Source organism: Castanea sativa, chromosome 6, assembly GCF_040712315.1.
Source record: "Castanea sativa cultivar Marrone di Chiusa Pesio chromosome 6, ASM4071231v1".
Taxonomy (NCBI): Eukaryota; Viridiplantae; Streptophyta; class Magnoliopsida; order Fagales; family Fagaceae; genus Castanea; species Castanea sativa.
In genome coordinates, this window is record NC_134018.1 from 62,268,602 (window position 1) to 62,390,497 (window position 121,896).

At 33.2% G+C, this 121,896-nt stretch overlaps 8 protein-coding genes and 1 pseudogene across 11 annotated transcripts; 6 read left to right on the forward strand and 3 right to left on the reverse strand.

Annotated features, from left to right (window-relative positions):
- Window positions 1-18,039: 18,039 nt before the first annotated feature.
- Window positions 18,040-20,041, forward strand: LOC142638980 (uncharacterized). The gene is made up of 2 exons (XM_075813058.1): window positions 18,040-19,657; window positions 19,865-20,041. Exons 1-2 carry the CDS (start codon window positions 18,293-18,295, stop codon window positions 20,024-20,026), a joined length of 1,527 nt encoding a protein of 508 aa, XP_075669173.1. The 5' UTR covers window positions 18,040-18,292; the 3' UTR covers window positions 20,027-20,041.
- A 20,279-nt stretch (window positions 20,042-40,320) lies between these two features.
- LOC142639092 (ankyrin repeat-containing protein BDA1-like) lies at window positions 40,321-42,188 on the forward strand (annotated as a pseudogene).
- Window positions 42,189-46,450: 4,262 nt separating this feature from the next.
- Window positions 46,451-53,476, forward strand: LOC142638432 (ubiquinone biosynthesis O-methyltransferase, mitochondrial). Its single transcript, XM_075812467.1, has 9 exons — window positions 46,451-46,750; window positions 46,870-46,959; window positions 48,328-48,406; window positions 48,952-49,029; window positions 50,125-50,173; window positions 50,420-50,469; window positions 51,760-51,909; window positions 52,845-52,925; window positions 53,037-53,476. The coding sequence occupies exons 1-9, from the start codon at window positions 46,494-46,496 to the stop codon at window positions 53,142-53,144; spliced, it is 942 nt and encodes a 313-aa protein (XP_075668582.1). The 5' UTR covers window positions 46,451-46,493; the 3' UTR covers window positions 53,145-53,476.
- Window positions 53,477-62,153: 8,677 nt separating this feature from the next.
- On the forward strand, window positions 62,154-69,460 carry LOC142638586 (citrate synthase, glyoxysomal). The gene is made up of 13 exons (XM_075812622.1): window positions 62,154-62,468; window positions 63,011-63,191; window positions 63,883-63,968; window positions 64,062-64,166; window positions 65,941-66,003; window positions 66,201-66,310; window positions 66,576-66,695; window positions 66,771-66,846; window positions 67,066-67,139; window positions 67,284-67,404; window positions 68,176-68,273; window positions 68,364-68,487; window positions 69,071-69,460. Exons 1-13 carry the CDS (start codon window positions 62,211-62,213, stop codon window positions 69,200-69,202), a joined length of 1,548 nt encoding a protein of 515 aa, XP_075668737.1. The 5' UTR covers window positions 62,154-62,210; the 3' UTR covers window positions 69,203-69,460.
- Window positions 69,461-70,758: 1,298 nt separating this feature from the next.
- On the forward strand, window positions 70,759-76,328 carry LOC142640449 (V-type proton ATPase subunit D). Of its 2 annotated transcripts, XM_075814550.1 has the most exons (3): window positions 70,761-70,929; window positions 75,099-75,165; window positions 75,273-76,328. In XM_075814550.1, the coding sequence occupies exon 3, from the start codon at window positions 75,291-75,293 to the stop codon at window positions 76,074-76,076; it is 786 nt and encodes a 261-aa protein (XP_075670665.1). In that variant the 5' UTR covers window positions 70,761-70,929; window positions 75,099-75,165; window positions 75,273-75,290; the 3' UTR covers window positions 76,077-76,328. The 2 variants fall into 2 exon arrangements, with proteins under 2 accessions (XP_075670664.1, XP_075670665.1); XM_075814549.1 differs by lacking the exon at window positions 75,099-75,165 and having other exon boundaries at window positions 70,759-70,929.
- Window positions 76,329-90,061: 13,733 nt separating this feature from the next.
- LOC142640485 (anthranilate phosphoribosyltransferase, chloroplastic-like) lies at window positions 90,062-94,723 on the forward strand. The gene is made up of 10 exons (XM_075814610.1): window positions 90,062-90,377; window positions 90,468-90,611; window positions 91,096-91,257; window positions 91,350-91,433; window positions 91,886-92,074; window positions 93,084-93,174; window positions 93,821-93,880; window positions 94,001-94,119; window positions 94,219-94,353; window positions 94,443-94,723. Exons 1-10 carry the CDS (start codon window positions 90,177-90,179, stop codon window positions 94,494-94,496), a joined length of 1,239 nt encoding a protein of 412 aa, XP_075670725.1. The 5' UTR covers window positions 90,062-90,176; the 3' UTR covers window positions 94,497-94,723.
- A 3,634-nt stretch (window positions 94,724-98,357) lies between these two features.
- On the reverse strand, window positions 98,358-102,626 carry LOC142641526 (uncharacterized). Of its 3 annotated transcripts, none has more exons than XM_075815960.1 (8): window positions 102,498-102,626; window positions 101,711-101,919; window positions 101,477-101,614; window positions 101,223-101,301; window positions 99,790-99,861; window positions 99,571-99,646; window positions 98,889-98,951; window positions 98,358-98,792 (listed from the first exon to the last, which is right to left on the reverse strand). In XM_075815960.1, exons 2-8 carry the CDS (start codon window positions 101,897-101,899, stop codon window positions 98,699-98,701), a joined length of 711 nt encoding a protein of 236 aa, XP_075672075.1. In that variant the 5' UTR covers window positions 101,900-101,919; window positions 102,498-102,626; the 3' UTR covers window positions 98,358-98,698. The 3 variants fall into 3 exon arrangements, with proteins under 3 accessions (XP_075672075.1, XP_075672077.1, XP_075672074.1); XM_075815962.1 differs by having other exon boundaries at window positions 98,358-98,789; window positions 101,711-101,924; XM_075815959.1 differs by having other exon boundaries at window positions 101,711-101,924.
- Window positions 102,627-105,008: 2,382 nt separating this feature from the next.
- Window positions 105,009-110,104, reverse strand: LOC142637971 (glutamyl-tRNA(Gln) amidotransferase subunit A, chloroplastic/mitochondrial). Its single transcript, XM_075811961.1, has 10 exons — window positions 109,451-110,104; window positions 109,023-109,334; window positions 108,621-108,800; window positions 108,406-108,500; window positions 107,731-107,806; window positions 107,466-107,543; window positions 106,987-107,080; window positions 106,855-106,904; window positions 105,876-105,989; window positions 105,009-105,470 (listed from the first exon to the last, which is right to left on the reverse strand). The coding sequence occupies exons 1-10, from the start codon at window positions 109,973-109,975 to the stop codon at window positions 105,378-105,380; spliced, it is 1,617 nt and encodes a 538-aa protein (XP_075668076.1). The 5' UTR covers window positions 109,976-110,104; the 3' UTR covers window positions 105,009-105,377.
- Window positions 110,105-112,721: 2,617 nt separating this feature from the next.
- LOC142638818 (F-box protein At1g10780) lies at window positions 112,722-116,686 on the reverse strand. The gene is made up of 4 exons (XM_075812882.1): window positions 116,447-116,686; window positions 113,710-114,457; window positions 113,299-113,579; window positions 112,722-113,210 (listed from the first exon to the last, which is right to left on the reverse strand). Exons 2-4 carry the CDS (start codon window positions 114,452-114,454, stop codon window positions 112,974-112,976), a joined length of 1,263 nt encoding a protein of 420 aa, XP_075668997.1. The 5' UTR covers window positions 114,455-114,457; window positions 116,447-116,686; the 3' UTR covers window positions 112,722-112,973.
- Between the last annotated feature and the right edge of the window lie 5,210 nt (window positions 116,687-121,896).

Consider the following 121,896-nt stretch of genomic DNA (forward strand, 5'->3'; position numbering starts at 1 on the left):
TCAACAAGCATTCACAACTTGTCCTAAAGGACAAGGACAAAAAATAAAAGACAAAATAAAACATTAAGAAAATGACATTAAGAAAATGACATTAAAAGTCTTTGAATGGAGGTTTAACCACAATTACCAAAATTGTTGAAATATTTCATCCAAACTTATATATATATATATATATATATATATATATATATATATATATATATATATATATATATATATATATATATATATATGTTAGTGATTTAGTCTAACTCCAACTCATTCCAACCTTTCTTTCATTCTCATCAGCTTCCACTTTAGAATGGGAGAGATTCCAAACCCAACAGTATGGATTAATATATTTGCAATGCATAAGTTTGGATGAAATATTTCAACAATTTTGGTAAGTGTGGTTAAACCTCTCTCTCTCTCTCTCTCTCTCTCTCTCTCTCTCTCTCTCTCTCTATATATATATATATATATATATATACACACACACACACACACATATATTAAAAGTCTTTGAATGAAGGTTTAACCACAATTACCAAATGTGTTGAAATATTTTGTCCAAACTTTTATATATATATATATATATATATATATATATATATATATATATATTAAAAGTCTTTGAATGGAGGTTTAACCACAATTACCAAAATTTGTAGGTTTTATAATGATGTAATTGACTATGGGTGTTTGGGATATGTAGTTTGTTTTAAAATTAAGTAGAAAGAGAAAGACACATTTTATATCAACTTTTATTCTATAAAATTCCTCAAAAGTTTTTGTTGTTGTTGTTGTTTTTATTTTTATTTTTCATTACTTTAATTGAATAATTAAAATAGATATATGTATGCAATTTATAATTGTTACTTTTTATGATGAACTCATTGTTATTATGCTATAATACATTTGCAACATTCTCTAAAATTATCTTACATAAAACATGAAAACATTATCCGTGTATCGCACGAATAACTTACTAGTTAGAACTAATAACAACTCACCACCTATTATTTGACGTAAAAATGCATTATCAAAAAAGACCTCAGATGGCGCGGAACCAAACTTCCTTGTCATTTTGGTCCATACATGGCTGCATGGGATCAACGTCTATAGTAGAGTTAGACCGATGAGAATAACTAGCCCATGGCAAAGCTGAGACCATGAGAATTGGGAACCCCAGGCTTGAATTAATGGGCTATGCCCAAAGGCCTAAGCAATTAAGCAATGTTGGGGCCCCGTGAGATCATCTTTGTTAAGCCGAGTTTGATCATTAAATTATTCCCTCAATACAAATACTTTCTGCAGGAAAATAATTTAGGTAAGTTGGTCTCAAGTGATTTTTTTTTTCCCTTCCCTTCTAATGTTCTCAAGTCGGTAAATTCACACTTTACTCGATTGACAGATTTGGTTGTGAGATCTCATGAAGTAAAGGATGAGGGTTATGAGATCGAGCATGATGGTAAACTATGACTGTATTTTCTGCTCCAGAGAAGAGGCAAAACATGTTGGAAAAAGTAGTTTTTATGTTGTGATGATTTTTTGGAGAACAAATTCCCCCCCCCCCCCCTCCCCTTTTCTCCTTGTACTTCTCATCAATGGCAAGAATGTTGCAAGGTACATGGTTTCATGTTTTTCCCTGGTGTTGACCCTGAAAGCTCAGTCTAGATGAAAATTCACTTTGCTTGCTTGAATAACTCTTCTAAGTAAAATGTTCGGCCATTTTCTTTCTGTATCTAAGTGCAAAGTTCTTTCCAAATAAAGTTGCTTTCTCCTTACAATTATTTGATAATGAATGCGTGCATATCCTTGGTTGGTTTGACTGGTCCTCATATTTAAAGGACGACCACATCATCATTATTATTATTATGAAAGTAGACGTCTGCATGGTCCAGAAAAATTGGTTATTGTTCTTGTTTGCTCTTGCTACATCTACATCTTGTTATTGGTTCTAAAATATAAAAAAGTTATTGTTCCCTATAGTGCTATTTAAATCATTATTTTGTGATGTATTTTGATTTGGTCATATTATGAGCTTGTAAAGAACATTCTTGTATTTGTCAAGAGCCTTATATTTTAGTAGCACGGTCTACTATATCAAATGCTAAAAAAAAAAAAAAAAAAAGAACATTGTAATTGTTGGTAGTACTCTGAGAGTCTGAAGGTCAACCATGGTCCTATTGATATGTTAAGCAAAAAAGCCATCAAAGGGTTCATGGATGTGTTAAGCAAATTAAAGTCTTTAAATATGGTTCTATTTGGGTTGTTTCAATAAAATTGTCTAAGGGTAAAGTTGGGCTCGGAAGTTGCTCATAATGAGTGTTGATACCCAAAAAATTACAAGAAGTCCAGCATGAGGAATCAGATCATGGGTCTTAAGTGAATACAAAGGAGCCATGGTACAATAGAGACACTCCTGAAAAATAGGCTGAAGAATCATGAAAAATGGGGTAAAAGCCCATCAATAAAGAAAAGAGAAAATGAGATTGAATAAGGAGCAAATGAACCAAGAAAAGGAATCGAAAGGGTCTTTGAAAGGGATCCCCAAAAAGCCTAGCAAAAAGGGGAGGGGCAAGCCCAATGGGCTCACCATGATAAAAATAGCTACAAAGGACCAAGTTCCCTTGGTAGAAAAGTAAGAAGAGGGACGTTTGACGTTTCGAGGAACCCCAACCAGAAGGAAATTACAAAAGAAGAAAAAGATGCTTTGAGACTTCAGACTTCAAGAGAAAAAATATCTATGCCACTTTGTCAATATATGCTCTTCATATCAAATTGTTTTATTTTATCTTCTTATCATGTTTAGATTTTCTTCATTTTCTTAAAGAAAAAAAGATTTTCTTCCTAGCATAGTATCATTTCTTTACATGAGTTTATATTGTAAGATCAAATGAAGGCTAAAACTATGTAAATTTGTGGTAGAAGAAAGTAATCACAGTTCTTTACATAGAACTTCGAAATCCATTCTCCTGCCTCAGAACTCATAAGTTATGTACCCATTCTTTATATATAGTTGAGTTTGTCCTCGTTTGACATGAACTCAATGTTCCCTTTATGGCATGTGGAATGAAGGAGATTAATACAATGTTAAGAAGCACATACATGGACACGGATATGAAGCACAAATACGAACACAGATACAAGTACAGACACAGATACAAGTACAGGTATATGTATGATATGAAAAAATTTGAAAAATTAGAACACAACATGATGGGATACCCATATTAATTAATTATTATATCTATTATTATTATTATTTTTAAAATATTGTTAAGCATTTTTATGTTAAACATAGAGCAATAACGGATAATAAAATGAATTCATGACTAATAAATGAAAATTATAAATTATAATACAAACCAAGAATAAGATCCAAAAAAGTAAATTAAAGATAACTAGATAAGTCTTTAAGATTGAAACTAAAAAAAAATAAAAGATAAGCATCCCTCCTTATCTTGCAATTTTTTTTTTCCAAGGACACTATTAGAATAAGTGAAGTATTTCAGAAGTGTCGGCACCTTCCTAGATGCTATTGTGGGTCTTGGAAAAGTGTCAAGGGTGGATTTTCCTTTTATCTTTTCTCTGGTGTGTTGAAAGTCACCCATCTAGCCAAGTCTAATTCATGATGTGAAATACAATGATTTTTCAAAACTGAGGTCGCCCATCTCTAACCATTTTTTGACTATCAAAAAAATATATATATATATACGATGATTTTCCGGAAAACACTGTCCTACCTTGTTATTTCTCCTATATAGCCTACATAAGTTGTAGTGTATGTATACTTGGGAAGTCTTTTATAGAATTTGGACGATGAATCTTTTTAAATTATGTTTTAGGATTTTTTTTTTGGCTTCTGGATGCCATTGGTTCGTGGACTGGTTTTAACTTTTATGCAGTTATGAGAGGAAGAAAGTGTTAGTTTGTGCTAAACGTTTATGCTATAACTATTTACCTTGTTTATATGTTCATTACAACACTCTTCCTATTGATGAAGATGATAATATGAGCCTATGATAAAATCCCATGGAAATCCATTTCTCGTGGGATTTTATCACCCATACACTCTCAGGAGTCCTCACAATATTTAAATTATCAACATATACCACAACAATAACAAATTTGGATTTTAACAAGTTTTGTGTTAATTTCTTAGCATGCTAAAACTGAATGCCCATGGTTCAAGATAATTATAAAGATTTGTGTTGATTTGAACTCTTATGGTTTATTTGGATTGAGAGGGAAGGTGGAGGAATGGAGGAAAGTAGAGTAGAGTCTTTAGTATACTAAAACTAAGTTGAGTTTAAGAAGAATAGAAACATCCCCTCATCCCCAAGAATACATATGGCTGATAAGCTTTTTCATTTTATTGATGTTCTTATTCAAGTATTCAACGATAAACTATAAACTTTAATCTTTAATCTTTTTTTTTTTTTGAGGATATCTTTAATCTTTATTCAAGGATACAAGTAGTGTTTCTTTAATATTTTTCATCGAGCAATTATTCGTGAATGTAGTAATTGTGCATCCATGCAATTCAAGCCAACCCTTTATATATATATATATATATATATATATATATATATATATATATATATTGTTGAAAGTCCTTTAGACGCATATTGATAAGCCACAACCCGTAACAGTAATAATGTCAATTTTAGTTTGGCGGCGGCATCTAAGCACTTGAAGCTATAGCCAGTATTTGAAGGCTACTCCCAAGGATTCCTTCACTTCATATAATTATGTGGTGTTTGCAAAACGGGTGGCTGACTATAAACACCAAAAATAAAAGTTAGGTGTTCAAAGAATTATGGAGGTCATCATGGAAGGAAAAGTCATTAAATTCACAGCAAAATTTGCTGAATGATACTTTTTAAGAGAAATTTTAGGTGGATAGGACGAGAGTGAAGTTACTTAGTTATGTAAACTCTTTCTGGAATTCGAGTTTTAATTAGTTTAAATTGTGTGGCAGTTTGACGTTGTATGACAAATTGAAACTCGAGTTTGCTAAACTTGATTTTCGGTTAGAACTCGACTTTGACAAACTCGAGTTCTAAAAAGAGTCTACATAATTAAATAATTTTAGTCACACGCTATTTTTCTAAAATTTTCCTTAGAAAGTGCTATTCAGCAAATTTTGCCTTAAATGCACTATTGTAATCTGTTATGTTTGTCAATTCCAGTCCTTTTAACTTTTTTTTTTTAGTTCTCACACAATATCTTTATATTTACAATTTTTCCATAACTCTCAAGATAACAAGTAAGATAATGTTAGTGATGGGCACATATGAAAAGCAATAACAATTTATCACCTCAATAGTTGTGAATATTTTTATGTCTATAGCATTACTTGTTCTTGCTTGCCTTTTAAGATTAAGAAAGTAGTCGCTGCCAAACTAAATCTAAAGGTTTGTTTTGGATGAGTTGCAAAGTAAAAGTGGGTAAACTGCACTCGCTATTTTCATTTGCTATGCTGTGTAGAATCCCAAAATAGACAAATATCACCAAAATTGAACTAAACTATCCTATAAAACTTTTTGTTTCCTCTCAAAACAAAAAATATATAACAATGATAAAAAAAATTTCAAATATAAAAATTTTTTACAACTTTTTGAAATAAAATTTTAATCAGAACAGTGCATTGAACGTCTTGATATTGTTTTTAGACTCGGACTTTTCAATGAAACGGAAGTTAGACTAAGGTCCAACTTATGTCTAACCATAATGACGTCATAATTAATTTAATAATTATTTAAAATATAAATAAACATATTAAATTAATAAAAATGAAAAAATTAACAAAAATAATCTAAATTAATATAAAGATCTATATTTCAAATATATATTTTTTATGTAATAAATTTCATAATGCAAATAAGGTATATTAAATTCAATGAAAACATAGGTTTGCCCGCTCATTAAAAAACGGGTTATATAAAACTTAGCAAGTGCTTGACAGTAAGCATGCATCAGTGATTGACAGTAAAGCTTAAGCAAGCCTCAGTGGCTGAGAGTAAAAGCAAGTTACCAGGCAGCAAGCAGTACATCATCTACAAAGAACTGAAGAAGAACTAGAAGACTCTAGTCTAGAGGCAAAAATGCAGATTCGGCATCGAAGAAGAGCAAGAAGATGGTGGTGCGACTGCGATCTTAAGTCTGATAGTCTCACGGTGGGTGGTTGAAGTTGAAGGCTTGAAGCCATGGGCGGCGCTACAGGTCATTCAGGATGATCAAATGAACCCCCCCCGACTTCAATATATATATTATACAAAAAAAAATTTGTAGTTTAATACTTTAATTTATTCTTAAAAATATATATATTTTCACACCTTACTTAAATCTTCAACACCTTTATTACACGTATTTTAGACTCTAAGAGTAAAGATGCGTGTTTGTAAATTGTAAAGGTCCCTTTTTATTATAAATTTATGTTACATTATATGTGCGTGTCAAAAACATTACTTTTTATTATAAAATTATTTGTGTGAATTATGATGTGTGTGCGTGTATAATATAAATATATGATATAATTTTATAGAATTTAATGATTAGGAAATAGAGTTTTTTTTTCCCTTGCATGTTTGTGTATTGATATCGTATTATAATAACTTTATTTTTATAAAGTTAGTAAAATTCAAGAAAAAAATGGTAAAGTTAGTAATTATTCAAACATTTGAGTTTATATTATTATGTAATATGAACAAGTATAATTGTGTTTGTCAATAATTATTATGGAGCCAATGAATTGGGAATTGAGATTAGTCATTTAGTTTAAAATATTTTTATAAAAACAAAGACAAATAGATAATAAGTTTAATAACATCCGCATAAAGATAAAAATGTTAGGCAAACTTAAGAAAATAAAATGGGCACAGACTTATAGCTACCCACATTGGTAGTAGATGCTTATAATGAATTATCATGTAACAATTCAAAATTTGAAAACTTGTAAAAAAAAAATTGTAAAAACTTCATGTTTTATTATTATTTTTTGTCTATAACTTGATATATTCAAATTTTCTTTTTATTAATTTTTTTTTAATTTAAATTTCTTAATGACTCTCCTAAACAAAATTCCTAAAGTCGCTACTGCTTGAAGCTTCAACAATGGCTATAAGCCTGTAAGTTGTAAGTAACCCAAAAAAAAACTCTTAACGGTCTAACTTTGCATGTGAGAATTGCTTACGATTTTCAAACCTGAAAGGTTAAACCGCGGTTCTCACGGTTTACGGATTTTCTTGTACAAGCTAGTTATTAAGGTTAAAAGAACCATTTTAATAAACGGTTTCCAGTTAATTTGGTCAAACCATATGGTTCGGATTTTAAAACCATGCATCTTGGAACTTTGGTAAACAGATTTTCACATAAAAGAATTAATTTAACAATTTCAATCTAAAAAAAAAAAAAGTTTACAATTTCAATATTAAAAAAAATATTTAAAAAAAAAAAACTTGGTAAAGATTCTTTTGTCAATGGGGTGACAAAATCCAACCAAACCCACTCAATCTAACTAAAACCACCTAATTATTAATTGGGTCAAGTCAATTAGACCCAATGAACTTAAATAATAATTGGGTTTTAACTAAAAACCCAATTAGACCCAAATTTCAATCAAATTCCTGTCACCCTCTATTAGCCTCTTGACTCTCTTCTTCCGACTTTGGCCAAATTTGCCAAATAGCACAATTTTAGTAACATTTTATGAGAAATGTAAAGTTATTTAATTATGTAGCACATTTTTTGAAACTTGAAGGCTTTTTAATTGTTTTCCTTGTCTCCATCCCATTTCCTCAATCTCCATTAAGACTGTTTTCTGTTTTGGATTACAAGGAAGCAGTTATCATAAAGTTGAAAGTCGTCATATCTAGAAAATTGAAGTTTAAATACTCAAAATTATTGTTTAGAATGAGGGAAGTAGTGCATTGCTTTTGTAGTGTTAGATTAAATGATAAATTACTAATTTTTTTGATAGCTTAAGCTATTCAAAGATGACCGTGATATATCATGCAGTATGCAAAACATTTGTAGATAGCCAAGGAAGGCCAAAAATTTGAATGCTTTTCTTTTTTCCTTTTCAGTTTTAGGTGATTCTTAAATATATAGTGAAATTCTTATTGACATAATTAGCTACCCTACTAATATGAATTCTATAGCAATTGAGTGTATTTTTATTTTTATTTTTATCTCTCTTAATATTCATGTGTGGTGTACGTTATACTTATATTACACATATTTTGAAGTTTTCTTGTATCTATACTGTTTTTGGTTCTTACCTTTCAAAAAAAAAAAAAACTGTTTTTGGTTTCTTCAGTCTTTTATCTGGGTGAATCATGTACTACAAAATTAGAGTAAATGCTGAATCTTTGTGTTGATCTATGATTGTGATATACAATGGTTTTTTCTTTTTTTTGGTGTTTTTGACTTCTTTAAGGGCCCATTTTGAAATGTCTAGCCCAAAGCCATAATTTTCATATAAAAACGGGCTGGACAATAAGGCCCAAGTTACACAAAGAGTGAAAGGTAAAAGATAAATAATTTTTTAATGGAAAAGAAAGAAGAAAAGAAAAACGCTATCCTTAGTTAACGCTACGACGCCTCAATCGTCGTTTCAAGGGTTTCCTCACCTCGTTCAGTGGTATCGTCGAACTCGCTGCTCTCCGGCGTCGTTTTGGCTCTTTTGCAAATTATTTTTCCAGGTTCCTTTTCTTTCTTATATTTCACTCTCTACTCTCCTCTCCCTCTTCTCTTTTTCTCTTTCTTCATTTTTATTTCCTCGTATTACCACCTTAAGCCCATGTTTGGTCTCTCCGATACAAAAACCAAACCAAACCCAACATAACAAATCTAAATTCCTCATTTTCTCTAACTTATATATCTTCACCACCAAACTAGGCTTTAATATTTTTAAAACGTAGAAACCCCCCCCCCCCCCCTTTTTTTTTTTTTTTTTTTTTTTCTCTTTTATTTACTTTCATTTTCTTGGAATCCAAACAATGATTCTCCTCCTTTTGGTACTCGGATTATATTGAAGTTTAGTCTCTATATGTCTCAACTACACCTAGGGTTTACAGATTCTAGTATTTTTGTTTTAGTTTGAATTATTGTGAAGAAGTTTAGTTTTTATTTATGGCAATTAGATGCTATTTTTTTTTTTTTTTAAGGTTTTGAGTACTGGAAGTTTGTCATTAAGCTCTGTTTGTTTCAGTAGGAAAATTTATGATCTGGGAAAATAAATTGTGTAAGAGAAATGGAGAAATTTCAGTTTTTTTTTTTTTTTTTTTTTTTAAAAGTTTAGTGAATTGATTAAGTTAAGATTGTGTGATGATTGGTGTGTTAAGGGTTTGTTTGTTTTGACAGAAAAAACTCTGTAGAAAGAAAATTTTATTCATGTTCAATTTGGTTTTGTCACTGTTTTTTGGTCATCAAGATATCAGCCCTTCAAGATTTCATCAAGATATCTTAACTAAGTGCTGAATTCTTGAGAACAGCCACTTCAAGCAAAAATGCTGAATGATAGTTAGGACCCCATATAAGTGGAATTAGCAACCTTTTTAAGAAAAATGAAATACATTTTAAGGAGTTTTTATGACTTGAATTCATCACATTTAGTCTTTTACTGCTGTTGGACATGTGTTGAGGATCCAGGCTTAATTTTTTATTTTTCAAATTTCTTAGTCTTGCTTGCAAATGAGGTCGTAACACGTAATATTTACAGTTTTCTGAAAATATTTCTTGGTAGAAAGAATTTTATATCTTTAACTTGTAAAAATATATTACTTTTTGGGCAATGATATTAGTCTTTACTTCAGGAAATATTGTTTTAAAAAATATGGAGACAAGTGCTGCATTGAGGCTTCATTTAATTGCTGAAAATATTTTAAGTTTTTATGGGAAAAACTTTTCCCCAGCCTCCATCTGTTTTAAGGAGAATTTCAGCATATGGAGACTTTTTTTTCCTGTCTATTTTTGGAAAATTTTCGTGAACTTTTTATTTTATTTATAATAATTTAAATTTTTTTAATAATAAAAACAAAAGAAGTTTATTGAATAAGAAGAAATTTGTGGTTAGGAGACATTTGGTCTTGATGATAATTGAGGACAAGTGATGAATTTGCTTTTAGTCTTACAGTATTCAATCTTGTAAATGGAAACCTTACCATTTGTTTGCTTGTTGCATTAGTTCATGGAAAAGTAGAGAATCCTTGAAAGTGTTAGAAAGCTTTAAAATAGATGTCATTTTTAAGTGCTATTTCTTTCCTTTACCTTGTTCTTTTTTAGAATAGTACTATTTAGAGGAAAACCAAGAAAAAAAATTCTGGAGAAAATTGCCATTTGAAAAGAGAGATTGTTTTAGAGAAATTTTGTTAAATGTCTTGTGTAGGAGCAAGGCAAATGGTTAAGATTTTCAATGAAGTTCCTACTTTTTTAAAAAAAAAATTTAGAATAGTGCCTTTTCTTTCCACCACTTGTTTTCTTTGCAATATCTGCTGTTGTACATCTTGGAAACTCAAGGCAAATGGTTAAGTTTTCGATGAAGGTCCTTTGATTTATTTATCAGATTGACCTCTCTGAAAACAACAGTTAACCTAATCAAGCTCATAGTAGCCTTGAAGTGGCCTGGGACCACAGCTTATGAAGGGAAGGTCATTGGTTCCCCATCCCCCTTTCCTCAGGGCCAAACACACTCCCAAAAAAACATAAAAATAAATAAATAAATAAAAGAAGAAGAAGAAAGGCGAGCCAATATGAGCTCCTGCTGATTTACATATGGTTAACCCAAGCTTGAATCAACTTTTAACCCTGAATGACTTCCTCTTTTTAGAGTGTTTTGGTACTGCCTCTAAAGCTGTGCCAGTTTGATCCATCATAATTGCTTTTGATTATAAATTTTATCATTGCTTAATTAGAAAATTTTAGCTAATATGTCAGTATGTTGTCTTCAATTAATTCATGGGTCTAATACGTTTTTGTCAGTGGTACTGATGGAGGTAGCAGTGGCAGACCCCTATGTGACCAATCCTGGACCAATTGATAGTTCGGTGCTCTATGATCAAGAGAAGCATGTTTCATCAGCAGTTTGGGATGGGCAGGTACAGTTTACGATTACGCGGGGCTTGATGAATTTTTATCTTCTCACTTGTGTTTTTCGTCAGAGAAATCTTTTCAGTAGTAGTATACTTTTTGTACCAACTTATTGTATGTACAGTAATACTTCATTAACATATTAACAGGAGCGTGGTGCACTTCGATGTCATGAACACACTTCAAAGCTTGATCAATGGGCACTTACACAAAAACAGATGGAGTTGGTAGAGAAGGCTGGATTTCACTACTTGAGATTGATTCCGGCAATTAGTCTAGACAACCCACTTATCTCTGCACTGGTTGAGAGGTGGAGGAGAGAAACCAACACATTTCACTTGAATGTTGGAGAAATGACAGTAACCCTTAAAGATGTAGCACTCTTGCTTGGCCTGGCGATTGATGGAGAACCTGTAATAGGTATAACATATACTACGTGCAGTTCAGTTTGTGAAAAGTATCTTGGGAGAGCACCAGAGTCTGGTTACACAAGTGGTGGAATGGTGAAGCTAAGTTGGTTGAAGGAGTTCTTTTTCCGATGTCCTGAAGATGCACCAATTGAAGTGATTGAGCAGCATACGCGTGCTTACCTTCTCTATCTTGTAGGCAGCACAATATTTTCCACAACTACTGGGAATAAAGTCCCTGTCATGTATCTTCCATTGTTTGACGATTTTGAACAATGTGGAAAGTATGCATGGGGGGCAGCAGCATTGGGATTCTTGTATAGGGCCCTTGGAAATGCCTCTCTTAGATCTCAAAGCACTATCAGTGGCTGTTTGACACTACTACAGGTTATTTTCATGTGCCTGTCCTGGGTTTTTTTTTTTCTTCATATGGTGTTTTTGGTCTTCATTGCCTCTATGCTATCTTTGATTAGTTGTAATATTTTTGCAGTGCTGGAGTTACTTTCACCTGAATGTTGGGCGACCAAAGCTCAATCATGATCCAATGCATGATCGCTTTCCATTTGTGCTAAAGTGGAAGGGTAAACAAAGTGGCCCAACAGCAAACCGTGATGTAGTTTTTTACCGGAAGGCTTTGGATTCCTTGAAACCTTGTGATGTAAGTTTTCTTTTATTTTTCAAATATGTTGTTCATTTTTATAATTATTATTTGGGGAAAAATTCACAAAACCCCCAAGTGGTCACTCCCCCCCCCCCTCTCTAAAAACAAGGAACACTCTTTTAAGTTTTCGAGTGTGACGCTTCATCCCGTGTGGTATTGCTTTATGTGTAAACCATTAATTATGTAACGCTTAACCCCTCTGAAATTTTTGAGTATAACACAGCCCCCTATGGAATTGCTTATGTGAAAGTGCATCTCTAAATATGAGCACGTGTCATCACATGAGCAGCTCAATGTTTATTTTGATGGATGTTTAATGGTTTACACATAAAACAATGCCACCGCAAGGGAGGGGGGTTTAAATGTTACATTTTTAAACTTCTTGAGGGTTCTGTGCTTTATGGATTAACCATGGGTGTTTGTGTACTTTTCTCTATTATTTGAATATCTAGAGTTTTAATTCAGTTGGTATGGTGGTTGACGTATAGGTGGAGTGGCTTCCTTACAGAAATATGGACAGTATGGTAATTCCTGAAGATATTAAAAGTACTCTAATTCTTGGAAGGTCCAAGACAATGTTGATATGCTTTGACAAGGCAGAAAGACATCTCCCAAATCGCTGCCTAAGGCAATATGGCATGCTTCAATCGATTCCCGAGGATGTGCAGCGATGGGAGAGAAAGAGTCGTGGTGTTGATGGTGGGGTTGACTTGTCGGGGAAAATGGAATCAGAGCTTAACGAATGGTTGGATCGACGACTCCATATTGTGGAAGGTGATGATGGTGCAGATGAGAATGAGTACATGCTGTGGTTTCTCAGAATCACTCGTAAATTTGTAGGGAGGCCTATTTCTCTCTCATCCGAGTTTCAAAGAACAGTAAGTCTGTGCTGTATCAGATTATGTTTGAGAAAAATTGTAAATGAATTTTACATATTTGAATAATTTATTCTTTTTTTTTTTTTGTAGAATGCTGGTTTGAGGGATATTGCACACATAGCAGATACGTTCTCAACCAAAGGGTTGGATCCCCAACAAGTTGATTCAATTTCAAGGATCAGGTTTATTGCACATGAGTGCCTGAGGGACCAAGTTGGAGGTCCGGTCATAGTGTCAGAAAGCCCAGAAACTGAACTTGGGAAAAGGGTAAGAGGAAAGGAGAGGGTAAGAAGGAAGGGTAGTGGAAAGCGTTTCCGGAAGGATGATCAAGTGCTGTATAATGAAGCTAGTGATGATGATCAATCTCAGATTTGTGGTGCTGCAATTGGGGTTGATCAACTACAACTACACCATGCTAATAGAGAGGTGGAGCATTCCCAGATATGTTCAGTAAATACTGAAGTCAATCATTTGCAGCTAATTCATGCAGCAGATGAGGGTGAGAATGTACAACTTTGCAATGCATATGTTGGGGTTGAACGCTCTGAGCCAAGTCATGCAGCTGGCAAGCAAGAAAATGCAGAGGTAAGCCATGTGGCTGGCAAGGAAGAAAATGCAAAGCTAAGCCATGCGGCTGGCAAGGAAGAAAATGCAGAGGTAAGCCATTCAGTTGGCAAGGATAAAAACGCAGAGGTAAGCCATTCAGTTAACAAGGAAGAAAAGGAAGAGTTAAGCCCAACTGATATGGTTGATGATAAACAGCTACCTCAAGAATCTAAGGAAGTTGATGACTTGCAGCTTTCTAATGAAATGAAGGGGGTAAATGACTCTCAGATATCTGATTCAACAAAAGAGGTTCTTGACTCCCCGCTTCGTGATGCAGCTAGGGAGGTTACTGAGTCACAGCTTTCTGTTGCAACTAATGGGGTTAATGACTCCAAGCTTTCACATGATACTTGTGAGAGTGATCTACATACTACTAAAGAAGCATATGATGTTGTTCCACCATCATCTCTTGAAACTAGTGAGGATATTGCTCAAAAGGGTGATTGTAGTGTAGTAGTATAAAATAAAGAAATAACCATGTGATTTTGTAGAGCTATTTCAGTCTTGATTACTGAAGATGTCTATTACATAAAGCAATTATTATAGATGTTCTCTCTCTCTGTGCACTATATTGCTTTCTACAGCTCAGGAATCTAAATCATTTTATATCATGACAGTAGACCAAGACTAACAGTAGCAGACATTCGTGGCTAGAGCTTAGTTCTTACGTAACTACATCTGATGAATCCGATTAAGTTGAATCAGTACTGTTCTAGGTTGGATCATTTGAGTATCTTAGACATCTGACCCTGCTCTCATAACATCTTTTGTGGTTTGTAGAATTAGATTTCATTAGTGTAGGAGATTATTGGAGTTGAGTTTCAGTAGAGAACTGAATTATGTTCCAGAAATCCTTAATCTAGAAGGAATATGTCATCTCAATCCAGCATTTTACTAATTGCCGCTATGTCAAATGTCAATTTCAATTTCATAGAAATGTTGTAAATGGGTATAAGTTGGTTTTATGCTGGTATTGAGGCATGCAGACAATATATCATGTGTCCCATGCTGTAATGGATTTTGGAGTTACCTCTCAAACTAAGCCTAATCTCCCTGACCTCTGGAGGAGTCAGTATCAAAGATTAATACTGTAATCTTATTTTTCTTCTTAGCTTTTTGTCTAACACATTCGTGTTCTCAATAACCATTTTATTTTCATCGGTTTGGTAAAGAAATACTTGCATCATGGAAGCACTATAAGTCTATAATAGTAAAATAGGCAGGGGCATAGGCAAAGGTGTGCTAGACATATTCTCCAAGAAATCCTAGTCCAGCAGGTGGTGGCGGACTTATTAGGGGCAGGAGTGGTGATTGGATTAGGGATCTTCCTCATTCATGAGGAATGACCACCAGTGTGGCAGCAGAGTTGTGGGCTTTTCACCATGGGTAGATCCTGGCTACAGAGCTAGGCATCGATTTTTTGCTTATCGAAATGGTTGCCAAAGCACTAGTTGAGCTGGTTAACAGTCACAGGATCCCAAATAATCTGCTTACTAGTATTGTTACTGAATGCTGGAATTTGATTCAAGTTTTTACCCAATGCTGCCAAATGCATAACTACAAGGAAACTAATGCATGTGGGGACGCTCTGGCAAGGAGAGTTTGTCAGCAAGAAATTTTGTGTTCAATTATTTTGAATCACCAGCAGATGCAATTTAACTGTTTTGACTCTATAATCTGTAATACCATTTATTCCCCAATTTATATTAACTACTACTTGGTGTAATGGATTGTCCTTTTCTTTACTTTTTTTTTTTTTGGCTGAAACTTTTCTTTACTTTCTCCACATATCATAGTGTCACCAATGTCCCTTTAAAACATGACAATCTTATTCATCTAGTCGTACTCGTACGTGATATTGAGTTGATTCATTTTGTTTGAAAAGCTTCACCATCCAGTACAAACATTTTGCTTTTAGTAGGCCATCATTGTTATCCCTCACGTCTCTCTTTTACCTTGGCTTCCACAAAATATAAAACCACCATCACTTAGGGGAAAAAAATGTAGGACAAAGGGGACCCATTAATCTGAATTCCAATGTACCACTTTGGGCTCATGTTTCTTAGATTAAAAGTCCTCTGTTGCATTTGTGTTAAGGGTAATTCAGTTTTAGAAAGAGAGACTGTACCACTACTTGGGAATCATATTCAGTAGAATCAAGTTAGGCTAAATTATTGTCAAGTTTTCATTAATAATTATATTTTTAGGCTAAATTACAAATTGCATCCTCTAATTTTGCCTATAATTTAATTTAATTCTCTAATTTCACTTTCATTAAATTCAGTGTATTAACTTTCAATTCTGTTTAATTCAATTCTTCAGTTAGTCTTTGTCGAAATTGAGCTGTTATGGAACCCAAAATGACGTAGTTTTGTATCGAATGATATTGAATGAAATAGAAAGTTAATAGCGCAATTTTGATGAAGACTAACAAAAAGACTAAATAGAATACAATTGAAAGTTAGAGGATTAAATTAAAAAAAAGTGAAGTTAGAGGACTAAATTGAATTTTAAACAAAATTAGAGGGTGCAATTTGTAAAAATCGCCTTGTTTTTAAGTTCATGGTTTTGAGTAACGTGTTTATGTGAATTTTAAAGGCTTTTGCTGTTAATAGAAAACTTGAAAAATATTTATATTTTTTTCAATAATTTAAGATTGACAAAAGGCTAGAATTAAAATTACAAGTGATTTTTTGGCCTAGTTTAAAAATATTGAAAAAGAGAATGCTTAAAAAAAATTACAATGTGAATATGTTAAATTCATGGACAAAAAGCAAATATAAATAATCTTGCTATAGACATCGAAAAAATCACTAACTTTTTCACATACCTTTTGAGACAGAGATTGTCCTTGACCTTGACTTGATCCACCACAACCTATAGACATGAATGGCGTGAAAAAGTTGATAAAACTCATAGGATCGGTAGACTCTTTGCAAATATAATTAACCTTCAAATGAATGAAGGGTCACTTTTCCATATTCTCATATCGAAAAAGTTTAGAACCACTTAAATCTTACATATATTTTTTTACACACTCATTGCTTTTGTATTGTAGTCAGTGGGTCCAAGTGAAGTGAACCATGAAAGTGTGAATTTTTTTTTTGAGAATCATGGAAGTGTGAATTTGAGAAAATTTATGAATATAATTTTCGTGTTATAACTTTTGTCATAATTTTGATGTGGTTGACTGCGAATGGTAAAGAGAAAATAATAAATTTATGTAAAAATGATAAACAATCACTCATAATTTGTTATGTCAAAGTTATAACATGAGTTGTCATCTTATAACAACTCATGAAATTTTTCAATCCTTGTAGATTGAGATCTTCTAGAGTTTCTAGAGTACTCTACCATGTAGAGTTCTTTTAATCTTAACCTTTCATTTATAATAAAAGGTCTAGATTTTGCCATATCATTAATCCACTAACAAATCTACAAAAATAATGATTTTAAAAAATAACTGCTCATAAATGATAGGTATTACCTTAAATGCGAATAGTGGCTATGACATTGCAGCTTTAAATACAAAAGAAATTTGCTTATTTAGAAAATTGATTATTATGCACATAGACCAAGAAGCATATATATATATATATATATATATATATATATATATATATATAAAATTGATATATGAATGGTAGAGACACCTGAGTTTTCATTCCAATTTTTTTAGTCTTCTATTAATTTTATTAAAATTAAGCATATAAATGTTTTTCCTTTCTTTTCAAGTACATGATTGGCACTTAGGATCATAAAATATGATTTTTCTATGTCCCATTTCAGTCGAACCTATGCTTTGAAATTAACAACCAAAATGATTTAAGGAACAAATTGAAAAATGAAGAGGGGAAGGAGAAGATGACTTCACGTTTTCTTAGAGACCTAATTTAGGTAAAAGAGGTAAGGCAATAATTATCATTTATGAGTAGTTATTTTTTAAACCATTATTTTAGGGGATTAGTTAGTGGATTAATGGTATGGAAAAATCTGGACCTTTTATTATAAATGAATGGTTAAGATTAATAGAACTCTACATGGTAGAGTACCCTAAGAACTCTAGATGATCTCAATCCGCTTGTACAAAGCTTGAGCAATGTTACATATATAAAAAATTTGACAACATTTTTTTACATCAGTTAAGTTAGCAAATCTATATTAGTTTTAATCTAAATGCACAAATAGCATTACTTTTTTATTTACAGCTAACCATCTTTCACGTCAACAAATGTCAAATTTATACACAAATTTTGTGTGTCTATCTCAAGGCTCTTCTCATATTTTTGTCGAGTGTATTTAATCTTTTTCCTCTGCTTTTATAATTGACAATTGATTTTCACATGTCTAGGAAGATGAAACATGCCCGTTTGTTTCCAACGAAGCTCCCCACCGTTCTCTCTCTCTCTCTCTCTCTCTCTCTCTCTCTGTTTTCAATCTATGACCCTACCTGGGCTTTACATCCTCACTCAAATGTCATGAACCACTGACTATACTCCCCACCCATCAGTTCAAATCAACTTTGTCTTTGCATCAATCTCTCTCTATCTCATAGTCATATAGCTGATGGTTCTGTCCCCCTGAAAGAATGAAATGAAACTCACTTCTAAAACCACCCAAACAGCTGCCAATCCTGATCAGACACCTCCATACCTCAAAACACAATGTGCTATTCCTTCTCACTCTCTACTCTCACCCTCCTCCTCCTTTTCCTCTCACTAGCTTCTCCCAACACTACCAATGCAAAGAAACAACCCCCCAACAACATGCTTCCATCTGAAGCAGAAACTCTTTTCAAGATCATGGAATCCATGTCTTCTGATCAAGTCTGGAGAATCTCCCATCCCAACCCTTGTCAGCCTGGCTCATCCTGGCCTGGAATAGAGTGCAAATCAGCTCAGGACAACCGCCTACATGTTACTAGGCTTGACTTTGGGACCCCACCAAACCCAACATGCAAAAACACAGCCACATTTCCTTCACAGATACTAGCTCTTCCTTACTTGCAATCTGCGTTCTTCTTCAACTGTTTCACTCACACCAAAACCACCCTCTCTTTTTCAAAAATCGGAGAATCTAATTCTTCACTCCAACAAATTAGTCTAAGATCAAACCCAGCACTCATAGGCCCAATCCCATCTCAAATTTCTTCACTGAAGTCCTTGCAAATCCTCACATTGTCCCAGAACCGCCTCACTGGGCAAATCCCAGTTACAATTTTTAGCTTGAACTCTTTAGTACACCTTGATTTGAGCTATAACATGCTCACAGGTACTATACCATCCCAAGTCGGTAATCTCAAAAATCTTGTAGGCCTTGATTTGAGCTATAACTCACTAACAGGGTCAATCCCAGTGACAGTTGGCCAACTGGGTCTGCTTCAAAAGTTGGACTTGAGCTCGAATTCGCTTACTGGTGCTATTCCTGATAGCATTGAGAAGCTCAACTTGTTGGTGTTTATGGCTTTGAACAACAACAAACTGCGTGGACAGTTTCCAAGAGGATTGGCAAAGTTGCAAAGCTTGCAGTACTTCATTATGGATGACAATCCTATGAATGTGCCTCTCCCACTAGAGTTTGGTGACCTTGTGAAACTACAAGAGCTCAGGCTTGCCAATTCAGGCTATTCAGGCACTATACCACCAAACTTTTCACAGCTTATGAATTTAAGCACTTTGTCTTTGCAAAACAACCGATTAAGTGGTGAGATTCCAGCAGATTTTGGCAGCCTTCCTCGCATATACCACTTGAATCTTAGCAGAAACTTGTTATCTGGTGCTGTTCCTTTCGATTCAAGTTTCTTGAATAGACTGGGAAGGAACTTGGATCTTAGTGGAAACCCAGGTCTCTGTTTGAGTCCCTCTATAGCATATAGGGTGAAGATTGGTGTAAGTGTTTGTGGAAGCAACAAGACTAGTGGTTCTGTAATTCAGCCACTGAAATCTCAAGCTCCTTCTGGACTGATCTCCATATCAATCTTTCTATTTGTTCCTTGGGGCCTTCTGGGATTGCATCAAATATTGTTTCCCGTATGAATATTTAAGCTATTCTAGTTTTTATTTTTATTTTTATAATGCATTTGTCTGTTTTTGTTTTTTTAATTTTTATAATGCATTAAGCTATTCTAGTTCACTTCTGCCTTATTAATTTATTTTATTTTTTGTGAGTTTTGTATAAATTATTATTCTGTCTAATTGGATTTGTTGATGGGGCTGATCACTGTTCACTGTGCTCAGGGCTTCAGGTTCTGTCATCAAGTCATGCATTTGCGCTCTGAGTGCATATTCATCAGTAACTGCAAAGTTCAGCAAAATTTTGAGGTTTTACGGTTACACTGTATTTCTAGGATGCAACAGACCTCTGTCTGTGTAGCTCTAGTAAGCACTATTATTTTCTGAAGTTTACCATCTGCTTTCATAGTCCTTGTCGATTATGTTTTATTTAGGCTGGGGTTTGTTGAAATGGAAGATCGAATGGAAAAGATTTTGTTTTCCTCTGGCGTATTTGACTGGTCAAGGGAAATTATTTTATTTGGTCAAGGGAAAAACGGGAGAAAAAAAAAAAATTGTAATTGGTATAAATTTACTATCATATTTATGTTAAAATTTTTTTAAAAAAAAACTAACATGGGCATTAAAAAAAAAATACAAACATAGTGGGTTAAAAAATGTTGCACATTGGATAAAAAAAAAAAAAAACTCATGTTTAGGTATAATGGAGGGAAGGGAGAGGGTATATGGGTAATTTTTCAAAAACAGGGAGATGCAATTTTGGTAGGCTAAGGATAAAATACTTGGACTCTATCAAAGTCACCTTCTTCCCCCTCCCAAACAAATAACCCTCTAAGCTAAAATCCCTTTATTTTCCTTTCTTCATTCTCCATCTTCTCCGAAATTACCCCAAACAAACAAACTCTTAATTATTAATTTGTTTTGTTGATGATTTGTCAAATTTTCCCATCGGCTTGTGCTTTTGTTGTGATCCTAGAGTATTAGAATTGCACAAACATAATATGTGAATTGTGAAGTGGTAGTGTGGTACTTAGATTATGCGAACTGTTAAGTGGTACTTTCTGCAATAATCCTAGGGTCACAACTTTCGCTATATCATTTTTCGCAACTTTTTTATTTTTTATTTTTTAAATATCTTATGTAGTTGATTTTGAATAGTAAAGAAAAAATAGTAGATTTATGTAAAAATAATAGACATCCCGTAATAATTTGTCACATAATATAGTCACTACAAAAGAGTGATAAAAATTGTAATCCTAAAATAACTTGCACAACGGTCTCTAGAAACTATAAAATTCATATCTCAAAAAATGAAACTAGGTAATGAATATGCAGGAGACATCTCCAAGAACGCTTTAATTTGTAAATAATAAAAGAAAACATTTTGTTATTTGATTGGGAAATTGACCCTTCATGACTAGTACTATCTATATTACAAATTGGGGAGGTTTTCAACGAGCGTACAAGGGAAAACAAAAACATCATCTGACAGTAACATGGGTGTTCTGTCTCAAAATTGTATTCTGAATGCAATTAAAGCTCTCCCAGCATTCTAGTTGGTTACGGTCGTGTGGACCATGGAGAGACTCCCGGTCCGGGGAGAATAACACTGCAACAGAGAGCCTAATAAATCTACCAAATTCAAGTATGGAATATAATGGGTAAAATAATATTTACAAAAATCTTGTGTAAAAAAAAAAAAAAAAGTTATGCACAAGGTCAATCTACATCCATAAGACTGTTTGGGATTCACCTAAGAATTACTCCTAAGAAATAGACTTTTAACAAATTGAGAGGTTTATAAAAAAAAAAAAAAAAACAAATAGAGAGGTTTAATTCAAAAGTTGTTGATTATAAAAAGAAAAGAAAAGTTGTTAATATTTGATAAATTATATTATAATGATTTTTTTTAATGAATTCCATCTTTCTATATATTTGTATTTACTTATTTTAACATTCTCGTCTCAACTATACTCATTTTATGAATATGTTACATCTTAACCGTCAAATATTTAGTACCATAGAGTATAATTGGTTTTATAGCAAACTTATAAAAACTTTTTCTTTAACTAACTAGAGTTTTGACAATTACATGGTTTTATTTGCATACTCATACGATGCGTGAGAATAGATAATTATTTCGTAATTGTGATATAATATATAATTTGTTCTCCTAATTTTGTGAAGATAATTTGTTCTCTCTAAAAATTAAACAATTTCTAAAATTATTTTTCATCCATCCATCCATCTCTACAAATATATCATTTTATTATTTTGGATGTATTTGATTAATATTATTCATTTTTTAGGCAGTTCTTATTTTTTTGTATAACTAAACTCTTTAAGTTTCAAATACATTATTCAAATTTCTCATTCTCTTAACGAAAATAATAATGATAATCAAAATTCATTACAAAATTACACTTGATATTACTCAAATAGTTGACAAACACATTCCAACACATAGCCAAGATTGAATTTTGATATAAATTCAAATTCTTACTTCCAAAATAACTAAGTATTATGTCAAACAAAAACTATAAGAGGGAGAGAGAATTTGTAATGGAGAACTCAAAAAAAAAAAAAAACTACCAAATTGTATTAACCCAAAATAGTATTATAAAAAAAAACACAATAATTCATCAACTTAAAGTAGAGTTGAAAGAAAGAATAAATAAGAGAGAGAGAGAGAGAGAGAGAGAGAGAGAGAGAGAGAGAGAGTAATCACTTTTTTGGAAGAGAATGGTAAAGGGAATAGCAAACTTATAGAAAATATGATAAGAAGAAGAGTCAAAATAAAGGATATAGTCATGAGTCATAAGCACTAAATTATTCAAGTCATACTATGTAATAGTATAACATTATATTCTTATACACTATGTTTATAATGCAATAAAATAGCGTTTAAAAATCAATTAAAAAAAATATTATTGCATCAACCCAAAGTAGGGATCTAAAGAACTTAAAAAAGTCATCAACCTAAAGTAGAGATACAAAAAATAAAAAATCCACCAAAAAATAAAAGGAAAAAAACATAAAGAGAGAAAGAGAGAAATAACATTTTTAATTTGTGCAGGATGTATAGACTTGGAGAGAGAATAACAAATTTATAGTAAGAATATGGGGATAAGAAGCCAAAATAAAAGGGAAAGGAATGGATTGAGGAAAAGTGACATTAAGGTTGGGAGTTGCGGAATGCTGAAAAGGTTAAAAAAAAAGGGGCAAAGGTGGAGGAAATGTAATAGTAAAGTTCAAAATTAATAAGGATTATGTTAACGGGTGCCCTTAGTGCAATTGTTAATAAACCATTTTAGGAAAGTTTTTATACGACTTTTATGAGAAATTGAAAAAACTGTTAAAATATTAATTAATTTTTTCTCATAAAAACTTTCTTAAAATAGTTCACTAACAAATGCTCTTAGGGTATTCGTTAATTTTTCCCAATTAATAACAAGAAGAAGAGTAAAAAAGGAGAGTGAAATGATTGGAAATAGGTGGTTGATGTGTTTTTAACAAAAACGTAGCAATAATAAATACTACGCTTAAGCTTTTAGATATATAAATAGATTCCTAATGCAATCATCACTTCATCCACCATGCTCTTATACTATGATTCACATCTCTTCAATTTCTCCATTTATATGGATTATTGATCCCAAGATATGAAAAGATCTCAATCTTTGGTGTTTATAGATCATCAATTTTTATAGCTCCTTTATCTCTATTTCTACTTTTATTAAACTTACATTGCATGTACTTTGTTTTTGTCCTACGTAATTAAAAGTCTTTAGATTCTAAAGCGTCTTGCCAAACCATATCATCAGATATTAACTTTACATCTAGTTTCATCTAATTAAACTATTTCATTCACATAAAGAATACACCAAGGAATTGATTTAGTGAGCTCATCCATCATTAGTACAAAAAGAGATATGAACTTAATGTTGATCATTAATTCAAACTTATAGTGGTAAGAAACTCACTTGTGATGCCTCTTTCTCACACAAGTTACATCTCTGTCATACATATTCTTAATCAATTTAATATACTTTAGAACAACTCATTTCTTTCTAAATCAACCACATGAGCATTTTAGGAACCTATCATATACTTTCTTTCAGTCAATAAAAACATTATAAAATTTTTTATAGGCCTCTCTATTTTTATTTTTTTTCATTCGGTGGTTTTTTTGTTTTTTATTTTTGCTTAGAAACATTAGTTGTCTAAGCTAAACAATATCTTCCATACCATGAATACAATTTAAAAGAAAAAGAAAAAAAAGGCTCTCATCTATTTGTAAATGTTAGTAATTAGGCTGGATTTGATCTAACCCATAACCTACGGCCCATGTATGATGTATCTTCTTCTTTTTTAAAATTTTTTTTATACAAAATAGAAATTCTACTTTAGCCTAATCTAATTGTATATGTGTGTAAAGTTTCTTCCTGAAGACTTGAACCTCGGCCCTTGCCCTCCACACTCCACACTCTACAAACACTTATATTTGTGAAGTGACCATCGCACTAGGAGTGTGTGGTGGTATGTACGATGTATCATTTACATGGATTATTTGAAAAATGAGTTTAGATTTAAACTAATCTTGTTATGAGTGCTTTAAGATGAGTAGATTGATATAGTAGATTGATTTTAGATGAGTAATTGAGTGCTTGTTATGAGTGCTTATATAGTAGATTGATTTAAGACGAGTAATTGAGTGCTTTTTAAGGACTACTCATCTATTAATGCGTTTATCTATTTAAATAATCCTATAACAGTTATTTTTTTGACGAACAGTTAGATCACATAATATTAAGAGAGAAAACATGGGTATAGTTTTTTCTGAAGTGTTATGGCCCCTACTCAGAAAAAACTTTCGTGGTTTTGGGTAGGGGCCATAACACTTCATTGAAACCAAATGAAGCAAAAAAAAAAAAAAAAATGAAATTACTAAATTTACATTTTTTTAAGAGTAAGAGAGAGAGAGAGAGAGAGAGAGGAAAGAAATGAAATTGAAATATCAACAAAAGAAGTGGGATTTGGTAGGAAGACCATAGGCCTCAATGGAACAAGACTACGAGAGGACTGAACACAAGCAATGACACATGAATATTGAGACCAGTGAGAGCTGGATCCCACTCTGTTTTTTCCCTCCTAGACTTTAAAAATGCTTCTCTATTTGTAACAGTCTTCTGGTACACATTTAACTGCTTTATTGCTGTCTTGCTCAAAAGATTTCTCATTTACCGACTACCACCTAAAGTTAAAATCTGCATATGCATTGTTATGTCACAGTGATGTAAAATTTGCCTGGTGCCCTTGCAGAGCTTTTACTATGAAAGTTGAAAATTCAAACTAACTCCATTATAAGAGCAACCACATCAGTCTCTTTAAAGTCTTCTAAAATAGAAAATTATTAATTTTACACAATTTGAGCAAAAAAATATCCACATTAGTGAGTGTAAAAATGTGCAAATCCATCTACGAACTACAGTAACCGTGTATATTTACACGGTTACTGTAACTCATTTATCCATTATTTAATTAATTTTCGTTCGCTCATCTTTTTCTCTCTCTTTTTCGTGCTTAACAAATTCAGTAACTTCTCTCCTCAATATTCCTTTCTATGAAAGTATTGGTAACTCACACCAAGATTGTAGTAAGCATGCAATCAATATTGTCTTATCAAGAAAATTAAGAAGGTACAAGCAATTTTTGTGTCACAATTTTGACATGGTTAACTGTAAGTGATTATTCACTGGTCACAATCAATAACTTCAATAAATTATAACAAATGATATGGTCATTACACAAATATTGAAAACTTTTTCGTGCAATAAAAAAAATATTTATTTATTATAGAAAAAATAATAGATATATTCATTCATGAATGTAGTTTAAGGCTATAACTCCATCTAATATCTTTTTATTAGATGTGAATTTTGACAAATCTACTATTGGATTATATTTTCTTCTTCTATTTTTCATGCTTTCAAAATTTCTAGAAGATCAAAGATCAATAATCATGTCATCGATCAAATGTTTAAATTTCAAGTTTTTATAGTCTAAAATTATGCATAAAATATAAATTTATGATTCGAATAGTAAATTGTGGGGAGTAAAAGGACTCAAGTGGACATATGGGCCTTTGGACTGTAGCATGGAGGGGCGACCTGCTCCAGAATTAAACTCTACAAGTTGACCCATACGCCGAGGATCCGAGGATACAGCCGAGGGAGAGTTTCACCTCGGACAGATCCAAGAGAACTCAACACTTCGTTATGAAGGTCGAGGCACAACCCTGGAAAGACTGATGGTTAAAGGGGGACATCCTGAATCTTCTAGATGCACCAGTATTAAAGAAAATATCAAGAGCAAAGGCTGCCACCTCCGCATTAAAGGCTCTGCACCTACCTCCCTGGCCGCATTAATGGGGAGGTGACCCCTGAACAGTGAGGTGGAAACTTCTAGTCACTGTTCAAAAAATATCAGGGAAGGAAGTATAAAAGGGGGGGTAAAGGCCACAAAGAAGGAGAGATCGGTAACTAAGAAAGAAATTAAGAAATTGTAATCTTTAAGGAAGAAAGAGAAATAATAAAGAAGTAGTCCTCGGCTCGAGTCCGAGGAGATCCATTTGCAATTATCGTTCGTTATTTACCTGTATTTGTTTATAAAGCCTGTTGTTAAGATCCCAGTACTTCTAACCTAGGTTTCAAGCCCACACTCTACAAATTTTATTGTTTAAGGCTCATTGGGCCTGAGCCCGTGATTGTCTTTTGGTCCAGGTGCAATTGTGCACTTACATAAATAATATCCGATTGGCATGAAATTTGATATGTGTTCAGAACATAAAAAACATAAAATCCAACAATTATATTTTAAAAAGATATATTCGTGTTAATTATTTTAGTGAAAGTTGTAGCCTTAAACTACAACAATATTTATAGTCAAACTTTATCTTTTACTCATTTAATGTCTTATATACTACGAGAAAGAGAAAGAAAATATATTTTTCAATACCAAACAATAACCTCCTTATTCTCTTTAGTAATACTGGCAAAAGGGAGTAACTACATTTAGTGTTAGTTTGGATACAAAACATGTTTGCCTTTGTGAATGAGCTACGTTTTTTGTGTAGATCCCGTGCACTATTTACAAAACCTGCAAGTACAAATTTTAATAATTTTTTCTTTAAAATTAGGTCTTATATAATTATTCATATATTTAAAAATTATTTTACTATAGTATTTTTAGTTTTTAATTTTCAACGATATCTAAACAAATCATTAATATAATTATTATGGAAAAAGATTCGCGTGAGGCTAGTACTAACAAAAGAAATAAACCAAAAACCTTCGCAATCGCTTGGAGACAGCCTAAGGCGTGTAGATTGGAACATAGTCTCTTAACCCTACCCCATTGCTCTCTTCTTCACAGGAGTGATCACCTCACCATTGTCATCACTCACACTAGTCACTTCCCTGGTAGAGCCAGAGGCCAGATGTATATCTACTCCCTCATCAAGTGTATGAGGTGTTTCTTCAGTTTCACCAATAAGTCTTTTCCATGTCCTCAAAACACTTTTTTAATCTTTAAATTGTTCCCTTGGCTGTTTTACAGAATCCAACAATTTCAACACATAAATGATAAAATCTTCGTAGTGATTCATGACCACCTGATCTATCCCCCTCATAAGGTGGGCAGCTAGTCAGAAAAAAGAATCAAAATTAAACTTCTCTTTTCAGGAAAGAGAATAACCGAGTAGAATCCCAAAGCCACAAAAGTGAGAGAAATAATTGTCTCTCAACCAGGCAGTAGTACTACTAGTCAGAAACCTATACATACTACCATTTATTATTATTATTATTATTATTATCTTATATCTCTAAAAGTGCTATGTAAAGTCTCATCAGTGTCACCCACATTTTGTCATCAAACCAAGTTTTTGGTAACCCAAACAAAACACATTTTGAGAAGGAAACTTTTGAAGTCAGTCTGAGAACCAAAATGGTTTTCTTTGCAATGGGGACAGACTGAAATTCAAGGCTATAAGTAAAAATGTAGAATTTAGTTACAATTTTGCACGAGTGGGGGTGGTATAGGCTCTGTTAATCTAGGAGGGAAAAGGTTTTCCAAGGCAGGAATAATATATTCATCACTTTCTTCTCTTTCTTAACCAAAGTTTTGGAATATAAAAATTTTAAAAAAAAGGTTTCAGAACCTCACGTGGGAAAGCCAGTATTCTGTGCTAGTAGTAGTACAATTTTGTTTCTCTTCTTTTACTTTTCTATTTACTGCTCCTCAGTAAGTATTGATTACTCGCCAATTGAAATGTTTGTTCCTAAAGTGAGCCGTTTTTTACGCTGCAATGCTGCTCTTTTTCAAACCCAAGTTTAGTCTGTAGCAGAAAATATCGACAGGTGTTGCGTCAACCCACTCGCGGTTGTAGCGCGTGAATATTATGTTCCTTTCTTTTTTAAATTTTATTTTATGTTTGAAAAAAAATCTTTTTATGTTTTAAATTTAAAAAGGGCATTATTGAACAGATTGATGGACAGTTGGCAATGCAATGGCAGCAGCCAACACTCACCTGCCTTTTCAGATAAAAACCCAACAATGAAAATAATAATAATAATAATAATAAATATGATTTAAAAATTGATTTTTTAATGCTTTTTTCCTTAATTTTCTGGAATAAAAAAATAGAATTGGTTGCAAGAAATAATTCCTCTTCTTACTAAAAGAAGTAAGAACTAACGTTTTTTCCCCTAATTTTCAGGTACTTTTAACAGATATTTAAGATTTAAGTCTCTCACCCTAGTAATATGATCATTATTTCTAATTCTAAATAATTAAATATAAATTGACCTTATAATGAAAAAATTAATAATTAATTTTTAGCGTTAATTAGACATTAACCACTTATGATTTGACTTGTTTTAACATTGTTTACCTGTGATTTAGAAATGCAACTTTATCCATCTAAAGTTGGGACTGTTATGTAGTTGTTAATAGCACATCACTTTCACCAGTAAAAACATATTAAAAAAAATGAAAAATCAAGATATAAAATTGTGTGTTTGTAATTTAGATTGAACAATCTCAATTGAGCAAGGGTGAGTTGAAACTCGATGGAACATATTCTCCCTCAAGTGAGAGTTGATCAAGAATTAATCGAGAAAGAAAAAACAATCAATGATTGACTCAGAAAATTATTGATCAATTGAGGTTTGTCGAGGACCAATTAAAAATGCCCAGGCTTGAAAATAATATGCAGAAAATTGTCGTATTCAATGTAGCTTAACGTGGGACTTAAATGCATGATAGTATTGATATTAAGTGTCGGTTTGGCAAAAATTATTTTTGCCAACTATTTGACTATTCAACTTATTTTTACTATTATTCATGAGTCTCACTGCACTTTTTGGTACTATTCATGGGTCTCATTGTACTGTTTCAGCTAATTTTTACTTTTATCTACAATACTTTTAGTAAAAAGTTATCAGTTTCAGCAAAATAAACAGATCTCAAATAGACCCTAAATAAGCAAACTTAAGCATAATATCATGAAGATTCAAAATCCAATTCTTTCTAGACTCACATGACCATAATTTCTCAAGATTTCGTAGTTTAAACTCAACAAATCTAAAACACAATATGTAACCATGATTGACCAACAATTCAACATTTGTACAATGTACCATAGTGAATAAAAACACACATGAAGTATGTGAAGCACGTTAGTGAGCAAGGTATATAAAAAAAAAATTTATGAGGTGGTTTAGGTAATACACAAAACTAATCACATTACTCATATACCTCACACCATCTTAAACGCTATCCTCTAAAAGAGACACATAACTTGAGCTCACCCTAACTATTTGTTGTTTGTTAAGGTGCAACATTTTCTATGCTTGACTTTAAGTTAATGAACAATTTAGGCATTTTACCCTTTTTTTTCATGTACTGCTCACCTTTTCCTAATTTGGGAGCACTGGTTTTTTCTATAAGCACACTACAAGAAATTTGGGTTTAGGCGACGTATGTAAAACGTCACACAAGCATGAGGGTATTTTTAATTACAAACATGAAACATATAACCGAAGATGGTCATTTATGCAATTTCTCTTTCACAAGTACGTATCTAGTGTATAATCAAGACTTTCGATATGGACACATAGGTCACATGATTTATTGCATTCCAATCACTCACACAAAGCCACAAAACTTTGCTCAACTAATAATCTAGCGCATAAAATTATATTGCTAAACTACACATGGTACACAAGCAGAGTCTTGGTATTTTATGGCCAACCAAGGGTACACACTACACACAATTTTTGGATTTTTTTTGCACTCTTTCATTTCTTTGATGTTTTTCAATTTATAATAAAAGCAAAAACATAGTGCTAAAACAATGAAAATAAGCTAAAAAATAATGCATGAATGTATGTAAAGTATAAACACTAACTCCTAGGATGAATGATGAACAAGAATGCACATCCTAGGAGAAGAACTAGCAGATCATGGGACAGACACTGATAACCTTCCGAAGGGGCACTCAATGCAAAGGCCATCGAGTGGTTTGTTGAAAAAATCACCGAGTGATGTTTTGGGATGAAAGAGACACCATGATTTTCTAAAATATTATTAATGAAATGATATTGAACATCGATGTGCTTGGTCCAAGAATATTGGACAGGGTTCTTGATAATGTTAATGGCACTATTGTCACAATGGATAGTCATAATCATTCAAAGAAGTTGAGTGCAATAATTGCCTACAACTATGTAGTGGACAAAGATAAAAAGATCACAATAGTGCATTGCTAAGAAATAAAGTTATCTCTAAGTCCAAAAGAGCACTCTTGTTCATTCAAAATCAAGACATATTCTTACTCTCAATCAAAATAGGAAATTTCCCGCCAATTTCCATTTGATTTAGTTCAATATTAAATCAAATATTTCAAGCTACCCATCCAACTTGGAGACTTTAAGACACAATCCAAGATCAAGCTTCATAGTCCTTTAGATCATCAAGTGTTGCAAAAATTGAATTAGAGAAATTTATAGTATTCCTTTTGTGGGGGGTAAAAGCTATTGAATAAACATTTGGGCTTTGGGCCTGATCAGTTGGTACCAGTCTGTTTTGATCAGGGCCTCTAGGCCTATAAGTCAACCCGCACTGTAATAGTCCGAGGAATTGTCCAAGAAGGAGTTTCCCCTCGGACAGGTCCAGCAATGACCCTGGGACTTGCTAAATGGGTTAGAGGCAGAATTCTGGAAGAACTGATGGGTAAGAGGGTGATCCAAACACCCTTTAAAAGTAGGGACATGCGAGAAATATCTAAGAAAAAAGCTGCTACCACCACATTAAAGGCCCTACATCTACCTCCCTGGCCGCATTAATGGGGAAATGACCTCTGAACAGTAGAATTCAGCATTCCTGCTATTATTTGAAAACTTCAAGAAGGTGATGGATGGACAAGTATCCAAGGGGAAGATTTGTATGACACGTGGATGAATCAGTGAAGAAGAAGAAGTATATAAGGAGACAGGAGAGGAAAGAGAGGGGGATTGGCACTTTCTACTGAGAAAAATAGGAACTAAGAATTGTAAACTTTGGCATAGAAGGAGAATATTTATACTGAGCGTCCTCAGCTTACATCCGAGGAGGTCTCTTTGTCATATTCGTTTATCATTTGCACAGATTGTGGGACTCTGGCCTATTAATCAAACTTCCAACACCCTGAACCTAGATTTCAAATCCATACTCCACAAATTTCATTGTATAAGGCTCATTGGGCCTGAGCCCAATTCTAGTTTTTGGGTCCGGGTACAATTGTACACTTACACCTTTATTGCAAAGAATCATATAGAGAATTATATACACTTTCATATAATGATTATTTGTTGCACTCTTTTGTTACTATGTGACTTTTAAGCATAAAATTTGTGTGTACAATAACATTGTCGAGATTGCATATCAAAAGATTATATGGTTATGATTTAGTAAGATAACATACAAAGACAACATTATTGAAACCATATAAAAACAGCTTTAGCGAAGTCAGGATTTGGCTCAAGGGGGAGGGGGGGGGGAATTTTGAATAAAGAACAAAGTTTATAATTGTATGTGTGTGAATGCGTACACACGCACTCATACACATACATTTTTTTAAAAGAATATACATAGACATTGTTGTCATTAATAATTACTATATGTATAAACTAAAAATAATTAAATAATAAACATATAAAGTGGTACTAATTTAATTATTTATACATAAAGTTTCATGAACAAAAGAAATTTATCATTTTTCAAATTTAAATGGTAACGATCTTTTATTTGGTATCTTTTGCTCTTCAAACCTTTAATTCCCTTTTATATATTTTGATTCCAAATTAAAAGATTCTTGATATATAGAAAAGATCTTCCTATTTTGTTTGTTGATAAATAGAAAAAAAAATACTAATCAATTTATTACCCTATAAAAGACTGTTCAACAATAAACACATATAAGAGAATATATTTTGTATATACATATATTTTTTTATTAAAAAAAGAATCTATTATAATCTTTTGACTAAGATAGGTAGAATTTTATTTATTTTAAAACTTTTTTTAATAAAATTTTTAGAACAATTATAAATTAAGTGACATCCACATGTTCAAAGTAATAGCCACGTATTAAGCAACCATGACTAAGGCAGGTTGTTTGCATTTGTGTTCTCTATTAACTATTCGCATTGACTCATTATCTGCTTTACATTTTCTAGCAGTTTCAACTTTCAAGCCATTCACCACCGCACACCCTTGGTGCGATGGTCACTCCACAAGTATAAGTGTTTGTGGGGTGTGGAGGGGGGGGGCAAGGGTCGGGGTTCAAGTCTCCAAGAGGGAGCTTCACACACATATACACTTAGATTAGGTTAGAGTAGAATTCTATTTTGTATAAAAAAAAAAAAAAAAAAACTCTCAAGCCATTCGCCTAGATGTCCACATGGTATGTTGGGAGGACAAAATCAAGTTTTAGGAGAGAGTTAGAGTTTTTTTTAGGCGCGCCGGGGGGAAGGCACATGGGCTTTATATATATATGGGCCAAAAGTGATATTTTACCTAGGGGTGTCCATAGGTCGGGTTTTTGCCCAATCCGAGACTAACTTGATAGAATCAGGTGGATAACTTTCTGACCCACCACCGACAGGTGAAGGAGTCAGATCGAAGCGGTCGGTTTTGCACTGGAAACATTGTTGGTTTAGTGGAAACCGTCTACGGTGGAAAATTTGGCCAAAATGCGTTAGATCTGGCAGGGATCTCACTAGATCTTGTGAGATCTTGCTAGATTTGGTGAGATTTCCACCAGATTTGGTTGAGATCTCACTAGATTCGATGATATCTCCCCAAATTTGACCCAAATCTCATAAAAATCTAAGGTATTCTAACCAAAAACTTGCTAGAAAATTCTTATTTCGCCGGATTTTGGTAAGGCTTCGGTCAGGTCAATTGAGGCGGGGTTTTAGAGGAGAGAACTCACCATCCAACCCACCAGACTCGATTTCTGGGCTTTGTAACCCGCCACCGACCACCGAAGCTCACAGATCGGTCGTGGGTGGGTCAATTTTGGTCGGGTTTGGTTGGTTGGATTGGGTCCGGATCTTGCTGGACACCCCTAATTTTACCTTTCAAACTATTTTTCTTCTTCTTTTTCTAAACTTCGCCATGATTATATATATATATATATATATATATATATATATATATATATATATATATATATTCTTCTTTTGCTAAACTTCACCATGATCGTACCTTTGATGAGGGTCACGAGACCATTGAAACCAATTGGCAAGTACTAAGTAGCACATTGAACAGAACACGTGAGAAAAAGAAATAATTAATAATCTATATATCTATATATAAAACTGAAATATTTGACTTTTGTTGACCTCTCCAGAGCTTGCCACATTATTATCACTTTATAATTTTTTTTAGTCTTATTTTCTATTCCTATAATTTCTAAGTTGATAAATATCTTAATTTTCTTCTCCACGCGCTGCCACGCGCCACTAGCAGCCCACACGCGCTACACGCGCCAGTCACTATGCCGCCACTCTCCTGCACGCGCACCATGCACTTGATCCGGTTTGCGTCACCCCACGTCAGCCCTAGGTTGACGTCATTATGCCTATGTCAGCGTCATCAGCTTACGCTAGCACCTCGCGTCATCAACTTACGTCAACACATGTCAGCCGTTGACTTTTTTTGTTGCTGACCGTTGACTTGAACATTTGACCGTTGACTTTTGACCAAAAATCAAAAAATTTTAATAGGGCGTATCTTGCTCAGATTTTCGCGTAGATTTTGATTATGAGTTTCGTTTCTTCATTTGAGGTCCCTAAATCCATCTTTTTGGTCATTTTATTCATTATGGCTCAAGAAAATGAACGAGACATTATACGTCTTATCACCGTTATCTTGGATGGTCTTACTACCTATCATGCATGGTCTCAGAATATGACTGTCTTTCTCAAGGGTCTTAAACTATGGTGGTATGTAACTGGTTCAATTCCCAAGCCATTGCCAATACCTAAGTCCAAAGCTACAACTAATGCCAATGTCTCTAAGACTACTGTTAGAGGATGATTATGAAGCATGCCTAGAGGAATGGGAAAGTATTCAGAGTAAGATCTTGTCTTGGTTAATCAATACCTTTGTACCTTCCATTCATAATCTTCTTCCTCGTCTTGGTATTACTGCGGTTGCTTGGATATTTCTGTCCAATCGCTACAATTGCACTAATGATTCAAGCCTGGAGTTTCATATTGAATTAAAACTTTATGAAATGCACCAAGAGATAGACCAGTCTATATCTGATTATTATTCTCAGACTTCTTCTATGTGAGAACAACTCTCTATTGCAGATCCTCCATTACTGTATCTTGAGGACATTGAGTTCTTTGCCAAATATCGGGATCGTCGTCGATTTATGCATTTCATGATGGGTTTACGTGAGGATTTTAAGCCTACTAGGGCTTTTCTACATAGCCGGTCTCCTACTCCTTCAACAACAGAATATCCATAGCCGGTCGCCTCACCTTTAAACTTTTTAAAGTTTACTTTCCACCCCCCTTATAAGCTCATATTCTAGATAGGCCCAAACAATTATAAAATAACTTTGCATATAAATCCTTACCTTTATAAACTTTTTTCCATAACATTTAAAGAGCATGTAGGTTTTATAACATCAAAATATTAAAGCCTTATGCACTTAAATTAATTAAGATAATACTAAGTATATAAACCCATGAAATTAGTAATGCAATTAGGCTGGGATGCTACATCCTCCGCCGACCAACTTGCTGATATCTTCACCAAACTCACCTGCCTGGTCATCTTCGAGATCTGATATCCAAACTCCAGTTGGCTTCCTCTTTGCCACCTTTAATTTGATGGGGGATGTTAATATATAGCTTAATTTAGCCTAGTCCATCGGGTTTAGTCCAGTATACTATACTTGTAGTATACTTATATTACTTGTATTTCACATATACTTAGCTTATATAAGGCTCTCTATTGTACAGTGTTATACACACAAAATATACATCAATATACAGACTATTCAGTCTTTCTTTCTCTCACTTTATATTCTTAACAGTTTATATTCTATCAAATACAATACCTATGGAAAACTATTTTAAATTATAAAATAATTTTACTATTAACTTTTAATTAATAGTTTTTTCATATAAGACTCTCTATTTGTTATTATACATTTTGCATCTCCAAATTAACTTATAGTTTTTTTCACTTTTTATCCACGTTCATTCTTGAGAAAAGAATGAAGAAACTCAATTTGTTTTGGTCTTTGGTTCCATGCCTGAATTAAAGAATTGTGGTTTAAAATGGGATTTTGAGTTTCGGTAGTATGTCGGTATGAGATATTGTTTTAGCTACATGTTCTATCTCATAGGACCCATGCGGCATATTTAAATTTGATCTTTGTTTATATAGTTTCTTACCAAAACAAGTTTAACTATTTAATAGCCCAAAATATGTTTAAAGATAAGTTTAAAGCCGAACACAGAGTTTGGATTAATATATTTATCTCTTCTCTTATTCTACTAATGATTGTTAATATATATATATATATATATATATATATATATATATATATATATATATATATATCATTTAAAACACAAGTTGCTTGAAGCGAAACTGCTAAAGTGCTACTTGTGACCAAACTTGCTGCACGGTATTTGCTGCTCTTTAAAAGATAAAGCGCAAATGAAGAAGCCAAGAAAATTTTCTTCTACTTAACTAATAAAACTTTGTGCTATTTCTTTAAATAACGTTTTTTTTTTTTTCAATTTTATGCATTTTTGCTTACCAGTCCAACTAAAAAATAATGATTTTTTTTTTTTTTTCTAAAACTCATCCAATAGCTATTTCTGTGCATTGTATAGATTAGCGACTAGTACTAATTTATATGTGTTATCCAAAAATCTATTAGATATGTAATATAGTAGAATTATAGTCTTGGTACTTTACACACACACACAAAAAAGCGTCACCAGACACCAATAGGAGCTGCAAACGCAAAAACGTACCATGTCCCAATACGCATACCTTTGCTTTCACACCAAAGGAGCCATTTCCCTGAATGTGGATTACGATAAGAATTGTAATTTTTATTACTAATAATAAAATGTGTTGTAACATTAGTTTGGCTGTGAGTTATAACATTAGAATAAAACTTAACATTTATTTTACAATTATATCTCCTTAAAAATTGTTATTTTTAAATTTAAGAGAGATATGTGTTATTTTTTATTATTTTATTATTTTTATAATTTTACATGTATATGGAAAGTTTGTTTATTTGGAAATATATTAAGTTTTGAAATTATTGCATTTACTAAGGAATAGTTAATACCACCTTTTAAAGAGGAATAATTATTCATCATTTTGAAGAATAGCTATTCATAAGGAATTATTATTCCTTGTAAGAAAAACATAACCAAATTAAAGAATAATTAAACCATAGGAATAACTATTACATTACAACGTCTATTACAATCTACCAAACATACCCTTAATGTTGCTTACCTAGTGGAATGGATATAATTCGGTTGTTGAAAATTTTCAGTTTCTTGGATTACGTTTTGAAACAAGTAAATTATACAAGTGTAAACTTTTGACTGATAAAGTTTTTGCGTAAAAGTTAGAATGCAATGATTAGGTGGAAAACGCCAACTCATGTCAACTCCTACCCATTTTTTGTTGATAAAAAAAAAAATGACCTTATGATTGATTCTTAAAAAAAAAAAAAAAAAAGCAAAAAAGAAGAAGAAGTAGAATTTGGAATGTATGACTTGATTTTAAGTTTTCCTCCAAATTGGTTTAGAGAAAAATTCCTCCAATCCATTGCGTAGTGATTGATAAAACCATTTAAGTATATTTTTAGTGATGTGGCCTATTTAATGAGTTGTGTGACATATTTAAATGTAGATGATTTGAATTAATTAGAAAAAATGTGGCGACTTGAACTCTATGTTGTTCATGTCAATTAAACAAAAATCATAGGTTGATACTTATTTGGGATTGGATTATAAGCCAACTTATTGCTTAGTTTCTTATTATTTGCAGGTCCAAAGTCACCTAACTACTTATTTTATTTAACTTTTGTTTATTTTTCCTATTATTTATGGGTTCCATATGAGTCACCTATTTACTTTATTTAACCTATACCTTTTATTCACTTAAAAAAAAACTTTTATCCACTCAAAAAAAAATTATACATTATCTACAATACTTTCAGCAAAAAATTTTTGAAAAAAAACTAGATGGCTGTGTGTAATGGGCACATACCTTTTGTCAAGGAGATGGTGAGATTAAGTGTGAGTTATGATAGCAGCAGGTTACACGTTTTGCGCGTTTGCGTTTTTTCCTTGGGTCCCGTGCACTATTCGTGGGACTCACAAGTACAAAATCTGGCAAAATCAACTCTAAAATTGGGTCTCACGACCCGTTTAAAAATTATTTTACTACAGTGTTTTTAATTTTTAATGTTCAATAATAAGCGGTATCCAAACTGGCTATAAAACATGAAAAAAAGAAACAATTAATAATTCTAACTAGATATTTGTTACCCAAAAATCTATTAGATATGTAATAAAGTAGAATTATAGACTAGTGTTGGTGCTTTACAAAAAAAAAAAAAAGCGTCACCAAAAGAGCTGCTAAACGCCAAAACGTATTCTCGAGTGTCAACAGTTAAGCGCAGCCAAACGTGCAGTCTTTCTTTCACACCAAAATGTGCCATTTCCCATTATTCATTCGTTTGCATAATGTTGGTGGAATTTCAGTTTCTTATTACATTCGACTGGGTGTAAAACACGGCGCCAGCAGTTTTAAGATGGAGGAAAAGAAAAGGCAGGAAAAACGTTAGAACAAAATGAACCTATGATTCATTCTAAGCAATAAATAATGAACCTGATAAAGTTTTTGCATAAAGGTTAGAACTTAGAACAAAATGAACATGTGACCGATTCTTCAAAAAAAAAATTTTTATAAAAAAGTAGAATTTTGAGATTTGAACCTATGACTTGATTTCAAATTTCGTCCAAATTGGTAGAGCCAATCTACTACGTAAGGATTGATAAAACTATTCAAGTATATTTTTAGTAATTTGGTCTAATTAATTAGTTATGTGACGTATTTAAATGTAAATGATTTTACGAGTTATAACATAATAGGTTGGAGGAGATTCTTCCAAACCAATTTGAAAGAATCTTCTCTAACCCATTACATGATAGTTTATAAGATCTTGTGTATGTATTAATTTACATGATTTATTATATCATTTAAAGTGTCGTCGAATATGAGATTTAAAATTCAAAGCTTATGACACCGAAAACCAATTGGTATTTTGGCCTAATAGTAAAGAGTAATGGAACGAACGACATAAGTTAAAATTCTATGGTATCTACCAAATAAAAAAATATCATTTAAACACGTCATATAACTATTAAATATGTCATGTGACTAAAAAATATGTGTTGATATTTTTCTTAACTTAATAAGATACTTCTCAAAAAAAAAAAAAAAAAAAACTTGATATGTAATAATTATTTTTATTATTGTATTTTAATTACTTTTCTAAATCTACATTGAAACTCGAATCCCTATCATGTTAATTGAGCGACGATGCTCGATCAACTACCTTGACTTCAATTTCTCTAAGGTGTTTGGATTGAGTGCAGCCAAATTTTGTTAAGATAACCTTGCACAAGAATGAATTTGTTTTGTTTTGTTGAGAATCTTGAGATAACATAAGCATAAATTTGTTGTGAGGGTAGTGAATCGTAGAAGGTTTATGTCAATAGATAGAATACACAATATAAAGATTGATGTGATTTTATTTTAAGCCTAAGAGCATCTTTAGCAGATTATCTAAATTTTTGTACTGTTTGGACAGTGAACAGTGATATTTAGTTTTTACCTACCTACTTTTTTAAATACACTTTCCAATAGATTCTCTATCATTTTCTCCATCTCATTTAAATATTATTTCTTCATTCATTTTTTATTCTTTTTTTAACAACTACATATCTTCCAACATTTTTTTATTCAATAGCTGATTATTATAATAGAAAAAAACATTTGAAGTTTGAACAGTAAACGCTACAATGTTCTCTACTTGTAGAGAAGCACTGTAGCAATCCTAATCTAAAAAATGGAGGTGGAGAAGTTGTTGGAGTAGGTTTTTGGGGTGTTTTCTCTCTAAAATTGGCTTTAAAGAAGCCATTGGAGATGCTCTAAGTGCACAAGTAACATTTAAGAGATGTTTAATTAATAAAAAAAAAGAGATTAAAAAAATAGCGTAAAAATCACTGATATATATAAAATAAAATAAAAACCCTAAATACACCCCCCCCCCCCCCCCAAAAAAAACCTCTCTCAATACCACAAGGTAAGAGAGTTTTAATATAGTCGCAACATTTTTTTTAATCAGTTAGAAAAAATGTGGCAACTTGAACTCTATGTTGTTCATGTTGATTAAAAAAAGTCATAGAACGGTGCCTATTTAGGATCGAATTATAAACTAATTTATTGCTTATGTTCTCTACTATTTGCGGGTCTCAGAGTCACATACTTATTTTATTTAACTTTTGCTTATTGTTTCTAATATTTACGAGTTTCGCATGAATCACTTATTTACTTCATTTAATTTTATTTTTTTTTATCTATGATACTTTCAGTAACAAAATTTTGATAAAAAAATTAGATAAAAACGGCTGATTATTCAAAATTGGCAAAAAAGTCAAAGCTAGATTCTGCAAAGGAGTTGTCAAATATAACAGATTTTACTTTCTCACGTTATTTTTCAGACACATAGGTTGGAAAAGTTGTTTCCTTTTTTTTGCTGTTTTGTTTTTTTTTCTGCTGAAGGGAAAGTTGTTTCCTTAATCCTTCTTAGATGATTAGGCCATATTACTTAATCATTTTCCTCAAGTCTTCAGGCGCTATAAAAAGAGACGGTGTTAGCTCTAGCAGGTTACATTAATCTCCTCAATTACTCCATCATTTTCTTCACTCCAGCCTATAGCCCATAACCATTAATTTCCACTCTTCAAAGTTATACTATTGAGGAAATCCCTACCTTTATATCTATATTCACGTTCTCTAGGATGGGTGAGAGAATATTTGAGAGGCTGAAACAAGTTGCTCAATGTGGTGATGTTGACTCACTGTACATGTTGATTCAAGAGGATGCATATCTTTTGGACAACATTGATCATTTTCCTTTTTTTGATACTCCTTTACACATAGCTGTGTGTAATGGGCACATACCTTTTCATGGAAATGATGAGATTAAAACGGTCTTTTGCTAGAAAGCCAAATCTAGTAGGGTTTAGCCCCATTCACCTTGCATTAGTACATAAGCATACCGAAATGATGAGTCGGCTTCTACAAGTCGATGGAGACCTTGTCCGTATCAAAGGAAGAGAGGGTATCACTCCTTTGCATTTTACAGTAGCAGTAGATGATCAACTTGATCTATTGGCTGAATTTCTATCAGTCTGTCCCAATTCTATTGAAGATGTGACGACTCAAAATGAGATTGTTTTGCATATAGCTTTAAAATATGACAACTTGGAGACTTTTAAATTCTTGGTGAAATGGATTAGACAGAAAAGGTCTAAGAATTCCATATTTTGGGAGAGGAAGATCTTGAATTGGAAGAACGAGGAAGGCAACACTGTGTTGCACATTGCAATAATTAAGAATCAACCTGAGGTAAGCTGTCTCCATTCCTCAATTATGTACATACTAAAGAAACATCATAAAGCTTGTGTTGTGACATCAAGGAAAATAATCTTCTTCATTTCGCTAGGATTGAAGAGAATTCAGTTCATGATTTTGATTTTATTTTTTATATCAAACAATGTACAGACTATTACATCATTTAAAATTTCAAATGATGTGACAGTTTGTACACATTTAAATTAGCAACATTTAATTTGAATCATGAAATATTAAAAAGAATCCTACTGCCCAACTGCATGCATGATCATATAGTTAAGAACTAAATGTTTAAAACATGCCAAAAATCCACTATCTTTTTATGATTCACTGGCTTTGCGAAATGTTAGTAATTGAAACATCATGATCTTTGTTTCCTTCTTTAATCATAATTTTAATTTTTTATTTCAAAAAAGAAGCTTAATTATGCACATTTGGTTTATCATAATTAAGGGACAGGTTCAAGGCTCGACTAATTAACATTGATCAAATTATGCAGGCTGCGAGGTTGTTATTAAAATCTGGTGTTGATATAAACGCAAAGAATTTAAAGGGTCATACAGCAGAGGACATCTTGGCAGAACAAACACACGTAGACAACAACAACGAGATCAGGGTTATGCTACAGCGTGCTGGAGCTTTGTTAGCTAATTCATCTCTTCCTGATTGTAATTATTCACGTTACCTACGTTCCATAGTCTCATCTCTTGAGGAATCACTAATACGCCGCTCTCGTGAATGGAGGATGATATCAGAGGACAAGCGCAATGCACTTCTGGTGGTTGCTACACTGCTTATAACAGTGACCTATGGAGGACTACTCAACCCTCCTGGGGGAATTTGGCAAGAAGACTCCAGTAGACATGGAACCCATACCCATTGGTCCAATGCCATGAAACCCCACCTATATTTCAACAAAAATGCTACTCTTCCCGAAAAGATTGCAGGGACTCCCATTGGCCTTAGGCTTCTTCCTTTTTGGTTGTTCTTAGCTTCAAATTCTGTGACATTTATGTTCTCATACGTAACACTTCTTCTTCTCATTCCATTTGAGTATGATATACTGCGCATAGCCTTTTTCTTCCTCTCTTTTTGCTATTTTGCTTCATTGACAGTCATAGTCCCAAATCCTATTTGGTCTTGTTTTCCTTTTATTTATGTTAGCCTGCTTCTCATTTTCTTATTAACTGCAACATGGTTGATTGAGTCCAGACTCCTAAAACGCTACATGATTCAATGATGATTCATTCATGGAAGAAGAATTGATGGAAAAATAAGCCAAGCTTGGAGGCTTGGAGCTGTATCCTGTATGCATCTGAAACATGCGTGTTAATTTCTGGTGCTTTTTAATTTCTAGCTACATGATTCATTCATGGAAGAAGAATTGATGGAAAAATAAATATTAAACTGCAGATTTAGTTGGATTTCTAGAGAAGCTAATGTTGCGGCCCACACCTTAGCATCTTAGTCACTGTGTAACAGACTAGTTAACTCCTTTGGTTTAGATTCTGCTCCTCAATCCTTTTGAAATGTCATATTGTTGGAGCAAGCCAATATTTTGTAATTGATCTGTTTCCTTCTCAATAAAATTCCTTTGCAGTTAATCAAAAATAAGCCAAGCTTGTAGACTTGGAGCTGTATGCATTTGAATCATGTATGTTGATTTCTGGTGCTTTGAATGGTTTTAGGGTAGTCCTTCCCTGAGTTCTAAGTTGTTCTATGTACATGTAATGTGTTTTTAGTTGGCAAGAAGTCTCCAGTATACATGAAACCCAACCGAAGTTTCAACAAAAGTGCTCCTCGTCTATATTATCTGCAATATGGTTGATTAAGTCTATGCACTTAAAACACGTGTATCCTGTATCCTGTATGCATCTGAAAAACGTGTTTTAATTTTTGGTGCTTCGAATAGTTTAGGGCAGTCCTTGCCTGAGTTCTGACTTGTTTCTTCTCCCACTAAGAAATTTTGAGTGTGTGTGTCTATATATATATAATGTAAATTGCAATAAAGTAGTTTGATTCCCATCACATTATTTGATTTTTGAATTTGTGATCCAAATGATTTTGTTTTTATGAATAATTCTAGTGATATTACTAATCTCATCTAATTTTAAAATTTGTTGATTTGTAGGATTGTGGATGGTCAACATTTTCTGTCTTGTGTGACTCACTACTTTATGCTGCGCACTTACAATCTCACAAATCAATAAATTATAAAATTGAGAGTAAGAATGGTTGTATTCGTAGGTGAACTATATTTTTCTTGTTCAATGCCACCTGTACCTAGCAATCTTCCCCTTGCTCTAAAAAATTTGTACCCTGTGTTCATTTATTTATTAAGTAATCAAGACTCAAAACTTACTTTCTCTCTCCTCTCTCCTCTCTCCTGTGTGTGTGTGTTTTTAAAAAAAAAAAAAAAAAAAAAAACCTTACTTTCTCACCCCTCATTCATCCAATATTGCCCTAACTCATTGAAAATATTTCTAATTCTCTTAATGGGATCAAGAAAAAAAATTCTGCAAGCTTAAGTAATTTGATATATATATATATATATATATATATATATATATATATATATATATATATATATATATATATTATCACAACACCCTTTAACAAATGTGCCAGAATTTGTTTGTCTTTTAAAAGATAAAAATATTCTACAATGCTATTATATCCCTTCTAAGGCTTTTTGAAAATAAACCAAATAGTTGAAAATAAAAGCAAAGGCAAAAGGAAGATGCAGGTACGGGGCCAAAATTCTTAACTTCGGGGGCAAACCTCTAGGACCAAAATAAAATTATAGAAAATTCAAATCACACGCGCTTACCCACTCATACACACAAGGTCGTACATAATTGTGTGTTTACTATTCACCTAAACATTTGAGCAAATTTTTCATATTTGGTAAGAGATAACTAATCTAAAATTTTTGAGAATTTCTTCGTCTAATTTCTTCTTTTTTAATTTCTATAATATCATATGTTTTATTTAGATACTCTCTTTCGTTTCTCAAAAAAAAAAAAAAAAGATACTATCTTTCATATTAAATTGTATAAGTTTTTATTATATATATATATATATATATATATAATATCTACAAATTTTATATAAAAATTGAATTTAAATAAAGTATTTATATGTTACTTGTATTATATTTTTAACTTATTATGAGATAATTTTTGCTTTGCTTAAAATTTTGGGGTTTAATTTCAAAACAAAAAAAATATTTACCACTCACAATTCTACAAACTTGTAGAATATACTAAAGGATTAACACACTCTAAAAATGATATATATATATATATAAATCAATTTTCTTTTCAACTGATATCTTATGTGACTTTGCACTCTTTTCTATCCCATAAATCAATTAAATACTATAAAAGTAAGAAACATAACAAGAAATCAATTGAAGAAAACAAAATTTAAGTACTCAAGAAAATTATAAAAACTAAGCATATTAAAAACATAATTCAAAGTGACAAAAAATAGAACTCTTTAGACAATATTTATTTATCATACCAAAAAAGTATTTTATTTTGGATTTAATAATAAATTTTATTTACCCGCATGCCTTAAATTATATTATATTATAATCACTTAATAATTTTCATGTATTATTTTCACAAAAAATAAGAAATTTGAGTGAAAGATTTATTAAAATTACCATCTATTTGTAATCTTGTTATTTTAAATTATATTAAAAACACTTCAAAATTTTCATACATTATTTTTTTTTAAATAATGAATTTGAATAGAGCTTTTTATAAATAAAAAAAAATTATATTCTATTTGTTTCTTGTTTGGGGGGAGGGGGGGAGCATGGCTCCTGTTGGCCCTAATGTAACTCAATCCCTGAAAGGCCGAAAGAGTGTTGAATGTTGTGGATTTTGATTTGTGTGGGAAGGAGTTGGTTTGATTTGGTTTTGATCTTGGTTCTCTTGGTTTAGTTGTAAAAATAGATAAAAGAGAGATCTTTGGATGATGCATGAATTTAGAATAGAAAAATTATTGTATTCCCATATTTTGGTTGAAGAGTGTAGTTGTTGTAGGTGAATGGATTTCCAACTGCCTTTATGTTTGTATTCTAACACTATTTGTAAAATCTATTGCATATAATAATGTCTCACTATTGTATAGTTTTTAAGACACTTATTCCTCTTACTAGGAGAGTGTTTGGATAGCGCAAACGCGCGTCCATGTTCAAGTTTTTTTTTTTTTTTTTTTTACGCGTGTTTGTTATTGTTCATTGGTCATGAACAGTGATTTTAGGCCAATAAACAGTAACTTTTTGCATGAACAGTGTTTTTTATCAATTTAAAAATTATTTTGCTACCGTGTTTTCAGTTTTTAGCAATAAGTTCTATCCAAACAGACCTTAGGTTGGACCTTTTTCGGTGACAATTAATCTAAAGAAAATGTATTTAGTATTTTGGAAAAAAATTTACCTCCTCTCAGAGCACGAAAAAATTGTATTCCTTATTCTCATATTCATAATGAACCTTAATAAACTCCACTATGAATGTGAGATAAAAAAGCACAATTTTCTAAATTTCAAGAATACTTAAAAATTACTCAGTATTTAGATTATATCTAAGCTTTCTGAGTTTTGAACCTTAGGTGCTTTCTTATTTTATTTTTTCTTTTAAACTTTACTTTGTAATTTTTTAGCAAAGATTTGTTGTATATTGTTGGTAGATTTTTTATTTATTTATTTAAAAAGATTTATTGTGTATTCTTTAATGCAAATAGATTTGATTTATGAACTTTACATAGAGAGATGAGGGATAGTTTTCTTAAGATTCTTCAAGCAACTTTCACAAATACCATTTTTAGATCTTTATTTTTCTAATTTTTTTGTCATAAATGTTTTTAGGTAAATTTCACAAACTCACCAATATTAGGCCTAAAACATTTTAAAACCCACCAATTTGGTAGTCAAAAGACAATTTTGTCCCTAACAAACCAAACCCCGTTACTGCTCTCTTCTTACTCTCTTCTCTGTTTCTCAAAAAGAAAAAGAAAAGTCTCTTATCTGAGTTCACCATCTCGAAACTCTCTTTCACTCTATAACCGAACCTTAGCCACGGCGAAAAAGTTTGGATTCCCACCGCAAGTTTGACGCCATTAGCACTGTCACGGATCTCGTCCCTTTCTCTCAGATCAGAACCCACGGTGGTGGTGCTTTGATCGACGAGCAGGTAATCGCGATCTACATGATCGACAAGGTTTTCTGGTATTTTGGGATTATTTGTAAAGGGTATTCATTGAGGTTTTCTGAGAGTGAAGACAGAGAGACAAAAGAGGGAGAAGAAGAAGAAGAAGAAGAGAGAATCAATAACGGCGTTTAGTATATTAGGGACAAAGTTGTCTTTCAAATTGGTGGGTTTTAATGCTGAGTAAAAGCCTTCCCTTTGTAATAATTTAGGCCCGGCCCAGCCCAGCCCAGCCCATGGCGATTCCTACTTGAGTTTTCTTCCTCAAAACCAAAATTCATTCCTTGTTTTGGTGGGTCATCACTCGTCAAAAGCTTCATTCAAACATGGCTTCTAAGCTCCTCAGGCATAGGCATCTCCGAGCCCTAAGCTCCTCCTCCATCTCCATCTCCATCAACAACCACATTCACTCTCCTCACTTCTCTAACCCTAACCCTAACCGAGCTCCCCTCAGCTTCAGCTATAGGCTCTTCTCCAATGCCTCTTCTTCTTCTTCTTCTTCTTCCTCTTCTGGAGGATTCCAACGACCTTCCTCTTTGAAAGACCTCGAGCTCGCTAAATTCGCCTCCATTGCCGAAACCTGGTCAGCCTTTTTTATTTCCTCTTTTCTTTTTTAATCCTCTGTTTGGTTGGTGAGAAAAAAAAAAGGAAAGTGAAAGAAATTACAAGTTGAAATTTTAAATTAACTGGTGTTATTAATAGGTGGGATTCTGAAGGCCCATTTAAGCCATTGCATGTGATGAATCCTACAAGACTTGCTTTCATTCGCTCCACTCTTTGTCGACATTTCAGGTAAATTTTTCTGCTTTACATTACACCAAGTTTCTGTTGGAAATATAAATTATTGGTTTTATATTGGGTTTTTTAGTTCATTGGGTACTCTTAGAGGTAGAGGAAGACTTCAAATCTAGGATGCACGGACACAGTATGGTACAATATGGCGACACTAGCAATTCTTGAAAAATTATATCATGATACGGTAGATTGGACACCGTTACTTCATGGGTACAGCACTCCAAATGAAGTGTTGGTGCATCTAGCTTTAAATAACCCTAGTCAAAGTGATATAAAAGGAACATGTTTATTAAGGAGGTTGTAGGAAGTATGATTTTTGATAGAATAGAATGGTGGAGATATATGTAGTCGACCCTGATTAGCTTGTTGAGGATTTATTTCCAACACTAAAAGTTTTGGGACTAAGGTTTTGTTGTTGTAGTAGTTCATTGGGTATTCCTTGCCTCTCTATTCTCATATTTAGTTAGGCTTAATGGATTAGGTTCATCAAGTAATTGTCTTGAATTGCTAATTGTATGATTGCTTTTTTTTTTTGATAAATAACGTAAGAATATTATTAATAATAAAAAAGAAGTCGCCAAGCCGAGTACATTGGGGAAAATTGTATGATTGCTTATTAAGCTGCAATTTAAATTTGGGTATGCAATGTGGTTACCCTGAAAATTGTTGTTTAAATGGTGACTGACGTGGGAGTTAATTTTATCTTATAAGTAAGGGGCAGAGGGTTTTAAATATGTAGACAACATATGCCATTGGGCTTTCGATAATTTACAATTTTAGTTATTGGAAACCTGGAGATACTGCATTAGTTCAATCAGCTCTTATTGTCTTTCTCTCTTCATCATGTCTTTGTTCTTTTCTAGCCCTTTTTTCACCCCTTCTTTTCGCAAATCTCTCACCTTCTTTTAATCGGACTAGGGTTTCTTTGAGAGGAATTTAGTTAATTCTTTTTTCTGTTTTAATTTTCCTAATATATCTCTATGTTTTCTTCTTAATTCCTATATTTGGATAAGAATATAGTGACCCTTGTTAGGACTGTATATGACTAGACTAGATAAAGTAAATGACCCTTATTAGGACATTTGTAAAAAACCAGACCATAGAATCTGACGCTGATGGTTGTCATTTTAGTTTCATCTAGTATGTAAATTGCACTTATCCATGAGTATGCACTTTCACTGCAAAATAAAAGATTGTCCTTTAGCTATTCATAAGTATTAAGATATTCATGCTAGGGCTTTCATTGGAAATATGCTGTCCTCCACAGCTCTCTCTTTTATTGTTATGCGTGTATGTAATGGTACAACAACAATTTCACTTCCACCTCGCCCACAAATAAATTCTGATAAGTTTTCCTTGTTTCAGTAAGGATCCTAACAGTGCTAGGCCTTTTGAAGGGCTTAAAATAGTTGATGTTGGTTGTGGCGGTGGAATTCTCTCAGAGGTATTCTTACAATATTTTGAATGCTAACATGTCTATTTTGGTTGCACTTCCTTATTAGCTACCAGTATCATCTCAGAAGAAATTATGGATAAGGCCTATTTAAAATAACCATCTGTTGAGGCCCTAAAGTTTTTTTTAAGATCTATTCATATATTTCATAATTAGCCTTCCCCCCCCCCCCCCCCTCCCAAAAAAAAAAGGAAAAGAAAAAAGAGAGAGAAACCTAGTACTTGAAATTGGCTTGAAGAATCTTGTCCATGCACTCTATACCTATGCCATCATGTTTCCATGCAACCTATATCTGGATATATTCACCACTGCAACCAGAAAGTAGACAAAATTGGAATGCAAATGTAATTGTACTAGTCGATGCATATTATGCTGCCTTATATTACTTGTGTTTGTATATAGTGGCTTTAGATTTCTGATATATATATATATATATATATATATATATATATATATTTATATATATATATATATATATATTTTAAAATTAGATGTAGTCTTCATCTCATATTTACTCTCTTCTCTTGCTTGTTCAGCCATTAGCTCGAATGGGAGCTACTGTAACAGGAGTTGATGCTGTGGAGAAAAATATCAAGATTGCGCGCATTCATGCTGTATGGTCATTCTCTGATGTAAAATGTGATATCTTAGATTGGAATTGGATTTGAAAAGTATCAAATCATTGAATATCAGTGTTTCCTCTCTGGGGATAGCTCTTTAGCATTCTCTTATGTTAGGACTTTGTTTAGATTTGTTTTGGATCTTTTTCCCTTTAAATCTTCCATCCAAATCACCAAATGTTAGCTGACTTTCATGCCCATAGGTGGACATGAATTTGGAAAGCACCAAATCACTCAATTATGCATTGGCATTTCATAATTGATCAGAGAGAGAAAGAGAATAGTTCACCTGTTAGGAACTAGTTTCTGGGGGCCTGCGGCAGGTAGTTGCGGTAGAGTTAGATATTAAGTATTTAGCTAAATTGTGAATTTTTTAGGAGAGGCTACCTTTTTCATTTTACCTGCCAGAGTGGCAAGTTACCAGAGGTTTATTCCTGGAATTTCTTTTCTGGAAATATTTGTGTACGGCATTTTTTTGACATCGCAATATGCACGAATTCTGAAATTATTTGATAATGTAAACATGGTTTCCAATTTTTGCAACAATCTCTTATAATCCACTGTATTGTTTTGTACTTATGCGGGCCAAAGATGACTAGTGAAGATTTTTTCAATTTTTTTAACCCTTAATTCCCAACTAATTGAGGCCAGCTTGTCATCCCAGATTCCAAATCTATATTTTCTTGAAGCTTATGGCCTTTTTTTTTTTGTATTTTAAATGGTGTATGAAATTTTTTTTGTGGATTGAGAATATCTTGAATGATTATTCTATAACGTTCTGAACTATCTTTTGGTGCTACCCTCTCTCTCTCTTTGCTTCTTTTTTCTTGTTGTATATTCTTGAATTCTTCTGAGCAGAATATATTATGATATAGTATTTCTGAATTATTTCCAATAATTTCCTGATTAATTCTTGGATTGCTAATTGCTAACAGAAATAACTTTTGGAGATCTTAACAACTTGGTTAAAATGTATCGTTCATCAATGAGCAAAATCTTAATAAATTGCAATTTGGGTTTTCAAGGATTACATTTATTTTTCTCTTCTAGATTGTATAGACTTTAACCTGGAAATTTTTTAACACGCAGGATTTGGATCCAGTGACTTCAACTATTGAGTACTGTTGCACAACAGCTGGTATGTGCCAATCTTGTTTACTACTGTAGGACAGGCTTTATGGTAATGTCATTCCCATGGAGCATTCAAATTGCATTGCTTCTCTGTTGTAAGCTGTGGCATCTTTTACAATGGATGGTTATATCCCTTTTCAAGTGGGACTAAGTGGCTATGTGACATAGACTAAGTAACATAATTGACATTGTTTTGTTGTGTCATATTATTGCAATCTGGTATAAAGTTTTTCTGAATTTGATTTTTGGACAGAAAAGCTAGTAGAGGAAGACAGGAAGTTTGATGCTGTGGTTGCTCTAGAAGTATGCTCTCTCTTTCTCTCTTTCATTCTTTCATATATATGTACACATGCTTGTATGTATAAATATTATTATGTAGTTCGTTATTCATACTGATTACAGATACCCTATGTAATTGTCTTACTTATTTTATGTTGGATATAAAATCAAGTTTGTTTTACCTAGCACAGTTGCTTCTTTTTGAAACATTAAGTGATATTGCATATTATGTATACTTCTACCATATATTTGCCCTGCTATAGTTATGATATGGCCAAATGATTGGTTGACATCCATTTATTTCTGGTTTTGCATATAATCTTGGACTTCTTCCCTTCATTTACTTATCATTGATGAGCATACAAGAGTATTGAAGTTGAAACTTGAAACTCAAAATTCATGAGTTGCTGGGTTCAAGAGATTTAAAAATACAAAAATGAGATTTTAATATTAGATGGCAGAGTCCTCTCATAAGAAATTTTTTGTTGTCAAGTCTTCTCTCAAGACCTTTTGAAAGACTATTATGCTAGGATTCAAGTTATAACAGGTGATCAAAGAATAAAGCAAAAGAATATTGTAAACAAATAGCAAGAGGATTTAAGATCTATCTCTTTTTTCTTTTTTTTGGACCATGCAATAGGATTTCTGGGATTCAAGAAAATAAGAACGCAAATCTGAAATTTTACCATTGGATGGAAAAGTTTCTGGAAAAAGACTCTTCAAAGACATCCCCCCCTCTCTTGATTGGTAAGTTACTCACACACCTAATGGGTCTTGATCTCAAGGCCTCATCACCATCTCATTATTATGGGAGGAAGAAGTGCCAGTTGAGCTATAGCTCATTGGCAACTCTTCAAAGACTATATATGCTACATTTTGAGATACTCCATGATACTAACCTTAATAGTTGATAGTACTTGATACATATAGCCTTTTAACATTTGACCTTGAAGCTCAATAAACGTCAAGCTTGTAACATGATTCAATGCTCCTGCATTATCAAATTGGATCCCTTGAGTTTGGAAGTCCTCTGTAAATGCAGGACAGTTAAACATAAATTACGCAAGATAAATTTAGATTTCCGCTAAAGATAATATGAGTATCCGCCTATGAAATTGAAATTGAAGGTATATTTGTGATGGTTAATGGAAAGGTTTAACAAAGGTATAAATATAATGGTGTTCCCAAAACTTTGGGTTGTTCTCAGTACACTTTTCTTCATGCTTCTCTAGAGTGTATTCAAACTGTTTTTAAGTTATGTGTTACCTATTTTTGACCATATCCAATTTGTTTGCAATTGGAATTTTACTTAAGGTAATTGAGCACGTAGCAAATCCTGCTGAATTCTGCAAGTCTCTGGCAGCACTAACTGTTCCTGATGGAGCTACTATAATTTCAACAATTAACCGTTCTATGAGATCATATGCAACTGCCATTGTTGCAGCAGAGTACCTCCTCCATTGGGTATAGTAATTTCCATCATTCTACAGCTTAATATAGCTTCTTGATTATCTATGTAGCACCTCTTGCACTGCAGGATATGCCTTATTTTGAAACTTGGTGACATGCTTTGAAATTTACTTATGTCTATTTGAGATCCACCTTGATCTCTAAATATGTTGATTATCTATTTCAGCAATAGGTATTATCCTTAAATCATACTACAGGATACATGCCATAGCGGTAATCTGGTTCTTTATACTTCGCAACAAGTTTGTTTTCCTTAATCAGTTGAGGTTTTGTTTTTAACAAGTTGGTTCATGTTGATATTTTTAAGTATATTCTAGACGACAAGAACTCAATACATGTGACCGTAGTGTGGATGATTCAATGAAATGAATCTTTTCTTCTAAAGATTTGAATATTTTCATGCAAAGCGTTCTTATCTATGGGTCTGCTGATGTCATTCACTTTTCAGTTTGATCTAGATTAAGTTAGAATTGATCCATACTATTAAGGAATGTTACAATGCCCATGGAATTTAGATTGTTCCATTTTCATTGCCTTCACAGCAACAATTAATAGAATTTCAATTAGTCAAATCTGGAGGTGAACTCCACTTGCAAACGGAAAAGTAGATAATTTTTAGTTAGATTTGATAGTCCACTATCAGATTATCATGAATTTCATGTAATTTGGTTTTTCAAAAATAAGGCTAAGAAAACTATGAAGCATGTTTTCCTACTGCTGTTGAAACACTTCACGTAGACTATCTGTAAAAGTTTGAGATTCTTCTTGGGTTACCTTGGAACTGTGGTTACCTTATGAAATTGTAAGTACAGTCGAATGCTTACATTATACATTGGTTTAATACCTTAGTTAACTGATCAAGTTATTTATATTTAAATTCTGGATTTCGCTCCTATTAGCACCATTTTGATAAACTTAATATTTTACAGCTTCCTAAAGGTACACATGAATGGTCAAGTTTTCTCACTCCTGAAGAACTAGTCCTGATCCTTCAACGTGCCAATATCACTGTGAGTAAAATATGTTTATGATGTTTCATGAATCTCTGCCTCATGTTTTAGCGTTACTAACCTCTGCACATTTTAGTAAAGCTTGTTTGCTGTCTGGTTGGCTTTTTGCAGGTCAGGGAAATGGCTGGATTTGTTTACAACCCCTTGACTGGAAGATGGTCTCTATCTGATGATATTAGTGTAAATTTCATTGCTTTTGGTACAAAAAACTGCCAATAGATAAGAATATACCATTATAATTTTCCTAGTTTGTTCTCTTCCTTCTTTTTTGGATTTTTGTTTTGGTTTTGGTGGGGGGATTGGATGAAATTTTTTTACTTGTTCATACAAATAATGATGGGTAGATCCAACACATTTACGACAAATATTTTTCCCCGAATGGTTTAGGGTTTCAATCAGGTTAAGTTTCAATTGGTCTTGTATTTTGGAGAGATTTTGTTTGACATGAGAAAAGAAAAATCCTAAAATTGTTCACAAATTGATGTGGCAATGACTATGGTTGATGAACTTTAATAACCTAATTAATGAACATTTGAATTACAATTTTTTTATTTTTTGTGATTTTTTTTAGAAGATTTTTTTTGTGATTTGTTGAGATGTTTGTAAGCCTAAGTTTTGTAATATCTCTAGCATTACTTTTTTTTTTTTTGGGAAATTCATATTATAAAAAATTATTAATATAAAAATTTGGGCTTTTTTTTTTATAAATAGAGACTGGGCTTTTTTATGGATAGGTATAAAAGTCTATGTACTAAAAGGGCCTTAGGCCTTGACCTTCGGCTAGCCTTAGGCCTGTTTGGTAGTGATATTTAAGTATTGTTGTTCAAAATGATGTAAAAACTTTGGAATGATTTTCTTAGAAGAGAAATGTTATAGGCACAATAATTTTCACAATAAATTTCATAATTGCTAAGTTGACAAGATGTTATTGATTTTTATATGGGCCATTATTTTATCATGAATAATGTTAGAGATAATGCAACTTTTATTACAAGTAGTGGCTTTCATGGTGTTTGTTGAGAGACTTAAATTTTTAAAAAATAATAGTAAAAATAAAACTTGAACTTAAATTTTTTTTTAAAAAAATTAATAAAAATAACACATGAATATATTGACGTTAAAAAAAAATGTAAATACATAAAGTATAAAAAAAATTTCATTCTACCGTTTTCATATTTTGAAATCATTGTGTAATAGTTTCATTATCAATGTTATCAATTACATTTTTTTTAATATACATAACCAATCAATCATTTTTCTACTAATCTCCTGTTCAATTATCAACATCTTATTTAAATATATAACAATATAAACAAAATATGTTCCAGCCAATTTTTGTTTTCTTTAAACCAATAAGGACTAAATTAATGCAACACTCCACTATTTTTTTTTTTGTTTTTTTTTTGGGAAATCATGGCTAAAAGGTACACAAGAACCTATTTGTAAATATACTCTTCTTATTTCATCCTAATCATTAAGGTGAAAATATGAGACATTTTCTTATGTCCTAAGATCTGAAAGAAGATTACTCAAGTTAATATGAATTTACTTAGAAGATTAATCTTGTAATACAAGTGATTTTCTTAACCATGATATTAATTATATTCAATAAAGCATTCAGACATTATTTTAGTGCATATATGTATGTACAAAATGAATTACATAAATTCAACAAATTTATAGATATAATAATAGATAAAGCTGAGAGAAACTCAAATGAGAATTTTAAATTAGAGTTTCAATTTTGCATCATGTGTTTTAAATATTTATTCTTAAAGAGTTTTATTTCTTAATTTTAGAATCAAATGTGAAACCACGTTATAAATATTCATCCAAATGAGTTATTAAGTACAAAAACTAAAGAGTCTGAATTGTAAAAAAAAATTTAAAAAAAAAGTGCTTCACAATAATAAATAAATAAATAATCATGGACAATTTACATTTTTATCTAATAATATCCTTATAAAAATTTTTAATGCGTTGATAAAAGATAAAAATGACTATCAATAGTATTTAAATTATATATATAAAAATTATATTATGCATCTTATTGTATATTTTTAAGTGTATCCTTGCATATGCATGAGATTACAAACTAGTTCAATTAAAGACTAAAGCAAGTACCAATAGACTAGCTATTTGAAAAATGTGTGTTTTTTTTATAAAAATAAATAGCAATTTTAAAATATGCCTTTTGAAAACACAATTTTAAAAATCACAATTAAACTTTGATAAAATTGCAGTTTGACAATTGAACTATTGACCTAAATTTATTGCTTCAATAATAATTACTAAAATTAACCTTCAAGTTCAACGGACCAAAATTTTGGAGAGGTTAAAATTTATTTTGAATGAGTTCAAATTTTTTGTTTAGAGTGTTCAAAGTTTGTTTTAGGGTGGTCAAGATTTTTTTTTTTTTTTTTACTATTGTTGGGTGTTCAACAACTCATTATTATTATTTTTTTAGAAGAACTCATATTAATTTAAAATTAATTTTTAAAGGTATTGTGACTGACCGCAAAATGGGGTATATAGGAATGTAATTTTTTTTTTCACCAAAACAGAGTCATCTCTGATTACATAGAGTTTACAAATTGATGTTGTGGGGGTAAAAGTTATTAAATAAATAAATGGGTTGTGGGCTTGATCAATTAGTACCAGTTTATTTTCGTCATTGGGCCTTTAAGCCCACGAGTCAGCCTACATTACAAACGTCCGAGGAGCTGTCTGAGGATGAATGTCTCCTCGGATGTGCTCGGCGAACATCTTGGGATTCACCAAGGGGGTTAAAGGCAGAATCCTGAAGAAACTAATGGGTAAAAGGGTGATCTAAGGACCCTCTAAGATGCAAGGGTGTGAGATAAATATCTAAGGAAAAGGTCGCTACCTCCACATTAAAGACTCTGCATCTACCTTCTGAGCCGCATTAATGAAAAATGACCCTTGAACAGTAGAATTCAGCCTTCCTGCTATTGTTTGAAGACTTCAAGAAGGTGGCGGATGTGACAAGCATCTAAGCGGAAGATTCGTATGACATGTGGAAGAGCCAATGAAGAAGAAGTATATAAGTAGGCAAGAGATGAAGGAGAGAGGGATCGGGATCTTTCTGCTAAACAAAAATAGGAGCTAAAGATTGTAAACACTGGCCTATAAAGAGAATATTTATACAAATCGTCCTCGGCTTACGTCCGAGGAGATCTATTTGTCATATTTGTTCATTATTTGTACGGATTGTAACACTCTAGCTTGTTAATTGAATTTCCAATGTCCCAAACCTAGATTTTAAATCCACACTCTACAAATCTTATTGTATAAGACTCATTGGACCCGAGCCCAACATTCGTTCGTGGGTCCGGGCATAATTGTGTACTTACAGATGTAATAATAATTCCCAAAATATATTTTAAATATTCATTTATTATAGTTGAAGTCCACCAATCATTATCACATAAATTACCGTATTAGTTTTGAAGATTTTAAAGTAGTTAAACATTTGTTTTATATATAAACTAGTCGTCATCCCGTGCAATGCACGAAATAGTTAAACAAAATTTATACACAAACTTTTATTGGTACACTCATTTGAAAACAATTCTAACTAATACCCAAATGTACGAAACGCATTGACTCACTATTTAAAATAGCCTTATGAAAAACATGATTGGCTATACAAATCTCATTGTTGTCATGCAAAGGATTTATAAACTATCAATCCCAAAAAAATGGGCTTATGCTGTCATTAGAATTTACACATTTTGTGCAACTAAGCCTTAATTTCTCAGCAATGGTTAAAAATATAAACTGCAAATATATAAATTAAGACCAACCATAAATATATAAATAAAGACTATGACTTGAGAGGGACGCATTAAACTTCAAATTAGAGTAATAATATCACTTTCTCAATCTTTGCTCAGTTGTAAAAATAATATAGAGAAAATTCAAAACATGGAAAGAAAATAAAATTTACAACAATTAATTCCATTATCTTTCATGCAATACTTTGCAATTGTATGGCATTAAGTCAACTGACTCAACTCAATTTAAGTAGTTGTAATAAAGTTTTCTTCTACCATTCTTTATTTTATAACAATATGAACATATTGGATTTCTCAAACAACTACAGGTATTGCAGTAAAATGATTTATTATTGAAAATAAGAAACAATCAAGCTCATCCCTTAAAAATTTATCTCTTGCACTTGTATGATATGGTTATTTCTATTCAAACTTTGAAATAGATTATGTGTCTTACCTTAATGTTTTCCTTGTGGTGAGGACAAATAAAATGAGACAGGTGCTTCATGACCTTCAAAGCAAAAAATCTTTCTTCTAGTCGAATACAAAATTCATCAAGAGGAGAAAAAGAGAGAAATTACTCAATGAAAGACCATGGTAAATGAAAGAAAAGATTTCTGAACTTCCAAAAATCCACACAAATTTCAACCATAGGTGCAAAATGCCAAGTTAAGAAATATAAATATTGATCTACAGGTGCAATTTTTTAATAGACAATAGCAATTTCATGGACAATAGAAATTTTTTAATACTTATTGAGCAAAAAGATGATCTGAGATTTTTTCTAAATTTTTTTGATAAGTAATGTAATTTTTTTTCTAGATTAATTGAATCAGATCACAAACGAAACTCCTAGAAACCTATATCATACTTTCTTTTTTGCTTTAAAAGAAAAACAAATAAGCAAATAATTTTTTGGACCAAATAGAAAAACTATAACCTTGATTTGATTTCTCATTTATCAATGATGGTGACTAGAGAATTAGTTGATTTGGTCCATAAGAGTGGCTTTTGAGTAATTGCCAATGGCAAGTGCCAAAGTGAGAGTAAATCAAATCAAAGAAGGAGAGTATATACTATTTCACGAATTTCAAAGATCTCTTTATATCCCATAAAATTTAAAATATATATATAAAAAAATCTCTCTATAGCTTAAGAAACACAATATACTAAAATTAAAGAGATAAAAAATTTATTGAGGACAAAATATTATAAATAATTTAAAATAATTTTGGTTTAAATCTTGAAAGCCGCAACTCCATAAAATTCACACCAATAATAGTAATTTTATGATTGCACAGTTAGAATTTTGGTTGAATTCTTGAACACGGACTTGGAAATTGATTATATAAGTATTTAGTGCTGAACAATGTACTACTATGTTTGATCTATAAGCAAAACTAACCTAAAATAGGTAGTCCCATTAACATTAGAGCATAACAACTCCTTAAAAAAATAGGGGCTAGGGGTTGAATCAAAAACACAAAAAAAAAAAAAACTATTATAAGCTAAGCTGGCTGCTTAGTTGTTTTATATCTTTTTCCTCTTAACCAAAAAAAAAAAAGAAAAGAAAAAGAAGAAGCAAAACTAACCTTATAAAAACTGAACTTTATAAGCTAAAATCTTTTTTTTTTTCTTTCTTGAATTTGATGCAAAGTACGATGTCTTAAAATTGATCTGGTAATACAAATTTTTTTCACAGTTATTGAAGTGGTTTTTTTTCACAGACAGATGTGAGAGAGGGAATGAGGATGAGATAGAATAAGAGGAAAAAAATAAATAAATAAAAGAGAATGAGTAGCTAAGAGAGAGAAAGCAAATAATATTTTATTTATTCAAGTTGTTACAGTACCTTCATAAAAGTAAGACGGTATTTTACAGTTTCACAAGTCTATTGTTGAGTACTTTTGAGGCTTGATGCTAAATATTGCCAACATATGACATTTACAATTTTCATTATAAATGCTCTAATAGGAGTCTTTTTCTCTTATTTTTTGAATTCTTTCGTGAGTCTTTTTTGTGTTTTAATCTTAACGTGAGTTTTTTTAATATTTTAGTCTTACTTCTTTGAGAAAGAATATTTTAGTCTATATATATATATATATTTATTGACAAGTGGTTAAAATTAGAGTAATAATGTTAATATATATATATATATATATATATATATTTTTTTTTTTTTGACAAGCAGTTAAAATTAGAGTAATAATTTTAACATTATCTATTATAATCCGTATCACATACAGATGTGAATTAGGTTGCGTCACTACTTATTGTTATCGAAAACAAAAATCGTAAAGTGGAAGGCGTCGGTCAGAGCATTATCCGATCCTATGCCTTGTTTATATCTATATCCCCATGCATATATACATTGAACCTCGAGCTTCCGGAAATTGACTAATCGCCGCGTCACTTCATAGCTCTCTCTTTCCAGCCAATACAACTCCAAATCCTAAAAAATTCTGAATTACGTTGCGCCCTTTGGTCCTTCGGCCAGACCTGACCTGCACCTCATTTTCGGCCAATTTGGGTTTCGCATGCAAATATTGGTAGCTCTGCATGCAAGCTAGGTGGTCACAGGACCACTATAACTTGTAAAAAATTACATATACATACTTGCTAAAAAATAATTATATGTTAAACTAAATTATTGTGACCGTCCTAATAAAAATGTTGAATACGGTGACTTGAAAATTACAAAAAGTTGGGCTAAACAAAAATAAGAATAATGCTATATTTCTAACATTTTCACAATAATTTTACAACAAATTTAATGTGGTAAGTTGTTATTGGTTTTAATTTAGGCTCAATACTAGGGGTGTCAATGTTCGACCCAATCCATGAACACGACACGAACCTAACATGGGATTTTGCGGGTTAGGATTGGGCCTTAATGGATTTGGGTCATAAATAGGTCAACTCGAAAGCAACACGATAAGAAACGTGTTATAAGCGGGTCAACCTGTGTAACTTGTAATAGACACGTTTGACATGTTAATTTATTTGTGTCAACTCAAAATGACTCATTTAAAACACAACATATTTAACTCGTATAACAAATAAATATTCATTTTATTTTCGATTTGTCAAATACCTTTTATATTCAATCTATATTTTAAATTTAAAAAGAAAGTGAGTCATTACAAAAACTTACAAGGGATATAATTAGAAATTGAAACTTTACAAACCCTGAGGATATTATATTTTTTTTAAACTATATTATTTTGAATTTGGGTTGAAGTGTATACACTTCTTTTGGGGTGTAAAGAACTTATTTCTAGATAGATGTTATATTTTTGTTGAACTATATTGTTTTGAATGTGGGTTGAAGACTTGAAGTGTATGTACTACTTTTGGGATGTAAAAAAAAAAAAACTTAATGGGATGTTATATTTAATATTATACAGGTTGAAATGGGTTGTGTTACATTCGTGCCAACCCAACATGATCCGTTTATTAAGCGTGACAAGTGAGTTGGGTCAGGTCAACCCACCTTATTAACATGTCGGATTAGGGTTAAAGGATCATGACACGATTATTAAATGGGTCGGGTTTGGATTGAACTATTTAGTTGAATACCTCTACCTCGACACGACACGAACTTGACACGCTAACTTGAATTGGCACCCCTATTCAATATTGATATTATTTTTTTACCTACCAATAAGAGTTTTTTGTATAAAATTTATTGTAAAAATATTGTGGACGAAGCATCACTTCAAAATTAATTCTGCCACCAAACATAATCCTTAATCCATTTCATAAAATTAAAAAAAAAACTTAAATAACAACAATAAATATTAGCCCAAATAACAACAAACATAAACCAAACAAAAACAAGATAAGATCAAACAACAACAAGTGATCTAATTATTCAACAAAAATCTTACTATAAAACAAAAGGATAAAAATTGCTAAACATTCAAATTTGTAGTTTGTCCAACCTATTTAAAAAAAATAATTTCTAATTTCATTTTTTCCTAAAAAATAGTATAAAAAAAAATATTGTGGTTATCAGTTCTCCTTAATGGTGATGAAAATTATATTCTTTTTAGTTTTAAAGTCGCAACAATTTTACTCTCTTTAGTGACTTTTTTTTTTTGTTTTTTTTGAGAAGGCTCTCTTTAGTAACTTGACTCATAATTATAGTAAATATTCAAGTTATCACTTTATTAAATTTTGCATAATTTTAATTTTTTAATGACCACCCTTAAAAAAATTTATATTTATAGAACCACCATGGTGCAAATGATGATATCCAACCACTAGTTAACAGGCATCTTGTAGATTTGGGTGTCTAGTAATATTCCATAAATTGCTACCAATGACGTGGTGTGCCATATCTGGACACCACAAATTGAAGAAAACTTTTCCAACTTGTACACGTAACTCATGACCAACCCAAAAAAAGGAAAAAAAAAAATCCCGGTGACTTTTTAAAGTTTCACACCTTCATCCTAAAAGTAATTATAAAAAATAATAAGCAAGTAGAAAGTTACCAATCATAATGAAGTGGCACTGCTAAGCATGTGAGTGAGGATGTGAAAAATTCAATACCCTTAATAAAACTGTTTAAAAAAAAAAAAAAAAAAAAAAAGTAAAAGAGATTCAATGGCTGGAAGTCCCTAAAAAATGGGACTTTTATTAATTTTATTTTTAGAGAACCTAAAAAAAGGGACTCGACTCGTGCTATGTTAATAATATTTTTATAATAAATTATAAATAGTTAGTTGTTATTGTATACAGTTTGAGAACCATTTTGTCAGCAATTAGTATTACTAATTATCTATAATATTGATTGATTACAAAGACTTAGGAGTAGAATAATTAATTAATAATAAAAAGAAAAACCTTTCTTTCAAAACCCCCCACATGGCTCACATTTTTCTCGCTCTCCAATACTCCATTATACGTAAAGAAAACCCCTCCTTATCCACTAAACTATAATATAAATATGAGAAATATATAATGTATCCCTTTCACTGTTTGTGAAACAAAAACCCCAAAAAAAAAAAAAAAACATAAACAAAATAACACTACTGAGGGCCGTATGGTAAGATTAATCTAATTATTTGTATTTTTAAAAAATATATAAAAAAAAGTAAAAATATATGAAATATTATTATTTTTTTTGGTTGCTCACGGTGTATCCTCAAAACTTTCAACTAGAAACTAATCACTGTTTGCGACGGGTGAGCCCATAATTGGGTAAATCGCTGGCCCAAGGAGTTTGTTTCAAAGTGTTGTTACTGAGACTTGAACTAGGGAGCTCCTAGTCAAACCTCAGACAGCCACTTTGAGACCAAGTGCTCAACCACTTGACCCACTCCACTGGGTTATATGAAATATTATTTAATGCTTGAAAACTGTTGCTTAAAATCGAATATCAAACGAGCCATATTTAAATATAAATACTACTACCATATAAAAGTTTTCATTGCTCTTTTCTTCTTCTTCTTGACTTTGATAGCAGAAAGACAAAAAAAAAATGTCAGGCGTGTCAGAGATATCGAGCGTGGTGGCGCGAGGGCGGTTGGCGGTGCTGACTGCGCACTTAACAACGGCCACCTCCTCCAATGAGCTCATTGAGGTGGCGCCATCTCTCGAGGCAAACTGCCTCTCAGCTCAGGTCTCACCTCCCGGAAACCTTGCAGGCTCCTTGACCGTTGTTGATGGAAGGACCGGCAAGAAGTACCAGGTACCGGTCTCTGAGGATGGCACTGTCAAAGCTACTGATCTTAAGAAGGTATGTCTTATGTTCTTACGTGAATTGTTTTTGCCTTTTGAAAAGCTCAGCTGGGTTTGATTTGGTTTTGTTCAATTTTGTCGTGTTTTGGTTTGTGATAGTTGTTTATGATCTGGGTTGTGGTTGTTGGGGAAATTTTTTCAGAACAGAGAAAAAAGATTGGATTTTGGAATTGGGTTTTGAATTATTGGTTATGTGGGCTAGTTTTTATTTATTTATTTTAAAGTTCTGATCCGATTAGCTTTTTGGGTTTCATTTGGACTTTTTTTGATTTGGGAGTGATTGAATTTTAATTTTGACGTGTTTTTGTTGAGAAAATCATAGATATAAATGCGATTTATTAATTAAAAGATTTGATATTAAGTTTCAATTCATCACATTAATTTTTAATGTTTGGCTGCTGGACATGGCATCAATATATGTTTGTTTGATGTGATTATTGGCATTGTGTTTTGCTATGTTGATGAATTAACTTCAGGTGTACTGATTTTATTGTTTTCAATGAAATTTTAAATTTTGCAATTGCTCATGTGGATATACAGATTACAACTGGGAAAAATGACAAGGGGCTCAAACTTTATGACCCAGGCTATCTGAATACAGCTCCTGTTCGGTCGTCGATTTGTTATATTGATGGTGATGAGGGTATCCTTAGGTATAGGGGCTACCCAATTGAGGAGTTGGCTGAGAAGAGCACCTTTGTGGAAGTGGCCTACCTCTTAAGTAAGTTCTCTGTGGAGATTCCTATTTTGTACTAGTTTCCTATATTGTACTAGTTTCTAATGACTAACAATCATTTATGTTATAATATGTTCTAATTTACTAGAATCATTTGTTGATAACTTTTTGATAATAAGCCAATGAGTCAATCAGCCCTACTCAAATAGCACTTCCTCATCTCACAAGTGTGGGCGGAGGATGAGGCCATGGGCTCAAGACCCACTTGGTGCATGTGTAATTACCAATACAGAAAATAATAATTGGTGGAGAAAATGAGGTTTGATAAAATAAATGAATTGGGATTTTAGAAGTACACACTTAAATCTTGTTAAAGGATTGTCTTCTTCTTCTTCTCTCTCTCTTCCTCTTTCACACGCACACTGTATTGCCACTATAAGTATGAACAAGTATTATGCACTTTTATTTTCTGAAGGAAAATATGCCATTATATTGATATGTATGTGATATGCTGGACATGCTAAAATGAAATTATGCTATAGTGATTAATTATTAAACCTGAGAATTTCTATAAAAAAGTTTTATTTAGTATAGAATTGTTTTGATTCCTCAAAAATTATATTTATACTGTTTGTATCTTTAATTATACAATGTTCATCTCTGTGTGTTTACTTGCACTCTTATGTCTACTTTCTTAATTCAATTTCTGTATCTGAAACTCTTTTTTTTTCCCCAGTGTATGGGAATTTGCCTTCTGAAAAGCAGCTAGCAGACTGGGAATTTGCTATCTCTCAGCATTCAGCCGTACCACAGGGAATTCTGGTATGCTTTACTTTCTTTCTCGTTTAAATAAAAAAAAAAGAAAAAAAAAAGAGTATGATTCTAAGTTCTGGTTTTGGTAAATTTGTTTTGTAGGATATAATACAGGCGATGCCTCATGATGCTCACCCAATGGGTGTACTTGTCAGTGCAATGAGTGCTCTCTCCATTTTTCATCCTGATGCCAATCCTGCTCTGAGAGTAAGTTCGATAATTTGAGCTTGATGTAGTGAGTTTCGTAGTACTCTTTTGATTTGGTAAAAGAAAATTCTTCTCTTTTTTATTTTTTATTTTTATCAGGTATCAATATTTTACAGGTACAAGTATAATGGCATAGATTTTATATATGTACTGTTACTTGACATTTCTTCCATCTTGTGAAAAACTTTCCACACCCAATTTTTCACTAAATTTCAAGGAATATCTCTAATTTAACTTTTGGAAATAAAATTCTGGTATGAATTTCAAGCCACTTGGTGAAGGGTTCCATTGATTGATAAAGAAAAGAAAAAAACTGCTTTCTATCAGTTTATAGTCACTTGGTAATTGTCAAGGATTTTAACTCCACCACTTATTTTATCCTTGCAAGAAATACTTTGCCTTAAGTCTCATCCTACATTAATAGATTAATGTGTTGTTGGGAAAGTTGGGACAATTTTCCCCAAACTTTTTGTAAAGAGTAATGTTAGAGCCACAAACTACTTTACAAACTTTTTACAAACTGCTGAAGGAGCATGGTACATGTCATCTAAAAATAATGAGCTGGACTAATTAGTCAGATTTTAAGTATAAAAATTTATTATAATTTTTAATTATACCAAAAACTTAAACAAATTCTGGTGACTGTTCAGCTCCTCCCTGAGTTCACTGTAGGCCAGCTTGCGTCTTAGAAGCCAAAAAAAAAAAGGCCAAACAGAAGCTCAGCTTGACCTAAAGGAAAATTTATTGGGAAAGTTTCACAACCTCTCAAGGCCAAAAGCGATGAACTCTTGTGAACTTGCTCTGGTCTCTACAGCCACTGTGTTTGGTGCTTTAGCCTCCGCCTTTGCGATCCGTTTCTACTTCCTACACCCTAAAAAAAGCACTTCCCCCAAACCCACAACAGCTTTGTTTCCACCAATAGCTCTTCTTCCGACCCTTTTGATCCCTCCAAAGGCAAAGAGTATTTTTTTAAAAACGTTTTCATATACTTATTCATCTTTTTGGGTATTGGCCGACATTTGTAAATCATTAATGGATGTTCTCTCAGTTCCTTTGGAGGCCATCCACCCATTGGCTTAAAAGCCAAAAGTGGCTGAGCTGAGATGCAAGTTTGCCGACAGTGAACTTAGGGCTGAGATGAACAGTAATTGGAAATTGGAACTCTTATGTTTTGGTGTAGTTAAAAATTATAATAAATTTATAAACTTAAGGTCTGACCGTTTGGTCCAGCTAATTTTTTTTAGCTAATGTGTGCAATGCAACTTCAACAGTTTGTAAAATAGTTTGTGGTTCTAACATTACTCTTTTGTAAACAAAATTGTTGTGGGAAAGCAACTTTCTTTTCATTTCACATTTATTTCCTGCAATTATTCTTTGATGATTGAACAGAGTGTATGTATTTTCCCAGAGTTAGGGTTGATGTAGTTTTTATTTTATTTTTTGCAAATAACCTGATTCATTGATTTACTTCATTGAGAACCAACAAATAATCACCTAGCGTTGGCAGATGCAGTTGTCTAAACATTTTTAACCAATGAAGGTGGTTATTATTGGAATTGTGGAAAAATTGTACCCATTATCCTTTCTTATTTGGAGAATGTTACAACAGCATTTACTATTAGCCAATGTTCATAGTGTATTTAATTTAATGACAGCCTTAGTTATTAGTGGTATGAAATTTTGATATGCTGAGGTGTTATTGTGTACATGTATATGTTAATTTGTGATTTATTGCCAGATGCTTTTTGACATTTCTGATTATTTGTTGATCCAGGGCCAAGATCTTTACCAGTCGAAACAAGTGCGAGACAAACAAATAGCACGTGTTATTGGGAAGGTTTGGTTATTCAATTTACTCTCTTTCTTTTGGCTTTGTGCCTTAACTGAGATGGTTCAATAATTATCAGTTGTCATGTTGCAAGTTGTATAGCCATCCAGTTAAAGTTTGGTAGTATGCTGGCTGCTATAGGCTTACATTGCACTTATTTGGCATCTTCCCACTAATTTATATGTAAAATCAATATTTACTTGCAGGCACCAACCATTGCAGCAGCAGCTTATCTGAGGTTGGCAGGAAGGCCTCCAGTTCTACCTTCCAGCAACCTTTCTTATGCTGAGAATTTCTTATACATGCTAGATTCATTGTATGTATTGCCAGCATCTTTTGTTCCTAATGATATTTGGGATACAATGATAAATTTTCTTCTGATGTTATTATTTCCTCTAAGATGCCAGTGCTGATGCACTATTGTCATGTTGTCATTTTTCCGAATAAGATGAACATAGTACACTGTTCTTTAGCATGGAACAAAATGACTCTTTTATTTTCAATAGAGTTATTTTTTTGGGGAAGAAATGGAATTTTTCCTTCTCTAACCTAATTAAGATTTTCTTCCTACAAATTTGCAGAGGCAATAGGACATATAAACCCAATCCTCGACTAGCTAGAGTGCTAGATATCCTCTTCATACTTCATGCAGAACATGAAATGAATTGTTCCACAGCTGCTGCCAGGCATCTAGCATCAAGGTAGGCATCTTAACACCTGACCAAAATAATTTGGCATTAAACTCTTTTGTCACATACCTGGATCTGTCTCGACAGTGGTGTTGATGTATACACTGCTCTTGCTGGAGCTGTTGGAGCACTGTATGGTCCTCTTCATGGTGGAGCTAATGAGGTATGCATTATAGCATGATCTCATTTTCATAGTCTTTTTCCATGCTTCAATGTGGCTCTGTAAATAACTTCATCAAGGACATCATGGATGAAATTTCTATGTTTAGTGAAATTTCTACATTATAGGTCTTTTAATCAGACCTTTTCCCCAAATGTTGTGCTCAAATTATATTTTGTGCCACCATTAGGTAATCTTTCCTCATGACATTGTCTATTGTAGGCTGTGCTTAAGATGCTAAATGAGATTGGAACTGTTGAAAACATCCCGGACTTCATTGAGGGGGTAAAAAATAGGTAATTGTTGTTCTGTCCATTGATTTTTCTTACTAACAGGTGTCAATGACTCTTTTGCATGGAATGTGATATATATATTTGTCTACTTTTTTCCCCTTCTTTTTGAAGTTTGAATAATATTCTTATATCACTTCATTTCTCTAGGAAGCGCAAGATGTCAGGTTTTGGGCATCGTGTGTACAAAAACTATGACCCAAGAGCGAAGGTGATAAGGAAACTGGCTGAGGAAGTCTTCTCCATTGTTGGCCGGGATCCTTTGATTGAGGTGTTTTCCCATCCTCTATTATTTGCTTATGCATGGATTGCTAGTTCGAGCCGCAGTGCAGTTCCAATATTATAGATGATTAATAAGATATGATTGTTGCTACATTGCTCATATCAGAGTCAATTAAAAGTAGATATTTCATTGAATGGAGAATTGAGTTATAAAGATAAAGTAGAGTTTTTTTTTTTTTTGGAAACAGAAAATGAAATCATTAAATGAGTGGGTTTAGAGTATCAATGAGGGACCAGTTTTAGCAAAACTTTGCATATTGCATGATTCCTACACAACTCACTTCATTGTATATTTCAGTATACTGCTTTGAAAAGTCTTCCAAAGAAGGGGGGAAAGTATCCCACAAGGACCATGAGAATTGCAGGCAAAATATACCCTTTTCGGGTTACCCTACATGTAATAGAAAATAAAGGAAAATTTTTGAGGGTATGATAATTTGGTAGAAATTTGCAACTTCCTACAAATGGAACTATTCAAGGAACCCAAAGATAAAGTTGAACTTGCATTTCTACATAAGTTGTGAAGATATTCATTATCAATATGATGAATATAAACTCTGTAGTTCTTAAGGGTAATGTTTTATGTTTAAACATGAACTATAAAGATTCAAGTCATGATTGGATTCTGTTCAGTTCCAATTCACTATTGATGATTTTTCTTATAGTTTGGCATTTGATAGCATGCCACTACCCATGTATCTCATGAGTAAGATTATATGGCTTCTTAGTTTTCATTCTTTTATTTTTATGCCTTTTGTAGGTTGCTGTTGCTTTGGAGAAGGCTGCCTTATCTGATGAGTACTTTGTTAAGAGAAAGCTATATCCAAATGTTGATTTCTACTCGGGGTTAATATACAGGTATCATTGATTTCACTGCTCTTAAATGATATCTTGAATTTCCCTCAGAGAACATAATTAGTATGAAGGTACTAAATTCACATTGATCAGGGCAATGGGATTTCCAACGGAATTCTTCACTGTTTTATTTGCAATCCCACGAATGGCTGGGTACTTAGCACACTGGAGAGAGTCCCTGGATGATCCTGATACAAAGATAATGAGACCGCAACAGGTTAATTCCCCAGTCTTTTTATTTTCCCCTTTTAATTTGTTTATGTTTGTGCGCGTGTGTATGAGTCTGGTTCAAGTTACAAATGGTGTATCACCTATAATAACTTTCTATTGGATGAATATCTTGAAATTTCACCATTGGATTTACATATTCTCTACGTTATTAACACACATACCAAATTTCGTGCCAAGAGAGAGAGAGAGAGAGAGAGATTTTGATTCTTTTAACAAAATGATGAGTATCTTGCTCTCTTCTCTACAACTTCTGAAGTTATACTATAAATTTCTTTGAATACCACAGGTTGCTCTTTCTATGATCTAGGGAATGAATTGTAATTGTCCTTCAGTACAAAGGAAAAGAAACCCATGTGTTCCACAGGATGATGAAGTAAACCTATATTAAAATTGAGCTCCTAAAATTATGGTTTTTTTTTTTTTCAATATTACTTTTGTTTTCATTCTGTGTTTTGGTAATTGAAATGCACATTATAGTGCTCGGTGATCATACGTTTTTTAGCAATTGGTTTAATTTCTTCGTGTTATTTTGCTGTTTCCTCATATTACTGATCCGGCTGATAATTCAGGTTTATACTGGGGCATGGCTGCGGCATTATATGCCACCCCAAGAACGGATGGTATCCCAAGAGGCAGACCGACTCGGTCAGGTGTCTATTTCAAATGCCGCCAGGCGGCGGCTGTCGGGATCTGCTGTTTAGGCTTTACCTGGGTTCATGTTGAGCATGACGAATAACAAATCTCCTTAAAAAAAAAAAAAAAAAAAAAATTCAAGGAGAAATAAGTACATCTTTCTTTGTGACTTTAATCCTGATTATATTTATATGCCTACAAGTTGAAGTGGAACGGTTTGTGGGTTATGGTTTAGGCATGTACTACAGCATAAATAAGAACAGTGTGGTGTATTGGCGTCTCTGCATGTATTTTGAGACATTAAATTAATCAATAGCTTCTTTTAACGTGTTCTTGCACTAATTTATTTATACTTAGCTGATTCAACCTTTTTTCATTTACTCCATTTCCAACAGTGACAATTGGACTTCGATTCAACTCAACACTGAATACAATTTCACTCATCATAGATAATATATAAGCTATCACTTGAGAATCAAATTAAAAAATGTAATTAAAATTTCCAGAGCTGTTTGAGATTGTTGTATATTGGCAGATGTTTGGTTAATGAGTGGAAGCTTTGCTGGAGCTTGACAAATGTTTGAAGTGTCTTAAGTTGAGAACGAACGCAGCTGTTAAAACATGTTTCCTTCCTCATGGTAGAAATCATTTTTCTGATACCAGTAGGCTGTTGAACGGTTTATGCAAATAATGCGCCTAATAAAATAATACACATGTATATATATATATTTTCATAAACAAAAAATGGGTAGAGGCCAGCGACTTGAGTTGGCATTTTCCATTTGAGCATATAACCATTCAACAGTTAGATATTTTTTTTTTCACTTTTTCTAATTTAGTCATCTATATTCTGTGTGCACCTACATCAATTCAACTTCAATGCTACATCTCTAATTCAATTAAATATTATTCGTTTATTCATTCCCATCATCTACTTCCTTCCTTCCCTCTTTGTTGATTCCATTCTCAGCTAGCCCACTTCTGCTTTCTCAAAAAAAAAAAAAAGTTAGCCGACTTCCATATTTACTATGCAGCTTATATTTGCTATTATTCATGGGCCCATTGTACTTTTTGGTACAATTTATGAGCTCCACTGTACTATTTCAGCTAATTTTTACTTTTATTTACAGTACTTTCAGCAATAAATTTTTAGTTTTAGCAAAATAAACGGTATCCAAACTGATCGTTTAATTAATTAATTTACTCAGCCCTTTCTACCATAACGTTAACATATGTCCCGTCTCAAACTAAAGGCATAAAATTTACTCAAGTCTTTTTTTTAAAATAAAAGAAAGGCATTTAAAGTTTTTTACTAGTGACATGAAAATGCTTAACTTTCCTTTTTCTTTTTTCTTATTGTATAAGTTAATTATGAAAAAAATGAAAATAATTTTTCTAAAATATTTTCAGTAATTTTTTTTTTTTGGATGGGGTTAAAATAAATTGTAAAAACAAAAGGGCAAAATAAAAAAGTAAAACTACTTGTGAAATTTGGATTAATATGAAGAAGATTTAAAACTTTTGAAAACTAAAACTAACGTGGTCCTTTTAACGGACGTTACTCATCCAAGGACAATGACTCACTCGATCGCATCTGTTATATACATTTTACCCCCCAAAAAGTGAAGGCAGGAAGGATAGGTTAATAAACTGAAGAGCAGAGGGAAGGTTCACAAAGAAAAAGACAGCAAACAAACGAAACGAGTCGAATTTGCAAACAGAAGACAAAATCATCAAATCTCAACCTGTGGCGACTCTCCGCTCCGCTCACACCCTCAACCCCTTCACTGCATAGGTCTCTCTCTCTCTCTCTCTCTCTCTCTCTCCTTTTATCAATTTCGATATATATATATATATATATATATATTTCCTTTTCATTTCATTAGAAAAAAACAAACACATAAAGCTTAACATAGTTTAGCCTATGTAAAATTGCAACTGTACAAGTAGTTTGTTGATGAACATTTAAAAAATTATCAATTTATTACTCATCACATGTGCGTGTATTGCTAAGATCCGTGTATGAACAGCAACTACTTTTTTTTGTTTCGTTATTATGTGTTCATTTTAGATAGGTTTCTTTCATTTTGATGGATGCAACTTAGTTTTAACTCTTGTTGCTGATGATTTGATGATGCCTTAGATCCAAATTCTTTCTGTTACTAATTGAATTCTCACAATTGGGATCATTTAAGTTGAGCATGATTTATTATTAGCTTTTTATTTTTTTATTTCCTGAAGTTCAATTAAGGACAAAAATGATCCTCATCTCTGTTTCCTCAAAACATTTTGTGAAATAAAAAAAAATTATGTATATGTAGTTGCCACAGTTTAGTTGAAGGTTTTTTTAATTTCTTGTTACCCAAATAATGAGAAATCCAGTAGATGGATTAGCTAACCTTTTAAACTACTTTTCTCACTTAATTAGGATTTTTTGCTTGGAAAAAATATGATTCTGCCCCCTAGATGATAGCTAGCCAAACATACACACACTCTACATATTTCTCAAATAGAAGTTGTAGGATTTAAAATGAAGGGTGTACTAAAGTTGAATTAAGGATGAATTACTAACCCCAAAATAGTCCAAGTCGGGGTTGTCTAGGGTTCTTGTAGGGGATCGAGAGTGAAGAAACTTTGTGTAAAAAGTAATGCAATATGCAGGTGCTGAATGCTTTATACAACTTATAGCAAGGCAACTAGCTTCTACCCTGATTGGCACCTACCCCCTTCCCCAGTCTCCGTGTTGTTTGACCTGCCTCCCCCTTTCCTCCACAAAAGAAAAAGAAAGAGAACTTATATCAAACTAGAGGATGCCGTCCTCTTCGGATGATGAATTTCTTTGATGTTGGGTTTGTTTAATTGGAGCTTTAAAATGCTATGTGCTAAAGCTGTATGTAGATGTACAATGAAATTTCAGTGATAAAATTTCTTCTTAATTGGAAAATATATTAAGATATTTCAGTTCCAAGGATCGCCAATAGAACAAAGGCTAATGAAATTTGAATCTCTCTATATATAGTTCCAAATCTTCAAATGTCCTATTCCTCTTCCTCCATACATGCACGTTAAACACGAAGTTGCATCATTCCAAACTCTATTTTTGAAAGTCTTGGGAACTTTGCTGCTAATGATGAAGCATTCCTTCACCGTCTTCAGCATCACCCATCTCTTCAAAAAGCTAAAAAAAAATATAAAAACATAATTCTCATGCTACTGGACATTGCAATAGCTCAATTCAAGTGCAGTGAGTTTACTATCGTAAACACATTGTACTTTTCTTATTGATAAAATTCTTATTACCTATCATTAAAAAAAAAACAATGCAATAGCAAATGATCCACATTTTCTTCACTAGTTCTACACAAAACCACATGTTTGCTAACACCATACCTCTTCAGATAAGATTGTATATTGGAAGAATTTTCCCCTATGATGCAATACATGCAAAACAACAACAATAACAACAAAAACCTACCTTTGTAGGATTTTTACCCTCCAAAACAGCCTTCCAACAAAAATCCATGTAGGCAGCACCAACACCTCATCATAAGATCTAACATTGAAATGCCCATTTTGTATTAAGTCGCCAAAACACCTTATCCTCCATTACCACTTAGATCAGACTAAATAAAGCAGTTGAAAAAAAATTCAAATATTTCCTTCTCCCAATCTTGGGCTGACCTACAAACATAGGATACCAGGGAACTCTTCCTTTATTTGTGTAATCCAAGATTATAGCATCTTACTTATCAAAAAAAGATTATAGCATCTTTATTAACAACTAACTGAAATAGCCCAAGAATTAAAGTTGCTAGGTCCTTTTCTGCACGCCAAGCATCATACCAAAACTTTATAGATGGTAGCAGTATAATGTTTTTTCCTGTGTCATTGGTTTGACTCACCTCCCCTCTCCCCTATCAAAAAAAGAAAAAGAAAAAAGAATTATCAAAGTTACTATGGCTAATATTATATTTATATTTAATAAAAAGGATGATAGAAGTATAAGGATTTGGTATGGTGCTTGGTGTGTGGGTAGGGAGACATGAATCTAATTGCCTTCCAAATTCCAAACCATTTGAGTGCTGAACAGGCTGTGAAGGCTATCTCCCACGAACATTCTGTATTTTTCTCCCACCAATTTCCTCCATAAATCATTTTTCTCTTGATTGTATTCTTCCATAAGTTTAATACTCAATTCATTGTGAGTACATTATCTGAATTCTGTTGTATACATTATCTGAATTCTGTTGTATGGTCTTTAAGTTTTGTAACTTACAGCTTCCGAGTTCTTTTAAGTTTATATATGAAATTTTGTAGTACTCTATGCTGCTGGTATGTGTTGGTTTGGATTTTCTTGTTTTCTCAAGTGGGCAAAAGTATTGTCAAATCTAGAAAAAAGTGTTGTTTTTTTTTGGTAGGTGGGGTTGTGTATCCATGATTTACTCCTAAGGATGGGAAAGGACCCTGCCTTGGTGAGGTCCCATGTCATTAAAAAAAAGGTGAGGTTCAAAAAGCTGTACATAAGAAAATATGCTGAAATGAAAAAAAGGAAAAAAAGGCCAAACCGAACACAGAGTAGAGTAAGAAGTGGAATTGGATATAGAGATAATACAGAAGGAACTTTAGAAGGTCCCATCCCCCCCCCCCCCCCCCCCCCCTCCCCCTCCCCACCCAAGTCCATCTCCACAAAAACCTAATGATTGCAGCTCATTGCCTCTGTACTTCACTGCAACCCCAAATTTACCTAAGTTGAGCTCCTCTTTACCGTCAGTCACTTCTTCCTGTTTGGTTGCTGAGAAAGGGCTGGAAAATAGAGAAAGAAAACCAAATTTTAGATTTTATTGTTAACAATACTTTGATTTTATTAATGTTTGGTGTGTTTTCTATATCCCCCATTGCTTGATGTGGTGCATTTGGAGGGAAAGGAATAGCAGGAGTTTTGAAGACACCGAAAGTTATATGCCTGATCTTAAGTTCTTCTTCTTAAGAACCCTATTGGTTTGGCTGTCAGCCAAGAGGAACCCTTCTTTATTTTCTATTGTTGCTTATTCCTATATACTTGGGTGACTCTTTTTTATTTTTTTTTTGGATTTATATAATCTTATTACTTATCAAAAAAATGATGAAAAATAGAGATTTATAATTTTTGTACCTTTTTCTTTTCCTGTCTTTTTGAGCAGCGAGTCAATTGAGATTTTTTCAAAAGAGAAAAACTGGAAAATAAATTGAGATACCCATTTTGATCATTTAGATTGCTGTCCTTTATAATTTAGCACTTAATCTTTAATTTAAGATCATTTCCTACTCAATTTGATTAATTATTAGTGGGTTATTGGTTTTGTATGGATTTGATTGGTTTAAGATAGTCGATGCTTGAGATTGTGTTCTTTAGTTCAGTTCGCAGAGTGGATTGTATGTTCTGGAATTTGTTAATTGTGGATTCTTTGTAATGAGTTTGATATCGGCATCTGATGCTGTGAATTTGTGTTTATTTTGGATTCTCAGCCAATCGATGTCTATGCTAGTGATTGTAATGTACATACTTGTATTGAATGTTCAAGAATCTGATCATCTGATGTATGTGTGCAATTTATAATGAAAATATTTTTACTAGGGTCTGTTTTAGCTTAAAATGCTTGCATATTTTCACCATCAAATTATGTACAGCTTTTTAGGGCCTTACTTTTTCTAGGTGCAAACCTGTACTTTACACTTATTTTTAAAACAAAATAAGCCAATGAAAATAAGCTCATCTAAACATGCTATGGTGGTTTTGTCAACTGTGTCATGAATAATGTTACTGCTGCTTCATCAAATTATTCTCTCTCTCATTCTTTGGAAACTGGCATTACTCATCTTGCAAATTATGTGATATTGAATTCCTGCTTTGCAAATACATGTTGTTGAAATTGGGTTCTGTAACACTTTAGCATAGACATTGATTCTAGTTCTTATTTTTGGCAGCTTCCTTATGAATGGATAGAAATTGAATCTCTTTTGATTAGCCTTGATGTTATCACTATAATAAACTGTAAGAGTTGTGAAATTTTATTTTTTATTTTCCTTGCATATCTTTCTATTCCTCGATGCTCTCAACAATTTTATTGTCTTTGAATGTTTATTCTGTTTATATCTTAGGCATAGATATTTGGAAAGATGTCCGGCCAAAGCCAGCGCTTGAATGTAGTTCCCACTGTAACAATGCTTGGGGCCATGAAAGCCCGCCTTGTTGGTGCTACAAGAGGTCATGCTCTTCTCAAGAAGAAGAGTGACGCTTTAACCATGCAGTTCCGACAGATTCTTAAAAAGATTGTCTCCACAAAGGAATCAATGGGAGAGGTCATGAAGACCTCCTCATTTGCACTAACTGAAGCCAAATATGTTGCTGGAGAGAACATCAAGCACATTGTCCTTGAGAATGTCCAAAATGCATCTCTTAAAGTTCGATCAAAGCAAGAAAATATTGCTGGTGTGAAGCTCCCAAAGTTTGAGTACTTTCACGAGGGTGAGACCAAGAATGACCTAACTGGACTGGCTAGAGGTGGACAGCAGGTTCAGATTTGTCGTGCTGCTTATGTGAAGACAATTGAGGTTCTTGTTGAGCTAGCCTCACTGCAGACATCATTCTTAACCCTTGATGAGGCAATCAAGACCACTAATCGTAGAGTTAATGCTCTAGAGAATGTTGTGAAGCCAAGGATAGAGAACACCATAATTTACATTAAGGGGGAGTTGGATGAGCTGGAAAGGGAGGATTTCTTTAGGTTAAAGAAGATACAGGGTTATAAGAAGAAGGCAATTGAGAAACAGCGTGCGTCTGCCAAGGGGTTTGCTGAGGATCAGATTGCAGAGAAGATGTCTTTGCAGAGAGGGATATCAATGAATGCAGCCCACAACATGCTATCTGCAGCTGCCGGGAAGGATGAGGACATCATTTTCTGATTTGGGGATTTGTTTATATGTTCTCTTTAGAGATGTGTTGCTTCGTCTGTGCTTCTTGTTTTGCTGCGGAAAATTCAGATTACTATTTAGAATAACAGTGTTGGGTTCTGAATAAAACCATTAATGTATTTTTATCCTGTCTTGTGTATTATTTATGAATTGACTTTTTATCCTTGAGTTATGCAATATTTGTTGACTGGAGTTGATTAGTTGAAAAAAGCTTAGTGGATCAGTTCTCATTTTTTGCATTCTTGCTGTCATTATTGATTGTACCACCTGGTAGATTTAAATAGGTATGACCTAAATAACATATGGGGGAGCTTTAGGCTCTAGCAATGTCGGAAGACACCCGATTGGTTGGTTTTTTTTGTTTATTGGTGTCGCTGTTGATTTTAAAACTTTTGGTCTAAAGTTGTTCTTAAAATCTTCCACCAGATCCCAAGCCTCAGCACTTCCCAACTCTCATCGAAGCTAGTTTGCCAAGTCTTTTCTGTCTCTCTATAACTCAACTATCTACTTCGATTGCTCTATTACTCAATTTATAATGAGTTACGGTAGATATACCATAATATTTTGCATTTGTATACAATGTTTAACTATAAAACAATAAAGCTAAAGTCACAACAAAAAATCACAACTACATTTAGTTTCCCAGATACCTTATACAGGAGCAAAAATAAATTAAATAAAAGCAAAAATGCAAATTGCTCCATAAGTTTGATTGAAATTTATTTTAATTTTCTAATTTAATTTTTGTTCAACTAAGTCCTCTAAATCTTAAATTTATTCAATTTAGGTTTTTTTGTCCAATTTTGTTAAAAAATTACCATTAAAAAGTATTTTCCTCTAAGTCGTGGTTAATGCATTAGACACACAATTTATTTTGTATGATAATGATATATATATATATATATATATATATAGAGAGAGAGAGAGAGAGAGAGAGAGAGAGAGTAGTAAGAACAACAATAGGATGAAACATGATCCAATCATGGGTGCCCCTTGCTCTTTTTTGGGTATGGAAAACTTGTCAGATATAGTCCATGAGGAGTATGGGATGAACCAATTTGATCACTCTTAATTAGGTGACTTTGGTATTGTAATATCCCGCATCTTTAACCCTAATGATTAAGAATGTCTATATCATTTCATTAATGATAATCAAATAGTATTTTAAGTAAATGGAAATTTAGAAATAAAAGGGGACACTTAATTTATGTGGAAGGCAAATAAGGGTGCCATAGTATAAAATTTAATGAATAAGGACTTGGTTCAATTAGGCAAAAACTTGGGGACTAATTTGCAATTAAGTAGTAAGCTTCCAAGTCATGACACCTCCTCCTATTCTTCTTGCGAAGTCCTGCTTTTCTCATGCCATAACCTGCCTTAGTTCACGCCACCTCCCTCTTGTCTCTTGCCACATCATGCTTCCTTATTTCCACCTCCTACTTTGTCATGGAACTATGTTGTTTCAGCCACCAAAATGATTCCTTTGCTGCCTATTCCGACCACGAAATTGAAGAGAGATAGAGGGAACTCTTAGGAGATAAACCTAAAGAAAATGAGCCAAGTTAATAATCAGCCCAAGTCCAAAGAAAAGTAGAATTTAATTGTGAAGATACATGGTCAACTAGACTTAATTATGTGATAGTTGCCTTGTAATTTAAAGTTATGATTATCTCTTACCTTCCTCTATAAATACTTTTACATAACAATTAGAGAATAGTTATATAATCTGATTGAACTTGAAAACAATTTTTGGTAGAAAGCATCTGGTACCAAGTGTCTTGATGAACCCAAAATTTTGTATATTGAATTGTCACCTTTAATAAATATATTATGGGTTATAGATACTGGAACTACAGTGATTTCTAAGAAAGCTTTTAATCTCAAGAACCTACTTAGAATTTCTACTTCTTGTAACCTTTGATTTGTGGCTGTTTTTCGTGTGGGTTAACTCATATGAAATATGGTTCTGAAACTTAAAAGATTCAGCTTTGGAGTGTGAAAATATTAATTTTCATGTGCTGGTTGAAGCTAAAATCCCTGTTTTTAGTTTTAAGCATAACCTTAAATGACTATAAGAAATTGTATTGCAATGGTCGATTGAGCTCTATGCTGACTTATGGCTGCCCAACCCTAAAGTTAATTAAGAATGTCAATGCAAGTAAGAAAATCAAAGAATGGCTTGTTAATACTTTGCCATTTGGTAATTTAGAGAATGTCATTTCAGAACAATTCATTTACTTTGCATTTGGTAGACAAGCTGTAAAACCTAATGAATTATTAAACCCTTGCATTTGAATTGAAGGTGTTTCCTTCATTATATGATTGGAATATAAATGTGAATATCATGATTTGTCCTTGGTTATGTGAATCATGTTGTTTGATAAATGTATCTTGTGTTTTGGGAACCTCTTTGAGGTGGGATTGGAATTTCCTTGATTTTGAGAGCTAGGTTTTCGAGATGTATCCATAAGTTTATGTTAAGGTAGAATTGATAGTAATATCTTTGATATTTGGTTTAGGTGTTACTAACACCCAAGTTTGAGCTCCTTTGACTTTAGGCTTTCGATTCCTTTGCTTTCAGGTAAGGGACAAGTGATATGGGTATTTGGTAAGTCATGAGGTTATCTTAAAAATCTTATTATGCATTAAAAGGTTTTGAATAGAGATATTGCATACACTCATGTTTTAAACATAGATATGTTCGTGATGCTTACAAAATCTAAAGTATATGATTTAAGCATATTGATGTTGTTACTTATTTCACAAACATGATATTCAAAGAAAATAATGGAAATGCTATTATTATAAAATGTTATGTAAAAGTATGAATTTCAGTATGATGTATAAGTATGAAATGTTTTCAAGTTATGTTCTCTAATAGGATCTAAACTCGGCTAGTAGAGGCTAAATTACTGGTTTTTCATGGAAAATGCTATGTAATTAGCCATTAAAAGTGGTGAGGACTTTGTTGTACTTGCCCTTGTTGGGAACAACCAACTTGTGGAGGAAGCCAACCGACCCCCATGGTTGATGATCTGTGTTATGATATGATCCCAGGAATCCTCGGCATTGGGGGGAATCTAGATGCCTGGCATAGTGTGCTAGAAGCCTCCCAAATCTGTACATACTTATTAGATATGGACTAACCACTATATATTATTTATGAACAACTATGTTATTTTATGATCATGAGAGAATGATTCTGTTGAAATGCATTATGAGCATAATGATCAGTTATAAGCTCAAGAAGTTGTTTCCAATGAAAAGAAAAGTTGTTCTTTAAAGATGAAAGTTTCTAAATAAGCTCTATTATTCTTTAAAGATAAAGCTTTGGATGAAAGCTAATGTTAAAAAGTTATATTATTTTATGAGAAGAAGTTTATGAAGAAAATGTTTTGTAATATTATTCTGATAAGTAAAAGGAGAACAATTATTTTCCTATGAAAAATGTATAAGTTATTATTATGAATAGTATAAAATATTATGCATGAAAAGATGTTCTCTTATCTGGATATCTATAAAATAAAATGTTTTGGTTTACATGCATTCTTATTAAATTCTTGTATAACTTACCCTTACTGAGCTATGTAGCTCACCCCTTCACTCTTTTGATTAACATGTTTTATTCTGGAGTAGAGGGAGTCTTAGTCGAGTTTTGGGAGAAGTTGGTTTAGTTTTAAAAGTATAGCCCCTATTTTGGTAGTTTGATGGTTTAGTTTTAAAAATATAGCCCCTATTTTGGTATTTTGATGTTTAGCTCTGTAGTATTATGTATTTTGGGATATTCTAATAGGACTTGTATATTTTATGTAATTAGAGATATATTATGTGAAAGTGTGGAATTTGAATAACTAGTGGATTCTATTATTCCTTTAGTACATTGTAGATGTTTTGAATATTAAGTGAAAAAAATTATATCAAGAAAGCAAAGAACTAAGAATGAAAAGAAAGACGAAAATTTTTGTTTAAAAGTTTAGTTGGTTCTTGTTAATATCAAGTTCAAGCTTGATATTAACATACCGATCATGGTCACAAATTCAGGTATCGAGTTTGGGTCGTGACAGGTATGATGAGATAGAGGTAAGAGAGACAAGTATATTTGGAAATGGTTATATAATATATTTATAATTATTAATTAAAGTATAAATAGAACATGTATAAAAATGATTCAATTATATATATAATAAGTGATTAAATATTAAATTTGGGTAAAGGGCATACAAGTTTAATAATCAATCAACACACACACACGTGTAAATGTATAAAAGTAGATACCTTATATATTCCAAACAATGGGCTGATGATTTATATTAGCCAAACTTTAATATGCCTTCCACTACTGATGACAACTCTTTATTATTAGATAAGAGACTCTACTAGTTGAGTTATCTAGAACCCACATATGCCTTTATCTGTATATATTAAGAGAATTTGAAAAGTTAGTATACGGGGCTGGGCCCCGGGGTCATTGGGCCTTGGACCCTAGCCTTGTGGCACCATACGGGGCAGGGCCCTAAGCCTGTTGGGCCTTGGGCCCTGGCCCTGAGATACAACACTTGACCCTCTCCCCTTTGGACTTATGACCTTGATCCGAACACCCCTTGAGACCCAATATGAGCGCAAAAATCGTAACGGGACCATTTTGCCTTGAACGTCAAAGACGAGCCCCTCCTAATCAATCTTAACTTGATCAGGTACTTGATTGCTTGGCATTACGATGTCTCGACTTCCCGGCATTGCCTTAGGGAATATTACTGCCGAACAGTCTTTTAGAGATGGGAACCAGTTCCAATGCCATTACTATCGACCCTGACAGAGCACCCACTTAGAAGCGATGAAATTGGACCGCCATCAGAAGGTAATCATTACACCTCCACTTATCTCCAACTATAAATAGGAAAGTAGAGTACGAAACAAGGGGGTTGGCAACTCTGTGAGGGAAAAGGGAGAGAGTTTTGTGAGAACAAGAGTGCGTAATTGGGTCTCTAAGCAAAGGGTCACCCATAGTAGGAAACCCAAAACCCACAATATAAATAGATTGTGAGCCCAAGTATAGGTCAAGCCCATTAACCGTATTCTGGGTGCGCCCAATTAGTTATTTTTTTTTTTACAGTCAAAAGTACCCCTAATTTTATTAATCTAAGCTAAACAAAATGGGGTTAATTATAGTAAATTCTATTCTAAATAAATTCCTACCCACGTTGAAACACTACTCCTACTTCTACATTGAAATACAATCCCACGTTCTTTTATAATAAAAAAACTACCCGGCCACCGAAAAAAAAAAAAACACTCCTAGTACACCAAAACACTCCCCACGTTCATCAACCAAAAAAAAGAAGAAGCTCCCCACGTTCAAATAACGCTCTATCAATTATCTACCCATGTAACTTCTCACAAATACAAACTCTTCCTAGTAGTTTTAAAAAAAAACTATATATAAAAAAAAAACTCTTCCCTGTAAAACCTTTAGAAATTCAGGTAACACAAAAAACCTAATAAAAAAAACACACACACTATCAAATATCTATCCACGTTCCTATTGAAAAAAAAAAGTTCTATAAAAAAAAACCCCAGTACACCAAAACACTCCCCACGTTCATAAAAATAAAAAATAAAAAATAAAAAAACACTCCCCCCTGTTGACATAACACTCTTTACCCACTACCCAAAAAAAAAAAAAAAAAATTTCTCAATGGTTGAACTTCTCACAAACACAAATGCATAATATTCATCACAATCCTAAGAATTTTTTGTAATTGGAAAATGAAGTAATTTCAAATTATAATGGGTGCAAATTATTAAAATTTATCCAAAAAATAGAAGAGCCTCACTCGCGTGCTCAGAGGCTTTACTTTTAATGCTTTAGACTCTACTAGTTGAATTATTTGGAACCCACATATGCCTTTATTACTTTAAATGCTTTAGATAGATTCAACGGATAACTTCTCAGTTTTCTCTTTTTTGCATAAGAATTAAATTCAATGTAGAATTGCAATAACCATATTCAATGGATTGGGTAACATGATTGTTTGTATAATCAACATCAATAACAAGCTCCTTAAGAGCTGTCATTCAAGAGCTAAGTTCAATGTAGAATTGCAAGAGTCAAATTCAATGGATTAGGTGATATGATTATTTGTCTATATGCATTTGTCTAATCAAGCATAAATAACAACTTCCTTTAAGATAAACTTTGATGGAGCAATTTTTAAAGAACAAAGTAAGAGTAGGAGGTTTGATTCGAGATGATAACGGGCCACTCATTGTAGTATTAAGTTGCAAAGGAAGAGCAATTTGGATTTGGAGGAAGCAAAACCAGTGGCAATTGTCTAGGCTATTGATTTTGCAATTGAGATAGGTGTAAGAAATATCATTTTAGAGGGAGATAATTCATGGTTGGGAGCTATGATATAAGCAACAATTTTAAGAATAAATATTATGCATGGTCATGAAGGTAATTTCATACAAAAAAAATATAATTTTTATAAAACATTTTAAAATAAATTTATACAAAATGGACATCGGCTAGTTAAATACTAAACTTGGAGTTCAAATGATTTGGAATTTGAAAGCCAATAAGGAAAATGTCTAGATAAATGGGGAAAAGAAATACAAGGGTTAGAATTAGAGAATTATCACTACCGTGCATTTTTGGCGTAATGATCACTCTACTAAGTGCTTAAGGGGAAGAGTAGGGTTCAAGTATAGAAAGAAAAAAAGTTTTTTTTTTTTCATTTTTTTTTGATAGGTTTTTTTTTTTCATTTAAAAAGGGAAAGATTAGAAAGAAAGTTTATACCACATTTTTTTATAAAAAACCAAATAATCCAATATATAATATACTCCTATACTTTTTATATTTCAAGGATCTGGTGATTGTGACCCACCTTTACTTAGTAAGAACAAGGCAAAGGTGCCGCATTGCCTAGAGAAAGAAAAAAGGTTTTTTTTTTTTTTAACTTTAAAAAGGGGAAAGATTAAAAAGAAAATTTATATTTTATATCATATTTTTTTAAAATCAAATAATCCAATGTAATATACTCCTATATTTTATACTAGCCATATTTTTAAATTAAAAGAACCAAATAATCCAATATAAAACACTCCTGTATTTTTTATATTTCATTGATACGGATATTGTGACCCACCTTAAGTTAGTACGGAAAAGGTAAGGCAAAGGTGCTGCATTGCCTAGAGAAAACAAAAAAGTTTTTTTTTTCTTTAAAAAAGGAAAATATTAGATAGAAAGTTTATTCTTTATTCCATATTATTATTTTTGAAATCAAATAATCCAATATGATATACCCATATATATTTTATAGAAAACTCGTCACACACACTTTACACTTACAAAATAATCTTTTTTTTTTTTTTTGGATTTAATGTGATAATAATATTTAAAAATAAGATAAAAAAAATGTCTTAATTCTTAGAATTTTTGTCTACGTGAGTCGGTGGCTTATATAAATGGAAGAAACTATTTGAAACTAAAACTCCTGATTTTTTTTTTTTCCAACTCTCATGCAAATGCATTGGAATTCAAATATGAGAAGTTATTTGTCTAAAAAAATACTATAAAATAACTATGAGTTATTGTGAGTATTTTTTTTAATAAAAATTTGAAAAAGAAGTAAGAAAATATGGAATAATGTTTTTTTTTTAGAAACATGTGGAATAATGTTTAAAAGTAAGATTCTTTTCTATATTTTCTATACATGTTGCTCTTTCTTTTATTAGGCCATCCTTCATTTCTTGTCTTTCTATGCTAACTTTTCCATCAACTTTTCTGTCGGTTGCTTTTAGTCTTTCATCTATTATTTGCATTTTACTACTACTTTCATACAAGTTTCTTTCTACTATTTCCCTTATTATATTCTTTATCATCTTCTTTTCTAATTAGTCCATGTTTCTTTTTTATCTATTATATTATGTGTTTCAAAATTCCAAAATGATCTTTTTAATCAAATTTTTTTAATCAAAGTTGATTGTAAAAGTGCTAAAGAAGTTTTATAGAAAGATGTTCAAAATCTTGTTTCTAAACAAAGTTAATTTTGCTAGATAGCAAGCCATTTTAAGTGTTTTTGACTTTGATATTGAATATATTAAAGGAGAATCTAATTCAATGCCTGACTTTTTAACCCGTGAATTCTTACAGGGGAGATGAGTTCCCCTTCAGAAAAGAGTAACTCCCCAAAACCTAGAACCATACAGTCCTACGCTACTCCTCCTATTCCCCCTAGCAGATTTCTTCCTTCCCCTTCCTTCGCTTCACCCACTACTTCTTCAACCAGACCCCAAGACAAATCCCCATTAATATGCAGCCCAAACCCTTTCAGCTCACTTTCCCCAAGTTTGAATCCAACAACTAAACAATCATATGCTATGCCCTCAACCCCAACTCCTCCCTTAAAAACACCATTTAATATAGCAGTAACCTCTTTTCCCCCTTTAGCCTCTCCATCCAACCAACCAAAATACAAATCCTTATCCTCTACCGTTCAGGAAGCCCCAGCACCAAAAGAAGACCACAATATTGAACTCCCAAAAGACTCCTGGAAATTTATTCTATGGATTGAACCAGAATACCAACATATAATAGATACCCTTTCCCTAGTCAGACAACTTATACCCTTAGGATGGAAACATCCTAAGACAGAAACCTTCAAGACCCAAACATTTTATGAGCATATTTTAGTTGATATAGACTCAATACTACTAACACATATGCCCTGCTCCTAAGACCCCAAAAGAATTGGCTACTCTAAAGTAGTCATAAAACAAATCCTCAACCCCTCTCAATGGAAAGCACAACTTGGATTACTAAGAACTTTTCAATACTATTTGAACCCCAATTTTATAATTACTATGACTATATGGAAGCCTGGGATAGGTTCCTGCTACTCCAAAATAATATTTATAGACACACTTGGTTTTTCTGTTTTGATATGTATAGAAAGAAAGATATAATGATACCAAGATAGTTCATTGACTGGTGGAATTCCTATGGTCCTAAAGCCAGGATTCTCCCTCTGATCTCCTACAAGCCTATGAGACTTTCAAGAAAGAACCAGGCATTCCTCACCAAAAGGATTTTCCACATCTTTTACAGTTCTTTTACAGGTTTCCAAATCTTCCGTGGATTATCAGATAGGAATACAAGATAGAAAAACATCCCTAGTATCTTTTTCCTATGCTTACAAGAAGTTTTCATTAAAATGGTGGAATAAGTTTAATTTTGATCATATCTGCCAAGAATTACAGAAAAAATCCTCTTCTTCCAAGATAGTAAGTTCTCATTTTCTTTTGGAAAAAAGTCAAGTTCAGTGCCAGCCTGCCTCTGTATCAGATAGAAAACAACTTAAAAAATAGCTACTTGAAACTGCATCACAAATTTTAGATGATGAAGATGACATAGTAATGGAATCCTCATCTCCAAATTATAGGACTCATCCAGAACTATTTCAAGACTCTCAAGATCCCTATGATATATGATAAAATGACAGAACGACAGAATCATGACAGATCACTATTTATTAGCACGCGTGAATAGTACCTTGACAGATTCCAAGACAGTCCAAGACAGATACAGCCAGAAAGATATTTATCCAAGACAGTGACAATCCAAACAGACAGATATTTATCCAAGACAGTGACAGTCCAGACAGATACAGATAGACCGACGGATATTTATCACTACTGTTTACCAGCATGCGTAAAAAGAGACCAGATAGATTTCTAGACAGTTCCTACCGAAAGTCTAACTTGAGTTAATTCTACTAACTCAGGTTACTTTTCAAGATTTACCATGGTTCTCTTCATCTATAAAAGAGATAGACTTCGAAGACAGGAAGCAAGCTAAAAAATATGAGAAGCTTAAAGTTTTAGAAAGCCTTTGTAATAGCCTTCCCTCTCCCTTAGAAAGACTCTTGTAATCCTTCCCCTCTTGTAATCTTGTAACATTCCCTTCAGACAGACTTTGTAATCTTGTAACTCTTCAAACAATCTTTATTTTCGAAGCTTATATTAAAGACAGAAGTTTTTGGTTTTAATCAAAGACAGAAGTTTTGTTCAAGTAATATTTTGTTAGTTTCTGTTTTCATATTCCATATTCTGTTTTAACCTTATTTTGAATATATCTATTTTGCTATTTTCTTCTTTATTATCTATTTTATCATTGTTTATGCTTCCACATTACTACTGTGCTTTCTCCTGGATAGTTTATGGTATTAGAGCCATGGATGGTTGATGTATGAGTTTTATTTCTTTGCAATTAAGAAGTTACTAGGAAATTTTATTGCTACATAGCCACTACTTGCTCCTTGGTAGCGTTGGTCAGCTTCAAGGCTTGTTGGCAAACCATAGTTTTGTGTTGGTCAACCTGTTTTGTTAGCCAACGGATAGGCGTGTGTTTGGGTGGTCCTGCAATGGAGTTTCCCGAGGAGGTGGGCCCGATAGCAAGGATACCAGTGGTTAGTAATAGTTCCGCCAGTAATTATTAATTGCTTGGAAATAGAATAAATACATTTATCAGATCATCATCTGTTTGTTTGTTCACACTTAGGTTAGACACACACTAATTAGAAACATGGACTATGATGATATAGATTATGATGAAGGTTATAGCATGAGAGATATAGATAATATTTGGTTAAATGATACTATGGATTATGAATCAAATTTTGATTCTGACAGTAAAATGGATAATTACAATTATAACTATAGTTACACTAATAACACTAATAATTGGAGAACATCAATAAAAGATAAAATCAACAGGCAGACTGATAGACATAATAATAGTTTTTTAGATAGAATTAATAAAAAATTAGAATCTTTAGAAGCTATTAAAAGACCCACTACTGTAGTAAGAGAAAATAAAAGAAATAATAGAATAGACAGTGAAAGAAATAACAGAATAGACAGTTTTTTGGATCTTTATGAAAGCATTAAAGTTCTAAACTCAAACTTTGAACCCTTAGATCATCTTTAGTAACAGATAATTGGTATAATGAAAGGAATAGTGTAATAGAAACTCGGCATAAGAGCTACAGCATTCATTTTTTCTAATTCTATCCTATTTTACCATCTAAAAAACAACTTTATCAATTATACCATACCATTTTACAAAACCCCAACATCCTAAAACTCTATTTTTTCCCATTTTATTTAAATATTCTTTTTTAATCCTTTTTTTTTTACTATTTCTCTTTTCCTCTCTTTCTCCCTCAACCTCCAGCACTGGTCTCTTTCTCCCTCAACCTCCAGCACCGGCCTCAACCTCTAGCAAACCCATACCCAGCAAATCACAATAAAAAATCACCTAAATCAAACAAGCACCAGACCTCCGATCGGATACCCAGCAAATCACAACATGCAAATCACAACAAAAAATCACCCAAATCAAACAAGCACCAGACCTCCGATCTCCGATCAAACAAGCACCAGACCTCCGATCTCCGATCAAACAAGCACCAGGTACGCAACCTCTAGCAAATTCCTCGCCGATCTCCAATCCAAATCAAAATCAAAAATCAAAAATCAAAATCCATAACAAATCACTCGCCACCGCCGACCCAAAATCAAAATAAAAATCCAAAACCCAAAATCAAAACCACAAACCCGCCACCGACCCATGTCGCCGCTGCCGCTGCTGCACCACCTAACCCACGCCCACATCAGTCACAAACCCACCACCGCCAGGAACCCACATAACTCACCGATCTCCACCGCTAGAAATCCATATCGCTAGCCGATCTCCACCGCCAGAAACCACAAAAAAAAACCAAGAAATGAGACCAACTGAGAGAGAAAGGCCTGAGATTAAAGGGATTGGAGATGGGTAGGTGAATCGGTAGACATGGTGAGAGAGAAGAGAGAGGCTTGGCGTGGGTTTGAGTTGTTTCAGCGATGGAGAGAGACGAGAGACGAGAGACAGTGGAAGAAGGAATAATATTTTACAAATAAAATATTAATATAATTTTTACAATTGAGCTACAGTGTGATTCTACATTTAGAATCACACTGTAGCTCAATTGCAAATTTTTTTGCAATACTCTCATTTTACCAGTTTCGTTGGAGTGGCTTTTTTGAGCTTCTTTTAAATTTCAATTGTAAAAGGCTTAGATATAGCATATCCAACATTCACTGCGGATGCTCTAAGAAAGTTGATATAGAAAGTGATAGTATAATACAAATAAAAGATGGAAGACATAAAGTAACCGACAGTCCTATAGCTATAACATTTCAGGACACTAAAAATGACTTTGAGAAAGATGACTTAAAGGTAACTGACAGAAGCGTTGATAAAAATCAAGACTTGAAAATAACTTTTATGGGAAAGAAGGACAATAGTCATGTTGGAATAGTGCAAGACAAACTAGACATAATTGATGAAGACAAAGATAAAGGAGTATTGAAGAAAGGAATATTGTAATCTTGTAACTCTTCAAACCGTTTTTATTTTCAAAACTTGTATTAAAGATAAAAGTTTTTTAGTTTTAATCAAGAGAAAAGTTTTATTTAAGTAAGATTTTATTACTTTTTGTTTTCATATTTCATGTTCCATTTTAACTTTATTTTGAATATATATATTTTTTTATTTTCTTCTTTATTATTTATTTTATTATTATTTATGTTTCTATATTTCTGTGTGCTCTCTCCAAGGTAGGGAGAATTACCCAAAGCAGGACTTCTCACCGTAACTGGACAGCCGTGCCCAGACTTTTGGACATTGCACTTAGCCTGAAACATAGGGACACGGGCGGTACCTATCAGAGTCACATTTGTTTTTAAAAAAATATATATATATATTTCACTGATATGCCGATTGTGACCCACCTTCAGTTAGTACGGAAAAGGCAAGGCAAGGCAATGCGGAACACCTTTAGTTAGTACGGAAAAGGTAGGCAAAGCTTCCCCATGCCTTGCCTAGGGAAAACAAAAAAGATTTTTTTTTCTTTAAAAAAAGGGAAATATTAGAAAGAAAGTTTATTCTTTATTCCATATTATTATTTTTTAAATCAAATAATCCAATGTAATATACTCTTATATTTTATAGAAGACTCGTCCTCATCACACACACTTTACCCTTACAATATACTCTTTTTTTTTGGATTTAATGTGATAATAATATTTAAAAATAAAATAAACGGAAGAAATTACTTGAAACTGAAACACTTGATTTTTTTTTTCCAACTCTCATGCAGATGCAGTAGAATTCAAATATGAAAAGTTATCTGTCTAAAAGAAATACTATAAAATAACTGAGAGTTATTGTGAGTATTTTTAAAAAAAATATTAGGAAGAGGTAAGATATTATGGAATAATGTGGAATACTGTTTTTTTTTTTTTTAGAAACACGTGGAATAATATTTAAAAGTGAGATAGAGATACCTTTAAAAGAAAAAAGTGTTACGTTCACAATATTTTTATAATATTTTCACAACAAATCATAGGTGGTTAGTTGTTATTAATTTAAATTTGAACTTAACATTAAGATTATTTTTTTACCCTAATAATAACAACCAGTAACAACCTGTCACTTATGATTTGTTGTAAAAATATTATGAAAATGTTATGAACATATCATTTTTCTTAAAAAAAATCTGATAGAGAGGTAGTGTAGATCTTTTTCTATGTAGATTACTCTTTTTGACCTGCGTGTTTTTAAATTTAAAATTATTTAATTAAAAAAGAGAGGAATTTGAGAGTTTATGAATTTGTTCGAACACATCCAAATCCAACTTATCCAAAAAAGACATCCAAATCCAATAGTAGCATAGATTTGTCGTGACTGTGAACAACCTTTACACTGTTGACGTCTTGACAGTTTACATGGGAATCTGCTACTGCTACGTGCTACCTCATGCGTACAGTCACAGCTCACTCACCAGACCAAACCGTACGTTAACCTTCACAAATGGTAACGCCACTAATGGATTCTCTAATAAGTTACCTTTTCTGGAACAGAATAGCTGCCATATTAAGCTGCATAACCCATTTCTTTTTCGCTCATACCGCCAAATACGTTCAGGGACACAGTTTCTGTTTTCAAAGATTAGCTTTTGTTGTGAAATTGGGCTGTAAATGTAATGGCAATCTCCTCCTACAAATCTCAAATCTTTCTCCCTTCTTTGAATTCCATTCCCAAGCTTAATAGTCCTCGAAATTGCTTCTTCACACACCCAATTCTTCACACAAATCAACTAATAAGACATACAACCACTCTGGTCTCTGCATTTCCCAGCACTGTTTCTGAGAGTTCAACCCAAAAAATACCATCTTTTAATGAGGTATGGATTTCGGGGTGTTTTATCTTGTGTTTATATGTAATTTTGGCTTCTGGGTTCTACTGGTTTCTGATTTTTTTTTGGTTGTTGCAGTTGATTGAAACATTGATAAGTCGTGTTGATTTGTCTGAGACTGAGGCTGAGGCTTCCCTGGATTTTTTACTGAAAGATGCAGATGAAGCACTGATAAGTGCTTTTCTTGTTCTGCTGAGAGCCAAAGGAGAGACATATGAAGAGGTAAGAGTTCTCTTCTTTGGGGCTCTGTGGGACTGAGTTTTATCAATTGGCATTTTAAGATTATAGTATCCTGTACGACCCCTTGGAATTGATAGATGGCTATTAGAATTAATTGTCTATAAAAGTGAAATTTCATGAAATAATAATATTCGGCATGCATTCTAGCTGCTTCTTTACACTTAAAATTATCTCAATAGATTTTTACTGGATAAATTCTGGTTCCACCCCACCCAAGTTTTTTGCCTGAATGCCTTTTAAGGACTAAGTCAATTCAATTTTTGTCTATAAAAGTATGTTTAATGTTGAAACAAATGGAGGATAATGAGGGGTTCAAGTGATAACCCAATGGTAGTTGGCATTCTTTGCAGTGTATCATGTCTGTGGTTTGAATCCCACCTCCTCCCTCCCACTATCTACCTATCTCAAAAAATAAAGGATAGTGAAAGTGAATACTTTTATGGGGTTTTAATGATTTTTCAAACAGGTTGTGGGGTTGGCAAGGGCCATGCTCAAGCATAGTGTGAAGATAGAAGGGTTGGTTGATGCAGTTGACATTGTTGGAACTGGTGGTGACGGAGCAAACACGGTGAACATTTCCACAGGGGCTTCAATACTTGCTGCAGCTTGTGGGGCAAAAGTTGCAAAGGTTGGCATCCCTCTGCATTTACTTTTGATGCTTTGATCTTTAGTGAGATATAAATGAATGAAATAGTGATTGGTTAATTGTTTTGTGTTCAGCAAGGAAATAGGTCAAGTTCTTCCGCATGTGGAAGTGCTGATGTATTAGAGGCATTGGGAGTAGTTAATGACTTGGATCCGGAGGTTAGTGTAATTAATTTTATTTTTCAAAGTTGAATTGATGCTCCAATGATATTATGGCTAGTGAGTGACTATGCTTCAGAGCAGCTTCATTTGTGGTGAGAAGCACATTCTGACCGCTAGGAGATTATAAATTGGCTGCACTAGACTTTATAGACAATTTATGAAATAAATATCAGGCTAGAAGTTATAGCGATAATTTTGCAATCAGAGAAGGATGGTATCTCTAATTGAAGCCCTATTATTTATATATTATTTCCTTAAGAACACAATACATCTATCAGAGAACAAAAAAAAACTTATACGCTGGGGTTTATTATGTCAACACCTTTACTTATATATATATTAAAAAAAAAAAAAACTCATGTAATATGAGAAAGAGTGCCAATACTGTGAACAAATGATTTTTGCCTATATTAATTCAATTTCTCTTAATTGTTTTTTTTTTAACTCAGGGGGTGACGAGATGTGTGAACGAGGGAGGAATTGGGTTTATGATGTCTCCAAGATATCACCCAGCAATGAAGATTGTCGGCCCTGTTAGAAAAAAGCTAAAAGTAAAAACTGTATTCAACATATTGGGCCCAATGTTGAATCCAGCAAGAGTACCTTTTGCTGTTGTTGGTGTATACAAGGAAGACTTGGTAAGTATTTGCATCAAGAATAGCTGAAATATTAGAATTATCATCTACTCTCCTAAAACTATATTTCTTGATTATTTATTTTCATTTAACTTCCCCCCACCAAAAAATAAACATAATTTTTTCTTCCATCAAGTTCCTGTAGCAATAAACTCAAGGTGGTACCATGGTTGTTTGTATACACGGTCAATCATTCAAGCTTCACTGCTTTCACTGTATGATTCTCAGTTTTTTCTAGGTTTATGAAACAGATTGCATTTTTCTTTAACAAGTTTCAAAATAATTTCAATGCACCTGAGATCATTTAAATGCCAACTTTGTGAACAACAGGAAGGCCTATGAGCACTTTTTTAATTTTACTTTTCTCATAGCAACTGGTTGTTGCTAAGGTCCATAGGATATTTGTCATTTTTTCTTTAACCACACCTGAAGTTTAAAATATTTGAAACTAATTACATAATGAAAGTGATAGATTATTACATTATTTCAAATTTAGTCACTCTTTTCCCAAGATGGTTTCAGTAGACATAAGGCTATGATTAAATAGATTCTTAATCAATAGAGTAATTGCTGGTAAGATTCGAAGGATTTTTATTTTGATTGGGTCTTGCCTGAATTGTTCATTAATGTATTATGTATAATTGACTGAAAACTCTTAAGTGTTTTGTACTTGCTTATCAGATCAACATAGTGCTGGAGTATTTCAAATTGTACCCAAGTTACAATGGTTTGTTTCTGGTAGATAACTTATAGTGGCAAAAATGAGTCTATAATTTTAGTTTAAGAGCATGTAATCAAACTAACACAACTATGTTTCATATTTTTATTGATTGCAGTAATCACTTCATCATGAATAAAACATTGATTTCATTGTGTATTCTCTAATATAGAAGGAGACTGATACACAATTATTTACTGTTAAGGGGCTTGTGTAGTTGGGTTCACTTTTCAAGTTATTAGTTGCATATATGTGGTCGTGAGTTTTTCTCTCATTTTATGTTCTGTTGTATAGGTCTTAAAAATGGCTAAAGCACTGCAGCTCTTTGGCATGAAAAGAGCATTAGTTGTTCACTCAGAGGGTTTAGATGAAATGAGTCCCCTAGGTAAGATACTCATTAAAATAAAAATAAAAAGGCTAAAGTACGCTTATTACAATTGTAGAATTTGAAATTTATCTCTCTCTATTTTTAAAGTATGAGATAAACTATGACGAGGCAGCCTTCTCTCAAGATTGATCGGGCATAACCCATTTTTACATGCCTTGGTCATTTTTCTTATTGATCCAAACCATTTACATAGATTTACAACTAACAAAAAACTGTATGTCATTACATTTTGCGTTAGTTATTAGTGCCAAATTGTTATTATTATTATTATTATTATTATTATTATTATTATTATTATTATAGCATATAACATTGCTTATCTATATCAAAAAAGAACATATTTTTTCAGTGAAAAAAAAAAAGGCATTTGGTTGATTTTTTATTCTTTTTATTTTTTGATAATGTAGGGAACCTTTCTAAAGAGGAGCACTTTGCATAATTTATGTTGTCAATTTATGTCCTATCACATTTTTTTCCTCAATGTATTGCATAATTTAAAATTTTCTAGAACCCTATCAGTACGTGTACAAATGAAGATGCCCTATCAATCTTGATGAGGTGTGCCCTTTTATACCTTTTATAGTTTCTGTTTAAGTATATTATTAAATCTCATCTTAGTCACAGATCAATGATTTGAATACAGGACCTGGGTTAATCCTTGATGTCACTCCAAAAAATATTGAGAGATTCTCATTTGATCCAGGTGAGAATCTTCCTTCTAATTTTTATTCTTATTTTTTCATGTTTGATTAGTTTCTACGTAGTAATGGTTATGAACAATTTCTTTATACTTACTGATAAAGACATAATGTTTATTTGATAGTGGAGTTTGGCATTCCCCACTGCACTTTAGATAGCTTGAGAGGTGGAGATCCAGAGTATAATGCAGAGGTTCTAAAGCGTGTGTTATCAGGACAAAAAGGGTCCATTGCTGATGCACTTGTAAGCACTTTGGCAATTTGGCTCTCATTAAAATGTTAATGTCATAGATTATTACTTATGATTGAGAGAAATCTAATTATCACCAAAATGTTTGAACAGATAATGAATGCAGCGGCAGCTTTGTTGGTTAGTGGCCATGTGAACACCTTGGGTGAAGGGGTGATTTTGGCTCGTGAAACACATGAATCAGGAAAAGCTCGGGAGACGCTTAATTTGTGGATAAATATTTCCAATGTAGGTTAAATAAAAAACTTCTAAAGTTAATATAGCTTCAAATTGTGATTGACTTATACACGTTGATCTTGTTTGTTTGATGATTGCAGAAATCAAAAAATGAAGCAGCCCTTAAGCATGCCCGAGACTCTAATATCAGTTAGTGACTTCTGAAGATTGACAGCCAAAAAATAGCATGGGGAATGTCAGAGTATTCAAACTTCAAGGTTTCAATGTAGTGGATGTTTTTCTGTTCTCTTGTTGGAATGGATACTTTGAACAATGAAAACTTTTACCTACTTAAATATTCAGACTTCAAGGTTTCAATGTAATGGATGTTTTTCTGTTCTCTTGTTGGAATGGTTACTTTGAAGCCCTGTTTAAAGCCAAATCTATTAATCAATAGAGCCATGTTTTTCTGTTCTAAGACTCGAGTTCCAAGAGGTGGCAAAGCTGATGAGGAAAAAAATCCACTTGGAACTCTAAGACTCGAGTTCCTTAAAGAAAACCGAGAGAAAAAATCTGACCCTAGCCTAAACTGATCATTTCTTCTTCTTTATGAACCTCTCTTCTGCTCTTTAGATCAAGCCCAAATTGGGCCTCCAAGGCCGAAGCTCACTCACTGAGCTCTAGCACAAACACCAGGCCGAAGCTTTCTCTCTCCTCTCTCGCTCTGTCTCGTTCCTGATCTCTCTTGGTCAAAACCCCTTATCAAAGCCCATGAACTCTCTTTCTATCTGATCTGGTACCCAATGGAACTCTAGGCAACGTGCGAGTAGCAGATTTATGAGGAGGAGGCTGTGAGGTTCGTGGATCGGGGATGAGGTGGTGGCACATGAAATTTTTTTTTTTTTGGGTTTGCAGGTGAGATGTGAATGGGTTCGTGTTTATGTGAAAATCTGAGAACCTGAAGGTGTATTTTTGGTGAATTGTGTTCTGTGCATGTTGTGTTCTATGAATTTTGTTCATTGAAAGAACTCAAGTCTCTAGTTCCATGTGGCTTTTAAGCCAGGTCAGATTTGCCACCTTTTAGAACTCAAGTCTCTAAAATTGGAGATGCTACTTAACTAATATGTTTGCTTGTGGGCCACATAATGAAATTGTTAGCAAAAATTACCCAAAGAGCAAAAAAAAAAATCTGTTTTTCAATACTAGGGTATGTTTATGCCAGAGTTGTTTCTCAAGATGTAAAATACCTACGACAATAAATAAATGCAGTATTTGATTTTGAAGTAGTTAAACCAAAGAGATGGAATTGCAGGAAAATGATTGGTTGAAGAACTAGCTCTCTCTCTCTCTCTCTCTCTCTCTCATACAAATATAGAAATGGGATTGGTGTTCAGCTCAAGCAGAAAGAGCAAAGAAGAGCTAGAAATGTTGTTGAACAAGGCCAATCAGGTTATATTCTCCACACCCTTCGTGGTCATCAGTTTTTTTCTTTTTTCTTTTTTAATCCTCCATCCATCAAAGTATGCAGGCTTCTGTTCAGCTAGTATGCAAAAGCTAAAAATTGAGATTCTGAGACTATGAGAAGTTGTCAAATTGATGTACTCATTTTGAAAAGTTCCCTTTTGAAAATATATTTAATATGATTTTGTGAAGTTCACTCTCTGCCAGCAAAGTGAGATTCAAGATGCCAAATTTAAGGGGAATTAAAAAAAAAAAATCCTAAAGTTTAATTCTTGTCCAATTACCATCTTCTGCTCACTTCAATCTTACCTACATAATTATTTCAAGCATCCAAGTTGAACAATACTTTTCACTTTCCTATTTTTCATAACAATGAGAAACTCAATGACTATTTACTATACCATATTCTTGAGGAACTCTATGTTTCATAACATCGCTGGGAATGACGAATATCCAAGCACATTGTAATGGTACAGTTAAGGACCCGAAGAATGTGTGACAAGCTGAACATGACTCTTGGAATAGCTTTTGGCAGATTAGTTTCAAAGAAGTGATAGACCCTGTTAATCCAAAGCCTCCATCAAGCTCATTTCGAAAGTTCTATAATCCGGAGCAGTACTACCACTATCATCAAAAGGAAGGACACTCCACGGATAAATGCTTTGCCTTGAAGAATGGTATCTGATCTTGATGAATTTGCGATTTGATATTCTATGAGCCAAAGCATTTCTTTAAGAGAACACTAATACTTTTGGTTGGGGGATATAGAAAAGATTTAGTTTTCCATTATATGTGTTTGGTTGGGAGGATGGAAAAATGGAAAACTCATTTGTTTGGTTGAGGAAAAAAAAAAAAAAAAAAAAGCTACGTTTGTGTTAATGGGCACCGCAAAATGCCAGTTAACAACTTTTTTGAAATTTTTCTAACAATTTTTGTCTTTTTTACAGCTTTTTCATTTTTTTCAGCTTTATAGATACTGTTTAGTGTCTTTTTTTTTTGACTTTTTTCTGTGATTTTTTTTTTTTTTGGGGTCTTTTTTTGCACCTTAACAAGCACTGGTCAATGCTGGTTAACATTTCCCAAGCTTGGAAAATGTAGTTTGTTTTAATTTACTCTTACGTTCTTATTATGTGGTATAAGAAATAATTGGACACATTATAGAAGTGAAACAACACAATTATTACTTTATATTAACTTCTTTCTCTATCAGGTTGTAAATCAACAAAAACAGACTCTAGTGGACCATTTTTACATTAGATCATGGACATGACTAAAATTTCTAAGTAGGTTTACGTTCATATTTCATACACACGGGGTGATTGAGTTTAGCTTAGCCGTTTGTGAGTACTCGTACGGAAATCAAACAATGATCAATTATGCTTGCGACTTTAATTCAAGAGGATATCCTCAAAAGGCTTCAAAAAGTAGCCTAATTTACTCCTCAATTCAAAATCGATCAACATGAAATAACGGAGGATGTATGAACTGTTGATAGAAAAAGTTGATGATCAAAGCTATGGCACAAGGTGATCGTCCACAATGTTGAATCACAAGAATAATGTTTTCATGACTGATTTCATATGGATCGCCCAACTTCCTTATCTATATAAAGAAGGTTTTTAGCTGACTCAGGAAACTTCAATTTCACACACTACACATAGGCTTAGATTGAGATGTCATTAATGTCAAGGTCCAGCATAAGTGTTCAAGCTCAGTCCATAACCACTAAGTCCAAAGTAAAGGGAAAGACAGGGAAACAGTAAAAGAAGAGGATATTGAAAGATCTAGAAAAAAGTATTTGGAGCACTTAAAAGTTAAAAGAGCTCCAACGATTTATCTGCTGCTTATTTTGAATATCAATTACCAAAGAAAAGGGAAAGTTAAGAAACAGTAAAAGAAAAGGAAAATTGAAAGATATAGAAAAAAAAAGTATTGAAGAAACTCTTCCATTCTCCCCTTTCTCTCTCGTTCTACCCATACTATGTGATTTGTGATAGAGCAGGTAAAAACACCTAAATTTCTACAGGAAGTCTTCATTTGTTATACCCCAAATTGTGCATATTAGATTGTTAAATGTGTGTTGTGCGGACATGTGCGGAGTCACACATTGGGTGTTCACTAGTTAGATTTTGAGTTTATAAGTAATTACAAGAAATCTCAATTGCAACTCGACTAGTATGAAGGATAAAGTCTAGGAGATGAGAAATGGAGATAGCCATGATTATGTTACAAAAAAAAAAGGACCCGACGGCCAGATTATGGGCTGCTGAATATAGGGGCTTGATTACATTGGAGAGATCAAAACTCCAACCCACTAACAGTGGAGTTGATGACATCTTAGTGGAAGAGATGATCCAGCCGGTCTAGAGTAGATCTGTATAGGGTTTAGAATATTACCGGCTTCACCTTCAAAGATGACGTGGTCACAGAGTTTTCCATTCAATTCATCCTTGGTTAGGAGAAGGTACAAAATCTTGCTTGCTGTTTCTGGATCAAAGACTGAACATATTTTGCCTCTCTCCCATTGTCAATAAGGATTCCCATTTAATTGAACCTGCAGGCTGCAACCACTTACAAATAGAAAATGAAGAGTGAGCTCTATTGCACACAACAGCTGATGGCACAAACTCTTGACACTTGCATATAATTATATGATATATAGCTACTACATTTGCCAAAAAGAAAGCAAATCAAATTACAAAAATCAAGATCACAAATCTTAATTTTGTTACCACTTTGTATTAAAATAAATATTACAACAAAATATTCCTTCTTGGGATGTAATAAAGGGTTAAAAGAACAACTACAAGCAGGGAAAAGCATGACATCGCCTGGCTAAATTCCAGATTGTTTAGAAACGGAGCTACATAGGAGTAAAAATGTTGCAAAGCTTGAGCAAGGATACCATCCAAGATAGCTGTCTCCATAGCAATGCCAAGATTCACAAGGCATGCTTCTAAAATCTTCTCCCTACGGGTTTTAAAGGTCTAGAAGTTGAAGCAGAATCTTTTCCTTTAAGTTGGGCTGGTCTCATCATGGAAGAGCTACTACTGTAGGGACAAGGAGCAATAGAATAAGAGCTGGAAATGCATCAATATTTAGCTTCTTATACTCATTATTAGAATAATGCCAACAGAGACTCTTACCCATTGTTCCTCTGGGTCTGGGAGGCCATTCTCTTCATAGCTGCACGGTTTTTCATCTCATTACTGTTCAAAAGGAAAAGAAGAAAGAAAGAGTAAATACCCTGAGAAAAAATTGTTTCAAGAAGAGGAAATCTTGAGAGCAAATCAACAAGCCCTAGTAAGAACCCAAATTCTTTTAACATAAAACTTTGAAGGAAATAATCAGGACCTACCAAAAAACGTATTCCCAATGAGTAGAACTGCATACTTTGCAGATCTACCAATTCCATATAATTTTGTTTTTACCATTTCAATAGAGATGATGAAAAATAGAATTTATTTTTTTTCACAAGCGTAAAAGAAATGTAAGAGAATGCCTTCAAATGAAGGTTGAAAATCATCAAATGATTTTTTTGGCACTAATCAATGGCATGTCCCTCACCAGTAAAGGTGTGTACTTTACCAGTCACTTATCAAAGAAAAAAGAAAAAATAGTCCCAGATGCCTCAAAACCTACGTTTCTAGTCCAGAGCAAGGGTGTAATTACTTTCCCTCTGCCCAGTACTCTTTTCTTAGATGCATCTACTTTTTTGATAAGAAAATATTACACAATTAATTTGCACACTGTAGGTTATGAGTTCATTGTTTCTTTCAATCTTGTGTAGATACAACATTTCAAGAGGAACTTTCCCTACAAGATTACCTGTTAAGATAATCTACTTTTGACTTCTTCATCAAGTTGCTCTTCACATTTGAAACATTGTAGCCAGGTCCACTGCCTACAGAGAATTGTCAAAAGTAAATTAACTATCATCCTCTACAGCATTTAAGTTTCAGCATGGGGCTTTAACTTGCCCAAGTTGATATAAATAGATTGCTGAACTCCTTGAACAACATCAGCACAACGAAATAAAAAGGCTACCTCCAAAAAAGCCTCTTTTATTTTTGGAAGGTGGAACTTTGGTGCAAATCTGAACTTGCCGACTTTGTTTTCCTACAAAAGTTGAAAACCTTTTAAGAATTTCTTATGTGCACAAAATAATAGCCGGGAACCTAACTAGTAAACCATGCATAAAAATTCACAGAATTAAATTTTCATAGGATTTAAATATTACAAAGCAACATGGACAGAAAGAAAATAGAACCTCGAAAATGCTTGTAATTGAAAATAAGTGTGAACAAAGATTCTCAAGGACTCAATATTTTGCTTACCTTCTAATATTTCTATCTCAATCTTCTGCAGTAAGTTGTAGTGTATAACTTACATGTGATCTCACTAAATTTTCCTTGTTGCCTCAAGTGAGCTAGGTGCAAGAAGTGATTAAAAAGGAATCATTCATTTGATGTTTCCTATTATTTATCCCCCTAAAAGATATCATTTTTGGTTTTACTCAGGATCATTGGCCTACATCCCTGCACCTCATAGAGAGACATACTAAGTATTTTGGTAATCTTAAGCATAGCGGAAGAATAAGATTCCAAGATATCAAGTTTATATAGAATCCTATCTTTTCTTTTCTTTTCTTTCTTATTAGTAAGTTACATAAGCACCTAGTGGATTTGAAACCCACGACTTACCTTCCACCTGTTCTTCAAGTTCTTGTGAAAGAAGTACCAATTGAGTTGGAGCTCATTGGCTATAGAAAATCCTAAAACAGAGTTCAATCATCATTATTAAAATTTTATTACTTATTTGAAAAAAAATCCTAAAATGAGGTTTCAAGTAAAATAAGTCTGCCAGTGAAATAAATTAAATAACCATTAGTTGAAGGTACATAGGATTGTTACCAATATCCAAACCTGAGAAACACTAAACTAAAACTTGTCCCAAAATATTTCAGCATTTAATTAAAAATACACAATTGCAAACTGGAATCTTTTTCAAAATACATTGGGATGGCCTGAGTTACTACTGCCCCTACATCCAATGGGACCTCCAAAAGTGGTGCCAGCTGGCAGTGGAGGAGGTTCGGGGTGGTGGCTGGAGGTTCAATAAACCAAGGAACTCTTTTTGCCTCTCTAGGCTGACCAACTGGCTCAATGTTTGGTAAAATATGACACAGGAAAGGATTGATAGATAATGGAATGGAAACAAAACTCAGTTTGTATATGAAAACGAAGACACATGCAACATAGTTCACAACTAAATCACTTATCAAAAAAAAATAAAGAAAAGGTCACAACTAAATCAACATGGACAACACAATAATAGGGAGATAATATAAAATTACAACTGCGACACAACCTTTTAAGAAACACATCATATGTACAGAAGTGTGCAATGTAAAACATGAAATGTGATCAGAGGAAAGAACAGAAGTAAACATTAGAATCCTTGACATTGAGAGAACATACGTGCATCAATTTTCTCATATCGTTGCTTAAATCGAGCAGCTGCTTCCTTCTCCTGCTCAGCAATGTATTCCAATTTTGCCTGCAAGTAAGTCACCCAAATTTAATAGTACATTTTATAACACAACAAATAGTTCGCAAAATTTGCATTTGTTACAAAAAGGACCAACTGACCTACCTTCCTACAAAAGAAAACTGCATCTAACAATAGGAACTACAAAAAAGATCAACCGAAGGAGTGAAATATAGAAATTTACCTCATACAATTGTATCCATTTAAATGTCTTCTTACTCTTTACCATCCTCCTGACTACTTCCTCTGTCTTGTCTTTACCAAACTGCTTTTCGTAAAATTTCTTCCACAAATTGTCAGTCACTTGACTCAGATCTCTTCCCTAAAAGAGAATTAAATTAAAAGAACACATTTTTAACATTCCGGCTTAAGTAGAGCAGAAAAACTAATGACAAAGATTAAATGCAGCACTTCCTACTTGTGAAGACTTCTCAACGTGCATCAATTGGTCAAGTGTACAATGTGGTAAAATCCGATCAAGAAGATAAAGATCTGTTTCACCAACATCTCCAAGGTACCTTAAATTATCTATCGCGGTATTAACGCAAAGATCAACTAGTGATGGAGGTGTTTTCCTTCCATTCACTACAATCTCTCTATGAGGCATATCTCTGATCTCTTCTTGTTCTTCACTACAAGTGAGTACACAGGGCAATCCAATCAATTTTCATAGTTTATCTTCAAAAAGAAGTATAAACCCAAATAAAACAAAATTAACTCAAAATCACAATCAAATAACTGAATTCAACTTGATATAGAGCTTTCTTAAAACAAAAGTTGGAGCTTGAAATCTTATATATATCCTTCTCTTTTTTTCTAATAAATGAATAATTCAATTAACAATTGCAGAACAAAAAGTTGAGCTTTTTTTTTCTTCTGATTATTCTCAGCAGCTCAATCAGAAAACTTCTGATAAAGTTTCTAACTTTCCCTGATTCTCAAACAAAATATAAGCTCCAAACTCCCCAAGACAATTTCTCAACAATTAAAAAATTATAAAAAAAAAAACTGAACTTTCAAAATTGTACAGTACACAAAGCAAATTAAGAGAAAAATAAAATTGGGAGAGAAGGAAAGAGAATCAGATCGTAGATATTAAAATCCAAAATAAAAATATGTGAATTCCTCGATTAACTAAAAATAATAAAATAATAAAAATTAGATCTAAACGAAAGCGAATTGCATCAGGGATTTTGGGAACTGACCAAGTAATCGAAGAGAATCGCCGAGGAATAAGAGTCCGTTTGATTATAATCTGACTTTTTTTTTAGCTAAAAAAGAAAAGAGTAAAACAGAATTTTGCTAACGTGCGCCGGATCTAGGAGGACGATGATATTTTTGGGGTAAAGGTTTCGTAATTATATATTAAGGCGTGGGAGTGTAAAAAAAGAAGTGGGACCCATTAATATATTAAAAGAAAAGAAAAAAAAGAATATGGTTCGTGCTAACGTGCGCGACGGGTAGGTCTTGGTGGCGGGGTTTGTAACTAATTTATTTATTTATTTTTATACACAATAAAATTCTGCTTTAACCTAATCTAAGTGTATATTTGTGTGAAACTATTGCATGTAGATTTGAATCTCGGTTCTTACCTCCCACACCCCACAAGCATTTATATTTGTAAAGTGATTACCGCACCAAGCGTGCGCAATAGTTAAACAAGTGTTGCGAATGAAAGGGTGACGATTTGTAAGCGTGTTTTTTTTTTTTTTTGCATGAATTTATTAACAATTTTATTAGTTAGCGTAATTATATTTTCTACAAAAACTTTTCGGTTTCAATTAAATAAATTGTTCTTAAACATATACTTGGTTGATTTTGCAAACTATTTACAAAGTAGTGTCTTAAGTCTTAGAGATTCAAATTTAATGAAAGAACTAGTGGCAAGAAGTGGACATAAAAATTCGCGTGGAACTCAGTCTTAGTTCTTGCAACACACAAATATAAGATTACTTGATCTTTCTTCTTTGTTTTCTACTTTCTTGTTTCTATTCTTTTTATTCTTTTTTGTTCTTTGTCTAGTCTGCTTTCTTCTTCTTCTTCATATTTGTTCTTTCCACTTTATAGATTCGTATTCCATGTGAATTATTTATCCACATCAACTTAGAATTCGAGTCGAGTTCCTTCAGTAAACTGGAGTCTCAAAGACTTGAGATTTGTAAAGATTGTAAATTGTAAGTTATAACTAAGTAAATTTAAACTACCAAAAGTCAACTCCATATTTGCTAGTTGCCAAAGTACAATATACTCATCTCATTAATTTTTTTTTTTTTTCCATTTAGCATTATTTTTAAAATATTTTAGTTAGTTGTCATGTTTGCAACACTATGTAGTAAACTAGTATCTTGAGACTCTAAAACTCAAGTTCAAAGGTGGAACTCGAGTTGCATGAAATGGCAATCTGACATGGAAAAAAATCTACGTAGAAATCGAGTATCTAAAACTTGATTTCCTTTGTCCATTTGCTCCATTCTTCTTCTTCGTTCTTTTGGGTTCTTCTTCAGTGGGTTCCTTTCTTCTTCATGCTTGGGTTCTTCTTCGTGTTCTTCCATGGGTTCCTTTCTTCTTCATGTTCTTCCATGGGTTCCTTTCTTCTTCATGTTCTTTCTATTCCTGTGGGGACTTTTCTTCTTCTTCCTCTATGGGCTCTTCTCTACATCTTCTTTTCTTCTTCAATTTCTTCAGATCTTCTTCTTTCTTATTCAGATACTTCTTCTTCTTCTATGGAACTTGAGTCTTAAAGACTCGAGTTCCATGTGGCAAAAAAAATCTCTACGTCAACAATCAGAACTCGAGACTTTGAGGCTCAATTTCTTCACTGAACTCGAACCTTTAAGGCTTGAGATATTATTCTCCTCAATTCTTTCTAAAACCTGCTAACTAATGATTGAGTGTGGCAAACTCATGCTACTCTGCAAATTACCCCCTCATCTCTTTTATTGTATGTTTGTTAGTTGTCACACATTGTTTGTTTAAAGAGAGATGAATGTCAGTTTTAACAAAGTTCTCCTTATCAGTTCTATAAAAGGTTTCAAAAAAAAATTGTGGGTTTGGGACTTACATTTATAAAACTTTCATCTACTTCTCAATTATTATTTTGTAACTGTTAATGATAATGATTTTTGAAATACTGCATTTTACGTCGAAATTAGGGTTTGAGATGAAAAAGAAACATAGCTAAGCTAAATCAAGCATCGAGGTGTTTTAACTTAATTAACCTCATTTGTTATTGAGCTAGAGCTGACTTCGAGCTTAAGACCAACAAAATTGTTATTGAGCTTGAGCTGGATTCGAGCTTAAGAGGTACAAAATTTTTAGGCTCGATAATCGACTAACTCTGTTGAATTGATTTACGTAGACTTCATATTTTTGCTTTAAATTGTATCTTGTCTTCTATTAGTTCGTAGTAGTATTAGCTATCCAAAGCGTGTTCTCAAACTGGCTAATTAATCATTTACATTCCATTAATTTTTTCCAAAATTTTCTTTAAATTGCACACATTAATTAGGGAAGGCATTCTTAAACATATCTGAGTCAAGTTTATGTATGTTCAAACCTAATTTGTTAAGCAAATTGTTTCAAAATTGAGTTTTCTTTTTTTTTTTTTTTTTTGGGTGGAAAAATTTGAACTCATTTAGTTAATAAGCTTGGACAAACATTTTAACGAATAGAACTCAACTGTTCAAAAGCAACTTGATTCGTGTTAGAACCCTAAATCCAAACAAGATAACACACCTAGCACGTTTGATATCATTTGTAGTGAAGCTGGTGTACAAAATTCAATCTGACTTAATTTACATATAACGCTGTAATTTCAAACAGTGAACATTTTCAAGGTTCATGGTAACATGGATAAGGGGCTGATCTATTTTTGCTTCTATTCATCATCAAATAACATTTGGCAAAATCATGATTTTTGTCTAATTCTTTGCCTACCACTACTAAAATACTTCATCAGAAGTTTATCTAGGCATTGTTGGGTCTGAATACTGTCATGTGTAAATTGATGATGACTCAAAATTCTCCAATCAATGGATGCAATGGCATTACAAATTGTCTTTATCCTCATCAAAGATCATTGGTAGCTACCATGCAGTGTCATCTTCTATCAGTGGAGGGACAAATCTGCAATTTTGAAGAGTCTGCTCAAAGATATGACCAACTTTGAGCAACTTTTCCTGCAAACATTATAGAATAGAATCTTGATATCAGCCATTTTAAAATTTACCCATCGTAAAGATGCAATTGAAGCCTTTAGAATACATATTTTTACAAGTAGTTGGAATTATTGAGTGGGATCATTTTGGTCCATCAGGAGCGTGCCGATGCCAAAGTATATCCAACTTTATAGAAAGTATTTTCTTCATGGTTCTATATTATCTCATTCTCATTTTTTTTTTTTATTAATTTAAAAAAAATTGTATAATTAAACTTTACTCCCCCCTTACGTCTCCTCAAAATTAAATTACCAAAAACCTTTAGCAGATTGTCACCCATCTCTCTTGCAAAAAGGACATGAACAGGGTTGGACTATGCAGCAATTCTAATATCAAAATATCTATTGCAACATAAGTTTTCAGTACCTCATCAAATGCTGCACCAATCATCTGAAGACCAACAGGAAGGCCTGCTGTTCCCCCTTCAACAAATCCACAAGGCAAAACCAATGCAGGTAGCCCTGCCAAGTTAACATTGACCTGTATTGACAAAAAAAAAAAAGTCACTATCTGAGAACAAAAAATATATGTAGAAAAGAGGTTATATGTGGAGTTTGGTTGTGGTCCTTGTAGGTGCCAAAAATTGGTTAATAGAAGCTCAACGAGACACAAAATAACGGCTTTGAAAAAAACCTGTGACTAGTTCTTGTCACTAATAATTCAACATGATAATTCGAACACATACAACCTATTTAACGCAAGAGCCATATGCAAATCAAAACACGGAGGCAAACTAGAAGAAATTGAAATTTAACTGTGCTTTAAGTGAAGCAGAAGGCTATAGGATATTCAAGATCACACATTATGTATGTCATTCAATTCCTTGCGCACTAAGAACAGCAAATTGTTCATGCAACAAAACATAAAGGTTTGAGATAACTGGTGAAAATTGCCAAGGTAGAGCCACTGGCTCCTACCATTTTGCATAGAGATTTCAAATCTCGCGAGGGAAGAGGATGAGCATACATCTCAACCATCAAATATTAGCATCAGTTACATGCATCTTGTAGTTCCTTCCCACTCAACTTAGGGTCAGAACGCTGACCTGACACTGTTTCTCCTTTTAACCACTGTTGAATGACTTTAGAAATAAATTTTTTTATCACAACCTCATCCTAGGTCACTATTGGTAATTAAATCCTGACAAAAATTCCAATTTCTGCTATTACAAATCTAGTTTAGGTCTTTTCATGTTTCACTTCCATGAAATACATTACACAAGAAATAAATCAAGATATATTCTCCCTCCTTATCTATCGAACGAGAATGAACAGGCAAAAATGAAGAACAAAAAAATTTTTTGGAAAAAAAAAAAAAGCACACAAAGCAGTGTTAAAATGCTCACAGTCATGATGTCGCCTGCATACATTGCCAATGGATCATCTATTTTCTCACCTGTAAACATGACAAGCAATTGGGTTATCCACTGAAAGAAACACACTATTAACAACCAAAACAAAAGATGGAAGCAGCATACCTATCTTATAAGCAGCAGATGGAGCAGCAGGTGAAATTAGGATATCATTTTCATCAAGTGCTGTCTTGAAACTTTTCCGTATTATGGTCCTCACCTAAAACACTATTACAATCGTAAATTTCTTCTTGGACACCATAAAGGTTTAAGGGAATCATGTCAAAAACATATCAGCCTTAAAAAGAATCGACAAAGATTTATAATATTGATTATCCATTTTATATGATTAGAAATTCCAGAATCATTGCTGTAACAATAAGATTATAGTCATCAGAAACACAAAGATAGCAAGATTGACATCAGATAAGCCTATGATTTCCCTGGTACAATGGGTCAGATTTCCTATTATCTTCAATATATGAAATAGGAACACATGAGAAGTTCTAATATAGGGTGACTCCTAACCATCAAATTATCTTAACCAGGTTAAGAGACAAATCACACCTTATAAATGAAAACACATAGCACAATAATTGTAGTACCTGCTGGGCACGCTTGTAATATGCATCATAATAACCAGCAGAAAGGCCATATGTTCCCATAAGAATTCTCATTTTGACCTGCAAACATGTAGACACTGGTTTCTTCAAAACTGCTGACCCAGTAAAAGTCTAATATAGAATTTCTTTAAAGGCTAACTAACTGATGAAGTCCAGTATTAGGTGCCTATTTATGAGATCTTCATAACCCAAGCAAAATTATAGCATAAAAAGAGTTTCTGACTAGCCAACTAAAAAGTTCATGTACCTCAGGACCAAATCCTTTAGCTCGAGAATCCCCATAAAGAGAGTTTAGCTCGTCAGCAACAGCTTGGTTCCCATACCTGGATATTGATATAGATAACGAAGATGAGAATTCACTTGCTTATCTACAATTTTTTTTTTTTTTTGATAGGTACTTGCTTATCTACATTCCTAATGTACTACATGTAGAGAGAACTAGCAATTGCTTTTTCAGAATGCCTTTCCTCCATTTTCAAAGGAGATACTATATTGCCAAAGGGCCTCATATTTATTGAGTTTTATATATTTATACTTAGTCTTGAAATTATAAAACTTTGCTCCCTTTTTGTCAGATTGTGGAATGTCTTTCCTGTATCTCAAATGTTTTGTACAGTGCCCAATAAGTTATTGGGGGTTCTTTTAATGGATTTTCGTTTCTGTAAGCGGTATTATTAACAGTATCAGGGCAATCAGTCTTTTCAGAACAATTTCCCTGCTAAAAAAAATAAATCTTGTGATAGGTCCCCTTTCTCTCTCTAAACATATTTATATATGTGTGTGAGTCAATTTAGAATTATCTGATTCTCAAGTACTTAAAGTGTTCTTTTACTTTGTAGGTGCAAGAAGATTTTATCTGAATACATTTCATAAATCATAGATACAAACATCAATGTAGAATAGAAATCTCTCAGCATATTACCTGACACCATCATAACGAGATAAGTTGGAGGATGATTCAGATGATGCAAGAATATAATAGGCAGGCAACCCAAGGGAGAAAGATGGTAATGAGATCTGCAATTTAATATTCACAGAAGGTTGTAAAGACATGAAAAGGATACGCATACACTTATGGAGTGAACTAGAGAAGTTAGTGCAGACAGGTTGTAAGGAATATAAATAACAAAAGTAGACCTCTGTTACAGAGCATCCTAGTTCTTCTAGATGCGAAGCAGCACCACGAATTGCAGAAATTACTCCAGTATCAACACCTTCATCAAGAGTTTCACGTATCACACCAACCCTCAGTCCCTTCAATGGTTTAGATTCCAACAAATTTATGGAAGCAAATTGAGATGCAAAGTCTGGAACTTCCTGAGGAAACATTTTACAAAATTAAAACAGAACACCAAATGCAATAACATTACATCATTTACACGACACCCGACAAAATGCATCATCAACAAGTCTTCTTTTAAAACCAAAGCATTCACACACAGCACATACTCAGAAGATTAGCTTCTTGCTTACACCATACATGGTAAATCTTCAGATGAAACTAACTAAAACAATGGTATAAATAAGAGTGCCCCTTACTCGCTTACTACTCGTGGCATCAAGTCTATCATGGCCAGAAATCGCATGAAGAAGAATCCCAGTATCAGCAACTGATGAACCAAAGCAGCCAATAACATCAAGCGACGACGCATACGCCATCAGTCCATATCTTGACACGCGTCCATACGTTGGCTTCAATCCAACAACGCCGCAAAATGATGCTGGCTGCCTTACACTTCCACCAGTATCGCTTCCCAGTGACACAACACACTGCCTAGCAGAAACAGCAGCAGCAGAGCCTCCTGATGATCCACCTGGCACCCGAGACACATCCCATGGATTTGCAGTCACCTAACGAATTAACATATGCACCACCTGAGTAAACCAACCCCAGTTACCAATTGGGCAACACATCCCAAACTACATAAAACCCAGAAAACAAAACAAAAAATGAAAAAGTAAAAAACCTGAAAAGCAGAGGCTTCGGTGGTGCTACCCATGCCAAACTCATCCAAATTGGTCTTCCCAACCACAATGCCTCCCAACTCCTTTATCTTCCTCACCGCCGTCGCATCGTACGCCGGCCGATACCCTTCGAGCACGCGGGACCCACCGGTGGAGGGCATATCGGCCGTACATATGTTGTCCTTGACCCCGACCACCACTCCGGCGAGCGGGCCCACGTCCTCGCCGCCGGCGATCCTCTGGTCCAAGAGGGCGGCCTGACGCAAAACGGCTTCGGAGTCGGAGACGTGGAGGAAGGACTTGAGGTGGGGCTCCGTGAGGCGGAGGCGGGAGAGGTAGGACTCGGCGAGTTGGGCGGCGGTGAGTTGGCGTGTGAGGAGGGAGTGGCGGATGGAGAGGATTTGGGAGTGTGGTGGTGACGTGGAGGGCGGGGATTGGGCGGTGAGAGTGCAGAGAGTGACGGGGCGTGAGGTTAAGTAGAGAGGGAAGCGAGAGAGGGTGCGTGGGGGTTGGAGTGTGGCCAGCATTTTGCTCTGTTGTTACTGAGAGAGCAGAGAGAGAGAGGAGCAAATGTAATGCAAATGGATGATGATAAGGGACCAAATGAGTCCTAGGAAATAAACAATTTTGAAATTACTAACCCTTTTTTTCTTCTTTAGATTTATGGTGTAAGCTTTACCAATCAAGACTAGCGAATTCTAAAAGTTTATAAGTACCAATTTTTGTGAGGAGGGCCAAGAGTTAATATTCATGTCTCCAAAAAAAAAATACACATATTCAAGAACATATCTTGATTTAGCTTCAATAATAAAAATGAGGTCTTTTCTTACAAGTAACCAATAGAAATTCCAAAATCATTCAATCAAACGAATTTGGGATTAAGATCTTCGATTTCTAAATAGTGAGACAAAGTCTTTCTTAAGTTGCTCTTTGATTTGTTTTCTTTTTATATTTTAAAATTGTGAGGTCATCACAGGTGTATGACAAAGCCAACATAGAGTGGTTAAAATGACACTTTCCAAACAACTGGTTGCAACAAGAAACCAAACCCAAATTAAGTATCAATTAATTTTACGAGTCACCCCATTCCACCTTGACCTAAATTATTCTTTATTTTGGTGTATTTTATTCATTTTGGTTCATTTCACTAATTCTATATGCTGTATAATCAAAAAATTATAAAAAAAAATTTTAATTTAAATTTCTGTAAGTGGGTCCAACAAGCTAAGGCCACTTAGAGTAGTGAATTTAGGTTAAACGACCCAATATAATTAATTTGTTAGAGACGGACTTCCGAGGTCAACTTCAATGTATTAGTATGATTTAAGCTTTAGGTGGATGGGTAAAAGTTAGACAATTCAACAAAGAAAGAACAGATTTTTAGAATTAACACTTCCTTGAGTTTGGCTAAAGAACAGTTATTTATAGATTATTCAAGTCTTAATCACAAGATAGTACTACACAATATCAGTATTTTCTTTCAATTTTTCATCCCCCTTCTGTTGGGGCTTCCTTTTTTTATATATAGTTAGCTGAATTATATTTGAGCCCTCCACTTGTACAGTTATTAACCTTCTTTTAGATGCTTGTCTCATCAAGGTTTTGCTGGAAGTGGTAAAGTATGCTGCAATATGTTAAGGCACTGTTTAGAGGTTATTCCTCATTTAATGCGGCCAGTTGAGTTAGTGTAGTGCATTGAATGTAGAGGTGATGAATACTTTGTTTGGATACTTCCTTTCTTCTTTGCTCGTACGTCTCTACTATCTGCTTCAACATTCTATATCTAGTGCAAGTGGTCTACCCAACAATTCCTTAGGAACGCTCACTCTTTGAGCTCCTTGAAAGGCCAGCCTCTTCTTGGTTCCTTCTTGGATTTTCATCCACATGTTCGATAAAGACTAATACGTGAGTGGGCCATTTCCCTTCCTTAGACTTGGTCCACGAGTTCTATTCCAAACTCGGATCTTCCCCTCCCACAATTTCCTTTTATAATATCATGAAATTTTAGAACATTTTTAGATCTTTTATATATATATATATATAATGAAGTGGGTTACACATTTGTTTGACCATAAATTTTTAATAGATTTAATGGTTAAAAATACACTATTGGCTTGGTTAGCATTGATGATTTATTACTTGTAAAATCTCCTAATCTATTTAATACTATCTTTTTTGTTCCTCTCTACTAAGTACTAACTACAACTATCAAAATGGAGAGAGAGAGAGAGAGAGAGAGAGATAGAGAGAGATGCATAAGATTTATATGACAATGAGATAATATTATAATAAGCCTTTTTTTTCTTTCAATTCCCACCCAAAATGAGAGACATTCTTCTTTAGTTAGAATTTAGAAATAAAGTCCTCGACGACTCATTACAAGAGAATGGATTGACATTACCAACAAGGCCCATCCGTAGAAAACAAGAAAATCTCTCCCTAATGAAATTACTGACAAAGCATAATTGAAGGCAGAAGCTTTACCCTATCAACAAATTCATCTATAAACCAACCTACCAACAAGGCCAATCCATGGAAAATAGAAAATCTCTTTTTGACGGTCTAACACTAGGATTGAGACACAGCCCAACTGAGGACAGATTTTTAAGGTTAGCTAACCCAAAGAATTTTTCTTAATTTATACGTAGGTTATCAATCCAGCATTGGATAAAAAAGAGGGGTTGACATCATTCACATGAGGTTGCAAAAAAAAAGAAGAGAAATAAACATTAGAGGAACACTCGATCAAATAGAAGAAGGCATGTATGATTGGAGTATTCCACTTGGCTCTCTTTCTCACATTTTCCCTGCCTTCACCATAAAGTCATAAACCTCCTCAATAGAAATCTCCTCTTTGTGGTGTTAAGTGACAAGGGATGGGGTGACTCAAATTTTAGATATGGATTAGTGATTTTTATATGTGGCGCTGTTCATGAGGGATGAATTCATTTTCTTCATGAGTGGATTAGAAGTCAAATTATTATATGAGTTTTAATTAGCTCAACTAATAAAGTTTCTTGTCATCAAATAAGAGATTTAAGATTCAATCAATGTCCATATCAAGTTGAAACTATCTCTCAAAAAAGAAGCTGAAGCTAGGTCCAAATCCAATTCTACTTTAATACTTCTACAAATGTCTGTCTCAAAAGCATGATGACTTTTGCTTCAAATTTACCAAATGGAGGAGGCTAAATGTCATGCATTAAAGAATCTCATCAATATCATCTAAATAGTCTAATTGATTATGCATTGCATGCATAATTGATTACCATAGAGAAAACTTAGATTATAAACTTTATTACTAAGAATTAAAAACAGTATGTGTTTTTCCAATTCAGAAGACAAAAGACAGTAAAGCCATAAACCAAAACCAGGAAGTTAAGAAACAATGTATATTCTGAATCAATTTGTTAAAAGGATAATCAAAGTTTCAATCAGATCAGTAGTCAACCTGAAATCAGAGTATAAAATTGGAGTCATTTAAATTAAATGCAAAACCAGGAGAGGAAGTGCCCCCTCGAATCTTTATTCTATTCGAACTATGTTGTCGTTCATGCGGCTAAACCTGTAAACCTCATCAAAAAAATCATCTGCACTGCTATGACTGCTCTTCATCTGCAGAATCTTTATTACCATCCTCTTTAAATTCTTCCCGTACCTTAAAAAGGACTCAAGAGTACTCATTTTCTGTTCAGCATTTAGTGGTGATCTCACTGCAACCACCACCTCCTCTAGACATGGAATTACAAATCCTGAATCCACCTGCGAAATTAAATAAATTAAAATTTATTTAATTTTAAAAACTCATCCTACATAGGAGAAATATAACCATATAATATTATCAACTCACATGTTTTAGGCTGTTCTTCTGGCAAAGAGCAGCAAACATGGCTCCATGGATATCGAACTTTTGCAGTTTGGGGTGACTATTAAAAAATTCAACAAAATCAATCTCTGGAAAGGGTTGAAGGGCCTCATAATCTCCAGTGAACTCGACCTTCATGTACAGATGCTTCACCTCACTTGCCCATTTAAGCATATTGCTTATTGCATCCCAACACCACTGGACTCCCCTGATGGACAAGAACTCAAGAGCCTCAAGTTTCCCAAAATCAACCATGTACACTCTCCCTAAAGAATTTACCAGAACAAAAAAAAAAAAAGATTCAGTTACACTTCAATTGAAAGACACTGAATGTTACTTCTAAGCTAAAAGAGACTGGAAAATAATCTGGATCAGAAACTTCTATTAAATGATTACCCGCATTATTGGCAATCGAAAGATTCTTCAAGCAGTTCGACTCACAAACCCTAATCCAACTACAACCTTGCACCTCAAGGATTTCGATTTTAGGGGATGTCAGGGAAAGCGAACAATTACCCAAGCCATAAAAATCAAGCTTGCACTGCTGCAAATGTGGCAAGTCAATCGAAACCGATATAACTCCTTCACAACCAAGTAGCAACAAGTTGGTCAGATTAGGACATGCTCGAAGTGCAGCTGATAAAGCTGGATCCTCCATTCTGGCCCCTACAATTTCAAGGTTCCAAAGTTTTTGGAAGACATCCCACCTGGGGGGATGGGTCATTAACACACCCCAAAGTTTTAGTGATTCCAAATTCTTTGCAGCATTAATGCAATCCAATTTTGAGGGGCCCTCATTACAAGTCTGATTTTCAACAAGGTTATCCATTCGAAGCTCTAGATGCCGGAGGGAGGAACCTGCATGGGAAAGCCATAAAGCAAGGCCAGCACCAGAAAATGGGGTATACACAACAAGCTCCTCTAGTTGAACAATTGATGATATCATCTTCCACACAATATTGTCAGGATGCTCCTGGCCAGTATGATTGTCAAAAGAGCTCCGCGGGAAGTAAAGGCTACGAATATAAGGCATTGAGTCTTGCCACCGCTTAGAGACACAATTGCAAACAGCCACATCCCTGGCATTGTTATTATATGACAAGATGTAGTTGACAATGGCATCAGGTAGAGAGTCCATCATTCTCTGAGAACATAAATCAAATGGGTAATGGTCAATTACCAAAATTGTTGAAGAGATTAAAGAGAAGAGGTTTAATATAGACATTAGCAAAAACAAACAGATTGTAATCAATTTGAAGTTCCAGAAAGCAACTTCGTCATTCACAAATCTTTTAGAAAGCAACTCCGTCATTCACACTTAATACAAAATGTGACAAAGGAAAAACATAATTCACAAATCTTTTATAATTCAAAGATATTTCAAGAAACCACATCTACCTAAGTATTGTTAGTAAATCCGTCATTTCTATGTCTCTTGAAAATGGAATGATATAGGGAAATCAGATAAGACTTTTACAAAGATATATAGCTACCATAAACGAACAGTAAATAAATCAGACAAACTCAAACAGGAAAATGAGCATTTTCGAATATGGGAAATTGATTTTCTTTGGATATTTATTAAGAATTCCATATGGTATCCATGCATTTCAGTAACAACCAGAAGGACTTCACAGCCCATTTTACAGATTAAATATAATGCTCCACAATCAAATTCACATGTTACATATAAAAAACAGAAACAGCAACCAATAATAAATAAATAAAAAATAAAACCAAAGGGTTTTGAAAACTAAAAGATAGAAAAGAGGGATAACAATGCTTACAGTTACAAATTTGAATGTGGGGTTTCAGGAACAACCTTAAAATAAAAAAATAAAAATAAAGAGAGAGAGAGAGAGAGGGAGAGAGAGGGAGAGAGAGAGACATTGTTATAGATCTGAGCTTGGGTCTCACTGTTTACTACAAAACCAAGCCTCCTCTCCACTTTCCCAAGATTGTATATGTATGTATATGCAGTTCAATAATGATGATTGTGTTTAGATATAATCAAAACTTACCCAATACCCAGCATCATATGGTTCTAGTTTTTAGAACCGCTTTATCATTTTAAAATAGGATTCTTTGGTCCAGAAATAACTCTCAACATGGAGGCCATAAAGTCAAACCAGCATGATGGTTTCCATGGATAAATGGCTCCAACTCAATGATAGAGGGTCAATAAAAATCAGTTAGTGCTCTCAGCTAATGGTCACCAATTGATCCATAGCGCAACACTAATGCATTTGCAATTGAAGTTAATGCAGGTTTTCAATCCTATGCCACTTAAGCACCAAAAGTGAATGGTGTTTCCTGATCAACACCAAAAAGAGCACATAAAAATTGCTCAGCACGATAGGACAACAAGAATGGAAAAAATTTGACCCGGCATGGAACTTTAATCATTGCCAAAGATATACCACTCACTAAACAAATCTTTCACTAAATTTAACTAGAAAATTAGCTAAATATAACAACATGAGAACAAGATAGTGCGCTATTAAATTAGATGTCTTGTTCATTGGTGTTCAAATCATTGAGAGCGGATTTGATGAGTTGAGTAGTATGATGACCTTATGCTCTAAGGATAACAAAAAGCTGTAAACATCACTAATGCATTCTCATTTGACTAGCAGATTATCATGTAAAAGCTCTTGTTTCTACTGATAATAGTACTAGTGCATTCTCAAACAAAACCAAATTTGTTTCTCCTAGGCCTAGCATAGAATTTCACAATTCGATGAGTTGCACCAGCTGAATTTCTACTGATATAGGTACTAACTATATTCTTAAATTAATCCCACGAACAAAACTCCTCAATTAACAAATGAAAGTCCACCCAGTTGATATTCCATCACAATTAATGTAATCTAACCAAAACCCACTAAAAAATTAGCCAAAAAACACTCACAGACACAGACACAGACACAAATAAACAAACCCAGATGAGGTGAGGTACCAAATCTGAAATGGACCTAACTGGGTTGCACAGACACAATTAGCAGAACATCTTTTGTAACCATAGATGATATACTTTTTGTGATATCTGTAAATCTGATAGCAATTCACTGATTTTTTTGAATTATAAGGAAAGATAAAACAAATTGAAAAACGAAGATCTAAATTTCCTTACCAGATCTGACCTTGTTGAGGGAGAGAGAGAGAAATGAGGTAGGAGAGACGGATAGCACAAAGTTTTTATTTTTGTGGTGACGCTTTTGAAGCGGAGGTGGGTGGCTGAAAGGGCTCAAACTCGCGGTGTTGGAGCAGTCACCTTGTGGAGTTTAAGACACAGTCAGGCAGGCGGACTATGAGAGAGAGTGAGAGAGAGTAAGAGATTCTGAATTTTGATTTGAGGAGAGAGATTAGATTCTGAAATTTGATTTCAGAAATAAAGTGGAGGAGGGAAACGGGCAATTGAAATTTTCAAGGGTATAATGGTATTTTGCTTATATATACGTGTTGAGTTGTGTCCCATTTTAGGGGTGTTTGATACAAGTTTTCAAACTACAATTTTTAGTTTTTAAATAACATTACACGTATTTTTATACACTTTTTCAATCACACATATTTTCAAAATTTTTTTTTTAAATTTGAAAATTGTTATTTAAACATATATACCAAACGGGCTTTTAATTTGTTAGTTTTGTCAAATTGTGCTCCTGACGTGGAAAGAGTGTCTAGTAATGGAAAATTATTTGCTGCCGGCTATTCCCCCTTTTACATTCCTAATGATTTTCATCTTTAATTTAATTAGTGTGATTTACAATGAATATAAAATAAAAAAGAATCTAATATAATTACTCTCCCATAAGGTACTTTTTCATGATGTTTTGATTTGAAATCAAGTAGGGTTGTAAATAAGCTAAACTGTTTATGAATAGTTGAATATCTTGAACTTCACTCACAAAAAAAGTTTGTTTATGTTCGTTTGTTTAAAAAACAAGCCTTAGTTTAAGCTTAATTTTTTTTAAAGCTTAATTATTAAATGAGCTAAACTTGAACATAATAATGTATTTAAGAACAAGTTCATGAACTTGAAGGCTCGATTTAACTATATATAGTATTGTATTTTATATGTATACTTGTCTTAAAATACATATTTATATGCACTTGAAATTAGATAGTATAAGTTTGTTAATAGATTTATATGATATTAAATTATTATTTATAATCTATTGATGTTATAAACAATATATTCATATTAAAAATCCATAGAATTGAGAAGACGTAAAACATTTTAGTCATGCTAAAAGTCTTGTAACTAAATCGACACCTCCCATATACAAAATGCTTGGGGGTCTAGGGGGAAAGAGTTCGAACTGCGAGGTTAGCAGCATGTTGTAATTATTTCTCAAAAAAAAAAAAACATTTAGTCATGAATTTATAATATATATGGAAATGATAAGCTAATCAAGTAGCTTGTAAACAAGCTTGAGCTTACTCGACAAGATAAAAGTGTCAAACTTAAACATAAAATTCTATTTTGTAATGAGTTCAGGCTTGGCTCATGTTTGAAAAAGAAAAAAAAAACAAGCATGAACTTCTAATATTCAGCTTGGCTCTAGTCTTAGAACTGAGTTATATATAGAAATATGGGTTAATGATGTGTCAATTCAATTTTATAATTTTTTTTTTTAAATTTGAGGAATCAATTAACAATTATGCTTAGAAAGCATATTTCATAAATAAATAAAAAATTGTTTTTTTTTAATGGGGACTATTATGGCCTGTTTGGAAGTTTAGGGAGGGAAGAGAGTAGTGGAGAGGAGAGTAGAGTGAAATGATTACCCTCCACCTTATTTAGATGTTTTTAAAATTAGTAAGGGGGAATGGAGTAATTAGCCCTTCCCCTTGTTTGGATATTTTTAAAATTGGGATGGAGAGGAAAGGAAATGATTAAATAGACAAATTTACCCATATTTGAAAATGAATTGCAACATTGGTCTATGAGTAATTTATCAATTTTGTAAATTATGATTTTTTTTAAAAAATTATTAACATATTACCAAAAATCATCAACCAAATTAGCCTACTGTATTTGAAATTCAATAATTAACATGTTAATTTCTGGAACAAAACGCACATAGCAAGCCAAAGTTGAATTAAATCCATAAACTTTAGCAGATGTTTTGTAATTCAAAAAAAGAAAAAAAAGAAAGAAAATGAAATGCTGAAGTTTTCTTTCTCGGCACTGTTTGGTTGTTGAGAAAGAAAGAAGAGAAAAAGATATGATAAAGAGCGGAGCCGGCGACGCAGCATTGACAATGATAATGTCGGCGTCGGCAACGTTAGCGGATCTACATTATCCGGGCTGCCGTCGTCGCAGTTCATCGCCTCAATTCGCGCCTCTCTAGCGGCCTTTTTCTTCGCGGTGACGAAGCTATAAATCGCAACGACGAGTGCAAAAACTGAGACGATGATCGCTCCCAATGCGTATGGATCCAAAGCCACTGCCACCGATGAATGTCCGAGCCTAAGCAAATGCCCAATCTCGTGCACAGCCACCGACTTGAGATCGATTGCTGCGAGTGATGTGGACAACGGCGTTGAAGAAGAAGAAGTAGGCAGAGGTAATGGGAACGATGGTCTTCGCTGGCAACGCATTAATCGATGTGGGATTAGCATCGACCAATGTTGAAGATCGGAGCATATTCTTCACTTCCAGAGAAAAATTTCAGTCAACATTTTGTTTGTTTATTTTTAATTTTCTTCGGAAACAAACAAAGTATATTTAATTGATTTGTAATTCTGTTAATTTAAAAAGGGTAAATTAGAAAATTCATTTGGTCAATAATTTATCTATTTTACTCTCCCTCCAAATCTTTCCAATTTGGGGGAATTAAAAATGAAGGATTAGAGGTAGTTGAAATCCCTCTAAATCCCTCCCCCTCCTTTCTTAAAAAACTTCCAAACAATGGATTTAAATTACTCTCTTTCTCTCTACTCTACTCTCCCTCATTTTTTAAACATCCAAACAGGCCATTAGTGTATTTTAGCCTAATGTAACTGATGATACAAAAGGATACGAAGGGAGAGAAAATAAAATGGGATTTTGGAAACAATTTTGAAATTACTACTCAATTCTTAAAATTTACAAAGAACAGCACAAATTTCATATTTTATACATGTTAGCATAGCCAGTAAAGATAAAATCAAGTTTGTTAGAGATGATTATCAGGCTAAGATTGTAGCTAACACCAGATTGCAATCCATACTAGTAGATTAGTATTATACTAGATAGATGTAATCATGATTGTAAAGTTTATCTTTATCTTTTCTTTTTACTTGTAAGTCGTAATTATCACATTCTTTAGTGATATTTATCACTTGTATGTTGATACTTTTATAAATACAAGCATGTTCAACTAATATGTTTAAACAACATTACACTTATTTCTATACACTTTTTCATCTACAAGTATTTTTAAAAAAAAATTGAAAATTATCCAAAAAAAATTGAAAACTATTGTTTAAACACACGTATCAATCGGGCCAATAATTTTTTTCAATACATTCATCAATTTTTGTAAAATTACAAACCTATTCCTAGAGGGACTTGGTTTAGGTCCAGTGGACCCAAGCCTGACCATTGCAAGAGTATATATTGATCTAGAGTTATTATTATTATTTTTAAAATTTTTTTGTTATACAAGATAGAATTTCTACTCTAACCTAATCTAAGTGTAAATGTGTGTAAAGTTTCCTCTTGAAGATTTAAACTTCGGTTCTTGCCCCCCACACTCTACAAATATTTATACCTATGAAGTGACTATCGCACTAAGAGTGTGTGGTGATGATCTAACGTTAGCGGTGATGATCTAGCGTTAAATAGCTAGTGTAATACGGTTTTTTCTTTTTTTCATAACTCGAATTCTCTTCTTCGTGCGGCAATAGACCGTTGGCCATGGCAGTGGATGCTGTTTCGTCTCCATGTTGCAAAACATCAAGATCAAGAATAGAACAACTTCCAGATGATGTGTTGTTGGAGATCTTTTATCGACTCCCTTGCCGATCGGCTGTAGGATGCAATCCCGTCTCAAAGCGCTGGTGTTCTCTTATTTCTCATCCCAACTTTATTCCCCGCTACGTTAACCGCAGGCACCAATGCCAATACATAGAACCCTTTACTCGTGTTTCAGAAACGTGATGATCTCGTGGTTCTTCCATTCGATAATTCTAGTTCTGAGTCCTTCGAGGACTTCCGACGCAGTGGCGGTTATGGCAGAGTAGTCGATTTTCTCAACTTTCTTCCCTATAGACAACCATACAATGATCTTTGCATTGAGGCATCGTTCAACGACTTATTACTGGTAAGCAGCAAAGTTCCGACAAACTACGACTACTACATCTGCAATCCACTTACCGAACAATGGCTCAAGCTTCCTCGGCTTCCACCCACGATGTCGATACGGTCTCCATACCTATTCACTTTGGTCGGCTTTATTTGTGAACCCTTTACCTATAGTTGTAAGGTGGTACGTATTCATTGCCCGGCTAGAGAAGCCCATAATAGTACTACTCTCTTACGAGTGGAGACATTTTCTTCCGAGACTGGTGAATGGAACAACTCGTTTGTTTTGTCGCCGCGGGGATTGAATCCCTTCTCACCTATGTCTACCGCACATCGTGTTATTGCCTGCAATGGAATGCTGCATTGGGTGCAAGTAGATATTGAAGATGGAACGAAGAAAGGCATCCTTGTGTTCTATCCACAAGGAGGCCACCTTTGTTATATACGTCTACCTGTCTCGCCTCGAGGTTATGTCATCTCCTTTGGAGTGTTCCAAGGGCGTCTCCGGCTATTCCAACGTTCTCTAAAACTAAGCCGATCTCTTTATTTTAGTTGTTGTGCCACCGATGCTTGCAATTTTTCTGTTTGGGAACTTGAGGATTACGCTAATGCAGCTACCTGGTCCTTGAAGCACAAAGTTTTCATGTCCTTTAAGGACATGTTTTCAAGTTGTTCTACTGTCATTAACAGAGTGGGGCACCAGCCCGTGGAGTTCATAGCCTTCCACCCAAATGATGGTGATATTGTCTTCTTAAACTCCGGCAATGGCATCCTCTCGTGCAACTTGAGGACGAGGGTCTGTACCTTAGTTGACGCGCCCGGCATTGTGTCGTCTATGCATTCTGTATTCGTACTTGGGCAACCATCATGGCCAACACCAGTTCATCCACTCCCATTGAAGTTTGAAAGCCCTCCTCCCGATTGTTAGTTTAGTTCACTTGTTTTTTCAAGTGGGTAATAAGATGTGTGAAACAAGTTTAACCCATATATATGTTTATAGAATTTTTGATTGTGGGATTTTTATAATGAGTTTGATATTGATATTCGATGCTGTGAATTTGGTTTATATTATCTGTTTAGTTTATATAATGAACTATTTTACTGGGGTCTGCTGCTTCATCTATTTATTCTACTGCTCATTCTTGGGAAGCTGCTATTACTCTTCTTACGTATACAAATTATTTGATATTGGATTCCTGCTTTTCAAATACATCTGCTGTTGAAATTGGGTTCCGTAATGTTTTTATTTACCTTAAATATCCTTACAACTCCAATAAACTATAACATCT

Coding starts and splice junctions, on each gene's coding strand:
- LOC142638432 (XM_075812467.1), top strand. CDS start 46,494: ATGGCTTCTAAGCTCCTCAGGCATAGGCATCTCCGAGCCCTAAGCTCC. Junction 50,470..51,759: donor ATGCTGTGGTTGCTCTAGAA/GTATGCTCTCTC, acceptor ATTTTACTTAAG/GTAATTGAGCACGTAGCAAA. Junction 51,910..52,844: donor CAGAGTACCTCCTCCATTGG/GTATAGTAATTT, acceptor AATATTTTACAG/CTTCCTAAAGGTACACATGA.
- LOC142638818 (XM_075812882.1), bottom strand. CDS start 114,454: ATGATGGACTCTCTACCTGATGCCATTGTCAACTACATCTTGTCATAT. Junction 113,580..113,709: donor TTCGATTGCCAATAATGCGG/GTAATCATTTAA, acceptor TAAATTCTTTAG/GGAGAGTGTACATGGTTGAT. Junction 113,211..113,298: donor AGAAGAACAGCCTAAAACAT/GTGAGTTGATAA, acceptor TTAATTTCGCAG/GTGGATTCAGGATTTGTAAT.
- LOC142640485 (XM_075814610.1), top strand. CDS start 90,177: ATGGCAATCTCCTCCTACAAATCTCAAATCTTTCTCCCTTCTTTGAAT. Junction 90,378..90,467: donor AAATACCATCTTTTAATGAG/GTATGGATTTCG, acceptor TGGTTGTTGCAG/TTGATTGAAACATTGATAAG. Junction 94,120..94,218: donor GGTCCATTGCTGATGCACTT/GTAAGCACTTTG, acceptor ATGTTTGAACAG/ATAATGAATGCAGCGGCAGC.
- LOC142640449 (XM_075814549.1), top strand. CDS start 75,291: ATGTCCGGCCAAAGCCAGCGCTTGAATGTAGTTCCCACTGTAACAATG.
- LOC142637971 (XM_075811961.1), bottom strand. CDS start 109,975: ATGCTGGCCACACTCCAACCCCCACGCACCCTCTCTCGCTTCCCTCTC. Junction 109,335..109,450: donor CCGAAGCCTCTGCTTTTCAG/GTTTTTTACTTT, acceptor TTAATTCGTTAG/GTGACTGCAAATCCATGGGA. Junction 106,905..106,986: donor ATCTGCTGCTTATAAGATAG/GTATGCTGCTTC, acceptor TCATGTTTACAG/GTGAGAAAATAGATGATCCA.
- LOC142641526 (XM_075815960.1), bottom strand. CDS start 101,899: ATGCCTCATAGAGAGATTGTAGTGAATGGAAGGAAAACACCTCCATCA. Junction 101,302..101,476: donor AATGGATACAATTGTATGAG/GTAAATTTCTAT, acceptor ACTTACTTGCAG/GCAAAATTGGAATACATTGC. Junction 98,793..98,888: donor CAGACCCAGAGGAACAATGG/GTAAGAGTCTCT, acceptor TTGTCCCTACAG/TAGTAGCTCTTCCATGATGA.
- LOC142638980 (XM_075813058.1), top strand. CDS start 18,293: ATGTGCTATTCCTTCTCACTCTCTACTCTCACCCTCCTCCTCCTTTTC. Junction 19,658..19,864: donor TGCATCAAATATTGTTTCCC/GTATGAATATTT, acceptor CACTGTGCTCAG/GGCTTCAGGTTCTGTCATCA.
- LOC142638586 (XM_075812622.1), top strand. CDS start 62,211: ATGTCAGGCGTGTCAGAGATATCGAGCGTGGTGGCGCGAGGGCGGTTG. Junction 66,847..67,065: donor TTCATGGTGGAGCTAATGAG/GTATGCATTATA, acceptor TGTCTATTGTAG/GCTGTGCTTAAGATGCTAAA. Junction 67,140..67,283: donor ATTGAGGGGGTAAAAAATAG/GTAATTGTTGTT, acceptor TCATTTCTCTAG/GAAGCGCAAGATGTCAGGTT.